Source organism: Barbatula barbatula (assembly GCF_947034865.1).
Source record: "Barbatula barbatula genome assembly, chromosome: 5".
Classification (NCBI taxonomy): domain Eukaryota; kingdom Metazoa; phylum Chordata; class Actinopteri; order Cypriniformes; family Nemacheilidae; genus Barbatula; species Barbatula barbatula.
The window spans coordinates 7,231,352-7,375,530 of NC_136769.1; the positions used below are offsets into that span (position 1 = coordinate 7,231,352).

The window sequence follows — 144,179 nt, forward strand, 5'->3', positions numbered from 1 at the left end:
TCTGCAATCTGAAATATGTTACTAGTCAAAATTAAATCATTACTAATTACTGTCACTGATGTAATAAATACTATAGTATCTAATGAATAAGTACTAGTATCTAATGAATAAGTACTAGTATCTAATGAATAAGTACTTGTATCTAATAAATAGGCACCAGTATCAAATTTTTACGTACTTCTATATAATGAGTACTAGTGTCATGATCGTAAGTGGTGAGACACGAAGAGAGGACCCAGATGCAGACAGTGGGTAAGGGGTTAACAGAAGACTTTAATATAAAAGACAAAACAAAACCTACGAGGGGGTAACAGAACAAAACATGGGAATATAATGACAAGACAGAACAGGACTAAGACTAAAACAAACTTTAAACATACACTACATTACACTAGACTACACTACACTAGACTACACTAGACTACACACCACTAAACACAGGAACTCACCACACAAACCACAATGAACCAGCACAAGACAGAAGGGCCTTAAATAAGGGAATAATCAAGATGGGGACAGGTGTGGGGCATGAACTAATAAACAAGCAATAACAAGGTAACGAGAGGATGGGAACAGAGACGAGACCGGAGAGAGCGTAAGGAAGTCCAAAAGGGCCAAAAATACCTCTCTCCACACAAAACATGAGTTTCTGACATGATACTGCCACTAAACCAAAAGAAACATGACATGATGCGGCAGAATCATGACAACTAGTATCTAATAGAATAGTTACTAGTAACTCAACAATAAGCCTAAAAATAGATACTAGTAAACGTCAAGGGTTAAATGACAAAATTACTTGACATAGTGCTGGGAGTGTCTACTGATACTGCATAGAGACAGAAAGATCGGATGTTAAGGAGCTAAAGGTGTTCATGTACTGTTTTCATTATCTTAAAGGGATAGTTCTCCCAAAATAAAAAAGTTCTGTCATGATTTACTTACCCGCAAACCTGTGTGAATTTCAAGTTCTGATGAACGCAAAGATGTGTGGAAGAATAATCAGCAATTATTTTCAAATAACTTTTTAAGTGAGTGTACAGAATTATGGCATTAGTGTACAAAGGGAGAACATCAAGCCCAGGACAAGGCAGATGTGGAGATGTCCCGGACTGCCGTGAGTATTGGGCTGCAGTGCACCACACCACTTCCCCAACGCTTGAGGCTGAACTCGGGGCGCACAGTGTGAAGCGTCATCCCGCTCCAATGCCCTTTTTCACATGGGTGCATGAGGTGCTTACTAAGATGTGGCAGGCCCCCTTTTCGGTGCATGCATGTCAGATGAGCTTGGGCGCCCTCACTTCCATCTATTCTGGAGCTGCTAAAGGATACGTCAATGTACCCCAGGCAGAGAGTGCAGTTGCGGGGAACCTGTGCCCGCAGACAGCCACCACCTGGCAGGACCGACCAAGGCTTGTACGTTTTGGTCAGTGCAGTGTCGGGGCAGAGGACGGGCCCATTGCCCGCTCTGGTACTTCCTGACCGAGGGCCCCCTTGGCATGGCTGCCTTAGCGCACAGCAGGCGGCGGGACTAGTGAAAGTACACCTTCCCCCCCAGCAAGCCTCTTCGCACTGGTGCTGAGCAAGGTTAGGGAAGAGGAGCATCAAGTGCTGCTAGTTCACCTTATTGGCCTGACCAGACTGGGTTCGCGGAGCTGACGCTTCTGACGACAACTCCGCCCTGGCTGATTCCCCTGACGAAGGACCTGCTTTCTCAGGGGAAGGGCACGGTCTGGCACCTGAGACCAAATCTCTAGAGACTCCATGTCTGGCTCCTGGACTGGGTGCGGTGTGCAACGGGCATGCAGTGTCGGGGCAGTGGACGGGTCCCTGCCTACAGTGGCATATCAACTGCCTAGAGTTGCTGGCTGCTTGGCTCACATGCTACCCCTCGTTCAGGCCAAGCATGTGCTGCTCCGCATGGACAACACAACTGCTGTGGCCTACATTAACCACCAGGGTGGCATATGGTCACGGCAGATGTCGCAACTCGCCCAATGCCTCCTTCTCTGGAGTCATTCCCCGGACAAAGGACCTGCTTTCTCAGTGGAAAGGCACGGTCTGGCACCTGAAACCAGATCTCTGGAGACTCCAAGTCTGGCTCCTGGACGGGACGAGGAGATCCTGATGGGCCTGCCCTCAGGGGTCAAGGAGACCATCAATCAGGCCAGGGTTTATGGAGGAATTATTTGTTCAGATTGTAAACTAAAAGTCTAAAACTAAAAGTCTAAATTTAATACTAAAAGTCCAAGTCGAAAATGAATTTGGTTTATAGGATTGGAAATTTGGTATTTAGGATAGGGCATTTTGTATGTAGGATTAGGCATTTAATCATTTAGCCATTTAGGTTTGAAGATTTGGGGATTTAGAATTTGGATTTTAAGGATTGAGGATTGGGCATTTGAGGGTTGAGGAGTGTATGCAAATTAGAAGGCGTGGCCCAAGTAATGGAAGATGGGTTTGAATTGGCTGGTGCTCAGAGGCTTATGGACAGCAGAGGGAGCTCCCAGTACAAAGGAGCACACTGTAATGAAAGCAAAAGGAGCGAGTGAGGGGCTGGAGCGAGGATATGAGGCGCCGTATAGGGTTTAAATCAAACTGTGCTTATGAATACATGTATATGTGTGTATGCAAGCTTTTATATATGGCTCACATATACATGTATAGTATTGGATGTTCAAGCAAACACGTATGAAAACAATGTGCGCACTAATGTGAAATCCATAACAATACATATTAAGTTAGTAATGCATGCATGCATGTACACTTTTTCACGCATACATATAAACTCGATGCGTGCAAACAAACCTAAACAACGCTTGCACATACATACAAACTATAGCACACACACACACATCTATAAAACACTCGCACATATATTCACTCTCGATAATATAAGCAATATATAAAAGCGTGCATACACACATATACATGTATTCATAAGCGCAGTTTGATTTAAACCCTATACGGCGCATCATATCTTCGCTCCAGCCACTCACTCGCTCGGTTTCATTACAGTGTGCTCCTTAGCACTGGGAGCTCCCTCTGCTGTCCATAAGCCATTTCAAACCCATCCTCCAGTATTTGGACCACGCATTCTGATTTGCATACACTCCTCAATCATCAACTGCCCAATCCTCAATCTGTAAATTCCCAATCCTAAATCCTCAAACCTAAATGGCTAAATGATTAAATGTCCAATCCTACATACAAAATGCCCTTTCCTAAATACCAAATATCAATCCTATATACCAAATTCATTTTCGACTTGGACTTTCAGTATTAAATTTAGACTTAGTTTTGGTTTAAGACTTTTAGTTTTAGACTTTTAGTTCACAATCTGACCAAATAATCCCTCCATAAGGGCTCCTGCCACTAGGCGCCTCTATGCCTACAAGTAGCTCCTCTTCTCGTCCTGCTGTGCTTCCCGCCGCGGAGACCAAGGAGTTGTGTGATCAGTGTAGTTCTTAAAATGTATGTTGCCACCATTGCTGAACATCACGATAGAGTTTGGACCAGGTGACTCCTACGTTCTGTTGAGACCCTGGCCAGGCTATGTGCCCAAAGTTCCCACCTGGTGGGAAGACTGGTGCGTCATACCATTTGCCAATTTCATTGGCCTTTTAAAAAGTACAATCAGAGTTGATAGGTTGTCAAGATCAAACCCCATCTGTCGGTTCGACACAACGTCTCATTCCCTCCATCAGGGAACTGAGGTTACATCCATAACCAAGACGTCATGTTGGCTTGAGAAAGCCTATTTATTTATTTAAATTAATGATCGAGTAATTGACGTCTTCAAGACTTTTTGTGCTCTACCAAACTCGGCTCAGTCCTTCAAACTAGCCTGACATGCGTTGTTCTGGTCGACTTTTTATGCTCTGTTAAATTTACATTGATTTACATTATTTTGAGCAATAAATGCAGTAATTCTTAATGCTGTCCACTAGAGGGGGCGACAGGATGATCTTATTCATCTTTTCAGTATAGTTTTTCTTGTTCGATTATGTCAGTTTAAATGACAAGTAAATGCAAACATTTTATTATTACAGCCAGGAATAGGCCATATATGTGTATGAAAACACTTTAAGCCGTACAAAAGTTCCCATTGGGGCTTTCTCACTGTGTGTTCACATAGAGCGCGAATGAGGCGTCAAAAACGCGCTATTCGCGAGTAGTTGGACGCTTGAACATTTTGTGTTTACTCGCTTCATTCGCGCGTGAAATTCACTTTTAACAGGTCCATGACTAGACATGCACCATCCAATCCTTTGAAGTAAATGAAGGAAAAGATCAGGAACTGTGATCTATGTTTGGATGTAGTGAACCTATAGTAGTGTAGCTAGTACAAGCTGAGGCAGGTTAGCCATTTATTAGTTCTTGATTCCTCATCATCAGTTCATGTGGAAGGAGTAATTCATTCATATATTAGTACTTGATCATTCATGGACACTTATTGTATTGTTAACCATTTTTTATTTAATATTGCATTCCTCTATAATGGGTGCCTGTTTTTTATCAATTTAATAACATTACAATGTCAGCCACGTCTTGAATATTCCACTCCTTATTTTTGAGTTTTTTAAATGTTTACAATAAAATTTGTGGTTTGTAGTATAAAATTGTATAAGTAATTCATTAGTAGTCTTATACATTATTTACTGATTTTGTTGTTATGAAATAAAATTAGTTGTTGAATTAGTATTCAAATTAGTATTTCATTAGTAGTCTTATACATTATTAACCAACTATAGAATAATACATTCAAGTACGTAAATGCCTAAACCTAACCCATACCTTCATGGACACTTATTGTATTGTTAACCATTTTTTATTTAATATTGCATTCCTCTATAATGGGTGCCTGTTTTTTATCAATTTAATAACATTACAATGTCAGCCACGTCTTGAATATTCCACTCCTTATTTTTGAGTTTTTTAAATGTTTACAATAAAATTAGTGGTTTGTAGTATAAAATTGTATAAGTAATTCATTAGTAGTCTTATACATTATTTACTGATTTTGTTGTTATGAAATAAAATTAGTTGTTGAATTAGTATTCAAATTAGTATTTCATTAGTAGTCTTATACATTATTAACCAACTATAGAATAATACATTCAAGTAACCAACTATAGAATAATACATTCAAGTAACCAACTATAGAATAATACATTCAAGTAACCAACTATAGAATAATACATTCAAGTAACCAACTATAGAATAATACATTCAAGTACGTAAATGCCTAAACCTAACCCATACCCTTAAGCACCTAAAGCTTACCCTTATGCTAACCTCAACCGTCTAAATCTTACTCTTAAGCTACTGTACCCTTAACCCCCAAGTACCAACACTTTAGTGAAAATGGTCCTAAACTCTAAATTATTTGTAAAACGTGTATATATAATACTAATCAAGTATATATGTACTCTATGAATATATATATATTATATTTGTCTGATTATATTAACTAGACACTGGCACTATTAAGACTATGCGTCAGGCATTTGGAGAGGATAGCCGTGCCTTCGCGGTTGGGATAATAACCATCCCCCCCAAACAGGTCATGTCTATTGAAAAAATATTTCCAATTGTCAATAAATCCAAAATTATTTTGTGGACACCACTTGCACATCCAATCATGCAGTAACGATAATCTACTATACATTTCGTCGCCCCAAAAACAGGGGAGGGGACCAGAGCATATTACAGTGTCTGACATAGTTTTAGCCAGGTCACACACCTCTTTAATATTAATTTTGCTGATCTCGGACACACGGAGTTGAACCTCGTTAATGCCTAGTTGAATAATAATTCTGTCAAATCTACGGTTAGCATTAGCCAAGACGGTTAGTTTGTTTTTAATGTCAGACGCTCTGGCCCCCTTTATACAATTAACCACGGTCCCTGGTGACTCTATTTGTACAAATTTCAAAGTAGAGTCACCTATTACCAGGGTGCTTACCACAGGCAATCCAACCGGATTATCTTCGCCGGAAGTGGATCTGTCTGAAATTATTACAGGAGCAGGATTTGAGCTCCATTCCTCCTTATGAGCATGTTCCTGTTCAGGAACAGCCTGGACTTCAGATGAAGATCTATAAATACATAAAATATTGTTAAGACCTGTTGAACATTCGAACAACAAGCAATTTATGTCTGATAAAGGACAACAGGTAAACATTGCAAACATTTAAGCTAAAACTAAGAGGATTTGCTAAACTTACTGAGACTTATCGAAGGGAGAAACTTCTGGATCACTGAAGACCACTGAATTTGGTGGTTTTGGGGCGAGTGGAGAAGTTGCTGAGAACAAAGCACAAACAGTAAATGAAGCACATTATATGTTGTTGCAGCCTTTAAGTACTTGAGTAAAAACACTCCTTAAATGTTTAATAAATGTCTTTGTTCTGATGAACACAGAAAGAAATTTGGAAGAATACCAGACAGATAGTAGGAAAAACTACTTTATACTTTTTTTGTTTTGTTGAACACAAAAGAAGAAATTTAGAAGAATGTAGGACAGCAAAAAGTTCTGGGGCACTTTTGACTACCACTTAAAATGTTCCTACTATAAAGTCAACAATATGCAAGTCGCAAAATATGTCTGGTTATAAGAATTCTTCCAAAACTCTTTCTTTTTTCGTGAGTAAATGATGACAGAATTTTCATTCAAGTAAGTAAAGCGCCAGGGTAACTTTAACTGACTAAAAAGTGCAGATTTCTCACATCGCCTAACTAGAAGCATCTCATACACATTTTCAGTCAATGTTTAAACTGCTTAATATAAAAAAAGTTCAGCCTTCATCCACCAATATTGTGATATTAAGACAGATGTAGCAAACAATCTCTGAACGCTAACCCGATTACACATTTGCTAAAGAGTTGACAGTGAGTTGATATCAAACACTTATCAGCTAGACAGTAAAGCTTCATTTGAAGAACAACTGTGAAAGACAAACTTACAGATTTTCTTCTCGTCAGAAGGCGGTGGAAAACAATCGTTCCACTTAGGCACATCTATCTTAAAATTTTTCTGTGATGTTGAAGCGATGTCAAGCTTCATCTCAGTCCGCCTCGAACAACGTGAAGACTGGACACGTAGCGGCTTCCTTTGTAGCAACATCTCAAACTTCTCTATACGCCTTTGCTGTAAATACAACAGACAGAGAATGAATACATGTGCCACATTCATGGAAAAATTCAAGTTTCATGTAGTCATTGTGGTGAGGTATCAGTTATAACTCTAACCTTTGAATTATCACAAATGTGACGTCTGTGAGGACGATAATCTACTATACATTTCGTCGCCCCAAAAACAGGGGAGGGGACCAGAGCATATTACAGTGTCTGACATAGTTTTAGCCAGGTCACACACCTCTTTAATATTAATTTTGCTGATCTCGGACAGACGGAGTTGAACCTCGTTAATGCCTAGTTGAATAATAATTCTGTCAAATCTACGCTTAGCATTAGCCAAGACAGTTAGTTTGTTTTTAATGTCAGACGCTCTGGCCCCCTTTATACAATTAACCACGGTCCCTGGTGACTCTATTTGTACAAGTTTCAAAGTAGAGTCACCTATTACCAGGGTGCTTACCACAGGCAATCCAACCGGAGTATCTTCGCCGGAAGTGGATCTGTCTGAAATTATTACAGGAGCAGGATTTGAGCTCCATTCCTCCTTATGAGCATGTTCCGGTTCAGGAACAGCCTGGACTTCAGATGAAGATCTATAAATACATAAAATATTGTTAAGACCTGTTGAACATTCGAACAACAAGCAATTTATGTCTGATAAAGGACAAAAGGTAAACATTGCAAACATTTAAGCTAAAACTAAGAGGATTTGCTAAACTTACTGAGACTTATCGAAGGGAGAAACTTCTGGATCACTGAAGACCACTGAATTTGGTGGTTTTGGGGCGAGTGGAGAAGTTGCTGAGAACAAAGCACAAACAGTAAATGAAGCACATTATATGTTGTTGCAGCCTTTAAGTACTTGAGTAAAAACACTCCTTAAATGTTTAATAAATGTCTTTGTTCTGATGAACACAGAAAGAAATTTGGAAGAATACCAGACAGATAGTAGGAAAAACTACTTTATACTTTTTTTGTTTTGTTGAACACAAAAGAAGAAATTTAGAAGAATGTAGGACAGCAAAAAGTTCTGGGGCACTTTTGACTACCACTTAAAATGTTCCTACTATAAAGTCAACAATATGCAAGTCGCAAAATATGTCTGGTTATAAGAATTCTTCCAAAACTCTTTCTTTTTTCGTGAGTAAATGATGACAGAATTTTCATTCAAGTAAGTAAAGTGCAAGGGTAACTTTAACTGACTAAAAAGTGCAGATTTCTCACATCGCCTAACTAGAAGCATCTCACACACATTTTCAGTCAATGTTTAAACTTCTTAATATAAAAAAAGTTCAGCCTTCATCCACCAATATTGTGATATTAAGACAGATGTAGCAAACAATCTCTGAACGCTAACCCGATTACACATTTGCTAAAGAGTTGACAGTGAGTTGATATCAAACACTTATCAGCTAGACAGTAAAGCTTCATTTGAAGAACAACTGTGAAAGACAAACTTACAGATTTTCTTCTCGTCAGAAGGCGGTGGAAAACAATCGTTCCACTTAGGCACATCTATCTTATAATTTTTCTGTGATGTTGAAGCGATGTCAAGCTTCATCTCAGTCCGCCTCAAACAACGTGAAGACTGGACACGTAGAGGCTTCCTTTGTAGCAACATCTCAAACTTCTCTATACGCCTTTGCTGTAAATACAACAGACAGAGAATGAATACATGTGCCACATTCATGGAAAAATTCAAGTTTCATGTAGTCATTGTGGTGAGGTATCAGTTATAACTCTAACCTTTGAATTATCACAAATGTGACGTCTGTGAGGACGATAATCTACTATACATTTCGTCGCCCCAAAAACAGGGGAGGGGACCAGAGCATATTACAGTGTCTGACATAGTTTTAGCCAGGTCACACACCTCTTTAATATTAATTTTGCTGATCTCGGACAGACGGAGTTGAACCTCGTTAATGCCTAGTTGAATAATAATTCTGTCAAATCTACGCTTAGCATTAGCCAAGACAGTTAGTTTGTTTTTAATGTCAGACGCTCTGGCCCCCTTTATACAATTAACCACGGTCCCTGGTGACTCTATTTGTACAAGTTTCAAAGTAGAGTCACCTATTACCAGGGTGCTTACCACAGGCAATCCAACCGGATTATCTTCGCCGGAAGTGGATCTGTCTGAAATTATTACAGGAGCAGGATTTGAGCTCCATTCCTCCTTATGAGCATGTTCCGGTTCAGGAACAGCCTGGACTTCAGATGAAGATCTATAAATACATAAAATATTGTTAAGACCTGTTGAACATTCGAACAACAAGCAATTTATGTCTGATAAAGGACAACAGGTAAACATTGCAAACATTTAAGCTAAAACTAAGAGGATTTGCTAAACTTACTGAGACTTATCGAAGGGAGAAACTTCTGGATCACTGAAGACCACTGAATTTGGTGGTTTTGGGGCGAGTGGAGAAGTTGCTGAGAACAAAGCACAAACAGTAAATGAAGCACATTATATGTTGTTGCAGCCTTTAAGTACTTGAGTAAAAACACTCCTTAAATGTTTAATAAATGTCTTTGTTCTGATGAACACAGAAAGAAATTTGGAAGAATACCAGACAGATAGTAGGAAAAACTACTTTATACTTTTTTTGTTTTGTTGAACACAAAAGAAGAAATTTAGAAGAATGTAGGACAGCAAAAAGTTCTGGGGCACTTTTGACTACCACTTAAAATGTTCCTACTATAAAGTCAACAATATGCAAGTCGCAAAATATGTCTGGTTATAAGAATTCTTCCAAAACTCTTTCTTTTTTCGTGAGTAAATGACGACAGAATTTTCATTCAAGTAAGTAAAGCGCAAGGGTAACTTTAACTGACTAAAAAGTGCAGATTTCTCACATCGCCTAACTAGAAGCATCTCATACACATTTTCAGTCAATGTTTAAACTTCTTAATATAAAAAAAGTTCAGCCTTCATCCACCAATATTGTGATATTAAGACAGATGTAGCAAACAATCTCTGAACGCTAACCCGATTACACATTTGCTAAAGAGTTGACAGTGAGTTTATATCAAACACTTATCAGCTAGACAGTAAAGCTTCATTTGAAGAACAACTGTGAAAGACAAACTTACAGATTTTCTTCTCGTCAGAAGGCGGTGGAAAACAATCGTTCCACTTAGGCACATCTATCTTTAAATTTTTCTGTGATGTTGAAGCGATGTCAAGCTTCATCTCAGTCCGCCTAGAACAACGTGAAGACTGGACACGTAGAGGCTTCCTTTGTAGCAACATCTCAAACTTCTCTATACGCCTTTGCTGTAAATACAACAGACAGAGAATGAATACATGTGCCACATTCATGGAAAAATTCAAGTTTCATGTAGTCATTGTGGTGAGGTATCAGTTATAACTCTAACCTTTGAATTATCACAAATGTGACGTCTGTGAGGACGATAATCTACTATACATTTCGTCGCCCCAAAAACAGGGGAGGGGACCAGAGCATATTACAGTGTCTGACATAGTTTTAGCCAGGTCACACACCTCTTTAATATTAATTTTGCTGATCTCGGACAGACGGAGTTGAACCTCGTTAATGCCTAGTTGAATAATAATTCTGTCAAATCTACGCTTAGCATTAGCCAAGACAGTTAGTTTGTTTTTAATGTCAGACGCTCTGGCCCCCTTTATACAATTAACCACGGTCCCTGGTGACTCTATTTGTACAAGTTTCAAAGTAGAGTCACCTATTACCAGGGTGCTTACCACAGGCAATCCAACCGGATTATCTTCGCCGGAAGTGGATCTGTCTGAAATTATTACAGGAGCAGGATTTGAGCTCCATTCCTCCTTATGAACATGTTCCGGTTCAGGAACAGCCTGGACTTCAGATGAAGATCTATAAATACATAAAATATTGTTAAGACCTGTTGAACATTCGAACAACAAGCAATTTATGTCTGATAAAGGACAAAAGGTAAACATTGCAAACATTTAAGATAAAACTAAGAGGATTTGCTAAACTTACTGAGACTTATCGTAGGGAGAAACTTCTGGATCACTGAAGACCACTGAATTTGGTGGTTTTGGGGCGAGTGGAGAAGTTGCTGAGAACAAAGCACAAACAGTAAATGAAGCACATTATATGTTGTTGCAGCCTTTAAGTACTTGAGTAAAAACACTCCTTAAATGTTTGATAAATGTCTTTGTTCTGATGAACACAGAAAGAAATTTGGAAGAATACCAGACAGATAGTAGGAAAAACTACTTTATACTTTTTTTGTTTTGTTGAACACAAAAGAAGAAATTTAGAAGAATGTAGGACAGCAAAAAGTTCTGGGGCACTTTTGACTACCACTTAAAATGTTCCTACTATAAAGTCAACAATATGCAAGTCGCAAAATATGTCTGGTTATAAGAATTCTTCCAAAACTCTTTCTTTTTTCGTGAGTAAATGATGACAGAATTTTCATTCAAGTAAGTAAAGCGCCAGGGTAACTTTAACTGACTAAAAAGTGCAGATTTCTCACATCGCCTAACTAGAAGCATCTCATACACATTTTCAGTCAATGTTTAAACTTCTTAATATAAAAAAAGTTCAGCCTTCATCCACCAATATTGTGATATTAAGACAGATGTAGCAAACAATCTCTGAACGCTAACCCGATAACACATTTGCTAAAGAGTTGACAGTGAGTTGATATCAAACACTTATCAGCTAGACAGTAAAGCTTCATTTGAAGAACAACTGTGAAAGACAAACTTACAGATTTTCTTCTCGTCAGAAGGCGGTGGAAAACAATCGTTCCACTTAGGCACATCTATCTTTAAATTTTTCTGTGATGTTGAAGCGATGTCAAGCTTCATCTCAGTCCGCCTCGAACAACGTGAAGACTGGACACGTAGCGGCTTCCTTTGTAGCAACATCTCAAACTTCTCTATACGCCTTTGCTGTAAATACAACAGACAGAGAATGAATACATGTGCCACATTCATGGAAAAATTCAAGTTTCATGTAGTCATTGTGGTGAGGTATCAGTTATAACTCTAACCTTTGAATTATCACAAATGTGACGTCTGTGAGGACGATAATCTACTATACATTTCGTCGCCCCAAAAACAGGGGAGGGGACCAGAGCATATTACAGTGTCTGACATAGTTTTAGCCAGGTCACACACCTCTTTAATATTAATTTTGCTGATCTCGGACAGACGGAGTTGAACCTCGTTAATGCCTAGTTGAATAATAATTCTGTCAAATCTATGCTTAGCATTAGCCAAGACGGTTAGTTTGTTTTTAATGTCAGACGCTCTGGCCCCCTTTATACAATTAACCACGGTCCCTGGTGACTCTATTTGTACAAGTTTCAAAGTAGAGTCACCTATTACCAGGGTGCTTACCACAGGCAATCCAACCGGATTATCTTCGCCGGAAGTGGATCTGTCTGAAATTATTACAGGAGCAGGATTTAAGCTCCATTCCTCCTTATGAGCATGTTCCTGTTCAGGAACAGCCTGGACTTCAGATGAAGATCTATAAATACAAAATATTGTTAAAAATGTTTCTGTAAACATTCAAGGACAAAGCATAATAGTTATTTTAATTAACACGGATAAACCTAAACAAATCTGTCTCTTAGAAGTTATTTTAAAACTTAGTAACTGTTCATTAGACTTTCAACTGGTTCTTAATGTTATCTGCGCAGGATCTTTCGTTACCCTGCAGCGAAGGAACTGTTAGTCCCAGCCATCGGTTCATAAGATGTGCAGTCCACTCTTCTGGTCTTAACAACTGGATCTGTATATATAAAAAAAGATCATAAACATAACAGTACAACAAGACTGAAGGAGCACAGCAGCATATTGTCAGATGGGTGAGAAAGACAAGTGATGTCAATAACATTAAATAAATAAATAAATGGGTACGTGACCTTATTAGGTTAACTCTACTATACAAGATAAGCAAACATCATATTTATTCTAGATTTGAGCAGATACCATTACCTGAGCTTCTCAAGTTATTTTTAAAGGGTGCAGCCAAAAAGTAACAATAAAACTAAAACGTATATGTAGGGCATCGTGTGATTGGGCCGTAAAATAACTTCAGTGACAGACACTGTCCGATGAGCAACACAATCAAATAAATAAATATACTTTATGGATGTAAATTGTTAATAACTTACAGATTTTCTCTACGATTTTCTGCAGTGACTCGAGCGCAGGATCTTCTCTGTTTTTGACCAGGCGCATATAAGGATGGCCTGTCATCCTCTGGCGCTTCAAACGGAGCTTAATTGAGCTCAACGCTTTCCGCTGAACAGAGAAAAGCTCAGTTGTTTCCTGTACATACAACCGACAGAGAATTAATACATGTGACAATTGCAATGTAAAAATACATTTTGTGTAGTGATTGTGAGGAAGTTTCAGTTATAACTCTAACCTTTGAATCATCACTATTGTGACGACTGCTTGGAGTAACAAGCAGAGGACGTGCACTCCAGGTGGATACAGGACCCTGAGATGAAGGTCTATAAATACATACAAAATATTGTTAAAAATGTTTCTGTAAACATTCAAGGACAAAGCATAATAGTTATTTTAATTAACACGGATAAACCTAAACAAATCTGTCTCTTAGAAGTTATTTTAAAACTTAGTAACTGTTCATTAGACTTTCAACTGGTTCTTTATGTTAACTGCGCAGGATCTTTCGTTACCCTGCAGCGAAGGAACTGTTAGTCCCAGCCATCGGTTCATAAGATGTGCAGTCCACTCTTCTGGTCTTAACAACTGGATCTGTATATATAAAAAAAGATCATAAACATAACAGTACAACAAGACTGAAGGAGCACAGCAGCATATTGTCAAATGGGTGAGAAAGACAAGTGATGTCAATAACATTAAATAAATAAATAAATGGGAACGTGACCTTATTAGGTTAACTCTACTATACAAGATAAGCAAACATCATATTTATTCTAGATTTGAGCAGATACCATTACCTGAGCTTCTCAAGTTATTTTTAAAGGGTGCAGCCAAAAAGTAACAATAAAACTAAAACGTATATGTAGGGCATCGTGTGATTGGGCCGTAAAATAACTTCAGTGACAGACACTGTCCGATGAGCAACACAATCAAATAAATAGATATACTTTATGGATGTAAATTGTTAATAACTTACAGATTTTCTCTACGATTTTCTGCAGTGACTCGAGCGCAGGATCTTCTCTGTTTTTGACCAGGCGCATATAAGGATGGCCTGTCGTCCTCTGGCGCCTCAAACGGAGCTTAATTGAGCTCAACGCTTTCCGCTGAACAGAGAAAAGCTCAGTTGTTTCCTGTACATACAACCGACAGAGAATTAATACATGTGACAATTGCAATGTAAAAATACATTTTGTGTAGTGATTGTGAGGAAGTTTCAGTTATAACTCTAACCTTTGAATCATCACTATTGTGACGACTGCTTGGAGTAACAAGCAGAGGACTTGCACTCCAGGTGGATACAGGACCCTGAGATGAAGGTCTATAAATACATACAAAATATTGTTAAAAATGTTTCTGTAAACATTCAAGGACAAAGCATCACTTTGACTTTCATTCTAAACTTAAAAGAATCCGTCTCTTAGAAGTTGTTCATAACCTAGTTGCCGTTCATAGACGTTCAACTGATTCTTTATGTTAACTGTGCATGTGCATGTCTTTTTTTACCCTGTAGTGATGGAGCTGCTAGTCCCAGCCATTGGTTCAGAAGACTCGAGGTCCGCTCTGCTGGTCATCACAACTGCCTTAAAATGAAAAGCACATCATAAGCAAAACAATACAACAAGACTGAAGGAGCACAGCAGCATTTGTCATACGTGTCGACGACATTAGAAAAATAGTGACCTTAAAAGGTTTAGCATACTCTACTATACAAGATAAGCAAACATCATCTGTACACTAAATCTGAGTAGATATGCTTAACGTGAGCTTCTCAAAATATTTTTACGGAGCAAGTTACAATAAAACAAACACTTTTAGGGCATCGTGAAATTGGGACGTTAATGCTTCGGTGACAGACACCGTCCGATTAGCAAAACAGTCAAATAAACATATATACTTTATGGACGTAAAGGATAAATGACCTACAGATTTTCCTCGATATCTCGAGCGCGGGATCCTCTCTGTCGATTGTTTGTTTTCCGTCGAGAGTGTCGCTGAAACCGTAAAGTCGTTGCAAGCACGGAACGCTGAACGCTGAACGCTTTACTGAACGCTTGGAAACGCCAAAATACAACAACTAGATAACGCACCGTGAGCTCTCACAAGCATCAAACGACCGAACCGAGTGAGTAAAGCTGGCAAAGCGCTTGAGTTTAAATAACTTTTGCTCCACTATGACGTAATGACGAACGTACGCGTTTAACTGCAGAAAGGCCAAAACAATATTCTAAGGCTATTTAAAGGTACAGCGCGTATTTTTTTGGGCCGATGTATTAATAGAAATGCAATATACATAGCTGTGTCCTCAGAGGTGTATAAAGAGCTTACACGATGAAGCCTTGTGTTTTTATTAACATGTAATTCGTGTTCTGTCAGCCGTCGTAGTGTTTCGAAAGGGAGGGGTGGAGTGAGCGTTTGCTTGCAATTCTCAACCTTGTCGCTGGATATCACTGACTGGACCTTTAAGCTTCGCATGAAATACCTCAATAAATCCTTTTCAATATATTTAAATGTTACACGTTCTGTCAGTATTTATATATGCTAACAAATGAAAAGTTTTAGTTCACTTTATGTTACACGTTAGATTTGTACACTGATCGGCCTGATAGAAATAAAACTGTTGAGGCAACTTGACAGGTACGTGCACAGGTGGGTTGCTCTGGTTGCCCGGGCAACTGCCCATATGCCCTTCTCGACTCACGTTGCCCTTCCGAGGTGGAAAATAAATAAATCATACAATGGATGCAGAATTTCACATACGTCTAGATCAGCAGCGCCTCGCCCATAGAGGGCGCCGACCTCCCTGACAGTTTTTTATTTGTATTTTTTAGAAATAGTTTTTTTTTTAATAATCTCTCATTTTGAAAAGTAATCTGTGGTAATTACATGATATTAATGGTTTTTCTTTAGAATGTGTTCAGAACTCTCCAGAATGATATTTGCATGTCGGTGTAGTAGTAGTAGCCAATAGGCTGTCTTCCCTGGGCTCCAGTTCGCTCAGCCCTACAGTGCTGGAATTTAAGCCAATGGTTCCCCGGTTGCTACGCAAAAAAGTTTATATTTCGCCAATCATCGTTGTCTAATTTTAAGGTTTAGGGGCTCTGAAAACAGCGCCCGTAGTACCAAGATTAGAGCAGTGCACCACGGGACATTTACCTCAGAGCGGAGTGCGAGTGCGAGTGCAGTATGGCGGCGCCGGCGACGTTGAATAGCATTAATGTAGTCGTGGGAGTTAATCTTGCCCCATATTCAGTTAAATCTCTACACCTGTATCCATTCGAAAGAAGAACATTCGCGGAAAAACTAATTGTAAAAGAACTCGGACCAGACAAGCCAGAAGTGAATATATAACCCAACAGGTGCGAGAAAAGGAGAAAACCTACAAGAGAACCTTTTCCCGAGGTTGGTTCGATCGAAAGTTTTGGCTTACTAGCTGTGGTTACGCCAATGCAATCTTTTACTTCCCTTGCTTACTGTTTAAAACAAGTGCTTGTGATAACTCGTGGACACAGACAGGGGTTACAGACCTGAAACATATGTCAGAACGCATTAAGAAACATGAACGGGCAAGAGTGCATATGGACAACTCTGTGAAGCTAGCCCGAATTAGCGTAGCCACACAGCTAGATGAGGGACACCGCATTGCCATAAGAAGGCACAACGAGGAGGTGGACAGGAATCGGCATATTTTGTCAAAGATCATTGATGCCGTGAAATTTTGTGGTGTCTTTGAACTTGCTTTGCGTGGTCACGATGAGAGTTGGAGGTGCACCTGGAGAACGCCACTGTTTTTAAAGGCACTTTACCTGTGAGACTTGATTTCTACATGGCAGTTCAATTAATATTGTCTTTTTAGACCATTGGTATTGACTGGTTTGAGTTCTTTTATTGGTATAGACAAGGGACATGGACTAAAATGCACCAGAATGCAGGAAATCACATCTATGAAATTAAAAAAATTCTGCCCACACACACACACAAACTGCCCCACCTAAAATATTTTTCACCAGCCGCCACTGGTCTAGATAAAAAAACGCGAACAGCCTCATTCACTTCCGTATTCGGGCAACAAAAGTAAAAGTCAGAAGGGGAAGGGCAAACTCTGTTTATGTTTACGCAGCTGAGCCTGCATGAGCGGCCCTCGAAGGAGATTGTTGCGGTTATCGGGTGATAAGACTCAACGTTGTCTAGGGCGGCCATACTTCTGGATTTCGTCCTGACAGTCAGGATTTTAAGCCCCCTGTCCGGCGTCCGGGGCAGCCTCAAACCAGACACTCATTTGTACTCGTTTTTGGAGTTGTCCTGAATCGGCCTAAACAAAACCCGCTTTAGAACATTTATTGGGACGCAGCAGCATAGCGTCTGACGCCGTAAGATCTCCGGTCAAACAAATGATTGGCTGAGGTATCAAATAAATATCTGATATATCATTGGTTAATAACGTAAACAAGCCTCCACGACGTGGAAGTGGAGTCCACATGCTGGCTTCGTCACATCATAACGGTAACTTGCTGAAACGTCAGACATCATTTAGTCCGGAATGGACAAAAGAGCACAACTTTATATAAAAAAAAAGTACAGACACTTTTCATGGATGTCGCCGTGAAGTGGACGTTTGTAGTAAAGGGACCTGCGACATGCCAGCACAGAAAAACAAAAAGTAACCGACAAGCTGCAGGAACATCTTCCCTTAAGCTTAGGTCAAATATTCATTGCCAGACAATTAAAAAAACTAGTAGACGGTTTCAGAATCACTGTATCATGAGACCATCGATATGATGCACAAAATTGTATTGTAGTTGCGAGTACACCAGAGTCCTATGCTATTATTCACGCCTCACTAAATGCTGCAAAGTGTCCTCCTTTTTGGTGTTATGGAAATAGACACCCTAACGTTGTCAGAAAAGGTGAGTTTGTGATGTATAACAAACGAACGATCATCATCAAGTTTTATTAAATGAATTAATCTTCAAAAATCCAGGCTGAGTTTGCAACGTTTAGCCTAAATAATAAGACAGATAGCTTGAAGACAAGCAGCCTAGGCTACTATTTTTTTTTTTGGTAGGTAGGCATTAGGCAAACTAAGCTACTGTCATGGTTCTCGTGGTGCGACACGGACAGAGGACCCAGGTGCAGACAGCGGGTAACAAGGGGTTAACATATTTAATAAATAAAACAAACATCCACGAGGGGGTAACATAACAAAACATGGATACAATAACATGACTAAGACTAACTACACTTAAACAAGACTAAAATAAACTTTAAACATTAACTACAAAACTACACATGCCTAAACTAGACTGACAAGAACTCACCACACAACCTCAATGAACCAGCACAAGACAGAAGACACAAGGGCATTAAATAAGGGAGCAAATCAAGAGGGTAACAGGTGAAGGGCATTAATCAATAACGAGGGTAACGAGAGGATGGGAACAATGACGAGACCGGAGAGAGAGTATGGAAGGCCATAAGAACAATAATTGCCTCTCTCCACATTAAACATGAGGTTCTGTCATGATCCTGCCACTATACTAAGAGAAACATGACAGCTATGTGTCTGCTGATAGTTAGTTTCTCACATTTCGTTTAAGCAAGAAGAATGAATGATGGAAGCAATGCATCACATTAATTATTTTATTCTAAATGGTTAAATGCCTAAATCCTTTCACTATTTTGGGTATTGTTTGAAGCCAAGATGCCCAGAAAAGAGGCGGATTCAGGAGAGGGAGAGATATTTCAGGGAGTTATGTTTTTCTGTGTTATTATTAGTACTAGTTACGGTGATTGAGTGCTGTATTTCAGTGTTTTACTTCTTTATATATATATATATATATATGAATAAAGATCCTGTTATTCTCAGTCCTTCAGCCTGTGAGGTTTTTTTGGGGGGGGTTGCCCTTTTTCAGGTCAGAGCAACTGCCCCTCAAAATTCCTGTGCACGTCCCTGGTTAAGATAGTTTTAACTCCATTTGAAAATCGTTTTCATTAATTATTTGCAATTTGGGTTGCTTAAAAGGGTCTATAAAATCTGTATAGATTAGGCTAGGACAGAGTACAGAATATTAAGTTTCACAGATGTTAAATAGACATTAAGGTTAGATTTTACTTTCGGTCGACAGTTTGATACATCGGGCATAGCGTCTTTAAAAGATTTACATGAAATCAAAAGTAGGCAACATCCATTTGGGTCAAGGTCGTTCACAGTTTCCCGGATGAAATGTTGCGTCTGCTGCCCCCTGCTGGACATGATACTTCAACGCAAGTTAAATTGCACTTTGTAATTAATAAGAGTGGCCCAAACTGAACAGCTGACGGTAGAACTAAATAAAGAAATAACGCTTGAAAATCTCAGGAAGAAATGACTGAAAACTGTGTATAAACGAATTTATTTATTACTAGGCATATTTACATACAACAAATGCTATTTTGTACAAAATTTCGTTTAAACTGCCATCTAAGCAAACAATTAAATTAGGCAATGTACAAATATCTTAACATTTATTCAACATAAAAGCACAATCGTTAAAATAGAAAGCCCCGTCCTCTTTGTTAATTAAATCGTATACACCTTTATAATAAATATTAGCTTTGCACCATAAATGACATTTATACCTATAGCACATAGCAATTCATATATTATTTCATTTTGTTATTGCAACAGGAATGTTCATTCAAAAACTAATTTTGGTCTTGTACAGGTGGTTTAGAATCCAATGTTACATAACGTTTTTTTACCCCCTCATTCAGTAAACACATCAAAGAGTGTGTTTTAGTACTCCTACCAATTTGACATAATAATAATGATAGCAATAAATAATCAAACAGTGTATCTGTTATAGATTAACAATATACATTTAAATAAAATACCATAAAAGTCTTTTATTACTCTTGTTGCTGATAATGTCCATTAATAAATTCTTCAATCTGTAGAATCGAATGTGGTAGCTGTAATTCTAGTTTGCAACACCACATAAAATACAGGGAAATGTGCTAGAATGAGCAGACAAAATATTCTATCATTAATGGTATCTTGTGCTTTCAATGGAAAACTCCAGTGCTAAAAATAAAATCAATTGCAGTCTTGCTGTGTGTATCTGTGTAGAAACCTGATCTTTGACTCTGTACTTCTCTTTGTTCCCAAACATCAGTGTCAGTCACTAATTCAGCAAACCTTTTCTCTCTTTAGGCAACGTAGCCTTGGGTGATTGTAAACGGCAGAGAACATCAATACAAAAGTGCTGCATAGGCCGAGGCCCTGTTGACTGTGTTACACGCATGTTAGTGTGTTTACACAGTGCCTTATTTTCCAGTTTTATTACCCTCGGTCATTTCTGTCTCGGGGAACAGGTCGGGGTTTTCTGCCAGCGTAGATCGGATTCTCTTCTTCTCTTTAAAACGACCCGAATGTGACACTTTTACGTGGCGGCCCTTCGTTGCCGTTTTGTCCACAATGCGCTCTAAGCGGGCGTTAAACTGGCTGTCAGCAGTCGGATCGGGTGTGCCGGGTGTCTCTCCGCTGTTGCTGCTGTGTTCCGCAGGGATTTCATACAACACCTTTTGCTCTGATTTCTTTTTACGCATAAAGGTCAGTTTCCACCAGGATGGCGCAGGCTCCGCAGTAGCCATGGAGATGACAACAGACTCGAATGACTCTGCAAAGAGAACAGAATGAGATACTTTAAAGTGTGATACATTTAGGCTACTGAAATTAATATATCTGAAGAATTCATAGGCATGTTATGACCTCAGGGTGTTTCTGGAGTTGTGCCGAAGTGACCATGAATTATTGAAAATTATGAAAAAAGTTTTGGGTAAGTGGATCTAACTTGGATGCTAGCCACAACGTAAAAGAACACCCTAAATAAGACGCATAGATGTAAACAACTTGTTCTTGTTCTCCAGCTATATCTTCTCAACATAAGCAATAAGACGATGAGTAATGAGTAAGATGAGCACTGCACTAAAGCCGATATAAGATGTGTGTCTTTCATTAGGAGGGGTAGCCACTACTGAATTTTTTAGTGTAATTGAGAAAGCACCATATGGTAGAAGTATGCTTAGTTTGAACATCTACAGCTCTGGTTACAAGCGTCAAATGTCACACATACCAAACTGAAGCTATATGTAAGATGAAATGCAACAGACAGAAAAATCATTCAAGCTATTTCGTCATCATGAAAATGCTCCAAAAAGAATCTCATGTGCTTCAACAGAGCCAAAGAGCTCCAGCCTTGCCCACGGTCAATCTCACAAATTTGCTTAAATTTAAATATTTATGCTTAGAACAATTCTTTGTTTTTAATACAAAACAACATAATATTAATTATGAATAAATAAATAGTGAATAATTAATAAATAAAATGTGAACCACAATGACAATGTTAAATGATTTTTTTTGACAACCATCTACAATTTCTCTATGAAATTGACACACAGCATTTTATTCATTACTGATTCAATGATTCTTGTCACAACTAAATATTATAAAATGCATTTAAATATAGCTAAAGGGTGTCAGTGCTCCTATTTGTTGCAGAAATCAAATTTTAGATTAACCGATATATTCCATAAACATGTAAGAGCCCAATCTTGGAGAAATCTGTCAAGTTTGTGTGTGCAATTCTGTTCAGACCTGTGACTGTTCTGGACAAGATGAACAAACACACATTTTGACCACTGACCCATTGTTTGTCATTTTAGCCATAATATGGAGATCGTGGGTCATGTTGTATTTCTCGAATTTAACATCATGGAGACACCGCGGTGCTCTTAACAATCCCAGTGCTGCTTTTGTCAAAAAGTTTACAATCCGGTAAGAGTTCAATGTCCATAATGTCAACACAACCCAGAATGGCCTCTTTGAAGTAAACCATTACACCAGAACAATTAAAGCAAGCACACCTTTATCATACGCCCATAGTGGAAATAAAATACACCCACATACATAGATACACAGATGAAAGGAAAATATGCTTTGGGATTGATTCACACACGTACAATTAAAATCTACTGCCTATACATGACTCTATTCGGTGCTTTCTGAGATTTAAAAAAACCTTTTAATAGGGAAACTCCATTCACACAAAACAACAGTGTCGTGTGGCCATGTCCACTCACCATTCACAGGAAAGGAGTTGACCATTTACTGCCGGTTGCTTGGCAACAGAGCAGTAATTTTCATACAGTATGCTAATATTGTTCAGTCTCTGAGAGCTTTGACTCTCACTCCTGCTTTTATGTCTACGAGCAAACAGAGATCAGGTGGTGCTGGCCAGCTCTATTTCAAACCACAGCCATGTTGTTTTATAACTTTAGTGCTTTAACCTTTAAAAAAATAATGCTGGTTTTAACAAGTGTTTGTATTGCATTACACATGCTTTTTGAAAGATGCAAAATCTCGTTTTGTTTATTATTCTGGTCATTATTTACCGGTTGTTAAACACGTGATCGCAGAATATTGCGCATGAGCAGCATTTTATTGACCTATTATTGTTTCATTTATTGATTTTAGTCAGTATACATATGAAACTTGAGAGAAATGATTTAAAAAAATATATTTGTCTTATTCTTATTATAACGATTATTTTCCAATGCAATGCTGATTTTATGTCACCTTTGCCTGGGCATTGTAATGGTTTTGTCAAGGTATCGATAAAGTTTCTCTTTGCACGCAACATGGCACATCCTGTGTAAGGCCTCTATCAGGGCAACAGAGCACTTGCTGTCCAGAGGTGATCTAAATCTAGTTTTGTGGCTTTCCATATAGAGATAAAGATTGCGATGGGGTCAATGAGGCTGACCTGTCAATGGTCAATTGAGAACTTTTTGTGTGCAAAATACTCATAAGCTCATGATAAGACTGACAGATCTAAATAGAGACAAGACACTGATTTGTCCATTCATGCACTTTTCATTTCTCTGAAAGAGTTTCGGTTCATTTCATCATTGAGATCAGGCTGCATCTGTTTTTGTTTTGTCCTTGACTTTCAATTTAGTTACAGTTGCTCTCTGAGGAAACACAATTCAATTATATTAATGTACTTATTACAGTCGCTAGTTGGAAAAAACATCAGGTGTTAATTGGACGTCCGTAGAGAGCTACTCTCCGTAACAACTCGGATCTGATGGTGGTGTGGTTCGGCAACAGAAATGTGACTGCAAATGCAGGTAAAACGAGGACAGAAGTATTGCATAAGAGTTTTCATCATTTAAATCTTTACGTCAGAGCATCATCGCAGGGTGAAACGTTTCTGTTTGACTACAGGCCTTTCATAAACCTAAGATTTTTGACACAAGATTATAATTAAATTATAAATGCTTACTTCTGTTGTGCATGTATACAACTGTTTTGCAAAAACATAATGCAATGTAAGTCGCTTTGGATAAATGCGTTACGGAGAGTAGCTCTCTACGGACGTCCAATTAACACCTGATGTTTTTTCCAACTAGCGACGGTAATAAGTACATTAATTACCAAATGTGAATGTAATTTTTGTAAACCCCCTCCATCACACACACGCAAAACACAAACACATTCAAGGCTCACTATTGTGCAGGATACGATTAGTCAGCGATAAAGGTTAACTGTTTGATATGAATGTATCAAATGTGTGTCTGTCCAAAGGTCATGAAACTTTACAGCTATGAGGACACATCATCTTCCAAAACACTTTGGATTTTATTTGCATTTTATATTTAGTAAACAAGAAACACTGTAATTTCACCAAGAGACTATTTATTATAGTACCCTTAGAAATAAAATGTAACATTAAACGGATGTCAAGAATAATGTTTTAATTTTTGAATTGCCAAAAAACCTTCCTTACCTGTGCAGGTGAATGTACGTCTGTTGAGTTTGCTGTTATCCGGCTTGTAAAGGTCACTGTCCCCCGGTTCAGTTTTAAGTTCTACAAACAGTCGAGTCCGGCAGGTAAGGTCATAGGCCCTTTGGGCCCCTGAAGTTATAGATGTATTTTTACCTTAAATATTTAATTTGCTTTTCTCCCTTTGTTTCTCTTCTGCCTCCTCACTGGCTTTGATGTCCCTCTATCTGTTTCTGGAAACCAGGTGTACATTCACAGGTGCATGACTCCTCCCTTTTGCTGGCACACAAACAGACATTGGGCCCCTCCTCCCTCTTGTGCTTGAGTAAACAGAGATATCGTGACATCAGACCGATAAAACAACAGCAAATGTACTTGGAAAGGGTGTAGAAGATTAACGGCTAGATAGTATTTGTTCTCAATACCCCTCAGGTAACATTAAACCATCAAACTAAGGTGTCAAAACAAAATATGGATTTGTTTGAATATACAAAAATGCATAAATAACAACAATATTGTACATAGGAGCGGACACTGTGTCCAGTAAAGGGAATGAGTCCGATGCCAAGAGGCAGGTGTGAGGGACACCAATGGCCGATGGCTTGCTGGGACCTGTCTGAGGGCCGGTCGGTTCACGTTCTGTGCTGGTGGCAAGAAACAGTATGTTCAGTTCATACACACTGTGATTAAATAAGAACAAGTCACGTTTCATCAAACACTTGAAGGCAATGTGACTGGGGGCAGGCCAGTACCAGCTGGGCTCTGGCTTTGATAGGACGCCCATGAAAGCCAAGATCTGACTCTTCACAGCCTGCAGAACACACGGACCATTTATCACCATCTTACAGATTCGGATAGGAAACTTACTTTTAAGGAGACACATTTTTGGCACTTTAGGCGTTCGGCCTATTTACTGAGTTTTAAACAGAAGCACTTACAAATACAGGTTTTTCATTAAATGACCTTGGGATCATTAAAGTAACTGCATTTGCTATTAATCTTACATTTAATGTCATTGTTCTGGATCACCAGAAGCTGTTGTGTGCTTTTTATTGTTTTTAATCACCTTGAGTCGATGTCATGAAGCCTTTTGTTGTTCTACTGCGCCCCCTGGTGGCTAAACACTTGAACAAGACGTTCCCGTCAGCTTTCGAGTTGACGTAGTGCGGCCATTGTGCAGCTTCTATTCCTCCACTAGGTGGCAGTAGCATCCATCAGTCATCCTGACAGCCTCAAGGACCCCAGCAAATCGAAATAAAGTTACACCGTGTCAGTCTTTTGAGAGAATTTGCTTTATTTCATATCATATCCACAGTCAATAGAGGCAGAGAAACTGACAGATGGACCACACAATCTCTTTTATGTGTGATCTCTTTGCTTTTTATTTCATCTCCTCTTTCACTTTACACAGTAAAAATGGTTGTTTTTTATATTAATGGTCAAGGAAAGAATTGAGAATATAAAAAAACGGTGCTTGAGTGTTATATGTTCACCTAACCTATAGATTCTTGTTCATGAACAAATGCACGCAGGAAGATTTCTGGGACAGAAGAGAAACAGAACAGACAAATGACACATCATGAAATGACCAATGATAGCGACACCTAAAACAATCTAAATATCTGAGAAACAACTGATCTCGCTCGCCCTATCTCTCTCTCTCGCTCTCAAAATCTCGATCAAAGCATGTTCTTTAAATTTGTGGATTTCTAACCCGTTTGGTTCGCTTGTTTTAAAGTGCTTGTTTTGATATTTTTTGTTCATTTCCCAGATAGCACAATCCATTTTACGTCCGCATAGACATCTGCAATAGACAGTTTGCTCATCTGCGATACGTCTCTGAGACGTCTGCTAAAGATCCGGAAACGTCTGCTGCGTAAAACATCTGCTAAACATCTTAGAAAGAGCTGTTGTTCATCCATTCTAAATCGCAAACACCTTACAGACATCTTCTAGAGGTCTATATGACGTCTGACAGCAGACACCTCGTATTGCAGATGAGCAAACTATGTATTGCAGATGTAAATGCAGACGTCAAATAGACGTAAGCCAGATGTGTGTGCGCTAACAGGGGTTTGAGGCCCCCTAGTGGACCCGTGGTGGAGTAACACATCTTAGACCTCAGTTCTACACCTTGTTGTCTTCACTTGCAAGCATACATTAACCCTCACCACAGTCACTCGTTCTTGACGATGTGAAATAATGGAGTCCATCAATCAAGACATGTCTACTTCTTCACTCACCGACTTACAGCTAAACACGTCATTCTCTTCACTAAATGAATAAGACGAACATTCTCAGTAACGTTCAGACACCACATTAAAAACACGCATTCACATTTTATTTTTGCTGACAAAGAAAACCAGCCACAGTGGCAAACCACGGCTCTGTCATGCTGCAAAGAGGGCTCGCACAAAACACGCGCCTTTATCCCAAAGCTTCTCGCATTTTTAATAAAGCATGAGAAGAACAAAGTTTCCAGCTCTAAACTCCTGAATCCGCGGGGAGCCATCGTGACTTGAGGCCCGAGTCTCAAACTTAGCGTATTTATTTATATAAACAGACAGTTCATCTTCCGCACGCCTCCAGCCAAACCGAAGCATCCGCACCGGGCTGCTTTTTGGCGGGCAAAGGGGTTAAAACCGATGGGCAGGCATCAGTTTAATCATAATCAAGCGAGCTAAAGAGGAGTAATGGAACCTGCGAGCCGGGCGCGCCTGTGTTCCGCCACAGATTAGCCACTAATTTGCATAGCGCTTTCGTTCATCCACGTCGGCCCGACGACAGGCCGTCCTCCCCGGACACAGCCATGCGTAGCCTCCGGGGCCGCTTTGACAAATGGCTGGCCGCGCGGCGCTGTCTTTGCGCCCAAGACGGGGCAGCGAGAGCGACGTTGATTGATAGTCTGACGGGGTAAATAGTGCAGAACTTCTTCTTCTTTGGCTCCCCTTTTCTCTAATGGCGGTGCAAGAGGTGTTTAAAAACCCGCGTAATGGAGAAATATGAAGCCGAGCGGAGCTCGAGGAAGAAGATGGTGAGAGAAAGAAATATTGGGTGGCTTGTGATTGAGAGCTGTTGGTGTATAGGCCCCTCTTATCTATTATACTTAAGTATTTTTTATAGTAAAATTCATAGATACGATTGGTTTTTGAACATCATAATAAATATTAAAGGAAAATACAATAGTTATTTACCACATAAAACCACTATAGACGGTTTCATCGGACGCACGCGATTGGTCCGAAGTCAACCTCCGGTCTGTGTTTGCTATTCCGGGTGGCTAATGATATTTTGTTTATATTAATATTTTACTTTGTAATATTAGTATTAAATAAACAATTCGTTCAGTTTTATTGTATACATTTTTTAATAAACAAAATTCTGACGCATTTAAGTTTTGCCTTGAAACGTTTCTTCTACTGATAACCCAAAATAATACTACTGGCTAGACATACTTTTAACCTACTAGCTAGTTTAATTTACTTGTAATTTATTTTCCTTGTTATCGGAAATAACAGGGACTTTTGCAGATGTGTACCGGAAGTTGCAACAAAAGCATGCATGCACAATAACGTTTGTTTATTTTTTGTGCTTTGAAACCATCTATAGTTAAAACTACATACATTAACGAATACAAACAATTTACTACAGTTTATTATAGTAAAAACTACTATGTTGCATTAAGTATGCCTTTTAAAAATCACCCCCTTAACAGACTGTGCACTGAACAGTGTGCTTGTGTGACATTCATAACACAGCCAATGATCCATCTACCTCCAGCACTTGCATGAAGAAATCGTGCTTCCTTCTCATCCTCATCATCGCTAATTATAATATATAATATGTCAAATGTAATAAATAGCAATACCCTGTTTCCTTTGTGTGCGAAAAAAATGGATTCATAGATTTTAAGTCAGACAATTCAGCTGCTCACATCTTCCAGAGTGAAACTGACATCAGGTGTGTATTCAAACATTTTAGCAACCGTGCCATTGTTCTTTCCTTATAATCAGTACAATAACTAAAGAAACAGGGTTGGGCTGAAAATAGAATTTGCATAACACACACACTTACACACTACACATGCATTATTTATTCTCTTGGAGATTTATCTAACTCCTAACCCCACAGTATGAGCTCAAGATATTTACATAGCACACAAACATTATCCGCCGCAGATTCACCCTTTAAACAACACAACGCTTGCATTGAGGTGATGAGAAAGAACGGAATAAATTGACTGAAAATGATTGTGTTAGAATGTGATTACATACAAGCATTTAAATGCTTTACCGTGAAATATTCAACAGTTTAAATGACATAAGCACATGCACGATCATTATTATTGTATTAGGAATTATAAAGCCATATAATGTTTTCGCACTGAATGTACTCTCCTAATGTTCTGGCGCGTTCACACACCCACACACACGTACAGTATGTCCCTGGGTGGTTGTCTGTGTGCAGATGAGGTTGTAATAAGGCTGTATAATGAATTCATTACATGCTATCTCACACCATTACCATAAGAATGCCAAACACATACATCAGCATGGCCCGAGTTACACACCTCACCTCGCTCAGCTGGTCTCTCTCTCTCTCTCTCTCTCTCTCTTTTTCTCTCACACACACACACACACACAGTCCAGATCAGCACAGCTGGACTTGTAGATGATGCTGGACGTCCATCAATTCAAATAAAAGATTCACAGGAGACAAAGAATCTGAAAGACATCATGTTTTGATATTCTGTGCCAATTTGTTCATTATAGCGTGTAGTATTTTATCCCATGTACAGTGAGCGAGAGCAATCACAGATTTTTAATAAACAAAACAAGGCCCACACATATTTACTGTACTCACACACACACGGTGGAATCCTTTTCCAGGCGCTCTACTACACAGAGATAGATCACAGACGTTAGGAAAAATAATGGTGTGGATTTTGCAGCCTCCCGTCTTTGGTCAGAGTGCCTTAATAAAGTGTGTAATAAAACGACGCTCTGAATTATCTAGCGTAAGTGCGGCGGATCTGTCTTGGTTATGAAAACACAGCATCACTCATTCACAATAAAACCCGGCACGATCATCTCCGGAAGGCACTGAAGCAACAGAGCTCCAGCACACATTCCGACATTTGTTTTTATTTTTTCAAATTAAAATTGTAAATAGTGAAAACCTGTCAAAATCTAGATTGCAAGTTTAACGTATTATGCAGGTGCAATATTAAAATGCTACAACATAATTTTCTGTTCATCTATATCGGAGGTTATTGGGCAATTAGTTTATAATTCAGGACAGATGGTAGTTAAAGATGCTTTATTGCATTAGAGCTCATGGGAGCACAACTCCAGAGAGAGGTTTAGGTATTAATGGAAGTCATCTGGCTACAAACAATAATACGATTTCAAGAAAATTCTCTTATGACTCAGGAACTAATTTGAATCAATTGCACCTGGAAAGTAAGATCAAATTCGAGAAGTACAATTCAATGTTGCGTGAATCCTGGATGAGGCATGTGAAATGATTTGATGGTAAAGGGAGGCGGACCGAGACTCCAACAGCTGTATTAATTAATATGACTAATTAAAATGTGCCTTCCCTTATGGCTGTCCAATGAGATGTGATTGAAGATGGCAGTAATCAAGATGTGGAAAACTTCATATATTTTTTTAAAAGCGGTTGACAGACCTCGATTCAGTGTGCTTGGGAGAGAAACGGCCACTAACTATGTTATGTAGAACTTCCAGACACACACATGCTCATTCAGGCCTGTGTTACATCAGGGCTGTATGTTCACACACTCTTCATAAAGCTCAATTTAACTTCTTGCGTGTAATAAATAGAGTTGCCAGATCATTTGGGCCATATGTGATGTATCACACTTAAACACACATTCATTTGCTCTCTGTCGTAGGTGCGTTGACTGGCAGTGTTCTGGAGACGGAACATGGAAATGTGATATACCGCAGCACCTGGGAGTCTTACAAGAGACAGGATGTGTGTTTGGGTTCTGCAGGACTCCTGCTTGTTTCTGTTCTGTATATTATCCTGCACTATTGCCCTTTGGTCCTCTGGGCCCAAGCTCCTGTCAATGTGACATTCAGTGACTAAAGACTGCCAGTTTTAAAGGAACAGTTCACTCAAAAAAGGAACATTCTGTCATCATTTATCCACCCTCATGTCATTCCAAACATGTTTGGCTTTTTTCTTCCGTTGAACACAAATGGAGATATTTTACATTGACTTTTAGTCATTTAGCAGACGCTTTTATCCAAAGCGACTTACAAATGAGGTAAACAATGGAAAGCAATTGGCACCATATAAGGACAACAAAAAGCATAAGCGTCTCATATAGCCTACCGCAGCATACAAAGCTAAGTTTTTTTTAAGGATAGAACGAGTAGAAAAGAGATAGAAGTCAGAACTGATCGGTCAGGTGTTGACGGAAGAGATGTGTTTGCAGCCGATTCTTAAAGATGGCTACAGAATCTGCTGATCTTGTAGCAGCGGGCAGATCGTTCCACAGATGTGGAACATATCCGGTACGTCAGAGCGATTTTTTCCTTTTTTGGGATGGCACTACAAGACGTCATTCGTTTGCAGAGCGTAGGAATCTGGCGGGTCCACAAGTCTGAATTAGCGAGTGAATATATATGGGTGTGCCCAACCAGTGGTGGACTTGTAGGTCAATTTTGAGAAATGTTTGGGTTTTGTGTCCATATAGTGGACGTCAACGGGGGCCACTGTTGTTTGGTTACCAACACTCTTCAAAATATCTTAGTTCTACAAAAGAAAGTAATTCAGACAGGTTTGGAATAACATGAAGGTGATTGAAAGAATGATCAAAGAATTTTCATTTGTGGGTGAACTTTCCTTGTAATGGCAAATTTTGTCGTAAGCCAGTGCAATCTTTCATGTTTTATTAAAGCATTTAGAAATTATATTTTGTTAAAATAAAAGGGGATATGTCTCAATTTGCACACTTGCACTATGCACTAAAATATGTACTTTACGGATGATGGGAAAGCCTGTACTTCGTACGTTGTAAGATACCATTTGTGAATATATGTTTATTCAAATATTCAAATAAAAAAATACATTTATGCAGTTCAGCCCAAACATAACTTTCAAAATCCTGCATGAAGGCTGAACCTATTATCCACTAATTCTAAATCATCCATAGTGTCTAAAATAAATAGTATGCAAATTGGTTTGCAGACAGAGATAGAGAGATACATTCATTATAAATGTGGGCAACATAGACAAAGAAAGACGCAAAGGCAGATAGAGAGAGAGCGAAAGAATACAAAACGAATCTTATGTGAAATCGGCACGCATGATATATATGAAATTAATATGGCAAAGAAAATGCGAGGGAGCAAAAAATTGAAAAAATTAAAAATGTTCACATTGGTTGCTTATTCAGATTAAACACAGACAAGTTATTATTTATACAAGTAATTTTATCCCAGCATCTGAAAAATAAGGTTTAAAACACATGCCCGTCAAACAAGCATGAATGTGTTTTGTTTTTTAGTGAAGACCACTCTATTATGTCCAGTAATTCGCTAGACACACACATTACCAGATGTCTTTCCCTTTTGCATGTCACTAAGAAGTTTCTCTGTACAAACAGCAGGGGTCACATAGTGACCCTCTGAGAGGTCAAGGGTCAGGTTCCCAGCTTGGTGTAGCCATGGCTATGGCATCTGGAGAGATACAGCAAAGCGGAATCTCCTCGGCTTGTCAAACCATCCACGCGCGCACGCACACACACACACACACACACACACACTATGTGGGATTAATTTAGTAAAGTCCTCTCTGAGTTGTGTACATATTAAGTGTATTATTCATAATCACAATGGTGATTTATATGTACTTTCTTATATTATACACCAAAAACCAGAATTCAAACCGCCCACATTACCCCATAAACCCGCCCTCCCTGTTACCTGGGCAACAGCTGTCCATTCTAGTCAACAGTGGAGTCCAGAACAGGCCCGGGGGTTCGGACGCTGTCCACGTCTATAAGCTTTTATCCCGATGGCTCCACGGCCTGGACAGCTGAAAACCAGAACAGAAAGAGCTGTGTGCATCTGTGTCTGTGAAGTCAGCACGCCCGGAGGCTGGCATTACGACAGGGTCAAAGGTCATCTCTTTCTGGGTGGCTTCTCTCATTACATTCTGCTGAAAGTCACGATGGAAAAACAGTTTGAGAGATTTCCCCCTCACTTCATTTATAGTATTCATTCATGAGGATTCCAAAACTTTATATGCAGCCAATATCAACCTGCACCATTTTATTTTAAGAAACGCTATAGCTGGGGAATCTATTGTACACAGTAAAATGTTTAGTAAGGTCGGCTAAAAATCTCTTCCATGCCATAACATCTAATAATGACAGATGAGGAGTAAAAAAGGGAGAAAACACAAAGTTGTTTTTTGGCAGCAAAAAATTAGAACAGTTAAGAAATAGGGGGTTTATTGTAATGCAAAAATTAATTGTACATTGTCTAAAATGGAATCAGTAATTAATATTTTGTTAATTCCGACCTGCTTTTAATGTTTTTGTCATTCTTTTATTTTCGGTCTTGATTCAAGAAGCTTTGCTCATGTGTTGTGTGAATATTTTTGCCAAGCCTCCTTAAAGTCTTTTCAAAACTGAACTGCTTTAACGTGCATGCACAATTTTTACACATATTTAAAAATGTATTTGAATAACGAGTAGAGATGTCTATTGTCCAAAGCTGGACATCACTTTTGGTCACTTTCTGAAAGAGAGATGTTGCATTTTCTGACTATGGGAAATGCTTGCCCATATATATGTATGTGTGCGCATGTGTGTGTGATATCAGGTGACGGGTAAGGTGAGGGTGCAAGACAGCTGTCTGAGGGGGCGTTTGATGTCCACGTTGTAAATTCGGAAGGGGGGGATGTCAGTGATGTATATCTGACAGACTCGTGTGGGCGCGAGATGTGCCCGGGTCTTCGTGAGAGTCAGCGACCTGTAATTGCTGTAACCATTATACAAACAGCACCGCTGCCCTGGACTGATCAGATAACATACACATATTCATGCAAACTGTCACACTACCCTTCTCTGATCTACCTATGAGGGCTCTGAATGACCTCTTATAATAGCTGGTTCTCTCTTTCTCTCCCTCTCGCACACACACGTTCCCATCCCGTAAGACTGCCTGCCCTGTCCAGATCAGACAATGGTCAGACGCTTTGGCATTCCAGTAAACCAGATGATCTGACGTACCCGGCCTGTTTCTGAGCTTTCCATCTCTGGCTGTCAATCACGCGGGTGAATTACGGAGACCGCGAAACGCCGTAGGCCTGGCAGATGAGAAGGCCTTCTTTCCATGTCACAGATCCAGTGAAATATCTCTCTGTGAGTGATCTGTCTTTGTGAATTATGTGTGCGAGGGTGTATGCGAGGGGTTCCCTTTCTCCGCGCTATTCAGAGAGGTTGACCCCGCGGCCATAAACCACTCACTACACACACACTCAGTGTTGAGCATGTCTCCATCACGCCAACATCTTTCTGTTTTCAATCTAACAATGACAGAGAACCTGAAACACAGGATTGTGGTCAGAGGACATGGTGCGGTGGTTAGCGTCTTCTGATACATTAAGCTTTAGTTTTAGGAAAATGTAATTCCCCATGATGTTCCGACAGATAGAAAAGAACCTTACATAACAAGAGCATCTTCTATAATATTTCAAACATGCCCCAAACATTTATTTTAGCAGTCAAATATGGACCCATTTAGCACAAATGTTCATTATTTGGACAACAAAAATGCACTCAAAATATATTAATGTCTTTGCGTGATTTAGGTAAATATTAAATGAAGTGCATATTTTCCAGATAAAACACGCTAAATCAAAACACAAGAAGAAGTTTTAAACAGAATAAGACATTTAAAGTCATCACCTTAGTCTGATTTGAGATCAGCTTAGACTGTAGATCTCCTAACCATTTAATGCATGTTAGGATGTGTCTTGGTGATTTTTTTAATTCCATGATGGGGCTGGTCAGTTACATAACACACAATGTGAGCCGGTTACCATTGATAACATTACCATGCCACCCAGTCTACAAAACCCTTAAGATAAAGAAAAGGAAACAGACCAATGAAATGATAGATCAGACAAACAGAAGAGAGTCAAAATCCCAAGTCTGTATGTATAGACATATGATTGTGTGTATCACACGGATGTGTCTACATGCGGGTACCTTTTGCCGTGATTTGAATAGAGAAAGCAAAGGTGGTCCCTTTAGTCCAAAGATGCAGGCAGGAAAGCAGATATCATTATGGAACTGTTTGATATGCATACTGACATGCTCTCACACACACACGGCACACACAGAAGCACCTGACACTCCATCATGATGTCGTCCCTGTACCTCCCAGGGGGCTGCAGGCACTAGCTGGCGTCAGAAACACATTACAGTCAAAAGATTGAAGAGCCAGAGGCTATTATCTCCCGTCTACAGAACACAGAACTGCATTTTCCTGCAGAGAGAGAGAGAGGTTGATGTGTGGGAAAGAAGAGAGATGTTTTGTCTGTTTATCCGAATTTTGTGTTTATCCAACAGATATATTAAAGTGGCTGTGGGAAACACGTGTCGAAATGAAAGTTATATTTTATCGTGAAAATTGCATGTTTGATATTAGGTTGTGGTGGAGAGTTGTTAGTCATTTTTACAATCATTCTTCTCACGAGATCAAAAAATGTAGGAATTATAGAGGAACTCACTCATTTCGTCTCTGTTCTGCATCGTCCCGTAGAAGTAAAAAATGTAAATTTCTACATGACACATTATAGTATTAAACAACTGATGTTTTAAATGACTGGATACAACGGTAAGATCAGTGACCTGTAATGCGTCTCTGTTTTTACGACATTGATGTTTTGATCAAGATATTGATGTCCTTATTTTGGCTAATTGATGTTTTTGTCATGATAATGTTTTTTAAATCACATTAGGATTTCCACCATTGAGGTTTTTAGTGATGGGCGCTTTTCAGTCGCAACAGAGTTTGTCATTATGCATGTGGTTTAATAAGATCAATATTTATTAAAGTTATTGACGTTCAGTTTCATCAGGTCGATGTATCATCAGGCCTTCAGAATTAAAACGTTTGTAGGTTCTGTTATTACTTCTAAAGTAAAAAAGTGACGAAAAATAACCCGAGATTTAAAGACCAGTGTTTACATCTTGCCAAGTGGTCTATATATATAAAACACACACATGCATGGAAACAGTTTTTGTGAATATATATTTTAATAAAAGAAAATGTTAAATTGTGATATAACAGCAATATATAACTGCACATTTTGGCATAAATATATTTGAATAACAAATAATGTATCTTTAAAGGACATTGTTGGAATAAACAATATCTATCATAACTAAATAAAAAATCTGTCAGAAACTAATTCAGAAAATTCACAGTTATGCTGTGTCACTTTGACATAAGTGATCTTGTTTAAGTTTGTTTTTTAAAAGTACATTTATGTTGTTGTGTGTGTGCATGTGTCGACAGTCAAACCAGACAGAGGTCAGAAATGAAGAGCACCAGGCAAGGCAGATGTTCCTGTGAGACCAATGGCATCCACAGCGGTCACTTCATTTTGTCTAAAGACAAACTGTGCAAAACTGTCTGTTATGGACAGAAACGTCAGTGAGACAGAGGAGTGAACAGATGAAAAGCCTCTTTATGCCTTATTACAAGCACCTCTTTCAATTCCTTGATGACACGCAATGAAAAATTAGGTTGAAGCTTTAGAGTGTAGTCTCCAGCAGTGTGGAATCACCAAAAAAACCTTGAAAGTGTCCGCGGGAAGACACAACATTAATCCAACGGCAATTAACTGTCTCTGATTGGCTAATCAGGGTTTGTTTGGAAATGCAAAACGTTGGCGGGCAAAACGTTGTGTGGTGACGCCAGCGTCATGGGGTCAGCTGCTTTAAAACAATCCTGAAACGTTCAATGAATCTCTCTTTCCTTAAACAGAGCTTGCGTAAACAGTCGTGGGGTTAAATAAAATAAGATGTCAGGCCGACTATTTTTCTTACACTTTGTTAATTCGGTGATAGATTCGAGCTAACATCTGTTAAACGCCATTTAAACACAACAACAATGCAGAAAATTACCCAGGTCTACTTCTCAAATGAACATGAATTATTCGGCCCAATACCTCCGAGTGACATCGAGTTGGGCACGGAGCAAAGGAGTAAATCCGTTAGTCGTTACCAGTAAGTAATTGTGACACTTGGAAACCTTTAACTGACAATTTATCTCACCACCTAAACTCTATCTGTTCAGTATGTCAGTCTTATTTTGAAACACAGACTTTTATTACCTCCATGTAATAAAATCACAAACACAACACGATAACTGTCACAACAACTCATAACATTTTACGGAGATCGTCACGGCTGACTTCAGCCTGCCCTCAAACAAGCTCCGAGAGTTTTGATTGGCCGTTTGATAAAAGTCATTCATCACGATTGGACGTAAACCGACGGCCGAGCTTGTGACAACTGACATGTTCCCACTGTAACAAAATCTCAGGATGACAGAGATTGTTGATGGAAGTGTTAATGACAAACGTTTAATCAACCAAAATATAACATCAACAGCCACGGGGGCCACGTTTAATGAGAAGTAATGGGAGAAGCCTTGTGGGGTTTCTCTTGTTTTGTGGTATAGAAATATTACAGCGGTTGTTCCTCACACCATTTGGATTGAATGGTGTTCCGTGGAATGTTAAAATAACCAGAACGTGAGATTTATGAATAGGCAAAGGCTTTCTGAAAATAGGCTTTGTTTGGAAAGTTTAGTTACCTTCCCAACATACTTCATTCGGTTACAAGGTTTTGTGCGTATCTGATATCTGTTGGGCTATGATTCAGCAACCTGCAAAACACGGAGAAACATTTCATTGCATCTTTCGGCTAGTCTGTTGCATCAGAAAAAAATGAATCGGGGCTTGAATTTGGACGTTTTGGCATCGACGCAACCTCGTTTTTTCTTTTCATGTCCAGGAGTCTCCAGTTCTTTGAAACAAAGAGTAAAAAAAACGATAGAAAGTGAATGCATCACGCATATCACAACCTGACAATCACGCAATACCAACAAGAGGTTGAAAGCACAAGAAAAAGACGAAAAAAGCAAATCGAGAAGGATGGAGACCCAGCAGAAAAAGGACCAATACAAGGATTATAAAGGATGTAAATGGAGAGATAAAGAGAGAGAGACTATGAAAGGGAGAGACAGGCACGAATGGAGGGGCACAGCTGGGTCGCCCTGTGCACATGGAGAGTTCTGGCAAGCGAGAGTGTTCGGGGGTGTACGAGCAGTATCTACCCTCGGGGGGGACATGGTGGGGCAGGAGGGGGGAGGTGGGGGTCTCGACCCTCATCAATCTCACTCAGAAGCTGCTTCAAGACACCAGAGGGGCTCAACCCCGCGGGCCAGAAACCCCCATCCTGTTCACCATACGCACATGGGCGAGGAAAAGACCCCACTATTGTACGCAGCAGGAGGATGGTACACACGCACAGAAAAGACTTCAACTGCCAGCCAAGTTCTCTGAAAAGAAAAATAGTTGATCTAAGTGCGCGCACCAGAGTGAGAAATGGATACAGACAGGTATGAAAGAGAAGCTGTCAAAACAAGATCATTTTATAATGTTACGTCCTGCTCGCGCACTTCAAACTCGCGAAACTCCCATAATCTATCTTCTGTATGACGCGACACGCGCCAGGACCATTTACTACATTCAAATAAGATGATTAAAACATCATCATGACGGGTAATAAAAAAAGTGAAGCTGTAAAATCACAAATGAGAGATCGTGGAAATGTTTTCTCCTACAGAGCAATGTGATTCAAGGGAGAGCAAATGGAAAGTTTTGTTTAAGTGCATAGCTTCTCAGATTTGTCTCCTGAAACAAAGATCATGACTGTATCAAAGTTTACAATTAACACTTTGAATTATCATGAGCTTAAACATGTCCCATAAAATTCAATTAAAATCTACACTGTAAAAAATATTGTAGTCAACTAAATTGAATTTGCTGTGTTAAAAATGTATATCTATTTGATTTGACAATATTGTAAGTTTTTCTAAATTATAAAAGTTCTCTCAACTTCTGGGACTTGGGTTGATTTACAGTGCATGCATACAAAATGCAAACCAAATGTAGCTACATATTCTTTTATATTCTTAACAATTGTCTCATTTGTGTCTATTTTTGTTTTCGAAAGCAACATCTGAGATGAAATCTATGTTTGAAACAAAAATGGAAAAGGCCTATGCATGAAGCACATTTTAAAGTGACGTGTAGCATGTGTGTGTGTGTTAGAGAAAGATGGAGAGAATGCATGAATGTGTACTCGGATGATAAGGAGGCTAATTAATTTTCTTTAATTAATTGCTACAATGCTGCTATCATCAGAGGAAGTGAAGAGCAAAATTTCTGCTTTTCAAAAGTGACACACACACACACACACACACAGAGAACCTTCATAAAGGTTGAGGACACATTCATTCACTCTAAAGATGTGAAGACAAGTCATATAAACACAGATTCGTACATCTGTGAACAATTTGCACATAACTTCAAGAACAACAAAGGATGTTTCCAGGTTAAATAAACTCTATCACTCGATCTTCTCATGTATCTCAGAACATCCGAGGAGATAATCACACCAACCACTACACTCATACAAACCATTATCTCCATATTACACGTATCCGGTCGAATGATGACTATAAACATCAGATAGAAGGAGAAACGGAAAGCAGGACGCAGAAAGACGAGGAGATCACGGAAGGACAGTAGAGGAAGAGGGCCGAAATGTAAAAATCAATTTGGCAACTAAAACAGATGACCCTAAACTCAGTGTGGGACTGGTAATGGTGAGGGGGGGCTCCCTCTGTAAATTCAATTTACGCAGCTCCACCAACTCAATTTGAGCTTCCATTTGGGGGCAGGAGAGAGGAGTGGCGCCACGGGATCAAGCGTCCCCCCAGGCCCCTGCAGCTCCAATACATATGTTCCTCTTCCCAAACCTAATAATATTCAATGCAACCAGAGCAAGGTACCTCACCTTCTGTTTTACACACATACATACATCTTCGAGTTCTGTTCTTTTACGTTTCTCAGACACGTTTTTAAACATGAATGTCGTCTCCTTCTCTTTGTTTGTTATAGCTACTGTATGAACAAAATAGATTGCATACGTCATTCTACATTCTATGAGGTATACACCAAACATGGACAACTATTTGTTAAACAGTAAACAAGGTCATCCATACAGGCAATTTTCATACTATGCACATTTAACATATTGTGCGTATTATATAGCATATAATGCTATTCTATACTGTACGTATCATACTTAGTGTTATAAAATGATAAACATCCCAAAGTCATGTTGAGCTTGTATGAATAAAACTGTCCTCAAAATGACTCTTAAAGCGTTGAACAAAACACGAGTTGTGCGAAATGATTTCAAGGCAATATTTGCCGACATATCAATGCCTCAGTCGCTGGGAAATGATGACAGACAGCTCCTAAATTCGTGGCTGTCCCGAAAGAATATCCGCCTCCTGTTTCTGTCTGTTTCAGTGTGCCTCAAAATGTCACTTCAAGCATGCTTTGCTGTGCCTATGCTGTGTGATTTTTAGTTTTTAACATTTAGTGTTCGGATGACACAAAACACAGCGATACACGTATAGCGTGATGACCTCATATGAAAGTGTTTTCAGACTATCGATCGGCCCTCTGACTTGCTGACTCTTTGTTAGACTGGGCAGGCCAAAAGTGAATATTACAAACCACGAAGACACTTCAATTTGATCCACTGCCTTGATTCTCAACGCATCCTAAAGCCAAAAGGTTGTTAGCGAAAGAAAATGGGGTTTGAGATGCCAAATGAAAGATAGCGAGAGAAAGATTGAACAGGTTTGGATGGAGTGCTTACACATACAGACTGTTATATACACATATATAATCGAGTGAGATTAGACAGACAGCATCTAAATCTCCACCTCTTTTATTCATTCTGTCTGTCTTTATTTTCTCTCTCTCTCTCTCTCTCTCTCTCTCTCTCTCTCTCGCTTGCAGCACAGGCAGCTTGGTTCCTTGCTCTATTTTCTTCGCTCCTCCGATTGGCTGCAGAGGTGCTTTTCTGGATTCCGATTGGCCGAGATCGCTCTCTCTCCCTCTCGCTTGCCCACTTTCTCTCTTTTTTCCCATAATGCTCATGTTCGTTGAGCAGGAGCTAAGGGTCTGTCCAATCATTGTCTGAGCCATCAATCAAAGCTGACGGGCCCAGGCGACATGAAAAGAAACCTCAGTGGCAGCCATTAACCGAACACCCCCCATCACCCCTTTCTCTCCCCTCCCTCTCTTCCTCGCTCACTCGCTCGCTCTCTCTCGCTCAGCCCCCCGTGCTTTGTTTTCCTTTCAACAGACAAAAACGGACTGACAAGATGGAGGGCTGGACATTAATCAAACCACCCCATGGAACCACCTCTTCCTCCCGATAATAAATAAATTCCACTCTTCTCATTGGACAGATGCTCGCGTTTTCACCGACTTTTCCTCCTAGTTCTCCCTCTCGCTCTCGTTTTTAAGGGTCCTCATCTGCTCGCAGTCAGAATAATTCCCCACAGATCCGAGCAGGGCAGGTGTTTGCTTCACCCCGTCCCTCTCCAGGGGCCGTGTTGCCCTGACAACTGACCATCCTGATCCTCTCTCACGTTCACAGTTCTCGTATGCGTGTTATGTTTGGACTGGACCGATGGTTGGTCTTTAGACTTCAATTAAATGTGCGTTTCTCAGTCTTTGAAGGTACAGAAAGTGGTACAAGCACAAAAATATACACAAAACCCTTATGGACATTAATCCTTGGTTTACTATAATAAAAGTGTAGTAGAAATTATTGTTTGATGGCTGGGTGACAGTTTGTATTAGGCCTACTATAAATTTATGACAAACTAGAGGTGTACAATGTACCAGTCTTGACAATAAACGTGATACACATATCATAATATCGCAAACTACACGGCAGCCATTCAAGATGCTTACAAACTCTCTCTGCCTTTCTACATTTGTATTTAGAGTGATTCATCGACCAAATAAAGACAAAACAATACAAATTAAATGTGAATTTGACAAGCATAATATTTTACCTTTAAAGAAAACATTAATATTAATACTGTGGATTGTTTTGCATATGAAAAAATATAGATATAATACCGTAACAACACTTATACCATAAGCAAAAAGCTAGTAAAACATAGTTAATTTGTGTTGTGGGGGGGGGGTTATTTTTAGTAGAATTGTAAATAACATTTCATAAGGGTAACTTGCTTCCTTACATATTCATTTTAAGACTCTTATTCATACAACTCAAGAGAAAACTCAAAGTCTTTGTTGAGTTGGAAACCTGACAGCAGGCGTTTCTCTGTCACGCTGCCATAAGAGACAGAATAACAAGATTCCAAAGATGAAAGCAAGGCGTCTAATTAAAACAGTGGTGAGGTTTACTAAAGAACTGGTCCATATGCAAAACAAAGTTAAACGTCTGTTTATTTCAAATAAAATAAAAGTTTCATGTTTATGAAATTAGACAATTAAAATGTTCTGATCATCAAGTCTCATCTGTTTGATTTTCAAGTGGAATTGCAACGTCAACGTCTGTTTTCCTACAAACATTTTACCCTCCTTTTGACAGGTAGAAGAAGACAAATGAAAAGTTAAGATGGCACGTGGAGGCGTGTTAGTGAGCCGCAACGGGTACTGTGGCACCCTGCCTTGCAGGGCATTGTGGGATATGTCCTCCATTGGAGCGACTGCCCAGATGACATATTACAGCTCTGCGGGAAACGCATGGGCCTACAGGAGGAGGCGTTTCTGCGCCGTTCTGCAAACGTTTAATTTCAGTTGTCCTCCCCGCTGCTTTTACCCAGGTTCAGCGAGAGCCCCGCGGAGGGCCGAGGCGTGTTTGTGTTGGCCCCTTCGGAGAAGGATGGGGGCCCCGAGAACCGCTTAATGCTCCAACCTTCAACTTTGAAGTTTTGTTTGGCCGTGCAGTGAAAACAGTGCTTGAAAAAAGCGAAAGCACTTCTCGTATTTGTAAATCAACTTGAGCCTTCGGAGATCAAATAACGCTGTTTGAAATATTCTCTCTCTTGCAGTGTTTCCATCCTGACATTAGATAAAAGAAAACATTTGAGAGGAAATTGGAAAGGGAGGCCGCTGTCCTCGCCGCACATTCAAAGCGATTCACTCAACACGCAACAACACAATAAGAACGTCTGAAGCTGCAGAAACAATAGAGAAGCATCGATTTGCTGTTAACATATCTAATGAGTGGAAATAGAGGCAAGGTCTATAAGACGGCTGGATCGGTGAAGATATCGTCCCCGGTGTGACGCCGCTGTTTTTCTGAACGCCAATCTGTTGTATCATTGACACATAAATGGATTAGGGTCATGTATCACTGATAATGGTGTAGTCTGATGCTGTGTGTCTGCTGTTCGGGTTGTGCCTGTGCGATAAGGCCTATTGATTATGTACCATATGCAGTTCCCACGCCATCCTTTGCGCCATGTGTTGTGTGATGTTTTTTCCAGAGAAGGGTGGGTGGGGTGCTACAGCTGGTGAGTGCGAGGTTAATTTGCTTAAATAGCCGTCGGCCTTCGAGAGCCTCGGCCCTGTGCGCTTCTGTCTGAAATGGTAAAAACACATATGTCTTCGGAATCGACGCCAAAGCTGCTGATTCGAGGCTCTCTTGCAAACACAATCTCTTTCGATTTGGAAGCACATAAAAGACACATTTTAAACAGACAAAGATGTTTTAATGGATGTAATCACAGTGGTTTGGAAATGAGAGCTGCTGTGTTCACCGACTGTTAAGGCCACAGTAAGGAATATCCCAATAAAAGAGGCACATGTGTTTTTTTTAAAGACACACTCACATCACACACGAAAACTATATTCACATTAAACGCAGGGAGCACACTTTCAACATGTGATCGACTAAAATTCCACAAGTCTGAACTACATCAATCACGACGTACCCCCCCGCCAAGTGACGTTTATGTAATTTTACAGGAGAGCGACGCTTAACAGTCTGCCACTGCGCTCACAGCTTCGGTCTGTACTTCATTTGAAGTTTTCATGCACAACAAACAGTGTGCGATACAATCGCGAAAGAAACGTCTGGCAGTGATGCTACTCTTTCATCCACATGTTTTTTTTCTATTGCAAATTGTAATGAAACTCCAGGGTTCGTTCTGCAACGCGGAATCAATAACGTCGCAGTTTTGTGTAATCAACGTGACAAAACGATTTGCTAGTTCGTCGTGGATTCTACAGCTCAGAGGAAAACCTTTCAAACATGATCTTAATGTTGACAACAGCGTGAGGAAATACTTGTTTTAAATACTTCAACAACAAAGCAATTCGGAAGGGACGGCCTGCCACTGGTCGGACAGTGTGTCAGTCAACGCTCAGTGCTCAAACATAGTCCCCACCTCCTCAATAGAGCCAACCAATGGATCCTCAGATGGGTGGGGCCTTTTCCGAAGTCTTTTGGCCTCGTTCTGAAGCTTCTGTCGAATGTAGCCCTTTATTTCCGAATCTGTTTTTATGGGGAAGAACCGCTGCACTGTCCCTGCGAAGAATGTTAGACTGGTGAGCAAACATTCGAAGTTCTGACCACAATTGATTAAAAACCTGATTGCAGGTAATGAAACAGAACCGAATGTAGTTTTCACACGTACAATCAGGCATCCACTTTACTGAATTACCCATAAATGGCACAGAATTGCAGGCCCCTTTATTATGGTTTGCAGAATTACACATTCTTGTGTAACTCAAGCTGTTTAATTTTAAAACGGGGTATACAGTTTTAACTTCTCCAAGGATCTCGTGGGGTGAACACTCTTGTAGACGCGGATAAAAATGATTAAGATAAAAAATGTATAACAAACAGGTTATACCTTGTCCAAACTCAGTAGGTTTATGTCAGCAAACAATTTGAATTTTCCTAGATTTGGAAAACGTTTTAGTTATTTATATGGTGGATTGCGGTTAGCATTGCATATAATAATTATCTAGTAAATTATAATAATTCTATTACTTTTATAACAAACAAATCCTGTAACTTTAAACTTACAAAGTTACTCCTTCATAATACGGGTTTATGTGAAATTAATGTTAATAGTATTTTTATGCTTTGTATAAATGTAAAATAAAATAAAATGGCACAAACGTCTAATGAACCCCTATTCAGTACATACTCAGAATGGCCTGGATCTCGTGAGATGGAAGAGCTGGCTTTGGTATCCCTCGCTTGCTGTTAATGACGCCTGAGATGGAGTGAGAAGCCAGACAGTCTCTGTCGTACAGGCAGCGCAGCAGGTCATTGGTGAGTTTCTGAGCGGTGGTTCCTGTGTTGCAACGCTCCAGAAGATCAGCAGTAATAAGCTGAAGTCAAAAACGTGTAATAAGAGATCACAACAAATCATTTGGAAATCTTTCTTCCAAATGCAGTCAAAAACAACACTGAGGTGAAACAGGTGAATCTAAAAAAGCTGCTTACTTTTTGTTCGCAAATCTTTCCATTCCTTTGTGGCATTGTTTGTGTGACCTCATACTGACCACACCCCTGTCGATTTGAACTTGCACAGTCACTTGTTTTCCCACTAATCGCTGTTGGAGGAGAAATCTGACAGGGTGGGTCGCTTCTTTCAAGCACCACCGGGATGCTGGGAGACGGGGTTTCGCTGGTACTGCTCAGCCATCGATCACTCCTCTCAATCAAGCCTTCGAGCGTTTGTGCCAACTTCCCGCAAGCTGCAAAGAAGTATCCCAGCATGTAGCATTCCAGCGTTTTAATGAAATTGTCTCAAAACAAATCACAACATGGCACCACAGTAATATAAAACTTTCTAAATGAATCAAACTAGTAGAACTGTACCGTAACAACCCAACCATTTACACTACTTTAATCAATGCAAAAATAACTGTATGGTGATTAAATAAGATCCTTCCCTTTCCATGTAAGCATCGAATAATATTGTAACACCCAGAGAGACAACTTTGCCTTCTCATTTCAGACACGCTACTATACCTGTTAGGCTCCTGATTTGCTCTCTGAGGCCGCACATCTCCCTCTGCATACTCAGCACCATGGTAATAAGCTCAGCCCTCGAACGTGTTTGGAGGCTTCCGAGCACCTGCACATTAACCAAATCACAGTACAAACAGCAAACAACACGGATTTATAAAACTATCACCAATTAACCCAAAATACCTGTGATTTAAGATGCCCAGACCAACTGTTTAGAGCCAAAGGGACACAGTTGCAATTTATTTTTCATTGCACTTACATACTCCGTTGGCACTAAACCTTCAAAGGGCATTTCAGTGGGTGTTCATTTGATTTATGCTGTGGATTTATTGGTACATTATTAAAAGCTTAAATATCCTAATAGTGTAGCAACTTATTACTACCTCCATGGTGAAATCGGCATCCCTCGCAGTATCACTTATGGGCTGAAGAACCTCAAAAGCCTGTGAAAGTGAATAAAAATAATCTGCTTAAAACACTATTACACCAGAGAATAATTATGCATTGAAGCTTTTTATCGGACATAAATGTTATTCCGGTAGACCTCTGTAAAGAAACTTTAACTGTTGAGATGTTTTAATCGAGCTGTATACAATTAATAAAATATGAATATGAATTAATGTAAAATAAATTGTTATATTACTATATAACTAAACACAGACCAGAAGTTAACTTGTATGCCGTATGCGCTCCATGAGAATATGGTATATGCACACGGGACGATGACGTTCTTCCGCTAAAATCTCCGCCAGCTAGGTCACTTCCGCTCTGATAGCACTAAGGGGATTTTTACCAAGTGATGGCAATGAGTTTAGTAAGAATTTTAGCGAACCGACAGCACTACGGATGAGCATTATTAAGTGCCTCTGTGATCATGCCTCTAGGAAGGGCAAAGATTTCTAAATCCTTGAAACGGATAGCCTGAAGTGCTTCTCGTTTTTGGTTGTCGACGTATGGCGAAGTGTTTGAATAATAGACTCACTTTGTTGATCGTAATCTTATGTGCATCCTGAAGCCAAACGCCATTGTTCCCTACGGCACCGGATGTAACAGAGCTGGCAGAGATTTTATTACGTCATCACTCCGTGTGCATATTGAACCTACAACCTGATGCTAACCCCAACTCTTGAAAATGAAAAGTCATAGATAGACAAACAAACAAACTAATACACAAATATAAAGATTTTTGATCACAACGTACTAACCGTATATTTTGCATTTCCTTTTTGCATTTACAAATAATTGCATACATTATTATTCACATTTAAGGTACAGGTTATTCAATCAAATTGATTATCCTAGTAATATCAGCAATATTTGTGTAACAATAAGAAGCAACAAACCCTTGTTTTGAACTTCACATAGTCAACATTATAAGACGAGATCTCCTCTGCATTCATTGCTCTCCATCTTCGCCTCTTCGTGTCGTGCTGAAAGACAATCGCATAATTAAATCAAATCATCAAAGACACGCCAGGGACAAAAGCTCGATGTTTACATACACAGAAGATGTTTCTCGCTTCCTCAGCTTGCTCTCCGCATCCCTCGTGTCCAGTGTACAGGATGCGCTTCGCTATTGTTTTTCGCCTCATCTTTCGTCCATTAGCCGCTTTCCTCGCGCCCGGTTCTTTATCATGCCGCTCATGGCCACGCGCGGATCCGTGACAGCCTGATGACTTTCACGCTCGTGGCTTTTCCATTATAGTTAAAGACACTAGCGTGTCAAGATCACGAGCTCTTCACGAGCTCTCGAGAAGACTTGAAAACGGGATAAAATGCGTTATAGGTTACGCTATGAAAAGTTTTAACTGTGGACAAACCACAGAAACAAAATGATTGTACTTTTGCTATTTTAAAACCATGACACATTTTCCTTGGTGGCGTTATAAGTATAAATAAGTATAACTATATTGGAAACATGTCATGATTATGTTATTATAAAGGATATAGCTTCTAATTTGTATCTTAAAAAATAAGAAAACATAATAGCAAGATTTGTCAATTCTAACAGTCTATGTGGTTATTGTACAGTGTATTTTTATCACAAACAAACACTGTAAATACAGAAATATTTTTACTCGGCTGAAACCAAAAATGAAACATGCATAAATACCTAGTATAGTAGAATAAAGCATATAATATTTATTAATTATATTATAGTAAAGTATATTCATATCGTACTCATTGTGCTCAGGTATAGTACTTATTTTGTTCCAAAATATTTTCTAAGTAAAATTCCCTTGTTCTTTCTTTTTAGCTTCATGAGAACAGATACAAGTGAAAGGTCGAGTAAGGTTTGACCCCAGGCAGTCCCAGGTGATCTACAGTGAGCACTAAGTGTATCCATGAAAAACCTGAGGTTGTGGAAGAGAGGTCTGGTCTGATATTCCACAGGGACGGGGGGAGGGAAGCAGCTGGGGGCTGGAACAAAGTGGATCCTGTAACTCATTAAAGAAGCTTGTGATCACAAGGCACAGAGGAAAGGCCAATCAAATTGTGTCATGGCCACCAGCGCTGTCATGAGTCTGTCTGTGAGCACTGTAAACATGGGGTTTTGGAGCTCATCTTAATTCCAGAGCTGTTCCCGTATCAGCTGGCTGACGAAAACAGATCAACACAGAGGCATTCCCATAGGAAAACAACTGTTTTTAATCTAGACACAAATTAAATTAGATCGAGGAAAAAAATGTGGAAAATATTTAAAAGTGCAGTGTTATATAAACCCTGTACAGATTATGTTTATTTTAGTGCAGGCATTTGACTCGGCGCGAGAATGGTTTTAATATTGATTATCATCTTAATTTTTACTTTCTCTATCTGTGAATGCACAGCTATAGGAAAGAACGGAAAATTGTGGGAGGTAACTGGCCCCGTGGCCCTTTGATATCATAATCCGTCCCTGCTTTTAGCCATACTGTACATACACATGCTATATGTCAACGATAGTCTAAATGATGTATATTTTATTAATCCAAACAGATATCAGGAGAAACAGATGAGATCTCCATCTAACCTCTGAACAAAAAAAATGTTCTCATATGTTTAATTCTATCTAAATCTTCTTGATTCTAACATCCTGCTTCTGGATCCTCCGTGCCACTCCGGATGGCAGTCTGTGACCGAAGATCATCTCACATATTTAAATTGATCATATACACATTGACCATCTTGTAAATTTCCCCTTGAGTGGTTCTGCCCCCATAAAGATAAGTATTGATGTATTGATACACATTCTTTTATTTACTTTATCTATAACGCCTTTCACCTCTCTCCTAACAAATCAATCACAAAGGTTCTTTTATAGGTCACAGGCTGCCGTTTCTCATTAAGTCTGAGGGTTGCTTTGAAGTTTATCTTGTGACAAGTCTGTCGGAGTTAGGAGACTGCGATCAGTGTGGGTATAAACAGTAGTGGAAAGTACTGGAACCAAAGAATTTGTTTGTGACATTTGCTTTACATTTACACATTTGGCAGCCGCTTTTATCGAAAGCAACAACCGTGCATTCGAGGTTTATGTTTCTTGCATGCCTCCTAGGAACTGAACCCATAATTCCCATAATCACTTGAGCTACATGAACAACTTTGTTCTCCCGAAAGTCTCTGAAGGTTTTTTTTGCATGGCTGCTCAGCAGCAACACAATTTAATCTCCATTGGGTTACACAAAAACCTGTCTTGGAATTAGCAGTTGCTTTAATCCAAAGTGATTTACAAAAAATAACACGAGAAACATGGCAATACAAATTTTAACAGTAAAATTTGTTTTTGTGGGCATGTTTTGAGTAATTCAAAGCATCATTCATCATGACTTTCTTTCTTGTACACAAATGAAGATATTTTATGCTTACATTTATGCATTTGGAGTACGCTTTTATCCAAAGCAACTTACATCGCATTGTACTATACATTCGTTTTAAGTATGTGCTATATATAAAAATATATATTATATATTGACCATTGGTAACCAGACAACATTGGACCCCATTGACTTAGATTGTATGGACACAAAACACTTAAAATAACTTCCCAGTGAAGAATGTCAGACAGGTTTTGATCAATTTGAGGGTAAATATGTATTTTTGGGTGAAGTATCCCTTCAAGTTGGGGACAATGTCTCCCAAACATATTCATTTAACACAGTGTCTACACCGGATGCGACACAACCCAACAGACGGCTTGTTCTAATGAGGTGCGATGTGCCGCATCCAGTGTGGACAAAAGTTGAAATTATAATGGGTTCTAAAGCGTTCTATTGTTTTATCGCATTGCGCCACGTCCGGTGTATAAACAGTAACAAGCATAAACAGACATGATGGAATGTTTTTTCCTAGTTCTTTAAAACCCTAACCTCTTCACACTCACCAGCGCTGCCCTGGACACCGAATGGCCTGCATTGTTTTGCACTCATGTGTCAGTCTGCGACAGGCCTTAACGCAGCGTTGCTCTTCTTATAAATAAAGCTGCTCCATATTCATGAGAACGCTGGCAACAGAGGAAAGAAGTGTCATGGTGGGGAGTCTAATGAAGTGACAGAACGCTCAAAATTCATAAACAATAGGTGTGCGAAATGGTCTCGGGTGAACAGCACAAATGCATAAACATGTTCCTTAAGAACAGAAAAACTGCTTATGTGTGTGTGTGTTCATTTGTACCGTCTGTGAGTTGAATGATTTGCTTCACCTTTAATTCTGGGTGGACTGCTCACCTTTCTGTGCATTAAATTGTCTGAGGGCCCTCCCAGGGGTCGCTGGGAGTAGGATCAGAGGTCAACTCTGACGCCCCCAGATGGTCAATTAAATCCCACTCGGTGTCCAGCCAGGGCCTCCTGCTTTATAGCACTATTTACTCTGGAAATTGTATTATGTAAAGAGAGAGAGAGCAAAAGAGAGAAAGATCTAGCAAAAAAGTTTTTGTTATTTTGTAAGAAACAAAAGTTTACCCTCTTCCAAAAGTGAAAATCTCACCCTCCTGAATCAAACAAGCAGCCCGATCATGAGGGATGAGAACATAAGAACGTAATTGATTTTGATTTCCATTCCAGATAACAATAATTTAAAAACAAAAAATGAGCAATTACACACTTACAAACACATACGATCTAACGGTACCGTTTATTTACCAAAAGCAGATGCCAGCAGGCAGTTGGCAAGAATTTTAAACCAACAAAGATTTCAATGTACACAAAACCTTACAAATATAATATGTTTTATGAATTGCTATCACACCAGTTGCATATAAAATATGCACCGTGCTCTTAAATATTTATAACTTTATAAAAGTTATTTCTTTGTCAGTCACACTCTTAAAAAAATTTACAGCAATGCCACAAAACATCCAATTTTAGTTTTTCAAAGAACCTTTTAAATCCAGGGTTTTTAAAACTTTTCTTTCTTACCCATTATAGTCGTTTTCCACAAATAAAAAAGGTTTTGCAGATATTAAAGGTTCCTAAGAAAACCATGCAAGCTAAAAACTGCCTCATGTAGCACCCTTTAAAATGCTGCATGGTTCCAAGAACCTTTTACATCCACAAAACAAATGGTTCCACTATGGCAGTTGTTCCCGAACTTTGGGCCCCAAGATGGTTCCAGGGGGCAACAGTTTTTGTGTCATTTTAAGAAATATGGAAATGTATCTGAATTTTTGTGCAATCAGAAGAATAAGCCTACCAACAAAATAATTGATGTTCCAGCATTGTATGTGTGTCTGGTTTAATTAAAACTGAAAGCTTAAGATAATACGTCTTTATTTGGGGGGGCCCACAAAGTGGTGCACCCTACAAAAAGGGGGCCTTACAACAAAACATTTCAGAGCCACTGGTCTATGGGAACACTGTGGGGAACCCTTTAACACCTTTATTTTTAAGCCTCTACGAGATGAGCCCGTTTTCTACCCTGTACAGACATTTATAACATCAGAAAATGTTATATTACATCCAGAATAATGACAGAGTTAGCACATTCCTTGTTTGGTGTTGGTGAAGAGGTACCTTGAGGGTTATATGAGACAAAAAAAGTTGAGAAACACTGTGCTTCATAAATAAACATGAAATTTCCTACATGTGCAGTGCTGCAACTCACTTCCCATTAATGTCAAAATACCAGACAATTTCACTATACTGTCGTTCACTAATCCACAATGGTTGACCCAATCCTGGCCTACGCTCCTCTTGTAACATGCATCTGTGAGAGTTTAAAAAAACTGAAGTCATGGAAGCTGCAAACTTTCACCCAGAACGCCGTTCTGCTCAGCATAAGCCATTTCAGCCTTTGAGGAATTGGTGATGTCATCAGTGAGGTCGCAGGCCTTTTCGCTGTCATCCTGGCTCAGGTCACCGTTAAGTCCGAGCAGCAGCGCTTTTGCATGAGCTATAATTCAAACTGTGACTTTGATGATAATAGCACTAATAATGGCTTGACAGTGACGGATGGGTGCAAGCAATTTGGAGGCCTGTGAAGTGACCCCCAGCCCAATCAGAGCACTTCCAGGTTAAATGTGACCCCAGGCAGCCTGCGAAAGGGCTCTTTCCAGAAGTGCTGAATGGATGATAGGGAAAAAGAAAGGAAAAGGGTGGGGCGCCAAAGTGAGCAATATTCCTCGGGATAAGAAGCAATTGCTGCAATACACCATTTCTTCCTCATTTGGATGCTTATGCAAGATTCAGAGTTAAGCCCAGTCCGCTAACCACAGAGGCCAACGCACTCAAATCCCTGGAGCGCCACTTGAAATGTTGCCGTGCTGCCAAAATCTTTTGGTTTCACAACCCGAGACTTTGGCCGCAAACACAGTTCTCTTAATCAACGCAAACACCTCCCCGGGCAGCATTGGGAATGGTTGGCCAGGCCATGTGTTAGACATTAAACGCAATCAGCGACCGCATTTTTTTAGTGCAGGAGAGATTGAGAGGAAGAAAGATCCAGGTTGATAAATAGCAGAGCCATTCAAATGCCCGTCTGTTCACGGGGAGTCTGGGTAATCAAACCGAGCCCTGTTTGCTTTATTTATGCCACACGTCAAAACGAGAGATTAATCGTTATTGCGAGGCGGTTCTTGATTATCGGAGAATGTGGAAAGCTAACCTGGTAAACCTCCGGCGGCATTCAGCGTCTTCTCGTCGGGATGAGCAGATTCGGGGCCGTCAAGGAGCCTGTTGGAAAAGACGGAGCAATGACGAGTTTAAGTGTTTTGAAAGCAATTGCGGTCTGGAATTCTCTCGTGGTGACTTTATGAAACGCTCTCCAACTCGAAAACAGCATCTGATTGCCATTCGTGCGTTAGCGGTGTCATCTGCAAATGTGTTCTGACACCAAAGACAACGTGAGCTATGGAAATGATTAAGCAAAACCTCCACGGCAATGAGCGGGGTTGTGCAGTACCATCATTTCAATTTCCTTTGCGATCAGCCTGAAACAAACCCTCTGACGTATTTATGGTTTCTTGAGACACATAAGCTTTAATCTTTCCTGGCCAAAAACAAACACAATGTTAAGAATTAGCACAATGCTCTTCCCACTAGGTCAACACAGAGACTGAATTGTTCCTCGTGTTTTTCCATTAATCCTTTTCCATCTCCTTTAATCATACCACAGGCCTAGAGACCAGAGAGGCGCCAAGTAACACGCAACCTGTCAGATTCAGCGAGGGAAAAATGAATTAAGTCCAGGGGGTGAGGTGGGGATGCAGAGAGGTGCGAGCGGGCTGAATATTGAACCCGGGGGCATCCCGAAAGTCATAACTCAGAGCTTAGGTACCGCGGCCTGCCTGAGGAGTTACCGTCTGCCGATTGATTTAGTGTCATCTCAGGTCTTGGCCGCCTCTTACGATTATGTGCTTTATTAAGTGATTCTCTAAGCATGACATCTTTAGGATATTAGGTGGTGGACTTTTTATAAGCATGTGAACCCTGATGGTGTGAAACCTTTCCTGTATCCAAAATATGGACCCAATAATGTGGTTGGGATAAAACGTACATTTCCATAAAGCATGAGGATTGAAAGTCTCTCTTCTTTTGAAGCTCCATTTTGAGGTCACACCCCACCGGCCGTCCATGTTTCTAAAAAGCATTGGGACAAATTAAACTGTAACACAAATATTTTAGCGCCACAACATGCTGTAACACCAAGTGAGCATGTTTCTTTAAGAAAGACGTTTCTTCTGGAAGTCTTTTATTTTCTTTCACCTTTGTTTGAAGGAAAGGTTAAGCAAACATGTATAAAAGAAGGAAAACAATTTTTGATGTGTGTATATGAGTGTGTGAATGTTTATGTGTGAGCAAAGAAGCCAAAATTGTGATTTAAATATTGTCAAAGACATTTATTAGCCAAGTGCAACATGTACACGGGACATCTGAAAAAAGCTTCAACTGCAGGATTATTTTATCAGAAATCACAAAGTTCCCAGAACTCACCAGGAGAAAGTCCTTCATCCTCCATGTTGGTTAAATTCTTGGAGGTACAAGAGATGCTGTTTATCGGGACTTCAGGGCTTCGTGCATTACTGGAAATAGACAAAGAATTACCAGAGGAGATCAAATTAATCTTACACGCACAACACTGTTGATGGAAATTACTCCAGTACAAGCTTCAAGGTTTCACAAGTTCAAGTCATCCTTGCAGTCATTTTATCCACTTTGTTTTTTGACCTTTTTACAAAATGAAGCATGATTTAAAATGATCAAGAGATTTCACAGTGGACGCAAAATCCTCTTATTTACAAAGCATATGACTTTTAAAGATCTTATTATTATTAATTTAATGTTTGATTATGTCATGATATTTACGATAGTCAATTATTTAAAAAAGTCTGTTCCACAAATTCAATACACACACGTTCAATACACATTATAAGTCAAAGCATATGCTTAAATTTTTTAAATTGTATTATTAGAAAAACTGTGCCAACATATAGATTTTTTCATTAAAAACTTCTAAATTTTTTAAATCTTGGACCAAATAATGAAGATAAAGCAGCTTTCTTTAAAGGAATAGTTCAGCCAAAAATGAAAATTCTGTTTTCATTTAATCACCTTCAAATTGTTTTACATCTGTATGAATTGCTTTCTTCTGTTGAACACAAAATAAGATATATTTAAGAATGCAACTTTTTTTACTACAATTGTAATGTTTCCTACAATGGTAGTCAATGGTGGTCAAGAACAGTTTGGTAACATGCATTCTTCCACATATCTTTCTATGTGTTCATTAACAAATACATTTATGCAGATTTGGAAAAACTTGAGGGTGAGTACATTTTTGGGCGTCTGTCACTTTAATATTATCTGTAAGGCATCCAAAGTTTAGATCTTAAAATGCTGGTTGATAAAATTCAGCATTTTGCTAATTCTAGGCAAATGTTGGATATGTTTAAATATAATATCTTGATCTATTTTGGATTGTTAAGCCACTCTAATTCTAACTATTTAAAAATTCCATAAAGTTGGAAACAAGTAATAAAAAGGACTGACTAAATGACCGTAAACTTTTGAATAGTAGTGTATGCTGTGCTGAGAAAATTTAAGTGACATGTTTCCAGGGTCAGGACTCTGAACCCTTAGTCAAAGGGTATTTACGGCTGATTCTGTGTGCCAAGGGAGCTTGACAACATGTGCAATTTATGTCAGGGCTGTTTTTATGTGTGTGTGAAAAAAAGTTTGACAGAGATTGCATTCATATGCATGACCTTCATCTTTAAAGGCACAGTCAAAGATCACAGTGAGTGTTGACAAAGATATTTCTCTCATGCATTGCAGTGGTGAGGGCTGCTGTCTAAATGCTTACTCACCAGGCGCCGACTGCACAGGCCGCCAGCAGAGCCAGCCGGTGGCCCTGAATGCCCTTTTGCTGACTAGACTTTAGCAGCCAATAAATGGAGCTGTCACTACTGTCAATCTTACTTTCTCTGACACAATCGCCCAATCACGCCCACACATGCCGTCCTGCCCGCCTCGATTATGTCTCTGAAAGGATGGCTTTCGGTGACAGCCCTCCCTCTCCTGTGACGGAACGAAGGGATAGCCAATCACTTTATTCCCCGCCCAGGGTTTGAGCGAGAGAGAGAGAGAGAGAGAGAGAGAGAGAGAGAGAGAGAGAGAGAGAGAGAGAGAGAGAGAGACTATTATTTTTACATTTTATTTCATATGAAGCTTTACAATTTAATCTCAATCTTTAATTCATGCCACAGATTGTGAAGTGTGTTTAAATAAATGTTATAATAAATCATTCCCTATATGATATGACCATGTGATTTCTAAAGATACGTAGAAAAATTGTCACTTAACTTTCATAATATCCATTGTAGCCTATCAGATGACAACGCATGATTCAAACAAACATGATTAAGAAAGTGATTTGTGAAGATGTACAAAGCTCTGTAGGCTACTTACAGACATGCTGTAGATTTCTACAGATTCGTTGACAAACTGCCATGGCAATGTGCAGAAAACATATCGTCCATATGTTGTGATTTAATCAGAATCTTGATGTAGGCTTCAGAACCCTCTTTGTGGATTCTCGCTGGTCAAGCTCCATTTTGATGCTTCATCGCCCTCTGGTGGTTCTACGGTACATGCACAGCTCCTGGAAAAACAGACAGAATGTTGCTGTCCCATAATGCATGCCCTCTTTGTTGTATTGAATTCCTATAATAAAATCGTATACGTCTCACTATACATACATTAGTGTCCACATCCTGCTGATAAAACAATTCATTTGATGGTTATTTGTTTGAATTTTAGAAGCATTTTTAGAAGTTTGAGAACAATACATCTCATACTCAGGTCTCATTTGTTTTTATCTTTGTTGCATAAACTTCCCAGAAAGATCTCATTTTTTATCTTTGTGGCATTTTGGTGTTGCCAACGTTAACAAAAAAATATTAAAGTAATTTTCACATGTATTTATTAAGACAACCTGATAACCTAAATGTTTCACCTGCTAAATTAACTTTTCTCAAAAATTGAATCAACTTTGAGCTAAGCAACAAAAGCAAATTAACCAACAAAAGCCAAAGTTGGTTAGTTAAACTTTACGTACAAATGTATGTTTACAATATAAAAACAAGCCACAGTCTCTTCCTTATACGAAAATCAACCATGGTTTACTATTATCTATGGTCATAAGGATTACATCCAACAAAAAAATGAACTTTTACTGTAATAACACTATGTTTAATTTTTAGAGGGATGGTGGCAATTTGCATTGGCCTAGCAAATGGGACCTTTAGCTGAATTCGCAGATAGGCCTATAACTACAGCCCGGTGTCTGTGGTTCCCCAACCTTACGCACCATCCCGTGTCAGAATCATTTATTTCCTCCAACGACCTCTACTTTACTTTCCCTCCTGATTACTTTTCTGTTGACTATATACTCTGTGAAACCTCTCCACTCCACCCATATATTCAGAGGCCTGTCGCCGTGTTTACCCTTCGCGAGGATAAATCGTGTTTTCCCTGCCCGTGCTTCCATCTCCAACGGGCTCTCGGCGAGCCGGAGAGCCCTGAATGGCGCACGGGTTTATTTGTTTAGGAGAACGGCATTTATTTTCCGTGCGCTCTGTTTGGGCAGATGGCGGGTCCCGCCGCGCCAAGCGGACCCGGGTGTTTATTTGAAATGGGGCGTGCGGCACGCGAGGGTATTGAAAAGCCTCCGCGGACCATGTGTTCCTCTGTACGCCCTGATTGGGAGACGCGTATTGGCAGGACCTGAGCTTTCTGACGAGAAACAGGAGAGAGAGAGAAATGGTGGGCCCAGTGAGCTCAGGCCTTCCATACGGCGTTTTGGGGTCTGGCCGAAAGCGCCTGGCTTCACAGATGGAATAAGTTCATGAGATCCAGCACAACGCATATTTAAATACGTTTTAAAATCCAGATGACAGCATATATGTGTCATTTATTATTTTGAAATAACACAGGCCTGTTACAATATGTCACCATGATATTATTCTAAGAAACGCTCGATTAAACGAGATAATTTCGTGGTAGCTATAGGTGCGTATTTTCTTTCACCAGTTTCAATAGTGTTTAATGTATTGTGCACGAGTGCCATGAACATTTCATTTGGAAATAAATTATTGGTGCGTAGTATTATTGCCATGTTGTTCCGAGTACCCCCAAGGTAAACAAAAACCAGAAAATCTATATAACCTAGATACATCAAAAAGGCAACAATTTAGTTAATTTCATGGTAGCTATGGTGCGTATTTTCTTTCAGCGGTTTAAATAATGTTACATTTTTTGTTCACGAATGCCATGTACATTTCATTTGGAAATAATTCATTTTGTTAGTAGTTTCACTACATTTATTCCCATGTTGTTCCGAGTACCCCCGAGGTAAACAAAAACCTGAAGATCTATATAACATCAATAAGGCAACAATTTGTGTACATTTGGGGAGGAGTTGAATACTTGCCTTCTATAAATTTGTGTTGATTCGAATGCATGTTGTAAATCATAATTATAATATAAGTCTAAAGGTTTACATGTGTTTTAGACAGAGTGTTGGCGGTAAAAACTGATATACCACTTCTTTTGTTAGGACAGAGCAGTGAGAGCACATGCTTGACAGCGCACATTAAATGAGCCACTCCCCGTAACGTAAGCCCTGCCCTGCGTGCGCGCACGTCATTTTTCGGCGAAACCAATCAGCAAAGAACCCATCCATCAATGTCTGCAGTTCCACCAATCAGGACGAGTATGTTAATCAGCTACCAACCAATCAGAAGGCGCCTATTCACCCATCTTCTATAAATGAAGCAAGCCCGTACAGCGTCAGATGATGTAAGTTGCGTAACGGTGCAAATAGCGCAGGCGAGAGAGATACGTTTTAGTAGTGCTGAGCTATTGTTGTTTATTATGGATTGTGTTCTTGCAGATGTAAGAATGATTTCACATGATTGGCTTGTTAAAAATGTACAAAATGTTGTCACAATCACATACAAGATCTAAATGCAAGCACACTTTGAGAGACTGGTGTATAACTTTTTGTATTAACGCTCACACCACTCAAAATGTTTACCTCAATATGCTAATTTACTGATCCAACAAACAAAAACAAACTTGTTCATTCTAAATCCAACAGCCAACTTAGAATGTTATTGTTGGCATCAAATCTATGTGAACTTGGCTAATCCTACACTCCTGAACTATTGTAAAAACAGGACAGCAGTAACATTTTCCACTGTCAAGCATGAAGCTGTGACAAAAAGTGAAATATGAGGAACAGTTCAAAGGTCCTACTATATGCCAACTGGCTCTATGATGTATAAAGAAAACAACATGACACCTGCATTGTGGCTGGTACTCCCCAGATGTCATTTATGCCCATTATAAGGGACCATGTGTCCCATCACTGCTTCAGATTGACTACAAAAAGCTTCGAATTAAAAATAAAATGAGTACTTTTTTAAGGTAATTGTTCATTTTTGCTATATATTTGCTCATCTGTTTCTTAAAGTATAAATTTAGCATCATTCTAGTAGAAGAGGATCATTGCAACATTTCAATTACGCATTTGGCACATGCTTTTATCGAAAGTGATATGCAATGCACTCAATGTAGTTTGTGTGATCCCAGGGAAGGAAACCCACAACCTTTTGCTTACAAACAAGACTGTTAACAAATCTACACAAGATGAGCATTGCACTGTAAACAATAACAGCATCACATGATACCATGTGTGGGTGGGGTCAGAATAGCTACTCAACTGAACACTACACTTGTAAGAGCATGGATTGCATGGGAGACACGGAGGAAAATCTTGAATGTGTTGCTTTCACAGTGTCGGCCAAGTTTATGCACTATTGGCACTCACAAGGAGGGAAGCACCACTGTCAGCATACAATATTCATATCGATTAGTAGAAAAAAATGACACTCGTTTTAAGCAAAGTGGTGGCCCTAATAACTAATAAACCACGTTTTTCGGAGCTGCTGTCTATGGTGCTGAAACAATTTCCCTTGACCGACAGCTGTCACTAACATCGGTCGCTGTCCATGGTTCTGATACCTTTCTGCCTTTGTGTTCATGAGGTTGTAAAACCTGAGAAAAAAAGAAAAGAATAAAAACGGGCTTGCTCGCGTGATAAATAACCGGAAGTGTACATTAAAAGGTAGGCTATTGTTTAGCTTTATGCTTTAGGTCGTTTGTAAAAGATGATCTTTCATCATGTCAATAAACAACTCAGGACTCAGGAAACAAGGTCAGCTTTTCCCATAGCAAAAGCAACAAATATGTGGATAAATATCTTTGGGTTTAAGTCCTTGAGGAATCAGCGTGCAGTTGTGACCTCGTCACACGAGCTGTCCCATTTCGGGACGCGTTGCGTGTCTCTTTCCTATGAAAAGATGCGTGACTGATGAAGGGACATTCCTTCATCCGGCGCTTCTTCACTTTGAAGCGCTTTGTGAGAGCAGCTGCAAACGATCTGAAATCTATTAACACCCGCGACTCTCTTAAAAACACATTTCCTCGGGATGTGAAAAGCGTTCGCTGTGTGACCCCGCTGTACTAATTATATGCAGGAAACAGACGTCATAAATGATGGATTTGTACACAGATCAAAATAGATTCCTCAAATGTTTGAAACGGTCAATTCTGCAAAATTGACGTACATATTAATCTGTCTAATCATATGCCGAGCTAGCCTTTTCGTGCTTTAGTGGCGAGAATTTGTTTTTTCACAATGAAAAATATTTGTATCTATATTCACATTTGTCCACCAGATGACGCTAAAGACAAACACACCGCAATCAGTCGTGTTTTAAATCATGACATGTTCTTATAAAAAAGCAACGTCGGATTGAAATGAAATTAGGATTTTCCTGCACGTTTTATCATTTCTTTGGGATACATTTCATATGTTTTAATTGTTAAAGGGGCATTTTTTACCTGTTTTAACAGCATTTCAGGAAAAAAATAAGATTCTGGAGGGTGAAAAAACACATATTAGTACTTAGAATATTAGTTAGTAAGTAAAATATATGTGAAACTGCCGGTGAAAACCAGGCCAGAATCTCAAAATCTAATTAGATAACGAGCATTAAAGTTTGATTTCAATCATTAAATTCGCTCTGATTTTACTCAGTCAATATTAAAGATATGTCAGTTAGGTTATATCAGGTACAACGTTCTTCACATCATATATAATGATTTTATGTAGAAAACATAAATAACAAGAAAAAGACTAGCTAGGTTTTCAAGGGCAGGGTCGTGTACATATGGCCTACACGACATACTATGTGTATATTAGACTGTTCCAGTGGACTGTCAACCATATGCCTGATCGCGTTGTGCACTCCCTATAATTCTTGCAATTCAGCTATAAGATAAAAGGAATATAAACAGATATTTAAAAATGTTAAACTATTTGAAACGTTTTAATAGTTGTATAGTATATTAGTATCAAGACTGTTTCAGTGCACTGTCAACCACAAGCCTGATCGTTTTGTGCACTCCCCATAATTCTTGCAATTCAGCTATATAAGCTAAAAGGAATATAAACACATTTTGAAAATGGACAATTATTTAAATGTTTAAACAGTATAAATACCGTATAATATTTAAGTATACCGGTATCATTATTATGGGCCTTCGTTTTTATATCATATTAAACTGTATAGATTTCGGCTTTTACAAAAACAAGATAAAGGCTATTTTATATAAATATTTCGTATAGAAAACGTTTATGGACATTTTGGACAAACTGCCCATCTTTTGAAGATAATCGGGCATGATTATGTGAGGTTTAATTGTAACCTATTTAAAAACAGCAAATATTGTATTGTTAAAGTAGCAAAGCTCAACAAGACGGTTTAATAGTGAACGTACCAATAACATACATTTATCGAAAAAATTACTATAATATTTTTCAGATTATAATAAGCAAGTGTTTGATATAGAAATGTGACAAGTACCCATTAAAGGAAAGACAAGTACCCATTAAAATACTCTTGTTAAATGATGTCAAAATATCTGAAAATAGTCAATTCAATATAAATATTCTGTAGCTTTATATCACGATATTGTAATGATTTGCAATCTTGAATTTCGTAGACACTTTGGTTAACAATGAATTACTAACACGTCAAAAATAACGAAATAACCAGAATGTACGAGATAACTTATTGTTAACATCTTTAATTCAACATCATTACATAAAGCACAGTCAAAATTGCGCAATAACATTGTATTGGCCAGTGAATGTTAAACCGACATGGTATACGCCCACATTTTTGCGTAACTGCGACCAGTCATGTTTCGACAATTCGACACCAGACATCGTACTGGTTGCAGCACGGAGGCGGAGACTCAGCATTACGATTTCTATTGGCTCACGGCATCCAATGGTCGACCAAGCCACACCTTCTTCTTTTATAAATGGTTTATTTATGCGCGCTTATCCAGAATATTCATGGTTAGCCAAATCTGATTGGTGTACATAACATCTTCTCTCACCAATGCGAAGCAACATCAACTCTCGGCAGACTCAACCACAGAAAACGACCACACAACTTCTATCAAAATCATATTTATTAAATTATGGTGACAAAACCGTGGTTACAAAAGTTAAAATTTTATTTTAAGGCCCTACTAGTGCGCAAAACATATTTTTGAAAGGCTTCTCAGTTATCCCGCATCAAATAAGACGTTTTTAAATTGTTTGCTACATTTGAACATTTAGTACATTTCTATAGCATTTGTACAATGTGTCATTGTTTTAACAGAGAAATATTATTAACATAATAGTGCTAAATGAATCATATTAATATAATAATAGTTTGTATTTATAATTTAACGCAATAAACACCACGTTTGTAAAACAGTAAAATATATCTGTTCAGATATAGGTTTTGTCAGATAAGTTAAAAATATGCTTAGTGTGGTATCATCTTAATTAATTGGTTAAATTCACACATTATTGAATATTATGAAAGCTCCAGAATAAGACGTGTTACACCCGAAATTGTAAATTTGACCGCAGTTTTACATAGTGTATCAAATGTAGTGTAACAGAACTTTTTGACAAACATCTTACAAATGTTATGAATAATAAAAACAGAAATGCCACACAAGACAAAACCAAGTCATATGGGTTGACCAGAATTGAAAATAAAAAACTAAAGCTTTAAAATAGCATTGGTCTTAGTACATTGTGCATTGGCTGATGTCCTTTTCAGAAACTGATTAGCAAATACATATTTGCATTCTATTACACTTAAAAAAAGAAAGACATAAATTCTTGAACAAAATATATAAATATGCTTTTCAAATTAAACGTGAGAGGCTGTACTCATAAACTGACTACATGACACACTTCTAAGATGAATTAAATTACAACCTGCTCCCAATTTCCTTTTAATAATTTAATTATAATTTCCATACAAAAACATATTTGACCTATTTCAGAATTGACCATTTGATCTGCTCCTTCGCTGACTGTAACACCTAAAAAATAAAAAAATAAGATTAAAAATTGATAATTTGACAGACCATGATACTACATTTGAAATGTAAGGTGTCCTGCAGAGTGAAATTAGATGCGATAACTGTTGCTCAGCGAATTAAAGCACCATATGATTTATTTATTTTCTCAGCTTGTACATTTATTTGTATAATGAACATCTTAATAAATAAAATGACAACCCTTCTCGAAACACTCGGATAAGTTTCGTATTATGGCCACAAGGTGGCGCATGAAGACCGCAACTTGGACTCGTAACCCTTAAATATGCGCTTCAATTCAAGTTAAGTTTTTATATTCCGGATGGTTTTAGGAAAGACGTAGCTCTAATTAGAACAAATTACAACCATTGTAAGCATTTCTACTTATTTGCAAAACTGAATAGGCCTACAGCATCTTTCACATGCACAGACAGCACAGTTAACTTATGCACATGCACAGCTCAGCACAGCACAGACAGCACAGTTAACTTATGCGTTCATGCACTTACATTAGAAGTGATGGCCAGTTTGCCAGTGATGTGCTGTAAGGGTTAAAGGTTAGTGACAAGTTTAAGAATGAGCATGCAATTAGCACGGATGTTAATGAAGGTTAGATTTAGATATTTCAAAAGTTATCCAAGACAGTCTGACTACCAAAGAACATTTACAGAATGAATGTGTTTGGATGCTTTGTGTCTTCTGTGTGTAAAGGTGTATTTGTGTGTTCTGTACCTGTGCCACACTCTGTTCTGATAATGGGCTGTCATCTCCCTGTAAAACAATCAGAAAGCAGAGAAATGACATATTAAACCAATGTACAGTACACTGCAACCAACTGAGACAGACATCCTGCAAGGCGCTTCAAACTTTCATTGTGTACTCGTGTGAGGGTGAAACGCAACAACCAATTAGCAATAGTTATAAATTCATTATCTAAAATAATTGTACGTACAGATACACACGTGTATATTATAGCATTAGATTTTATGATCCATCAGTCAGCAGTCTGAGGTCTGTTAAACTGCGATCATTCCATTGAGTGTCTGTGCACATAACTCATGTGAATCACGGTCCTCCACTCCACAGCAAAAGGTTTATGGTCGTTTGCTTAGTATTTATTGGCTGCTTCGGTTACAGCTGTTCCTCTTTTGAGCCTCGTACACACTCGCGCACGCCATGCAGTTACCTGCCCGCTCTCTCACCCTCTTATCTTTGTCGATAAATGGGTGGGGGAGGGGCTACAAGCACTGGCGTTTGTCTCCTTGGCCCTCCATGTTCTCAGTGATGTAATCAAAAAGGACAAAGCCAAACGCTTGCTCTTACACACACTTATTGGGCGAGAGACGGGATGTTTACTGAAACTGTCTATTAACGTGACTAATTTGTTTTGGAAACAAACCACTATATGAATGCAAAACTCGAATTAAATTCTAAAGAAAGTAATTGCATTTAATTTAATCGAATGGTAAAGACTACACTAGTGCTGCTAGTTATTCACATTTAATCCATAATAAAGGAATCAAAAACGACACATTTGAAAGAAAAAGGGCAGCTTCCTGTCACAATACAATTATGCGCTGAGGATATCGTTCAAACAGGAAACAGAAGATCTGGCTGTAAAAGCTAGTTTAAGATTTTGCTGACTTGCTGTTGTATCCGAGACCCGTCTCTTGTGTATCATAAGGCTCAAAAACATGCTCTCAGCAAAACTTTTGAAAGCAAGAAAGTATACAATGCAAGAGCTTTCAGCTTATTATTTAATGAAACATTGTTCCTCTAGTCTCTTACCCTGTAGTTGACCTTCTCAATAACCTGTTGGGGGTCACTCTCCAAAATCACTCTGCGAACAAATCGAAGAACATCATACATTAATCATACAGTAAATGTTAAATATGATAATCGGATTTTGCGTTTAATGCTACGAATACGTCATCCGTGCATGCAACCCAAAGAAATAAACATTACTCAAGAATAGGTATTTACCCTCCATCAATGATTTCATCCACTACCAGGAACACCCCGTCCATATTATCCAGCAGAGTCCTTTTCTCCACATTCTTTCTGTTAGAGGACAACCATATATTTCGCATTAAAATAGTATTTATAAGAACCCTAGCAGAACAAGCAGGGGCACCCATGGATTAAACACTATCAAACATACACAGGGCTGGTTTAGCATACAGGACAGCAAGAATGATTAATTTCTGCCATGCCTCCGCCAGTTTCTATGGTTACCAGCAAACCTTGCATGATAAGAATTCAGGAAATTATGACCATAGACACGGCACACGTTAGTATATTGAACGGACCAATATTGTCCAACATATAAGTAAACAAAAGCACAATCACTTTTATAATAGTTTCTGTGGAGTACCAGAACGTATGACTATAAATAATTCGCCAAGACTAACTGTCGGAATCCAAAGTACTTGAGATGTCTTAGTACTCCATGTAGAGCATTGACCATCAAAATCAGTTCAAAGTTATTGTTATTGTGAATTTAGAAATACCCTGTTTATTCAGCTCCCACGTTCATTAGTATGTTTTTAAAGTCAATGTGGTATCTATGTTAGTCTATGATTAAAATGATGTCATTAAACTGCTCTTAAAATAATACTTCACCCATAAAAGGACAATTCTGTCATCATTTACTATCAATTAACTATTTTGAAGAATGTTGGTAACCGAACAACGGCGCTACATTGACTCGCATTGATTTTGTGTCTACACAATAGATGCTGTAAAGCAGGTGATGGGCGGTGCTTGTGAACCTACTCGGGTACCAAAGTTACAAGTGTGTTTTCAGCCGATAGAGGGCCGCTTAGGTAGCAGCGGCAGTAAAATTTGTACAGTTAAGAGTTGTCCTTACACTAAAATAATGTTTTAGAGAGATTATTTTAAGGTCGAAAAACAGATTCTACATGAAATATGAAAAGTAAGACTGATTTGCCTTAACTTTTTGCTATTCAGAGAGACTAGTTGCTAAGACCCTGTCTTAACTAAGCGGCTAAGTTTATGCAACTGGGCCTGGGTAAATCATACAGTTTTGGAATGTCATTAAGATCATCACAGTAAAAGATGATGATTGATTTTTTGGTTAAACCAACCTTTGAAATATATTTCTTAGTATACACTCACCTTAACATCTGACTAAGAGAGTCAAACAAGCAATTTAACACAGCCATCAGCATGAGCTGAAATCAAAACAGAGAAAAAGAAAGAAACCAAAAATGATTTTAATCTGCATGACAGAATACAAACAAATATAATCAGTTTTTTCTTGATCGCTTCCACATTTGTGGAATGATCTACCCGCTGCTACAAGATCAGCAGATTCTCTGGCCATATTTAAGAATCGACTGAAATCACACCTTTTCCGTCAGCAGCTGACCAATCACTTCTGACTTCTATCTCTTTTCTATTCTTTCTATCCGTTGCTTTGTATACTGTGGTAGGCTATATGAGACCAGTTCTATTGCACTTTTTGTTGTACTTACTGTATTTGGACAGAACCACATTTTTTGTTATTTAAGCAGTGTATAAATTCCTACGAAAAAACAACACACTGCTGAGCTCAGCAACAAAAAATTCCTGCGGGTCCATATGAGATAAAAGTGGTGGATGATGACATTATAAACACCTTCACAACGTCCAGACAAGTGAAGAATGAATCCGGATGCTGCTGCTACATCACCAAAAAACACCAGTGAGCCAGTGCCTGAGGAAGTCATGCATGGAAATGGAATCACCGCCTGAACACATTTTACTGAATATGCTGTCTGCTCATATCATGAGATATTCCAAGCCTTCTCCATACTTTTTATTCTTTTTAGTCTTATACATGTTGAAATGAATTCGATCTCTCCAAAAAAATGCTATTTTCATCTATTTTAGATGTCTAATCGACCCTTCTCGAGCCGTTTGAAATATTTACCTCTTGGTGAGTGTTTTTCTTTATCATGGAGAGGATTATGTCATCATCCAACACTTTTATCTCATATGGACGAGCAGGATTCTTTTGTTGCTGAGCTCAGCGGTGTTTTGTTTTGTACAAAATTTGGCCGCTCAATGTCCTGCATCTTTCTGATGGATTTGTTGTTTTTTGAAATCTAACTATTTTCACTTGCATGGAGATCTCCCTGAACCCCATGATGTGGGTTCACACCAACAGCTTCTAAATGCAAATACCACATGTATAACCATCTCCAGTCCTTCCATTATGAAACTATAACTCGAATACATTTGATACACTGCTAAAATAACAATAAATGGGCTTCTGTCCAGATATTTATGGACCTAACTGTATGTTGTTCCAATTGCTTCCATTGTTCACCTCATTTGTGAGTCGCTTTGGATTAAAGCATCTGCTAAATGTAAAGGTAAATGTTAATGCAAATATCTAATTGCTGACCAGTATCGCAACTCTCCATAATAAACAGTATGACTTGGTGTCACATGCAAATTAAATAACACGACCTATGGCTGCAGTAAGGGGAACATATCAACCCATCACAAGCCAGATCATCTGTAAAGAGGATTTACCTCATTCTCCTGGGCGCTGCCAACCACATAGAAGAACAAGTCTATACTGCTCTTGTAGACGATTGTCATACCCTCTAGGAAGGCAATCTCATCTGTATACGGAAAAAGGAATTCAAAAACCTGAATTTGTAAATAAATTATAAAAACATTGCCTTTAATTGTATTTATAATAGCAAAGCATTCTTAAAGGTGCTGTGTGTAATGTTTTGGAGGATCTGTTGACGGAAATGCAATATAATCTACATAACATATACATGTCTTCAGTGTTGTATAAAGATCTAACATAATGAAGCGCTATGTTTTTAATACCTTAGAATTAGCTATTTCTATACACGCCTTACGTGGAATTCGCCATGTTGTTTCTACAGAAGCCCTGACGGGACAAACTGCTCTACAGAGCACATTTCATAAATAGGTTTTCTCCTTCGGCAAAAAAAGCGACAACATCTTCGTTCTGTGAGAGCAATCGTGGTGCTTCGAAAGCGTGGGCTGGAGTGAGCCGTTGGTTGCGATTCGCAACCTCACCACTAGATGCCACTAAATGTGGACCTTTAAACGCCCTCGAACAAAGACAATTTAAAGACATTGTGCTAGATGAGAGCATTTATTAAATGATGTGCATATAGAGTTCTTCTCATAGTCAAGATAATATGTATTAAGAAGAAACAGAGTGTGGCTGTTATTTATTTAATGCATACTGCACTATATGACAGTTAATACAGTACAATGGGCCTATGAGTATAAAGCCCATATAGGATCAGTTGCAGGTTTTGTATTCAGGTCAGTGACTTTTTTTCCTCAAAAGGCCCAGGTGTCTGATTACTGAACTTTTCATATTAAGCATGTCTCTACATCAGGACGGATGCTACCATTAAATCTTTAGACTCTTTAACTCGCAAACAGCAATACGTTCATTCTTAACAGAGAAATGAAAGGGTAAAATTAAGATATCTGAACAGGCCAGACAGTTTCACCATTCACCGGTTTCACCTTTTAGAGACAAATAGAGTCATGTATTCTAATCATAACATAGCAAACACTTCAACAACTGAACTGATCAGGGTGTCTTTGTCGCCCTGGTGTTATACACTTTCACCCCACAGGCCGAGTGACATACGTTTGTTAATTCTGAACAGCTTCCCCGCCCTGTTCTCAGTAATTTGACCTATAGGCCTTGGAGGAACCTTGAAAATGTAACCAAGACCCAGTGTAACATAGATTTGAAGTCTGTTTTATTTTAGGATGCGGCGTTGGATATTTAGAATCAGCACAATTCAATCTTTGCATGCTCGGCTCCATCAGTAAGAAAGAGTATTGGTTAGTTAAGTGGGTGCATCCTAATAATGTAAAACTTACTGTCAGCTTTATGGGTTTTGTTGAAGACGTTCTTTTCGAAATTCTTTTGCTCTTTCATGGAGGGGTAGAGTACAAGATCATAGTACTGAAATTGCAAAGGAATCACATTTTATAGCACATTCACAGTGATTTATAATGCATTACCCATTTTCCACATTTTCATGTCTATTTTCTTGTTTTAGAATGACTCAGTGGCACAGATCCTCATTCTTACGTAGTTTTACTTTATCCTGTTTTTTTTTTCAGACTCAGAATGAGCTTTATTCCAACATTTTTTGTGCTTTCAAGAGCTCCGAGTACCTACAGTTCTAACACACCTTCCTGAAATTGTCAAATGAACATAAAGACCTGGATTATCTGGCTAAAGTGATCATTGCTGCCATCTGTCTAAACATATTATCTAACCTTTATTAACAAAAATAAAATATGTTACATACATACTTCAACAATTGTATACAGAATTTATCTTTTTCACCAAAGAAAAGAAAGAATAAGGAGGATGCAGTTCTCGCTTTATGCACCTTTGAAAGCAGTCTGTTTCCATCGTTGTCTAAGATGAAGATGGCCTTTACTGTGTATAGTGATGGTTCCTGATTAAAAACACACATTCATACCAAAGTGAGCATTCGGCATTCATCATTAGTACCTTTTTACATATTTGACAAAAACACAGTACAATCTCTACAATGGAACCGTTGTGTGCATTTAGAGGCCATTGAAATACCATCACGATTTAGACAATGTAGACAAAGACTATGAAAAGAGACGATCCAGACAGACAGTGTTGCTTGTTGGCTTTCTGGCTCCCCTCCACCGTCTGGGTCCAACCGGGCCAAAGTTCTGTCATGCACTGACTACCACTGATTCAGAGCCTGAGTGTATCACAGAACTTGGGCCAGGTGAACATAAAAAATATGGAAAAGGATCCTTTCTGTCATTGTATGTTTTGTAACATGGTTTGCCTTTCTCCATACACACCTTCGGGATAAGGTGACTCCACCCTAGATAAACTGTGATATCTGTGTGAACTCCTGTTTACTGGACATACATAATGGACTAAAAATCCACAAAGTAAAAGTGTATAAATGTTGTTTAAATCTAGTAAAATAGTGTAAATAACTCATCCTTCTTTTAAGACAATTACGCATGATGGATGTTATATAGTAACCATATTTTACTGCAGTAATATTCGTGTTGATTCTCTAGGAGTCCGCATAGAAAGCAATGCTACAATAACTTTACAACTGCTACAGAGTTAACCATTTGTAGTTGGAGTAGATTTTGTGTATATAGGTCAAGGCATAAGACAATTAAAACGGTCTGATCCAAGTGTCCACCTGTGGAATCAATCACGCGCACCATCCAGACGGCGCGCGCTCCGCTCGAGACGCGCACCGCGGACGTGGCATCCACGTCCCACTCTGAAAAGCCACATCTTCCACTAGTAAACGGAAAAAAACTTTCAGAGCAAACTGCGAGCGGAGAATAGACACGAGCCATTCAGAGCAACAAGTGAAATATTCCAAACTCCCATCCGTACGCTTCAATGAATCATCCGTTTATAATCGCGGTTGGCATAAATGTTAGTTTTGGCTTCGATACGTTTGCGTTTGTTGGGCGAAGAAATCCGACCGAGTTCTGGCAACAACCATTTAGCTTTTGCTAGACCAAATGCACGCACGAGCCTGACAAGATATAATTCATCAAATGTACCGTAGTTTAAAACTGCAGTATGTCTTATAACAGTGTTCCAAGTTAGCACGCTAAGACGTACATTATTATAAAGCGCATATATGGGCTGTTGAAAGCGCATTTCGAGATTCAAATACGTAAACTGCTAGCAAAGCGACGCGATCTAGTCTTTCAAAGTGACGGTGAGTAAAAAAACATTAAAAATAGAGATTGAATAATACATATATCCTACCAGTGCCGCGCAGTCCATGGTGGTGGCTCAGTGTTGACGTGGACAGCTTTGAGCTGTCATTACAGTAGCGCTCCTGAAAGCCTCTGACTCACAGGGGGCGGATCTGCAACTGCGGCCACACGGCCGCCATGATGGCTCAATGGAAGAAGCCACAATGGCGGACCAAAAACATGAATTATGGAAAATATTTTTAATGGTGATAAACAGTTAAGAACATCGATATGATATATAATATCATATATAGATATAGAAAGAAACAGCATTGTGTTAAATATAAATCTTTTGTTGGACACTTTTCGTGTTTTGTTGTGATCCGTTTAAGAGAGGAACGTTCGTTACTGATGTATGTAATGTGCCAACATGAAATGTAATAATGGTGCACCTTAAATAAGGCTGCTGTATTTTTTTCTATTTGATAAGGCAGCTGTATACATTTCACAAATTTGCCCGCCTGCAAAAATTATAGAGTGGAGGAGTGACCCGTGAGAATCGTGACTTGTGATAGGCTGTCATCTGCGGCGACTTATTTGATTGACAGGACTGCGCTGCGTTGGAAAGGCTCAAGGCGACAAGGCGTACGTCCTGAGCTCAGCTGACCGTAAATACACTTAACAGTACAGGACAAATAACACATAAACAATAGCGTGAACCTGTTTAAACTGAAGAACAAAATAGCGAGGCTTTTCCAAAATGGACACACAGAGTGAGCTGTCTTGTCGAAAGAAAACCGAAAGTCAAAACACGTCATTTAGGGCGGACCACTCACTTGTGCCCTATAAATACACACGCACTCTATTACAGTGCACGCATGAGTGTGATACATTTCATCCGCAAGATTAAAATGCTCTCGCCAGTTTCTAGTGACTGCAAGAACTTTCTCTCATAGACAAGGTAAACGAAACTTTTATAACCACATTTATTATTATTATTAAAAAAAAGATAATTATGAGTTATGCGAGCTGTTTTCTATTCTGTTGAGTCTATTATACAATATGTATACGCCGTTCCTATATGGAAAAAGCAATCACGTATGCTTAAATAATTTATATTTTACCACCTATACTAATGGACAAAGATAGGCTAACGAAGGTATTGATTTTGTTTCTCGTGGTCGCAACAATAGCGCAGCCGACTGTGAAGTAGGTTGCATCACTCATCCTTGTGATCTTGATCGTAATGTAACGTTTTTGGCCATTTAGGATTTGTGGCCGAAATGCCTGACCCTAGCAGGACATGAAACCCTATTTGTTTCATAGAAAGTGTTTTGATTGCATCATGAAGTGACTCATTGTCCATTGCCCAAGAAATGCATAAGCTTGTCAGCTGTAAAAATCGGTTTATGTTCCCTTGTAAACCAAGATAACGTTCTCACAGACTCATTGTCACAGTTTCCCTTCACATTTTGACTTCTCTACCCACATCTCAATGAGATAAAGACTGTTCAGACCGGTTTGTGTCGTTTTTTTTTGTTATGGTCTTGTCAATGTGCCATATTTAATTCAAAGCTGTATCTTTTGTGTCTGTTTCAGGATTTTCGCACGGTATTGTACAAGACAGATTTATTTTCCCCCCAAAGTAACTAAAAAAGACGTTTAAAGAAAGAACAACTCTGTAATTATAAAAATCTCATATTGCGTTAAGATTAGACTTTGCACCTTGCACTGGTTTGGGCCATGCTGGACCTGAAGAAGTACTTCACAGATGGCCTGATCCAGGTGGCTATTCTTCTCAGTCTGGCCGGGATGCGTGTGGATGTGGATCCTTATCTGCCACCTCTTGGCAGAATCTTAGAGGGCCCTAGTTCAGCCGTAACACAGACTCAATTCCATAACCTTTGGAACATTCTGGATGAATATCATCCACACCCAAAAAGCGTGGATCTAGACGGGTTCTTCACAGCGCGCAGGCTATTGAGTTGGGTACGCTCCCTGGATCATCTGCAGGTGCCAGTAGTGGAGTTGGAAGCCTGGTTGGTCCATAGAGAGCCTGATAATGGAGTGTCCATTCCATCTCAAATGGGTCTTCTTGAGGATAGTGGTCTAGAAGATGTGCAGGACCCCTCAGAGCTAAGCGTGAGGTTGGGCGTAGCAGAATTGGGATACGATGTAGGAGAGGATGACACCTTTGGAGCTGTGGGACATATGTCAAGAAGTCTTACTCATCCAGACCAAGATGAAGTCATTAAAGAGGTAAGCTGTAGTTTTACAAGATTTAGCAAACAGCGGGAAAATATTTTCTCTTGCCTGTTAATGTCAAACCTGTATTGCGGATTCTTACATAATAGTTCAAGTAAATATTTAGGGATGGGAAGTTGTTGCTACCAACAGCAAGTGTGTTTCAGTGTCATGTATTTATTTAACAGCCTTTAAAAGATGTTTAATGTCTCCATTACTGTTAATACGTGCAACACAAATTAACAGTAGTTTAACTTAAATAAGTTCCAATTTTTATCTTTCATTCAAGCACATTTTTGCAGGTATAACAGTTCTCAAGGAAATTTAACAATGACTTTATTGACAATCTGACAATGGTGGTTGTATGGTTTATGATGTAGGAAGTGTTTTACCTTTGTATCTTCAGATTAGAAGTTGAGTTGATAAAACTAACAGTAAGGTTCCTAGAAGTAAGTTAACACAAAAGGGAATAAATTACACCTTCAATGACAACACGCATATGATATGCGGTAAACAAACCATATTAAAATGGACACTTAATGAGATCTTTTTAGCTCAAGATCGAATTAAAGTCTCCTGCGTCCCCAGAGAAAAACTAATAAACAAATTGTACATGCTTGTTCCAGTTCTATAAACACACACCCAAACAGCACTGGCATGTTACCAGTCATATCTTGTGTGTGCCCCTATTTTTGCCCAGACGAACTGTACAGCTGAGTGTTAAGCAACCGCAAACATTTGATATGACCCTAGGATGGAAAGCTTGACTGGGTTTCCCCTTCGTTTGTTATTTAACTGTTGCATAGTGCTGTCGTTCACTGACCATAAGGGGCTCACGAGACCCAGAAAATTCTGGGCAATATGTGATCTGTGTGTCCTAGCATGGAAGATACGTTTTTACATTGTATATACTGTAATGAACAATTTTGAGCTCCTGAAATGAGCTTGTACATAACAGCAAATATATAGAATGTATATATTAAACAGATTTTTATAAAACTGATATTTATCTTTTTATAAAATATTTTCTCCTTCTGTGTTCATGCATGAGCGATATAGCTAGGGGAATTTTAAAATGTTATGTTATACTTTCGGTTTCTGAAGTAGTGCTATTACTGTACTAGTGGGGACATTGCAAAGACTGCCATTGATTTTAGACTTATGATATATTCTATCCCCTAACCCAACACCTAAAGCTAACAATCACAAAAACATGTGCAAGGAATTAGATTTAAAGAAAAACACAATTTGACTGAATTATGAGCGTTTTAATGTATTAAGGACAAGTAAATTGTCCTCACAAGTCGGTTGTAATAATAAATCACTGTATTACTAAGGACATTTGGCCCTCACAAATATAGCTATGCTGAACACACACACATCGTCTGGAACCTACTGACCGAATTTCCCCTTTGAGTAAGGACCCTGTACTTAGAAACAGTTGCCACGTGCTGTTGTCAAGTTCCCACATGTACAGATGAGATTTGACAGATTTCCATGCACTTGATCCACATGGCTATTTCTGAACCAAGGGCCGACTTGTTTCTTAATGTAGTACGTACAAAATGCTGCATTTCTGCCCCCATGGCACATTTTACCTCTGGGTGACCTCAGACAATCCGTGGTGTATTTGGATCTGACTGTTTACATTTGTCAACATTTTCTACATTTTGTTTTGTTTTGTGTGAGATATGAAGACACTGATGGTTGAATTCTATTTCCATGATTATTAGATTTGCTTAATAGGACTAGGTATTATATTAGATATCAAAACCCCTCCTTATATCACTGTAATTCTACCCATGTCTGACCGGGCAGGCTTGTGACCCCAACCAGTGGTTTGAACACAGATATGCCCAAGCCTGTGCTCGCTTGGCGTCCACAGCACTAGCTTGTTTTGTAATCTGAGAAGTCAAGCACATTTGCTTTCGCAACGCTGTTTACCGGATAGTGGGCGAGAGTCTGGGACTCAACAGTGTGTGTAGACATTGTTTACCGCTTCACAGTTAAATGTCCCTAACTGCAACCCAGGTTGGCTTGGGTTGTTATTCCCCTAATACTAAAACACACACAAATCAACTGACTCGCTTGCCACATGAATCACAGCGGTCTCAGTAAGCTAGGGGGACTTCCAATCACAAATACACAGAGGAACAAGAGACGAACCGCTTTCAATAATCCCACTCTAAAACAGGGAAAGGTAAATGTGTATTTATAGTCAAAATCGTTCTGTAGACAATGAGTCTGTCTGTCTATGTCTGAATTTATATGTTAATAATAACAAAGTAACGGTACAATTCTCCCCATGTGTCCATCTGCCTGTTCATTGTTATTTTTAATACGAGGAGCTTGAAGCATCAGCCATGCATAGCAGCTATCACAATAAATCACAGACTGAATTTAAAGAAAATAGTCATTTCATTGCAAATCTGAAAAAAAAGAAATTACATATTGTGTTTTTTGTACTTGCAGGAGGGAGATGGTATGTCTGTAATATGGGAACAGGAACATCATCAGGACCAGCTGGAAAATGCAAGAACCCAACCTCTCCACCTGTTTAATGAGGAAGAGGAGGATTTCATGATGGATGGCTGGAGAAATACAAATCCGTTTCAGGACCAGATGTTTGAAGAGAATGTACAGGTATGATGGCCTATATCCACAATGAGACATCAGATATGTTTATAAATTAGATATGAAATGTACATTAAGACTTCTTAAAGGGGTCATATGTCGCGAATACTGTACGTGTTTTGCTGTGTCTTTGGTGTGTTATAAGTTGCCCATGCATGTATTAGACATTGCAAAAAATAAAGTGTCGGAACAAAAGATCTTAAAGCGAATGCCCACCCAGACCTGCCTGAAACGTCTCGAGTAACCACTCCCCCGTAAAATTTACGTCAGTTCGTGGTATGATTTGACAAAGACCTCCCAATTGTATACGCAAGAAAGGTGTGCGTCAGTACAATTGCTTTGGAACATGATGTTCTTGATGGTACTTAATGGTCATATTTGTATAGAACAGTGTATTGGGGAGTCTGTTTGCTTAGAAATGTGCACATTGAGTACTGAATTTGTGCTGGTATCGAACTCCAAATACACCCAAACGTTTAGAGCAATTATTTTAATTCACAACTGAAGGCGTGTTAATATTTAGACTCTAAACGCTTTCCAGGAGACTAATAAAGGTAGCTTATTGTCCTAAATCCAAAAGTTTTGTGCTAATTACATCAAAGAGGACTTTCCACATTCCAAAACAGTGCAACACAATGTGACCTTGATAGATTACAGAGCGATATGTGATTTATTAAAGCATTTCCATTTTTTTTCAGTTGTCAGGTGTAAGAGAGGACACTTCTCTTTCCATTGAAGAATGCTTGCGTCTCATCGATGTCAACTTGCTTTCGAGAGAGGATTCAGAGGTATGGACATTGTAGAATTGCAAAAGGCAGTAATGTCTTTATAGCGTTATTTATCAGGAAACTCTACACACAAGTCAATTAATAATAAGGTTGCATTTATTAACATTGGTAAATGCATAAGCTAACAATGACTAATGTAGTTTTTCAGCATTTAATAATCTTTGTTAATGTAAGTTAATACCAGTGAAGTTTTTGTTAGTTTATTGCGCATTGTAATGTTAAAAGCTGCAACTTTTGATTTAAAAAATGTATTAGTGAATGCTGAAATTAACAGGAATTTACACGCTATCTAAACCGGATCCCATGCGGCACGACAAAAGACAAAAGAACGCATTAGAACCTATCACAATTTAAACTTTTGTCCACAATGGATGCCTTGTTCTTGTCGTGCGGCTCACGTCTGATGCAGGGTGTAAGGGTAATAAATGCTGCAATGTTAACAAATATATCCTCATTGTTAAGTTTTAAAACAACAAATATTTGCATACGTTTTCTGAACCACTGCTGTGATAATATTTTGTTAATGCCCAAAAAGGACGTTAGTTTTTCCAAACACTTTTAAAAGAAGTCCAACATTTATATTTCAGTTGCCAGGACCTGATCCACAGAATGTAGAAGAACATGAACTTCAGTTTCAGAGGCCCATCATCTCTCCTTTGTTGCCTGAACAGAATTCCACATTCAGCTTAGAGCAACAATGGCAAGATGTTTTGGCCATAATGGAGTCACAGGTAACCAATGGCAACCATCTTCCTTTTAGGTCCCAAATTGCTTTCAGGCCACGTTTCATTGTCCTGGTAGTCAGTAGGTTTTAACTTTTTTTTTCCTCACAGGATATGGATATAGCTGAAACAACAGACGATTCTCACCACAATATCCGGGAATCAACCAGGAATATTGCATCCTTGGAAAACTTTATACATCAGGATGTCAGCCTGCACCAAGCAACTCTACCAAGATCCACTGAAGGTCTTAACACAAACAGAATCGCCATGGAAGAAACCCGCTGTATTAACAATCCCTCTGTGGAAAACACCAGCTTTGAAATGTCTTCTAATGAAAACTGCCTTTTTGAAGATTCGGATATTGTAGATCTCCTCCTAACCCCTGGAATTAATAGTTCAGGAAGCAGTAACTGCCTACCATGTTCATTGTTTGACCAACAAAACCTGTCATTTAGTAATTTAGATCCTCTGCTGGAAGAAGCCATGCTTGATGAAACTGGTCTAATGGATTTGGCTCCTGGTGAATGTAACCAAGCTGAATCAGACTCTGGTTTATCTCTGAACTACAGCCAAAATCCCAGTTCTCCCAGTGGGTCTGAATCTTCTAGCTCCTCATCTTCATGCTCTTCATCACCCTCCAGCCCACTTCCCAATTCGACACCTGAAGAAGGGGCCGTGGGGTTCACCCACATCAAGGAAGAAGAGGAGGAAGGGGCAATTGGTGGCTTCATGCCAGAAGAAACCAAAATGTCTCATAGTTTTTTGGAAGCCAAGCAGTTCCATAATGTGCCCTGGCTTGAGCACATCGGACATGACCACACCTACAACCAGCCTCGCACCTCTGTCCAGAAGAAATTTTCAAAGCACCGTTTTGATGACCCCCTAATGAAGCTTGAACAGCTCTCCAGCAGGGATGAGAAACGCGCAAGTGCGCTGAACATCCCGTTCCCCAACGAATTTATCATAAACCTACCTGTTGACGAGTTCAGTCAGCTACTATCAAAATATCATCTTACAGACGCCCAACTCGCGCTTATCAGAGACATACGGCGCAGGGGTAAAAACAAAATGGCCGCTCAGAACTGCAGACGCAGGAAGCTGGATGTTGTGCTGGGATTGGAGCGAAGAGTGGATGGCCTGCGACGCCATCGCGCCAGGCTGCTCAGAGAAAATGCTGAGGTCTGTGGCTCGGTTAGAGAAATGAAGCAACGTCTGAACAGCTTGTATCAAGAGGTGTGTGAGAGACTGAGGGAGGAACAAGGATCACTCTGCTCTGACTTTGGCTTGGAGGAAGACGACAACAGCCCAGTTGGACTTGTTTCGCGTAGATCCGATTCACACTCCGGACCCAAGCGTAGTAAGAGAAGAAAGGAAAAGAAGTGAGGTGATGTTTGCTAGTCCTGCGTGATGGACAACATGAAAACAGACTCAGGAGAAATGCTCTCTGCTGTCAGGTCTACCTGCTGGTTGTTCAAAGGGTTGGAGAATTCTCAGGAACCCAAGTATTCAAACATGCCAGCCATAAATCTTCAAAGTTCATGTTGCTTGGGACAAAACTTTGGCTTCATGCCTTAACATGGCTCACACCCGGTGAATACAGTTCATTCCCTAATAACAATTTGCAACATTTATTTTTCTTTGAAATAAATTGTGTGACACAGTCAATTATTCTCTTGATTTGCTTTGTGTAAAAAAATTCTGAATTTGAATAATTTTTCAAGCAAAAATTCAATTTCAGAAGATTCAGCTGTCCGGTTTATTGGGTTACTGTAAAGCAAAGAGAGTTGTACATATGTGAAAAGACCAGTTCTGATTCCAATGATATTGTAAACTACTTGTTAATTATATTACATTTTTATATTAAATTGTTTGTAATATTTTGCCGTGAATTGTTCTTGGTGACAAGCTGGGATTGTTTTCTTTTGTTTGAATTAAAAGCTATTTATTTTCCCGTGTTTTCTAATCTGTTGATTCATAAATCTACACTAGAATCCAAAACACAACCTTGTGCGAAAGCACTATTTTTTTCTTACATGGCCACAGGTAGAACTGATTTTAAAAAAGGTTTTATTTTAATGAAATAAACATTTAAGTAAAAGGGAAAAGAAAATATTTCACAATCAGAGGATTATGATGCAGTCACATTACAGATTAGCAATACAAGTACTTTTGGTAGACAGAAGAGAATGCCAATACAAATACCATATTCTGTGAAAATGTGAACAAAACTGTGTTTTAGTCAAACCTGATTTTGTCAATAGCTTTATATTTATGCTGGTGCAAAGGTGGTTTGAGATGAATACCTTGTTTATATCATAATGAAATCTGATCTGTGAAATACACATTTTACATGTTAGTTAAAATGAAAATGGCTGTACTGCTTTACTCAATCGTGCTGAAGAACAAGGCTAAAACAGCGTACTGGGAAATGTTCTTACACATAATATAAACCAGGTAGAACAATTGGCATATAAAAACTTGAAAGGACCAGTCAGTCAAGCTGGAGTCTAAAGAACACGTCTGCTCTTCACACAGCAATGCAAATAGTAAAACACAACGACAGAAAGATGCAAGTGTGTATATAGGATTATGGGAAATGTTGTTTAATATGCTACATTGCCTCAATGTCCTTTAATTGTAGAAAGTATACAATGTATATCTAAATTGGTAGAATCTTGAAAATATAGTACAGTATACATACTATATCTAAAAATGTTGAAACACTGCTAGGACAACGATCTGCCCACTACTAAGATACGAAGGACTTTATAGACATGAAAAAATCTAATCGAATAATCTTATTAGTAAAATCCAGTAGTATGAGGATCTTGACATAAGAGTCACTGCAGCAAGTACATACCTAATGCAAGTTCACCACCTTATTTTACATTTTAACTAGTGCAGCACATAAACTCCATTTCCCATAATTCAACAACAGAAAGAAAACCAAAGAAATACAGCATTTTGTAAAGATATTCAGCATCTCTTTGCCCACTAATGTTGACTCAAATCTGCGCATCAAATATTATGAGTCCAGGTTTAATAGCATGAGATTGGAAAAAGCCGTTGGACTTTAGTTGCCGCATCCTAACACACGTCAGTTAGTTCTTATCGTCCTTCTTCTCTTCTTCCTCAGATGGGTAGGAGTGCCATGTCAGTCGCTCTTCATAGAAGGAGATGACCACCTGCGGGCATTTAACGTTGGCTTCCTTAGCTGGAACGAGATCTGCTTCGTCAGAATTTTTCCTGCAGAGCAAAAGTAGAAACAATTAGCAATAACACAAGTCCCACCCAACTTTTGGGGAGTGCCAAATTTGGGCTGAAACAAGGATTGGCTCTATCAAATATAAAGTTTCAGAATCCAGACTGACAGCCTACACAGGTTGCCTTTTTGGTTAGACTTGACATCTCATCTGGTCTCAGCTTGTTTTTCAACCCAAGTTATCAGCAAAATTCGCTATTAGCCACTCCATTTTGTTAAGTCTTACATCTGTACGTACCATTTCATTAGGAACATAAGCTCGCCGCTGGAATCTGTAGCTCCAATGATGCGTTCTGGATCTAACCCCCGTGCGAAGCCTCTTGGCTTTTCTTGCTGTAATCATAAAAATTGACTTTGATTATTTTCATATACAGCAATCTTCAAATGTATAAGGATATTTACTTTGAGGAGCTCTGTTAAGTCACACATTGAGCAATACACATATAGGGATGGGAAGATTCATAGATTTGCATTGGTGCATCGGCATAAAAGGTAACCATGTGATATATTGATTTAAAAAGTTGTGCATCGGGGAAGTTCCCATTTGCATCGTGATGGATCGGTTATTCTAACATATTTGCATCTGTAAAAAAAAAATTATGTAGTAGGGATTGGCGATATGGCCTAAAATATTTATCCCGATAATTTCAGGTATTTATTGCGATAACGATACCAATGACGATAATATATATACATTTATATATATATTATTATTATACATTATTTTCTTCTGTAAAATTGCAGATTATGTTATGTTTAAGTTGTGTTCAGTGACTGTGCTGAAAAACATCACACACAAACAATTACACAATAATACTTCAAATAAATTACAAGTCAAAATGTAAATAAAGTTTCTGTATTTCTTTATACTCACATTGTGCAACAGTGGCAAACATAGTGCAAATAGCAAAAGTAACCATCACCAGACATGTCTTGTGTTTCAAATTTACAAGTACAGCTGCAAATTAATCCGGTAAAGTTACAAACATGTTAAAGTGACCTGATAAAGTAAATAAGTTCCGTGAGAACGTCACACTCTTTAAATGTAAATTTTATATGTATGTGGAACATGCTACCACCAATTAGGTAGTTATAATTGTAACACTCTAGTCCCATGGAACAAATTATCAAAAACTAACGATTCACTGCTCACTGAATGAACTGCACCGTGATATGACGTATCACATCACTACGGAGACCGAGGCGTGTCCTGACTCACACACTGTCAGGCTGCGTCCGACAGCGAAGTGCTGTTACTACGCAATAACCGATGCAATTGCCTTTTTTATTTGTAAACATATTTAGCATTACAGAGAAGGAGGGCTTCCAATACCTCCCCTACGTCAAGACCTGTTTGTGAAAGTGCCCTGCATTAAAAGTCAGAAGGCACGTCAGCACATGCCTATACAACTTTCTTGTTTTACTCCTTCCACGGGTAGCCACAACCACACATGAATAATAAAAACGGTGCATCTTGCTCAATGTTGTATAAGCCATTACTAAAACAAATAAACAAAAATAACAAACAAGTAGGCAAAGTAATTGCACTTTCTTGACATAGACACTGTAGTTTTTATTAAAACCAATACAATTACTATTATAAACATTAATTCCATAAAATATTCTATTGTGTTTTGCGCTACGTTCTATAATTTTTTTCAGCAGGGGGACCATATTAAATTGCATGGTATCGTATTTTTGATCACATTGTGTTGTATCGAATCAAATCAGATCACAATGGCAGCATTAACACTTCAGTTCTTGATGCTTAATTCTGTTTTTGTGACTATATCTCATTTTTTTGACGACCCGCTTACATCTTTTAAAAGTGACACATATCCGATATCTGCAATTACACTGCATATGGCGAAACAATCCAGGTTACATGTACTGACCGAAAAATAAGTAAAAACGTCATTCGCCACCACCACTTCTTTAAAAGCCTTTTCTTACAGAGATCTCGGAAAATGCATTGTGTCCCAGGATTTGTGTCCCAGTGTCAAAGACACATGATGAGTTATGTACTGTAATGCAATGTCATGTGCATATTTTTAACCGAAAATGTAGAGCTGTCAAGGTGACGGAATTTCCCTAGCTGTGTTTTTAGGTGGCTCAATAGCGGTTTACTTTTATTACCACTCCCAGGAGTGTGCGAGATATATCATGTGTGATAATATCGTAAATCTAACTTTAACGATGTGCAAAATCATATTATGGAATATGTCACACGTTTGTAAGCTCCACTAAAAACAGCACTCAGTTTTCACAAATACTTTAGTCAAGCACTGCCCGTGCACATTCACAGCGCGGTTAGCATCTTAGCCGATTGCGCAGTCTCTGTCAGCTCTGTGTCTACTCTTAAATGGTGTGGGACGAAGAGGTGCCCGGACAGTGTCATGTGAGGTGATGCTATTCTGGAAGTTAATTTTTGTTTCTCTGATGAATAATGTTCTGAAGAAAAAAATAGGTATATATAATTTGTTTGCAAATATCGCACACCCCTACCCCTTTCAAATAGGGCTAAATAAGCTATATAGTTGGGTAATTATTACGTAGCATATGTTGTTTTTTATTTACTTTAAAATCAAAACAGGAAGTGATGAAAACAATTTACAAGTCACTGTTTGCTGTGACGTATTTTTGCAACTACAATATAAAAAGGCAAATTTTCATTTATATGACATACAAAAAAATGGCTGCTTAAAAAAGACTTAATTGTTAATATCGTTAATTGTTTAAAGGGGTGGTGAAACAGTGTGTCATGCATTCTGATTTCTTTACAATATTAAATGTGCCTTTTTCTCATACGTAAAATGGTCAACTTGTCAAAAAACGAGTAGGACGTATGACGTAGTATTTCTGTGCTGGATACACACCCCCAGTGTTCGTACAGGGTCGGAAAGTTTTTTCGAACATGAAAAATCGTTACGTAACAACTTCTCTTAGTCCCTTATTGGACAATTCTCACAGAAAAGCATGTGGCACAGCCACGCATCAACCAAGGAGATCGGGAGAAGGAGCATACACACAAGTCACAGGAGAGAGCACTATGTTTCGCAAAGTTCAGCTGTGTTGTTCGCTGCATTTGGGTGATGAATGTTATATAAACACTGGATATAACGCTGGATTTGAGACCGTTTGATACCAATAGATTGAGCGGTGTTTCCTTTGATCGGACATGAACCACACACGGTTAGTGAAACTGATGTCTGTGTTTTCTTGGCAATGTGTGCATTGAAGCAGAAAACGCTATTCTCTCGTCTTGAGTTTCAGTTTGATGATTAGAACGTACATGCATTCATGCGTGATTTAGCTAAATACCAATCTTTTTCGAAGTTTTCGAATAATTGACAAACTCGCTTAACTCTAGTTTCCTGGCAATTTACTAGCAATTTTCCAGGATCATTGCGCTGTTTGAAAGGAGTTAATGATGTACAAATCACATATGACAGGTGAATATCCGATCTGTCTGCTTACATGGCAGATGCAATTGCACGTATCCAATTCATATCAGATTTATTTGTGCTTTTTTCCTGCTTGCACGGTTATGGGTCATATCCGATCTGTGCCACATTGGAGAAAATAATCATAATTGAGTCACTTGATGTATATGGTTTAAATGCTCTCTTCTCTCAACAGGTAGTGGTCTAGCTTTTGTTGAAATAGTAACTCTGTATAAGCTCCTATTGTACTATTGCTCTTGTATGACTTATCGCTTATTGCTCTCTGAACTCTTTGTAAGTCACTTTGGATAAAAGCGTCTGCTAAATGACTAAAAGTAAATGCGGCCACTGCATCGTATTGGTAGCTGCTTCAAATGTATATTTAATGCAGTGGTTCTCAAACTTTTTTGGTCATTCCCCACTTTAGACAAGGGGGAATTTTCAAGCCCCACCTGCCCCCATCACAATGCTAAGGAAATACGCAACAAGCTTAACATGTTCCAATTTATTGAACTAAAAAGTAGTATAAGAGTAACAAGTTGTATCTAAAATACAAACTATATACATCAAATAACAGAAAGTTCTAAAATAAAGAAAATAAAAGTGCAGCTGTGTCATAATAACTTTCATGAAATAAAAAAATAGACTTCAAAAATAGAAAAGATATTAAAGTGCCATTTTGAAATCTGTAAAAAAACATTTAAATATGGCCGCGAAAGTTTGTTCCGTTTCAATTAATATGCCGATGTCATGTTATTTTGGCACTTCGGTTCCAGGTTATATTTTTCTCGGGGTCTCATATCTAATGTTCTTTTAATATAGACTCATATTTGTCACGTGACACACCGCAGCCACACCTTATGACAGATCGCCTTAATTTCCTTTTTTATTTCAAAATATTCACAAACTTGCTTACCACGTCACCAACTATCTGATATTCCGATTCTCAGAAATGTGTAATTGAGTGTGTTTGGTCATTTATAAATAATCTTGATCTATACGTGAGACGGGTGCCACCATGTTTCTTTGCGACGCAGTTCAGAGAGTTTTGTCTGGCATCAGTTTCTCCCGAAATACATGCAAGAAAGTGGCCGGTGAACTCCGAGAACTGTAACTCTTGTAAACCTTATAGTTACTTCCACTATGTTTGTCTGATGTGAATAACACACGTCGTCAAATTATATTTGAATAGATTGTTATTGCTGCTTCCACAGACATGAGTGCAAATGTATTGTTCTCCTAGTGCTTATGTGTATTTAAATGGCTGAAACCTAAAATAAACATTATTAGGTTGAAAACACTGCATAGTTGTGATATATGACAGCGCTGAGCTCGTCCACTTATGCTTCACAATCTCCTCCGTGATACCAGACTGGTGCGCGTACAGCTGACGCTCGTTATCATTCACGCACCGGCCTCGAATCCCAGCTCTCGCCCCGCCTACCTCACACCAATTTCATTTGTAACCATGAATACAAAATTCCGGAAGATTTGATCTCACGTTTCCATATAAGGCATAAAAAGGAACATTTCCTCCAATTTGGCGCGCCCCACCTGTCACGTCTCTATTCCCCACCAGTGGGGCGCACCCCACAGTTTGAGAAACGCTGATTTAATGTATCGTTTCGTTGGCTATGCATTGAAATGCGTAACGCATCGGACTCTATGGAGATGCAAATCACTAATACATAAATGACACTAAACACTATAGAAAGAGATTATATCCAACCTCATCTTTTCTCTTCTTGGGCCGACTGTCTTCTCCGCCATCTGTGTCTGATTCACCTTTTCTCTTTCCATCTTTCTTCTCATCACTTTTATGCATCTGCAGATATTGGGCGATGAGATCGGGGCAGTCCAGGTTGTCCTCTGGTTCCCATGTGTTGTCTTCACTAAGCAAAGGCACGTGGATTCATAAATCACATGTCTAGACTGAATTAAGCGAGGAACTTTACCTTTCTTTAACAAAAGGATGCAAATCGCTACAAATCAACCTTCATCTACTTGTAACCAAAAGCATTGGAGTTCCTGCTGATAATTATTACTTACTTCGAGAACCCTTTCCATTTGAGCAGGAACTCGACTTTCCCCTTCATAATCCTTCTATCCAAAACCTTCTCCACCACATATTCCTCCTCTTCCTCCTCTAGAACATCCTCCTTCTTCTTGTTCTGCTTCTTACCTGTAGTACCCGCCAGCTTGACCTCTGTGGAGGGGGACAGGGAAGAAAAGGGTCAGTTTCATCACAAAAACACTTCGTAGTATTTAAAAAAGTAAATAATGAAGCAATTTGAAACACCACCAATTGTGATCCCGGGGCCATGTGTGCAGAAAAACATGACAATTTTCTTAGTTTTATGAAGTGTAAGGATGTGCCAAAATCAATATGTCTGTCTGTCAGCAGAATGTAACATTGAACATTCAAAAGTGTGGTAGGGCTATTTTACACATATCGACAGCTGTGTAAAACCAAACTTAGTGCCAAACCCAGTGATTAGTGCTTAAGTCTTAAAGGAAATGTTAGATAAACAATTGTGAGGGTTTCAGGTTTTTAACCAGCAACCTGTTTAGACCAACCATGACATTTAGCACAACTGTTAATTCAAACCACACAAACACTCCTTAAAGGGATACTTTTCAAAAAAGGAAATGGTTTACCCACCCTCATGTAATTTCAAAACGACATGACTTATTTACTTCTGGACAATGAAAAAGAGGAAATTTTTCTAACATTGACCTACTTTGACTTCAATTGTACGAATACACAAAAACATTGACATACAGGTTGACTAATATGAGGGTGAATAAATGATCAATAAATATATGATTTTATATCATATATACCTTTTAAGAGGTTCAAACAATCAGTGTGTTAGTATCTTTAGCATGTTTTCATCATATTCCAACCCGGGCAGTTGCAGTTGGGACTAAAACCATTCACCACCACAACACTGAATTTCTCAGTAGTAATATAAGACTAATTTAAAATGATTCTATTACTTGGGTAGGTCTCTATTTCCTCCGTTTTATGAAACACAACTACTAAAATGAAATTATAAATAACGCAAATATGCAACAAATAATCTGTTATATAATGCACTAATATTGATATTATATCAGTGGTCACCCAATCCAACAACAATCAGTTGACCATTCTGTCAGGAGCCCAAATGACAGCTACTATTAACCACATTACTTTAGGAAAAAAAACAGAAGCCTACTTCAAAATCACAACCACCACTGCTCTGATTCACCAACACATGATGACAGACAATGAAAGACAGACTCAAAGCAAACAAAACTGCGATCATCAAAACAAACACTGCGATTCAAAGACCTCAAAACCCTGAACATTGCAGCAAGACCTTGATCTAAACATTTCTACATCAGTGAGAAACCTTCCCCACACATATGTAAAGACAGACAGCACAGTAGAAGAAATCAAGAGCTTAGGAGTAAGTTGTAAGACACCTGCGGTGACGCTGGGAGCATCACTAGCTGTGTCTGTAGGTTGGCTCATGCTTGTCTGAGGAGGATCAGCGGAACCTTCCGGTTCCTTGTCAACGTCAACAGTGCTGAACAGAGTAAAAGTGTGTATTAAGTGGGGAGGTGAGGGGAAGGGTTGGGTTCATGAATCAAGTATTGGGGAAGGACAAACAAGGAAGGAAAAAAATGACAGGTAATATTACACAGCAATGCGGATTACACAGTACAGCATTTCATGGTGCCAGGCTCCTTTTCAATTTCTTTCTATCAGAAATTTGGCTTTTTATGACATCGAATTGGATACCAGTCAACAAAAGGGGCATTTTGTTGCAAGAAACTTATATTATATCATATGTGCAACGATGGTATTTGAAGTAAAACCACAATAACCATACATTTCCCATGGTCACACTAAAGCATTCATGATATTTATAGCACAAGTATGGTCATGCAAATCATAATCTATATGCAAATAACCAAATATTTGTTTATTGTGTACTTTTCGTAGTATAATAAATTCAGGGTGGTTTTCATCTGTCACTGCAAAAACTTTACATTTACACATGAACCAGTCTGCCAAATGCAATGTAAAATGTATAAACGGAGGACCATCTCAGTTCTCTCCAATGGACCAGTTTCTCAGCCATGTCAGTTATGCAAATATTGTGTAAATATTACATGTATAGTATTATGTTAATCAGGGCATTTTGAACTTTTAACTGATGCGACTTTCCCTGCGTGTAATAATCGCATACTTCTATACTATATAAGTTCGCGAAAATCAGCAGGCAAACTGAGTAGCATCATAATGTGCAAAAAAAGCGACATTTTATTAGTATCGTCGAAATAAGCCGACCAATTGAGAACGTTTATTTTTTTGCCTAAAATAATAACAAAGGAAATTGCTCTGAATTTACACATCATGCGTAACTTCCTGCAACGTGCGCGCGCAGATCTTTTCCCACAATGTTCCGCGCTATTATTGTTGTCGTCACACCGTGCAGTTAAAATGCATCCCGATGCATTATGCAAGCGTCTTACTAACATTGACACAGCAGACATGTGTCTTATACACATTAAAAACGCTCCCCATACCTAAAACACGTGCGCGCATCTGTGCACGAGGAAGGCGTTGCATTCTCGTCAAGAGTCGCTGAGCTAACCGTTATACTGATTCCTTTGCGACATTTGCTTACATTGGTTCGAAATATCAGCACACTAAACAAATACGTGTTCTGCTGTCTAAACACAACGCGCGCATATTAAGCTGTCGTTTATTAAGCAAAAATGACCGTCATACAGCCATGTTACGCCCCTACTAGCCTTTATGCTAATGTTGCAGAAGCATGGTCGCTCGCTTGTCTATGTTGACCTATATCCGAGTTTAAATACTGCCACAAATTGCACGAATATCAAACAAATGTCAAGAGCGACTGGTTGTTCGATGCACGTAAATATTTGTATCTTTGTTCCAAAAAAAGCACATGCGTTGAAATGCAAGCCCACACAATCTTGTAGTTGTTTTCAGTCTGTAAGGAACGTCACTTACCTTTGGAAAGACGTATTAAGACGATAAAACACCAATTTTGGCACTTCAGGGGTGCTGGTTATGCCTTACTTGTCGACAGCAGAAAGAGTTCGTTATTATTTTTACGTTTTTTTCTGTGATTTTACCGAGATTCTTTAAATGGTGAGACAAAAGGAAAGGCTACACGACAACCGACAGCAACCCGCCAATTCTTAACGTGTTTGTACGTACAAAGCAGAGCATCATGGGAGTTGTAGTTTTCATTTTGGGAGCGAGTGATGGAGTGAGACAATTCTTCTTCTTTTTTTGTTTTGTGGCGGGTGGCATCCAACTTTACGTCTGTGTATATACAATTTTATATATATATATATATGAGAGAGAGAGAGAGAGAGAGAGAGAGAGAAATTTAACGTTTTATAATATATGTAGATAATATATTTCCCAACAATAACCCAAGTCTGCCTTTAAAGGTGGTCTGTACGGCTTCCATTCTGCCAATTCCCAAGAAAAACACTGCTTATAGTATAAATTGTTTATAATAGCAAATACTTACAGAAAACTAGCATCTTGTCCAATTACCAGGCTTGTAATATTCACAGTTACAGTATATACAATGCAGCATTGTAAAAAGCACTGTATAAATAAAATCATCTACATTTTGAACTCAAATGCACCATGTAAAAATAGAGAGGAGGAGTATGACCCTGGTGTGGACCAATCAGATCAAATGTGAGGCCTGACAGCCTTTATTATGGTGTGTCAGTATCTCTGTGTTGGAGAAAAGGAGTCACACATTGTTCCACAATAGTAAACTTTGCCCCAACAAGAGCAAGAGCATGTCGACCTTGCAAGCAGAGAGAAGACAAAGCAGCCTATTTGAACTTTTCTCACACTGTTTCAGTCCATGCAACCTAGTATTTCATGAAGGATGTGGCAGAGGATGCTGTCTGTGTGCGCGCACACATGTCGGGTTAATGTAGAGGAAAAAGACCTGCTCGGAAACGAGTGGAGAACAAAGGAGGAGCATTAACAAAATTCATCATCTGTCTGAGTGTCATGATTGAGTTAATTACCCCATTACTCAAACAAACCAGCCAAACGTTCACAAACAGAGGGTGATATTTATATTGTCATCTGCAGTGGCTGCCAGGGTGGGGATATAAAATGGCTCTGCGCTTCTGTCCATTATCTCCAGAAACTTTTAGAAACAGATGCAGAACAGAAGTTGATGAAACTCCAGATCTGAAACATACTCCAGTACATTGGGTACATGTTTCTGGTCTTGCTTTTTCAATGGTGCAACATTTTCCTTATTACAATAAAAAATAAACATTGTATACGTTAATATGAGAGATGGTAGAACTTTTCCCAGCACTAACATCATGCTATGCAATTACTTTAAACCAACTTGTCCTAGGGTTGTTTTTAGCTGATGTATGAATTTAGTTCCTCTCCATTCACACCTGTCCTCCAGCCGAGTAACCCCAGGTGTAGTTCAACCTAAATAAAATAAACCTAAATAAAATGTACCATTAAAAAATTATAACATTATCACAACATTATTGTTTGAAAATAAAGTGCACAAATTTAAAAGAATATTTTTAATTATTTGCCAGTAAACAGTGCTTTTTAGTGACATGCTCAAAAAGAGAGCTCATAATAGAGCTCTGCATCACTGCAGTAGTTCGCTCGTAACCATGGACACACAAGCAACTTCCTGCAATTGAATTAAATCCCCTACACCTATTGATCCATATGGACTCTGCACATAGAGTGAGAGGTAAGAAATGATAGATCGAGCGAGATAGAGAGGGAAAGAGAGAGAGAGCGAAATGTTAGCCCCTTTAAACGTTGGCAAAACTACAGCTTGCATGACACAATTATCATTTTTATCATTATTATTACATTTTAAAATTGTTTGTATTGTCTTACAGACATTAATCTAATAAATCATTACCAGAATAAACATGTAACATTTAAAGCTGTCCAGTACTACCTCTCACTCCTCACTGAGAGGTGTCAGTTTTCTTTTCTCTATAGCTGTATTCAGTTTGAGTGTTTAAAAACGACGAGTAAAGTCACAAAAATATACATTTGCGCACACTCCTACAATAAAAAAGGGTCCTTTGCAGTAATACCTTATAAAACTCTTCTGTCAAAGGTTCTTTAAAATGATCATGTCCACTCTTTGTAAGTCGCTTTGGATAAAAGTGTCTGCTAAATGACTAAATGTAAATGTAAGTTACATATAGTTAATATATACAGACATCCAGTGTGGGGGGGCTTTTATCTCTTCTCCCTAGTCCCGAACTGAATACTCTGTTCAGTATATCTGGTTTTAATAATGGTAAAGACATGTTGAGGTGAGTTCATCAAGTTTATTTGATTTCATGCGCATATTATTCAGGTCGGCTAACAACTAGCTACGTGAAAACACCTTAGACATATTTAAAATGGCAATGGAATGTAAATAAAAGCAGTTTACATGAGAGAGAGAGAGAGAGAGAGAGAGAGAGAGGGGGGGGGGTTATCTGTCATTGTGCAGTAGTGCCATACAACGAAATTTGTTTGTGCATCCTCTAAAACAATATTCACTTTAATATACACACTCACACAATAAATAAAGTATAAAAAATACAAAACAATAACAGGGCATCCAACATTACTCTGAAGTCCCATTGCATAAAGTCCCTATCTATAAAGTGCAACTGTGCTGACTGGGTGGTAGGGGTGTATGATTGTTCAGTTCTATGATGGCTCTTGGGATAAAAGTATAAATAGAATAAGCAGCTTATATAAATAGTAAAATTAATCTACATATAGAATGAAAGCTTGCAAGAAAAGTAAAAGGCATATGATGTAGGAAATAGGCCTACTACATTTGCAGTGTGTGTAAATAGTTATTTTATTCATTCACTTGTTGTTATATTCAACTGTATTTCGGTACACAAGTAAAGTGCTGTTCAGTGGTGAATTGTCATATCCTTGTCCTCCTTTTTATTGGCAGGGGGGGACTTCGGTATACCTCCCTGAAATGACTTTTTGCAGGTTGGGATGTCTGTATATATATATATATATATATAAACATGGAAAAAAGAAACAATAATAGGCCTTAACATACATTTTTTGAACAATTTAGGTAATGCGAGTGGGAGAGTTCTTTAGAGATGTGTTTAAGTATTGTATATATTATATAAATAGAATAAGCAGCTTATATAAATAGTAAAATTAATCTACATATAGAATGAAAGCTTGCAAGAAAAGTAAAAGGCATATGATGTAGGAAATAGGCCTACTACATTTGCAGTGTGTGTAAATAGTTATTTTATTCATTCATTTGTTGTTATATTCAACTGTATTTCGGTACACAAGTAAAGTGCTGTTCTGTGGTGAATTGTCATATCCTTGTCCTCCTTTTTATTGGCACGGGGGGACTTCGGTATACCTCCCTGAAATGACTTTTTGCAGGTTGGGATGTCTGTATATATATATAAACATGGAAAAAAGAAACAATAATAGGCCTTTGCATACATTTTTTGAACAATTTAGGTAATGCGAGTGGGAGAGTTCTTTAGAGATGTGTTTAAGTATTGTATATATTATATGTATGCTGTACATTTTACAATTGTAAAAATGGAAATATTCCTTCAAAACGTCTGCATTATGTTGTTGTGTATGTATGCAACATAATGACTTATCCTACAACCTTACTAAGAACATCATTTTCAGACTGATAGGGACTGTGTGAAAACTCAACACTAGACACGCATATGCTGCCCTCTTTTGTCTGGATCAATGTAACCGATGCATGACGTCGAAGGTCGAAATGTTGTGTGAGTCTGCCATCTATCGGCATGAAACGAACTAACCATTTCCCTGAGCGTTGAGAGCACACGTGACGTGATCTGCTTCCAATAATCACAAGGTAACATAACACGTCTTATAATAACTCAAAGTTCAAGTAATTCCCGATGAAGCATCGATTATGACGACTATTCAAGCATGTAACGCGAATGTTAAACGCTTTAAAGAAAGTGCTTAATTCGTGGCGCGCTGCTTGGATTTTTAATGACAGATTCGATACAAATGCGATCAGGGCTGCTGATGAAAATGTTTCAGTGATACACGTTTTTAATTCAATGGGTGAAACTGTGTTGAAATGCATTGTTTTGGGATGCAGATGAAGGTTCTGTAGGTAGGCTGGGCCTCTGAGTTACAACATCGCGTGTTGGGAAATAAAAATCGATACACCATCATCGTGGCTGAGGAATGTAATCCTGCCTGGAGCATCTGCTCGTCAGATGTGCCGACAGAGCCCTTTATACCGTGAAATAGAAAATCCCTCCTGTCATTCCGGCCTGTTTTATTTACAGCTGTGTTGGACAGTGATCGAGTCGAGGCGCTTGCCTGCAGTACCGCTGTTCACTGCCAGATGGCGCTTGGGAGTCAAATAAGATAAACGTATTAAACTCGCTTTGCGTTTTATAGATTAGTGAATGTTTAGAATGTATGAAGGTGGGATATGTGTAGAGTATAAATATTAGTCTGTTGTAGTGCAGTTGTTCTGTTGAAATAGGAAGCAAGTTCAGTGGGCCTACTGTAAAGTTGTGTGACATAGCTTACTGTAATTCGTAAGGTTTTTAACTAAAGGAATTTTCACTTGATATATAATTATTATACATTAATTCATTCATTATTATTAAAGATATTTTGGTCCTTTGGTGTGACAGCAAAAGATGAGAAAATAAACTGTTAATATATGAGTAATATTTAGACAATATATATTTAATGTAAAATAGCATAAGAGAGATTTATCTTCATTGTTGTTTTCTGGAAATTATTGCTGTCGCACCATAGGACAGATGTCTATTTGTATTTGTTCCACATTGCAGGACCTGTTTAAATTAAACTAGTCAAGGTAAATAATACAATTTGAAAGAATAGTTACAGGACCCAAGATATAGGCTAAGCTTTTCTTACGGATTCATAATTTTACCATAAAATCCAAAAATTGGATAAAAGTCCATATAAACATTATTGTGTAAACGTGCGGATTGTTGTATCTAAAGCAATGCAGTTACATTTGGTAAATAAAAAATGTGGTGCATTTGTAATTTACAAATACGTTTACCTTTTAAACCGTGCTTACTGTAAATGGTTAGTCTTTCTGGGTATTACAAAACTGTTAGAAAATATAAAAACAATACCATGAACTTTCTTTTTCTTTTCATTGTTTTTAAAAAAAAGATTTAAATATTTTTTATGTGTCATACATTTCCAGCGTGAATAAGAACAGGTGTCATTGTTTATACGCACAGCAGAGGGCGACATACTAGAATTCCTACACGTCTAGTCGTATGAAGACAGCAGGAGTTGAATACACTCAGTCCTGACACTGTAACAGATAGATGACCCCAAAGACCTGCGTTTGATAAGTGCAGCACAGAGGGAAGCTCGGCTCTTCTGTTCCTAAAGCCTTTCATCTCAATTTAAACCAGCCTTTTCATAACGTTCCACTCTCTTCTCCTTTCCATCTCATCCTCTTGACAATATCGTCTTCTCTTTTGCTTTATTTCTGCCCCCTCACCTCCTCTGTTCATCTCGCTCTCTCCCGCCGTGCTGTGAGGTGTTATGTGTCCATGGTCCATGTGTGTAGAGCTCTTTAACATTCTTTCTGCTGCAAAACAGAGAAGCTGGCACTTAACTGGATAAATACATCAGACATGCTTTCTGTCTCTTCCTCCCTCTTGTCATTTTCCTGCGGTTCAGAAATGCACTTTCTGGCCTCATAATCCACAGTACATACTTTCATCTCTTTCTTTTCCGCTTCATCTTAAGTCAAGCTTTTTGTCTCTCTGCAGTGAAGGGAAAACGCTGTAATGGCATCCATCCGGATGCTTGAAAAAATTGATACACATTCTATAAAAAAACGCATAGAAATACAGATCTCCTATGTAGGGCTGCATGGTATTCATCAAAAACTGTGATGTCTTGCTAAATAATGTGTTATGATCATGCTTAACATTTGTAAAATAATTTCAATTCTATTTTGAATCTAAAAATGATAAAACCAACATATATGTTGCATTCAATGCCTTCTTTTTTGCTTGCCTCGGATAAAGCATCTGATAAATAATAAAAATGTAAATGACTAGACAGGTGAATCCAGGAGTGATTGTCAGGCTGAATGAGAGACTGTTGCTATGGTTTATCGTGTACCACTTATTTGTTTAGGTCTCCTGGGATTATATAATGATTGGTAATTACAAGCCTTACAAATTTCTCCACTGGCGACGCGTTCACGGTCAGGTCAACACAGACCTCGCCCGAAACACACGTCAGAGGTCATTCAAAACGAGTGTGCAGAAAAGAGAAAAGAGGCGGCTAAGATGATGAAACGGGGAAAGGAAGAGCTTCCGTGGTGACCTCCGACCCCACGTCTTCCTTTTCTCTTTCACTCTTTTATTCCCACCCTATGTTTCTTTTCTCATCCCTCTCTGTGAGCCTTTGTGTCCAGCAATGATCTGACCGCAGGCTGCGGCCTCTGTGACCTCTGCCGGGGTCAGCTGGCGGCCACGGCGGCAGAGGGGTCAGTCTGCGGCCTCGGTTCACATCTCGGTCAACATCAGGTCACTTTTTGGTCAACATCAGTGGTTTGTTCAAGACCCTGAAGCCACTGAGGTGACTTAGTTGCATCAAAGAACAGGTCTTGTGTTTCAACTTGTAACTAGTCCTCTCGTATTTCTGTCTAAATTAAGATCTATACATTGTTTTGTTTATGTGATATGCCCACGCTTTGGTCTTCTTTTTGAAGTGATCTAATCTCTTTGGCGTTGACAGTATAGTGTAAGATTTCATATATATGGGAAAGGAACATTTTCAGAAGATAATGATTTTCATACAGAATAATACAATATTAACACAAGCATATTCCGCCAGGCAGTTCTAAACTAAGTATGACCCCAAGGTTCAGATCGACGTGCAGGTCACCTAACGGACAATTACAGAGAATTTTCCCAATGAGGTGGCAGTCTATGATGTTGCCTAGTTTCCACCATTCTAATACATATCTGCCCCCACCATGACCTGAAACCCGGGGTCATTCAGAAGTCATTGCTGTGAATTCAAAGAGCCCGAGGTGACTCAAACACTGAGAGTTGGGTCTTCACCCAACCATCAGTCGTCACAGATCAGTCAGTAGTCAGCATCATTCTGCAAAACCCAAATGTTCGATAACATTCGTGAGGCTAATGGCTTGACCCAAATTATTAGCGTTGACCTCTGTGTCTTTTATAGATGTTTGACCTCCATAACAACAGTGCACTTATGTAAAGTCTCGAAAGGATTTGCATGCAAAATGGTTACTGGAGTCTAGTCGACCCCATTTTGGGCTAATTCTTCTTTTGAGAAGGTTTTATGGCCTAACGCCTGTAATGAAAGTTGTGTTTGTTTAGTGTTCGATTTAAGTTCGCTGGATGGCCTTGGTGATTCCATCTCTGTAGCAGAAAATCGTTCTCACCCCGTAGCTCCCATCAGATCAGTAAAAAAGTCTGCGTTTTCACACACTTCAATTAATATTCATCTGACCTCCGATTCACCCGAATCGGGAAGCAGGTCGTCTGGCGGTCAGCGGCGTAGGGGCGCTCCGCTTCCTAAAGCCGTACAGAGAACGCAAAATCACCAATCGGTCTGATCGTTCAGATAAATAGTCTGCGTGTTCTTGACCTGCGTCTGACCTGGGTGTAATCCGGTTCATCCGCCGGTCAGACGCAGGGGTCATCTCACGGTCGGAGTTCCGTGTCCCCTCCAAGCCACCGTAGAAGACGACGGTGCATCCGTGGTCCTGATTGGCTCGCCGGCAGGCCCGAGGGCTCATCTATCCAGCCTCTAATCATTACAGATGGAAGGGAGCGTCCTAAACAGACATCATTAGGGCCACTCCACACATCCACTCACGTCCACTTTAAACCGCCATTACAGCTCCTCAGAAGCATCAGTAACGTGCTCCTTGGGGAGAGGGAGTGAGGTAGAAGGATGGAGTGGTTTTCAGATGGTCTTCTGTCAGTTGAGCGTGCAGGGCTGACAGAATCCAGCTCATTTCTTCATCCACATGCTGCCGTGATGGTCGAAGTATTGACTTGAGGGACGTGATACCTGATCTGTTAACCGTGCGGTGACAGTGGGTCCATACACATGTCCCCTACAGAAACAGCGAAAGACAAACCTGCCCCAGACAGAAATAATAAACAGCCGGATTGATCTTTCTGTGTTTCTGTGTCTCATTAGCAAGGGCAGAAATGCAATGTATGTTTTCTACGTGTATTATATAAAGAGTTTGGTTCCAAAATGAGATAACATGTTCACATAATAAAAAACATGATTTTAGAGTTATTTTATTTTCGAACCAAACTCTTCAATTTATTCTTGGTTGTTTTTTTTGACACATGGTTAAATATCAGTGGTCATTGTCTCAGAGACTACAGTAGAGTGGGCATGTACTGGCCTAATAGTGCTTATCAATGATGTGATTGGTGGCTGGGATCTAGAGGTCAAAATCTTGTGTTTGATAGCTTTAGTAGCATGGTGCTGCCCAAACTGACAATGTTTCACCGAGCTTGTGTATGTGTGTGTTTTCGGTAGGAGGAACGAAACGGGTTCAACGGCAGGGCAATGGCAGACCCCCTGTTCTCAGTCATACTCGGTCCCCTAGGGCACACGATGCAGCACGCTGCTTCTGAGCACACGTACGTGTCTGTGCGAGGGCGTGTATTGCGCCAGCCTTGCTAAAAAGTGAACAAAAAATTATGAAAGGAAGAAAGAATGGAGTTAGAGCATGAAGAAGGGGAATATAGGGAAGGAGTTCTTAATTTAGCAGAATACAAGCTGCAACGTTTTCAGTGTGTGGCCATCCTTTCTCTCCCTGCCTCATTATCGTCTGTACAATTTGACACATTAATGAGTGAGAGAGTGTGTATGTGTGTGTGTGTGTGGTGGCTCTAAACATCTGACATCATAGACGCACCATGTGGCATTGCCATAGAGATATTTTTTACCAGCAGGAAGCCGGTCTTTCCTGAAAGCCCTATTCCTCATACCTCTCGCTCTCTCTTTCTCTCTCTCTTTCCACCTGCTCTTCACCCCATCAGCGCCAGGGTCGTCGCGAGGTCAGGAGGAAAAATGAAGCGCCTCCGCTACGCTGTGTAATGCCCCTTCGTGCCTACTGATGGAATGCTTCGCTTCTTTCTTCCTCTAATGCCTTCCTTTAATTTTTTCTCTTTCATGCTTGTTCGTCCCCATCCGCCCCGTAACTTGTTTCCTGGCCTATCTCATCTCAACATGCATCTGAGCTGCTATCTTCCATCAGTCCTTCAAACAAGGAGGCCTGGAGGTGGAGACCACGATGCTGATTCAGAATGTGCCGTGGTGCCGATTCAGAATAAATCATGATGTTTTTATCATTAGTTTCATATTTGAAGGCGGTGATCTGTGATTTTCCAGGGTCAGGTTTTAAAGTCATAGTTTTATGGTTCTGTGCACTGCGTGGCTGGACCGCCCCATTTATTCCGTCTGTATAGTTTAAACCTTTATCGGGTATTAAAATATAAACTGCCCTCTACTTTGCGGTGCTCTGAGTAAATGCAGGACGGAAGCTCGTAATCTGGCCCCATTTTTTACACGTAAACACATCCTTACCTGCTTCTTCATGTGGTCCAAACAATAAGATAAATGGTGCACAGCCTGTGCTGTGGTCTGTAGGGGGGAGCAGGCCTCAGGGTCCTTCCCGAATGCGTGGCGGCACACAGGTTAAATATTTTCATCCGCAAACCCCATGAACTCATATTCCTACCATTCATTAACGGAACTCTGTGATCTGGCTTACCCCTAAGACATGTTTGTGTCGGGGGCGTGCCTGGACTTCAAAGGTAGGGAGCTTGAATGAAACATGAAGATATCCAGAGGCCATAATGCCTGGTCCGTAATTTCTAAACCATTGGTCTCGTGCAATGTTGGTTATTTTTGAACAGCATTGCTCTGTGTAACGGAACGCAGCGTTCTCAGTGGAGGAGCCTCGATGCTAATCCGTTCTGACTTTGCATTTGTTGGATGCGCGGGCAGAGTTAAAAAAAAACAATCTAATTAAATTGGTTCTTGGAATCAAATTTAAATTAAATCAAATGAATCTCAGTAAAAAGCCGAAGCAATATAGGCTTATCACAATGTTTCATTTAAACGGCCCAATGACTGTAAAAACCCATGAGATCTTCGGCCCCCAGTGACTCTTAATCAGAAGTGGAGGGCAGTAGTGTGTTCATAGCAGCATTTGGACTCTAGATGTCAGCAGTGTCTGGTGCACGCTTGATAGAATGAGTGCAAGCACCCATCTGCTTTGAATTCAGCTTCTGTTCTGTGTGCTGAAATGGCTGAACTTTTCTGCGTTAACGTGTAAGATTGTGATTTGAAAATGAACGCATATTATGCTAGCTCATGGCTTGTGTTGTTTGGTTAAGGATCATTGGCTGATCTGTTCGTCTTCTATACAAGGAAGTGCAAAATAAAACCTTATGTGGCCTAATGGTTAGCCTCGTGGTCATGCTTTAGATGATGAGCTGGTAGAGATGGTAGGTTTTAGTTTGATGAGCGCTGTGCCACAACCCTCTTCTTTCTTTTCCATGTAAATGACCTGATTCTATGCTAAAATGGTGGAAAAGCAAAAAAAAATACAAATTGGAAATGTGATTAGACATAATTATGGAATCCGAGGATAGTGTTAATGTTATAAAAATATTGCCTTGGTTGTTCAATTCTCAAGTTCTCAACCCTGTGAACTTCAGAAATTAAACCCAGGATGAGAAATTGCTTTAAATCACTTTTTAAACTTGACTATTTCTTTTCTTTTATCTGTTGACCAGTGCCCACCATTTGGATTTACGTAGATTGCAGGAAAATCAGCCATATTGTATGTTATGTACAAGTGTAATTTTCACCACGTAACAAAATGGTGATTCGAGATGTTGTGAAATTTATGTTTAAGGAATGGTAAAATAAAACTGCAGACTTTATTTCACTAAGGCTAAATGTATTGTTTGTATTTTTAAATGCAGACAATTTAATTCCATTATTGTATAATTTGACAAAATTACATTTGTTTGAAAATTAAGTTCTATTTTTTTGTCAAACGTATTATTTGCGTAAATTGTTGGTTATGGTGGAAATATACGCTGTCAAAAAAGGACAGATTTCAAAGAAAACAAACTATAATATATATAATTTTAACACAATATTCTTTTAATATTTAAAATATTATTTTTATGAATACTCTATTTTTTTATTTAATTAGATAATAATTATTAATATATTTTAAGACCGAAACCTTGGACCTGGGATATAGGTATTCCATTGCATTTATAATCTTTAAAGGAACAAAAATGTAACAATTTCCATCTCAGTTTCTATTTAACCTTAAAAACAATGATGAAAATCTTTACAAACGATTAGATTTTTAAATGAACTCCTGGGGCATAAAAGCTTAGCTCACCATCAAAGCAAACATACTGTACATATATAAAATATAAATGTGAGATTCAAGGTGGCATTTTCCCATGTGCAATATTATGTTTAATGTTATGTACGTATTATACGTGTTTAAAGGTTTTGATTCATTTCCTTCCTTTTGCAAATTTCCTACATCTCTCTTTCTCAATGTACATGCATAAAAAATACAAGATTGTCTCTTTATCCAGTTTAACAAACCGTTATTTCTGTTTTATGCGTCTACATAATTTATAGGATTCTATAAACATGGATTTGCAGCTTGTTAAATGTGAAGTCTTAACTGGACTGTTATAATGAAATACTTTTTGCTCTAACGTTTTTCTCACCTCTTGTCTTTGTCAGGGAGCTGATGTGGGCCGTAAGCCAAGGTTGCCAGGGCAACCGCTGGCATGGTTTTCGGGCAGGGCTGTTTTAAACTGTGGCTGGCACAGAGACTATATTGGGCAGGACAGCTGGGTGTTGTGCAAACCCCCGTCAGACGTGCATTTCATTTGAACGATTGAACACAACGTGTTCAGACGGCAGCATGTGTCCTGGGTGGCAATTATGATTTTGATGAAGAAATTCTCGGATGAGTTCATTTCTCATGTGTAAGACCTTTGTCTTGTTGTGTTAGCAACAGTTTGGCACAAATTACTTACCTGGTGGTGAACAACACAGATTTAGTAAACCCAGATAGGATTTCTTCATGTATGTTTACTTTTAGGTCTGCGTTTATGTTCGTAATAGACAACAAGTTCTAATGTCTTGTCCAACTCTTGTTTTTTTTCCGCCGTCACGCTTTGAGGTTCGGCTCACCATGAATTTCTTTAGGATCCAACCCCACAGGCTATATATCAAACCTATTCAGCTCCTGTCCTGGAGGGCCACTGTCCTGCAGAGCTTAGCTCCAACCCAGATCAGATGCAAACAAGCTCTTTACGGCTACTTTAATTTCTAAAAAAAAAAGTCAAACAAATGTAGGACGGGGGCCCTCCAGAACACTATAGATATTCATTAAACATATACGCTTGGCGCTGGAACCTTTACTTCACTTCTGGTTCTGACACAGTGTTGTAGGCCTGTGTAGTTCCATATATGAAACACAACATTTTACTCTGACCAATCAGGTCGACGAGCCGTTGCAACATCAACCAATCAGCCCGAAGAATTGTGAGCAAAATAATGCGTCTATTTCATCTGATTCGATCCGTCCGTTGTTATAAAGAGCGTGTTTGCGATCAGAGGCATCAACGGCGGTGAAATGAGTGGCTGAAAAACGTCCTCATCCTCTCCGCCCTTTGCTTTCCGCCTGCAAGAACACAGCAAGTTCTTCATTAGGAGAGGAAATCATTTCCCCATCTCTCACACACTCCCAATCTGCAAATGTCACCGAGGTGTGGGCGTGCATGTGTGTGTATGTGGGTGTGCGTGTGCTAAGATGCCAGATGGATGGTGGCATGAGACACTATTTCATGTTTCACTGTGCCTTGTGTCGCGGGGAGGAGGAGCGTGTGTGTGCGGTAGGAACGGCTGTGCACAGCGAGAGATTAATTCTGCTAAATTAATTGGGCTGAGATTGAAAATGAGAGAGCAAGCAGGTTGCAGATGAGCGCACACACACACACACACACATAAACACAGCTAACCTTCTGCCTGCAGCACACACACTCATATTTGCCATACTCCCCTGTTTGTTTGCCCGTGTGTGTGTGATTATGGGTGTGCGTGCGCGCATATGCACAGCGGGGTGGAATGTATACACGCACAAGCTGCAACGCTAAGATATGCCGTCAAACACACCCACACACACCCTGGTGTGCACCGAGACTCAAAGCGGTGATTTTGAGACGAGGAGCCCCTATAAATCTCCTTCCATATCCAGGAGCTGAGTCTGCACAGGGACGAGGAGGAGAACATTACCATCTGGAGGAAGAGAGTGAGGAGGTATAGCTTATATCAACCATCCACCAAAATCTCTGAGGCCACGTTTACACACCAGCCGAATGCGGTTGTCACTCCTCTTTTGAGTTCTTAATTCTGTTCTGGGTTTGGTTATTTAGTGGATTGATAACTGCATTTTTTGAATGAGTTCATTCCCCAAAAATGTTGGTGTTGACTACCAAGTTTTTATAGAATATAATTATACTTCCCATAGTATACACATCCCAACCTTTCTGACCACTCGCAATATCAACCAAATAAAGTATTCCACAGCTTGGCATAACTAGCAAAAAAATCTGTATTTGTTATAAAGAAAGATGGACAGTAGTGAATTATTACTCTCAAATACCTTGTAAAATATCTATTCTTTATCCGAGTGTTTTGTACTTGGGGAGAAATCTGTTTCACTTCAAAGTAGAAAACACTCAAGTATCTGTACCATACCAGAGTAAATATATTTCCCTATTGTCCACCTCTGATTGTAAAAACAACCGAACACTAAGAAATGTCTTGAATTGTAATGGTTTAGCTTAATTTGAATACTTGTTTTGCCTTGTTTTAAATAGTTTTATGTTGTCTAGAGGTCCCCTAGTGACTCTTGGCCCTTGGTTTGAGAAATTCTGGTCTAGAAACACCATTTTTGTTCAAAAGTAGTGTCTGGCTGCTCCTGTTGGTTGGTTAAAAAACAATGAATGGTTTAAACCATTGGCATGCATGTTTTCATTTACAGTCGCAAGATGCCAAACCCTTTCTCTGGCGATCACCACGTCAACCATTGTGAGGTTGGTGGGGTGAGAAACCCTCTTTTCATCCATACACACCCAGAGAACGATAATTTAAGGTGTTCACTCCCACACATAAATGTGGTCGTCACGCCCCAAACTTTGCAGTGTGTATGAGCCGTGAAATTCACATACTATTCTTCTGTGTGTGTGTGTGTGTGTGTGTGTGTGTGAGAGTGAGTGAGTTGAAAGTAAAATAGAGAATGCTGATGTGAGAGAAAGAAATGGAAAGAATGAGCGAAAGAGGGAGGCGGTTTAGTCTGCCAACTCTACGAATCTTTACAGAATTCGGCTTCGCCTGATCGAGCAACTCAATTATCCCCTTAATACAGTCTCAGCCTCAAACACCGTTTCCATTATCGCAGAACACACCGCCTGCGGCCACACACACGCGGTATATGCACACCGACAGCTGCGACACAAACCGGGACCTCACAGGCTCAAAGCCACGCTGCTGCTTCTGAAACAGCGTGTTTTAATAAGAAACGAAAATGATGCGTGTGTTTCTAGAAATGTATGTTTATTTCTCTTTCTTTTATCTGTTGGGTAACATAGTGGTCATTTGGCCTTTCTGAGTCGCTGAGAACCTGTCGAACTGTCAAAGTTGCTGGTGCATGAAAGGTCTGAGCTCACACTGTCATTCTTTGGATGTCTCTCTCTCTCTGTCTCTCTCTCTGTCTCTCTCTCTCTCTCTCTCTCTCTCTCTCTCTCTCTCTCTCTCTCTCTCTGTCTCTGTCTCTCTGTCTCTCTCTCTCTCTCTCTCTCTCTCTCTCTCTCTCTCTCTCTCTCTCTCTCTCTGTCTCTGTCTCTGTCTCTCTCTCTCTCTCTCTCTCTCTCTCTCTCTCTGTCTCTCTCTCTCTCTCTCTCTCTCTCTCTGTCTCTCTCTCTCTCTGTCTCTCTCTGTCTCTCTCTCTCTCTCTCTCTCTCTCTCTGTCTCTGAGACAACAGATTTGGTGTGGAACTCTGGCCCAATAAAAACAAATCAAATGTTAAGTCTGTCAGTAGAGACAGATTGATGTGTCTCTCATCCCCAACCTGAACATAGCTCATCATTACTGTCAACTGAGAGAGAGAGAGAGACAGAGTGAGAGAGAGAAATAATGATGCAGGAGTGAGGGGGAGAATAAAAGACAAGACAATCATAAGGTGCCTCCCAATTTGCCCTATTTTAGACCATTTTGTTGTATAAATAGTGCGTGTCGTGCACTCCCTGTATCTGGGCATTGTGAAATTTTTCTAAATGACCTTTTGCGTGTACAAATGTAAAAAGTTTAGTGGTTAAAGCTCGGTGTTTTTCACCAAATGTTTCTAGAGTAGGTTTGGTCCACGGACTGAAGGCAAATAGAACTGTCCTGTAAGTATAACGTCGTCTAGCGACCCCAAAACTATTTAAGATGGCATGACTGTCATTATATTAGACAACAAAATACCGAATCAAGTAGCATCTGTTGACATTTGAGAACAAACAATTTTGAGACTTACATTTGAGATTTTTCAGTACCTGAAATGTAACCAACAAGTGCCAAAGGCATTTTAATGTATTTACCTGTATGGGGTCTGCTGTAAATACTAAAGCTGCTACAGCTGCTTTGGATAAACGTGTTTGCCGAATACATAAATGTGTTTGGATAGGACAATATTTGGCTGAGAAGTCCATCAGAGGCGCTGTAGCAGGCCGTTGCTAAGCAGAAACTGATTTGTTTTAATGCTCTCTATTGTCTTACTGCTGAATGCTGTGGAGAGTAGATGAACCCGAAAGCTGGAATTCTAAGCTTTACATACTGTATATACCAAAACTTGAGGGGGTAATTCCTGGGCAGCAGCGAGTGAAGTTTATAAGTGTGTTTCCGGACATTTTTGTTTGCGATTTTGCTGCATTCACTCACAAAAATAAAGTTTTTATATATTTACCGTAGGAAATATCTTCATGAAACACGATCTTTACTTGATATCCTAATGTTTTTTGCCATAAAAGAAAGATCTATAATATTGTTGGCTATTGCTACACCCGTGCTACTTATGACTGGTTTTGTGGTCCAGGGTCACTAATATAAATGAAAGTAAGTTTGATATTTTACTTGCTCTTAATATGGTCAAATACTTTTGTATACTGTACGTTGCTTCGGATGCTAAAGAGTTATAGATGATCTCCAGCAGCCCTTCAGGACAAGATAAATCGATTCACTTTTAGACAAAAAGATTGTTTGCAGTCAAACCAGTCGCTGACCATCTTGCGGTACAATGGAGAAAAACTATAATTTCTTTTACCATCAGCACTTTCCTCTCTTCCTCACTTTCTCCCTCTCCTATTCCAGTGCATTTCTGGCAGCCGTTTGCATAGCCCTTCCTGTCTGCGTATCCATTTGTGACAGACTCGTGTGGGCCAGACAGTGAAGAGAGAAAGAATGAGGGATCAAATGAATGACAGACCGCCAGTCCGACGGAGAGCCGGTTTTTCCTCTGAGAGCATCCAAACATCCAGCGCCAAAGCTAATGAGTGGTAAACAGTAGTAAACAGGAAACTGTGGGGAGAGTGTCTTAAATCTACTCGTGTTCTCGAGGTAGAGTGTCTTAAATGAGTGTGTCTGTGTGTGTGACTGGAGAATGTGGTTGTGTTTGAGTGCATATGTTTGTTTATTATTGAATAAAGGGAATGAGAACTCTGGGCAGGAGGGAGCCTCTCCTAAGTGTACTTGGAGCCAGTCAAAGGTAATTAAGACTGAAATTAGGGCTGTTTGCTGAAGAGCTTTACATATTGCTTGCGTAGTCTCATAGAGCGTGTGCTGCTACTTTATTACAGTCAGCGAGTTTACAACAATATGGCTGCGAGTTTCTTGTTGAAATGATGGCCCGCCCAGGACATACAGAGTGACACAAAGAACTCATGCTGTAGAGATAGTCTGAGGTTTGTAGTCCTCCAGTGTGGTAGAAAGTGAAGGGGAACAAGAAAAAAATGGGTAAAAGAATTGCATTATTGCTGCTGAAACCCTTGGATCAGTTTGGCCTCTTTGGCCTCCAAACAGGCGCACCCGCAGAGGATGCATGGGGTCCGGTTTCTGAACTGCCAGTTCACACGCAGTGGTGGAGGGCTGGGACCAAGAACAACATCCCTGCAAGTTTTACGATCTGGGAATGGCAGTGGAACCCCAGGTGAGCAGAGGAAAAGTGGCGGGGTTCCAGACCCGTACGAAGGCGAGCCCGGATCCACACGCCTGGGACGCACACATCAAGACGGAATTCGACGGGAAACGACCCGATGACGTGACGAACGACCCTGAGCGCTGACCTCTTTGACGGCCCGTTTTGTAGACACGGGAGGCGATGGGAAGAAAGTCCAAAGAAGCCACCGGGCTCCAGAGGCCAGTATGTCTCTGTCAGGGAATTCCTGCGGCCCAATCCCGGAACGTCTGCTGTAGTCACCAGAGCGATCCGTCTGCAGGTCGCACCACGGGGGTGGAACGCCTTGCAGGAAACCGCTCAAGCCTGAGGGAGGGGTGGAAAATCTTGAGCTCTCACTCTGCCATCTTGAGAAAATAAATGAGTGCAGCTTCGACTAAATTATGAAGTTGAACGACCTTTGAGATTTGGTTGCGTGTGTGTACTATGGTGTAAGTCAGCTGATGTCCTGCTGCACAAACTTCCTGTCTATAGTTGTTCTGTTTCCTTTAGGTCAGGAAAGCTGGCACAAACACACATTTTCTCACACTCCTGCAGAGTTTCCATTTTGAACACATACACTTTTGCTTGGCTATGTAAATAAAGACTTACTTTTAACGCAATTCTTGGTATACATTTTTGCAGAGTTTCTTTTAGCATTTTATAGAACTAGAATAACACTTTTATTTTTACGTTTTTAAGTGTCCCCAATTGGAGATTTTGTACAATGGTCAAGTGTTTCTGTAGCGCAATTCGTAAACGTAGACAATGCATAAGGAACATGAAGGTTTTCTAAAAAACTCATAAGTTGATGAAAACTGTACACCTTTAGGTCGTTTTGTAAAAAATTATCAACCAAAAGTGTAAATGTTTTCCTGCATGGCCCTGTTTGCCCCTGGTGGTAGATGGAACTCCGCCATTTTGAGGACCTCCAAAATCATCTTTCCCCATTAATAGCTATCAACATGGTCACAAATAAAAATTGCATTCTCATGAATTGCTAACTTCTGGGTGCAAGCTAAGCATATAAATGTGTGTAAATGTGTTTTACGCAAACACATTTACGCAAACAATTTCTTTTTCGATTTAAGGCAAGTCAGCTTTATTTATATAGCGCCTCAGACAATTTTCATTGTTACAAAGCAGCTGTAAAAGACAACATTGACTATAAGCAAAACATATAAGGTAATGCAAGTCAAAACACAGGTAAAATATCAGACAGATTATAGACCGTTTTCATTCGCACATTTAGAGTAAAATGCTTTCAATACAGCAAGACAGTAATCTTGTGTTCTCATCAATTCATCAAGCATTAAGTCAAGCGAAAACACGTTAACGTTAGTTAAACAAACAAATGGACAATAGACAGAACGAAAAACTGAAGTTATTATGTCTATAATTGGCAATAAACACACAAAACTACTGATAAAGGGATCACTTACAGCTATGTTACTTGTTTGAACACGATGTTCTTGCTTATTATAGTGGACAGTTTGCTAAGCTCTTACTGAGTCATTAAGCGAAGACATTAGCACATTAGTTTCCTGCGTCTGTTCAATCTGTAGCCTCTGGGTTACTGCCTCCCTGCTGGCTAACTGAGAATGCGTGTTGTCAATAAAACATGATGAGACGCTCGTCGACAACGACAGCTCCACCACTCCATCATTCTCATTACGTCTCATAAACTTCCATCTCTCTTTAAATGGGTATTACATATTATCCTGGTCTTCAAAACAGCACTGTCTATACATCATTGTGTTATTTAGAGCTAACTGATGTTAGCATGGTGGTGTCAAATGTGTGGGCCTTCAGAGATATTAAGAAAAATCTGAGTTTTATGCATGTGTTTTGATAGTATGGTTAAATATTTATATGGATAACCCTGTTTCAGTTGATCTTACAGTGAGCGCTAAATTTATCTTCTTGATATTCTAAAAGCAGAATCTTACAAAATTTGTCTTTTTAGAGTTTTTCTTCACGTTCTCTCCAGATGATCTAACTATTTTACGAGTTGACATTTTCCTTGTAATTTGTACTTAATACTAAAGTAATAATGAAGCCCAATCCATAAATTTAACATAATTGTAAAATAATTGAATGGTGTATATAGCCACCTCATGAAATGGATATGAATTGAGATTTTGCTGTGAATTTATTATTAACTGGCTTTGCTAGGGAGCTAAAGCCCCCCTAACGTTCTCGCTAAGCCCCCCTAAAATATTGCGAGTAATTATGCAATCTGTACAAGGTGTGTGTATAACATGACATCTGCATCTTTGCCATTCTTTGTTATGAACGCAGCTTACAAAATACGATGCAGGAGCGATACAAGACCCTTTCCCAACCACAGTAAAACGTTTTCACCCCTCGTCACACTGTTGTTTTCGTTACCTCATGCAAAATGAAAGCAATTCAGATCAATGATGGCATAGTTTAGAAAACTATCATGATGATATTGTAGCACACTGAAATGTGTCACCTTAAATTTGTAGGCAAAATACAATGATCTATGCCAGTCATGTGAACTTAAATGACATTAAACTGCATCAAAATCTTATAAAATGAAGTTAAGGGTTAGTTGACAGGTTAGGGGTAGTAGGACACATCTGACACATTTATACGAAATAAAATTTAGATTTTTTTTAAGTCAGTTTAATATAATTTAAGTTCAAATTACTGGTAAACCCAGTTTGATTTAACAAAAAAAAGCTCAAAAAAGGTTCAAAAGCTGCCCTAAATAGGTCACATTTCATACATTTTAGATATAGTAAATGTGTCCAAACTTGACCCAGGTCAACTCATTCTATCAATATGCACATTCTTTAAGCATTATTGTCCACGGCCGCCATCAAACTCTACGCATTGATCTCATCTTCATCTTTTTCGTGTTGCCCTTCATGGCTGACTGACCGTCTTTCATAGCCGTGCCGCGTTCCTCCCTGGGCAGCAATGCAAAGCTGAAAATACTTTCAATAGTTCTAGATCCTGCGTTAACGTTGACCTTTTTCTAATGTTGCATATCTAAAAAGGTAATATGTTATTACTGGTGCCACATTCCTGGGCATTGCACGCCAGGGACCAATCCCCTTTTCTTTTTACCTCTCAAATTTAAAAAGACAAAAGAAAAATAAGAGACAGTACAGCTTTGTCACCTGCCTATACCTTGTGTGTAACTCTTCTCGTGTGTAATCTAGTAGCTTTTTAAAGACAGCTAATTGCTTGACATCTTCATAGTCGACACTAGGACGGTGCCAATTTAAATCTTAACCCTTGACATCTCCAGCAGTGGCCAGAAATTGTGACCTTTCTTTCAATCGCTCATCAACTCGCTGGTTTTGTGAGGCAGCTAACAGTGTAACTGACAGACTTAGGTTCACTTGATTATAAGCGCCGTCTTGTACAGCAGTTTATGTTCATTGCTTTTGTTGGTTTACGAGCTCAGAGAGGTATGCCAATTTAGGTTATGGATTTGTCACTAATTAGTCCTGGATTTACAGGTTTAGTGGTCTTACTTCATCATGTGAATATACATGCACAGCTCCTTTCATTGTTTTGTATTGATTTCACCGAGACAGATATACGTAGACATGCGAATTCATTTGAATTAGCATAAACTTGTATTATATGGTGTTCTGCCAAATGCCGCCCCAATAATTTCATATCGAATGGATATCCCGACATGCATTGCAGAGGGTTGTAGTCAAGTCCACTTTTGTCGAGTCCAAGACCAGGACTAGTCGAGACTGAGTCAGGTTCGAGTCAAGTCCAAGTCCAAAGAGGTTTGAGTCCAAGTCAAGTCCAAGTCCAAAGAGGTTTGAGTCCACGTCAAGTCCAAGTCCAAAGAGGTTCGAGTCCAAATCAAGACCGAGTCCAAATGAGATGGTCAAGACAGAAAAAGGGATCCTATTAAAAAATCAAGACCACATACTTTATTTGTAGAGTACAGTAGAAAGCAGATAAAATTAGGTCATTTTATTTACTTTTGGTATGGCAATTTCACCAAAGTCACATAAAGCCGAAGTGTAACTTCGGATTTTCAGTCTTTTTATTGTAAGTGTAACAATCACATACTGGGCTGCCAATGGAAAATGTTCCCATTCTCAGCTTGTTGACTTGTCAGTGTTAACTGCATTGAATCAACATCACTTTTGCCCCCGCTATTAATGTCAAAAGAATGTAGAAGTTTCAACAAACCATCATTATTGTGATCAGTATTTGCTTTAGTTGGGTTCTTGATTCTTGTGTTTTAACGTTAGGTTTTAATTTTCTGTGATAACAGGGTGCTAAAATAGAGGGGTTATTTGGCACGCTTATTTAGTCTCATTTCATTTAGTATTAGTATTATTTATCATCCTTTTTTATCAGCCTGACACCCATCACAAAAAGTAACACTCCAAGAGGTAAGAGTATTAACTTACTGAAAGTCACGCGTCCAACTAAAGCAAACATATATGCTTCATCAACGGTTTTATTTGGAAAGAGAAAATATCATCAGACTCGATCGAGACCAACTAGAACATTTGCCGAGTCCAATGACCGAGTCCGAGACAAGTCAGAGTGCAGAAACCAACGAGTCCAAGACAAGTCAGAGATTACAGAAAAAACGTCTTGAGTCCGGACTCAAAAACTAATTTTGATGTCCGAAATTTTAATAATTAAGTCATATAGAATCATACGGAGTACTTGAATGGTGATAATAATTGATAATTTGGTAAACGGCTGTGGCTATAGTTTAACATTTCGTTTCTTAATAAATGTTCTGATGGTTGTATTTTGTTCAAACGTTTGTTTCGTGTTAAAAAACTTAAATGGGTAGTTGGATCATCGTTGTTTGCATCTTCCGAACTGGTCTATAGTGCAAAAAATGGTTTTACAGTGATGACCTGAGGTTAGCTTTTAAAAGCGCCTGAATTGATTTAGCCTATTCGAAAATACACGTAAGGCTGGCTTTGATTTAGAGCCGTCAATGGAAATGATGATAAATGAGAATATCTTGTCAATAAATACCATCCGCAATGATTGTGTTAATGACTATGACATAATGTGTTACAGGAAACTGAAATACTACGTCAGAGAGCAGCAATATTTCACCAGACTAGACATTTGAGGAAGCCGTGATAAAAGGCTTTATATAATTGTCTCCTTCATTTTTTCAAACGGAGGTTTGTGCTCTTAATAAATGTATTCACATGGTTAATGTTTAATTCCACAGCATATTTCTTTGCTTAAAGGGTTATGAGCTCGGAGGCTATATGTTAACTCCCTTCTGCCGTTATATTGGATATATATGACCACATGAATGGATTATTTCAATGAGGTGTGGTGGAGAGTATGATGCTAATAAAGTAGAAATTTTCATTATTTGAGGTGATCTCATTTAGTAAAATCCATTCATGTGAAACAGCGAGGACCTCTTCATCGAAGAGTTCGTATCAGCGATGAGCTGATTTCAGATGTCTGCTCCGTTCAATGAGTGACCGTCAGAGGGAAGGTCTCTGGCAGTCTTAGTGGTGTACAACAGATGGACAGTTTACAGTTAAAGGGCACCAAAGACCTGCTTTAACGTCCCGTCGAGATGACAGACAGAATCGTCTCCGCATGCACGGAGATGACCGCAGTTATAGCTGCTCGACTGTCAGAAATCTGTTGGTTTTAATTTAATCTAATGACTGTGTCTTGTTTGGTTGAAGGCAGGTGACAGGCCGAGCAAGTTTCTCTTGAGCTCTCAAATGATCCATATAAGTAACGCCTGGCAAAAGTGTGAGCGGTTTAAATGGGGATTTATTTATTTATTTGTGTGCATGTGTGTGTTGAGTGGAATATGAGGAGCGCAGGCTGATTGTTTCAATGAAACAATTTGATTCAATTTTCCACTCAATAAAATTAGCCATCAGGGCTCTGGCTCTCCGACCGTCCACGGTCCCTCATTTCCAGATTCTGCTCCTAATTGAACGAGTTTATGTACTTGTCTGCGAGAAATTGGAAAAATTCATCACCTGGAAAATGTGATATTTTTCTCCCTCCCGGCTGTGCACAGCTTGTTTTGTCCCCCCTCCCCTCTCTCTTTTTACTTCATCTAAATGATGAGGCACTATGAAATTAATATGGTGACATTTGGACACAAATGTGTGTGTGTTGGGATTTGTTGGCTGAACACTTGCATTCGTAACTGGTTACAGAATCTGCATGTTAATTTCATCTGACTGCCATCTGACCAGCCAGGACTGATGAATTTTAAGATCTAGTGACATTCAGTGGATCTTTATAACCCTCAAAGATGGTGTGAGGATTCAGAATGTTATATGCATGTATTTGCATAAGCCTTCGTTATGAACGACAAAGGAAAAATAATGATATTCTGCAGGTGGAGAAGTAGGTAAAGAGCATTATTTGGAGACAAAAGACTAACTGTGTATTGGGCGTACTGAAGCGAGTATCTCATCTAATATTGACCTTGACCCGTTTTTCCTGACATTGTAGGTCCAAATTTACATCATCATATGTGGAGACCTCATAAATATGCGCCTATTTATCATTTTTTGCTCTTTAAAAAAATATATTTTATTACAAATGACAATAGCTGCTTTTCTTAAAGATGCACCTGAATTTCAGCCCCTCTTGGTATTTGTGCAAGAAAAGACCTGAAGAGTTCATTTGCAAATACAGATTTTCCTAAATCATGTTTTTTATTATGTTATCATGTTGTATTGTTACTTAGTCAAAACGATCCAATAGCAAGTTAGATATTACTTGGAATGCACACAAAATACATGATTTAACAATTATTAGTTGTTTAGTTAGTTATCATTAGTGATTTTGTTCTCATTTATTTAGATACCCGAAAATGATTTTGAATGCTTCATTTAAATTTTTTGTTTAACACTAAAGTCCCAAACTTTTATTTTGTGATTCAAATGACCTGTATTGTGTGTGCATGTGTGTAGACTGTTACGAGTATGTTTGTGAGTGAAAGACGATCGTGAGATAGATGGATGAGAAAATGCTGTGTGATCTGCCATCTGTGTGCAGGGTTTCTCTCCTGTGCCCCATATGGCCAGGAGAGATGAAACGCACGCACAATTGTATGCACAGATGCACATGCTCACACACACAATATTCATGGCTCGTCTTAAAACTTAATTATCCAATCGCTCCTCTCCAAGTCAGGGCAGCCATGTTCCTTTTGTAGCAAAAATTCATTTCAAACGCTTTTAATAAAATTGGAATGGTCGATAAATCTTCCACCTGCTTGTATCTCCATGCACATGTTTGTTGATCTTTATTGAAGCAGAAGTATTCATGGCAATTATAGATCCAGTGGTTAAGATATTTACTACTCTATGCACTACCCTAAACCTAACCCTCATCCAAACCTGTTGAGATGATGAGATTTACAGTGAAACATTTGGCCGGTAATGAGGACATATTCATATGTTCCTGACAATTTGGTTTTTGATATTCCACTATGTTTTGTTATGACATTTTAGAAAATTTGGCCCTCACAAAGAAGCTCCGCACACACACAGAGTTCGGAATAAGTGTTATATATTATTCTTTGTAGTGATGGACATGCTCCTTACAAGCTACCAAAATAAAATTAGCACAATAAGCGGGGCAGACAGAGCCAGGCCACATTAGGCTGGCCAATCGAGCAGAAACTCAAATGAGCAACACACTCATGCACACATAGGCAAAAAAGACAAAAGCGCACAAAAACCTTACAATAATGTGCATTTAAATCGGTGTAAACTTTATATGACATGAACTTGAGGTCTAATTTCTAACCTTCTTCCAATGTTTTTTACTCAAGTAATGCTGCATTCTGTATTAAGAGAGTCAACATTGCGGATGGTTTCTATCCCACAATCTGAGATTGCCTTGTAATTTTATTTCAGATGATGAGTTGATCCAGTGTTCTGGTGACCGAGGTGAAGTTCCAAGCCGGCAGGCCAGCACAGACAGACTTGGGCATGGAGTCGAGAAAAGGCGACAAACCCCTGCCGTGCCTTCCCAGCCTGCCCACAACAGATCGATAGCGGTGGAGTTGAAGTTGCAGGTCAGGTCTGATGCACTTCCAGTAAATGCAGACTGATAAAAGAACTGGGTGGAGTTAAGTGATGGTTAGGTGGTGAGGGTTTGGGGGTGGAGTAGACAGACATGATGGGTTTCCTTTTACAGCTTTCCCTGTGCTCCATATCCGTCTCAAAAGCAAGCACATCCTAGGAACGTCACAAGCTATGTAACTATTTTGGAGAAGAATTGAAATATTTCAAAAAACAGTTTGGATGATAGCATTTTCCTAAAACTTGGAAATTGTATGGGCTGTTTTTTATTAAATGTAATTAATTACTTGTGATTTAGAGGCTTTGGACGAAACGCTTTGACAAATCTCGTATTGGCTAGCGACCATTGGCAGATGTCTTGCGCCTGAAAGCACCATCGTTTTCTGCGATGTGGTAGTAGTCAATCTTTTTTATTTTGGCTACTGTCATAGACAAATTATTGTATATATTACATGACTTGTCTCTTACATGTCTTTTCTTCGTATTTTAATACGGCGAGTTAAAAGTTGAGGTAAGCATATAGACCACTTTGGAAGAAACAAGCAAAGCTGGTCGACAAGTTCTTGTTTCAGTTTTTCAACACTAAACAAACACATGTTTATACAGAATACATCTAGCAGAACATTTTTAACCAAATACAATTTAAAAAATATATATTTGAGATTATATGTGTAAGATTTAAAACAGAAATAAAACTGCAACTGGAAGTGCCTCTGGACCAATGTTTACATCTTGTAAAGTGGTCTATACGTTTTTTAAATATATACCACATTTGGGTTTGCAACAATCATTGTGTATGCAAAATATGTTGACTAAAACCAAGTCAAATGTGTATGCCATATTTATATATTTTGTGCATAAACATGTATAAATGTATTGTGATAAATACGTTGCGCAGTCACATATTGCGTCTAATTTTCTCATCTGGCAGTTTCTTAACTAAACCATCAACGGTAATGATCAAAATACATTCCAACTTTCTCCTAATTTCTTGTTTGTTGGCTTTATCAAAGCATTCTCTTAAAACACAAACTTTGAGACAACATTGCCTGCGTTAGCAAGCTTACTGATGTGCCTAATTTGTAATCGTTCTGATTGGCTAATAAATTCATGAGTGGTGACCTTCATCCGTGCCATCGACCTTTAATGTGACACTGACTGTTGTGTGCGTATGCATTTTTCCTTCTGCAAAGTCAGATATGTTTGCAGAGGCCAATGGAGAGGTGAACTTTATCGTAAAATCAGCGCAGATATGTGTGTTGTTTTATTCTAGACATCAGGTCTCCTGAGACGGTTGAGATAAATTATTCTCCTTATGTCTCTCGTACGTTCAGAATGAAAAGCTGTTTTTTTTCTTTTAATCGGAGTGACCTGGAGTTCATAAAAGAAAGGAACGGGTCTTGCTCATCAGATTTGTATTGACATTATTTATTGATATTCATTACCTAATGTACAGTCGGCTGGATATAGAGCGTTTGCTTTTGGACAAAATCCATGGCGGTGGTTCCACTTCACTTCGTCTGGATTTGGCTCCGAGTCTCTCCAGACAATGGTTTGGTTTTAACTGCCATTTTCTTTAATAGCGCTGAAGTTATGCGGCTCACGGCCGCCCATATCTCACGCTCTCGCTCATATCTCCTGTTCTCCTCATCCGAGCAGTCTGGTACAGAGGCGGATAGAAATGCTTAATTATTAATTGGCTTGTTGTGTTTGTGCCGGGAGGCAATAAATAACGTTCTCATCTAATGAATAATGGGGTTGGTTCGGGGGCCCCAGCTCAACCGCGGATCCCCACAGTGTGCCATTAGTGTTTTACAGTGTCTCCAACGCTCGGAGGAAGCCGGTTTCCTGCCAGCCCATTACCCGAGCACCAGGGAGGCGGGCGACTGGACCTACTCCGGGGCAACGTGGCCGACCCTGTCGGCCCGGGAGGACAAGTGTGTCCGCGGGGTTGGCCATGGGCCGGTGGAGAGGAACAGAAGGGTGACTAGTCAAAAAGTTTTATGGCGGAGTTTGCGATTAACAGTGAGGCCGGGCCGCACAGAGCCTGAGGGGTCGAAGGTCTGTTAGTTTTGGGTTGATCAGCGCTAGAAATGGATTATTAATACAGAGATGTTTGCGAAGTTGTCGGTCACTTGGGTTTAAAAGTGTCTCGAGGGACTGTTATGTAACGACCCAAATTAGAACAAATTTATGAAAACAACAAACATGATCAGTTTTTTTATACTGCATTAGTTGTATTTGGAAATGCCAAGAATATAGACCTTAAGCATTCAAAACAATGTTGTATAACTAGAAAAGTAAGTAAATAAATAAATCGAAAATAATAGTTAACAATTACAATGTAAACCTTCCTTTAAATTGTTTTTATAAAACGGGTCGTTGTTTTGTAGTGTTTGGCTCGACCACGTAATCGTCATTAGAGCCGTCAGAGTTTCTCTTTAAAACATTTACAATCTTGCTTAGTTTCTGAAATTACAACAACGAACAGACAAAACCATGTCTACGATAAATATTGACAAAAAATTAATTCATATAAAAAACAAGCAAAATATAAACCTTCTGCAAATCCTGTATTTTTGTGTGACTTTTACATGCAATACATTCTTGATCCAACATTCGCGTAAATCTTACATTCACACACACAAACACAACTTGTCTTCATGTCAGTGGATCTGTTCTGAAAGGCCATTTTTCAGTGGGTTAGGCAGACAGGTCTGTGCAGAGATCAGATTGATTTGTCCCCAAACTTCATGGCATTGCAGCGGGAAACCTCACAAATCACCACTGTCATACCTCCTGCTGAAACGCATGTTCACTGTATACTTGTAAATTTAAGTGTAAGTGTGTGCTAGAAAGAAAGAACATTCAAGAAATAAAGAATCACAATAATAAGGTCTGTGTTGCTATATTTACAGTATGGATTCATGAGTTTCATGATCTAAAGTGCATGCGTATTTGAGCAGAATTGGAATTAGAAGCAGAATGTGTTTTAAGTGTTAGTTTGTGTAAATATAACCCAATTGTCTCATAATTGTTTGTGTAGTACATAAACATAATTTCACAAGTGCACTGTATTAAAATTGTTATAATGGTCAAACTTAATCTATAAACAGCAGACATTTGAAAAGAGGCTAAAAAGGCTAAAAAGTTGCCATGGTGGTTTAAAGCAACAAAGCTCGTCTGTGTGTGCGAGTTTGTTTCTGTTAATATGCATGAGTGATTTAATAAATTCAGATGATCTCGGCTTCTCTCTTCTGCATGTTTATTTCATGCGTGCGGCAAAGGTGTAGAGGAGACGGTGGGGCCACTGCGCAGGGGAGGCTAGGAACCGCGTGCCTTCATCAGTATGCATACTGCGACCCAATAGGCCCGCAGGGGGAAGAGTTAGTGTGCGACACGCATGGCGTCCCTGCTTTAATTTCCCTCCATTTGAGGACATTAGCCCTGGCAAAGGCAGAGAGGTACAGAGGGACGACTGAACAAACACACAGAGAGAGAGAGAAAGAGAGAGAGAGAGAGACAGAGAGAGAGAGGCCGTGCGTTTGACAGAGAGACTAGCAGAATGGATGAGAAGCGTGTGGAGAAACTAGGAAAATGGAAAGAATACATTCGATACTAGATTTTCCCTGAACAGATATGCAAAGTACAGCAAGTTAAACCAACAACACATGTCTGAATGTAACTCGCTGAGTTGTTCTCTTACAATGGCAGTGTTATGGTGATCCCATGATACAGTGGTGATGTGAGATTATATTACCATAGAAATTTAATTATGTTCTGTATAATTATCATATTCATAAACCATTGTATTTAGATAGGTGTGAAAAACCTCTTGAAAATAATAGTATGTGACACATCGCATATCCATGTTCAATCCATGCTCCAAACTTGTATCCGCTGTGCATTTAAGTATACATTTGCTCAGATCAAGATAAAATCTTTGTGTTGTTTCTCCGACTGTGTAGGAACAACTTCTTTAGGACAAAAAACAATGAAGGCCTTTATGAGGGATCAGATAAGCTTGTTACCTGAGGGTCTCGTGAGCATCACTGTGTATGGGATAGTGTTATTGAGAGGAAAGAAATACAAAAGAATGATGGGAAAAGCCACCACTACTTCCTCTGTGAATGGTCAGTGTTGAAAAAGTGTCGCTCAAGCAAACTGTTGACAATACATGGACATACTAGCAAAAGTCTCAATGCCAAGGTCATGGGTTTCATTCTTAAGAAGCTGATGAATGACGGTGTTTTATCTTAACTGGATTCTGTGGTGCTTTATATAAAGCATTTGCCAAGTATAAAATATAGTATCAGTCATTTAAAATTAACATACTGTAAAAAAAAATTGGTTCAACTTAAATAAGTTACTTGGCTGCCTTAAAACTTTGAGTTAATTCCACTCAACAAGTTTGCATCAAATTCATTGAGTTAACTAATATTTTTAAGATTTTAAGGCAACCAGGTCACGAAAAAAGCTTAAGCTATGTTTAACTGTGCTAGGCTATATGAGATCAGATTTATTCCACGTCTGTTTTTTGTTGTCCTTATGTTGTTCCAATTGCTTCCATTGTTAACCTCATTTGTAAGTCGCTTTCGATAAAAGCGTCTAGTCATGTATTATATATACTATATAACTATTTTTTAAGTAGTACCAACAAAAAGAGACAAATATAGATATATATGACAAATATATAATCTGTTCTATTTTATGGCTTTGCTGTACCAACCTGATGGGTATTTGCAACAATTTTACGAGGGGAATTTGTTAAAATTCGAGTGAAATTGTATGCTGTGAATCTTACAAAATCGTAGAAAAAAGCAATACTAAAGCACCTCCCCTAAAACTAACTGTCACTGACACAAATCGTACTAAAACATACAAATAGGCTTCATACAAATTTGCCGCCTCGTAAAATAGTCACGAAGATTATCATAGAGGGTAAATTTGATCGCCTGCCCGCAGCAAAATCACACTTTAACTTTTGCAAGCAGCTCGCGTAGCCTCAGTAGTTTGGAGTCACCTAGATCTGGTCAAGGTGAAATCGCCCGACCTCGAAGCTGCTTCTGACCACAGGGCAGTTTTGAAGAGGTAGAGTTTCGACCCCACAAACAATATCAGATTTTTCTTCTTAGATTCTCTCTACACCTGCAGCTTTGACTCCGTTTACTGAAGGCTGATAGCTGTGAAGTTTATATTAGAAAATCTCACCGTTCTTCTCCCCTCAGGACAATCTCGGGAGAGGGTTACAGACTCTCTTAACCGGCCTTCAGGTTTCCTTCTTCAAAGCTGCTGGTGGATGAGGTCAAAGAGCAAGTTTAAAACAACCCCGCTGAAATGACTGATATACAAGGTCACCAGGTTTAGCCTAAGAGGATTTCAGTATAGATTAGGGCTACACAATATATTAAAATGATACAATATATTTGATATATTACAACAGGCATCTCACTATGGTTTGCAATTACCAAATAATTTACAAACTTTACAAGTTATGTTTTGTCAGAGGTGTAGGTCGATACAGATGAAGAAAGAAGCAAACGCCAGTGATGTGTTAAAGATGATCAATGATCCAGAACAATGTTATGTTGGTTATATAATTTGCAGTTTACACATTTATTTTAACATAATTCAAACTCATCTCACAAACTTATAGCGTTATTGCGTTCATTATTGCATGACTTAAGAGTTGACTTACATTTACATTTTGGCATTTGGCAGACGCTTTTATCCAAAGCGACTTACATTGCATTATCTAATACATTTATACATAGGTATCTGGGATCCAACCCACAACCTTGAGACTTTTCTCAAAATATCTTGTATACAGGTTTTAAACTTTGCAAGGGTTTTTATTTTTTTTATTTTTGGGGGAAACTATGCCTTTTAATCGATACACTTTTTGTGCATAAATCCACGACCTTGGCATTGCAAACACACAATGCTCTATCCGTTTTGCTTGAGGAATAGTGTGTGAAACATGTGAATTATTGGCTGTTCTTTTGTCATCAAAGGAAACTGAACTTTTAACCTGATCACTGTGACTCCCCTCTAAAAATTTCCACTGTGAATATAATTATGTTAAAACTTGTGTAGTGTGGATTGCACGTCGTCTTTTTAAAATTACTATTGAGGTTTTAGTTTAAGAAAGGTGACACAGTGAAACACTTTAGTCTGCATTTTCCTCCCAATGTTTGAATCTCTGAATACAAAGTGGAGCGAATGGAGCGGAGACCCTCACTCGTCAATTCTGTCAGATCTCATTAGCATCCCATGTTCCCCCTGTGTTTGTCTGTCATCAGAACTCCTTTCTGTCTAGAAATGTGAGGTTAGGCCTAAGGTGGGTCCAGTCCCGCATAGAGACAAAGTCCATCCGTTAGCACCTCGTTCTCCGCCTCCCACCTACAAATCACAGAGCAAACCGCCAATCATTCATCACCACTGTAAAGGGGGTCGTTATTGTCCCGATGACACCAGACATCCCCCGTATGAACTGCGCCTCTGCCTCCTTTCTATTTCAGAGGCATCCATCCAACAGCGTGAATGGAAGGTGTGGAGATAACACAGAAGAGATGGACACAGGGCTGAGATGGCAGGATAAGTGGCGAGATACAGGTGCTGCCTGACTCTTTTGTCACTGTGTTTGACAGGCGCTGTGGGATGGATTGTCGGTCCTGGGCGTAAATGATACACGTACATGATAGGTCCATCTTAGATTCATGAAATGGCCAGTTGAAAAAAAGAATAGAAGTCTTTACGCTATTTCCAACACCTGTTTAATCTGTTTTATCACACTATTTATACAGTAAGAAAAAATCGGGTTTTCAAGCTGTGTGTGCGATAACTTGAGCTATAGAGATAAACATTGATTTCTCAGAGCGAAGACATTGATGGGAATCAGAGGAGAGATAAGAATAGATTTGTTCCACAAATACAGTTACACAAACCGAAGAAACTGCTCCTCAGGTCCATCTAAAGGAAAGCAAAGAGGAGGGGCTTAAGTGATGATCTGGCTCTTGATTGGATAAAAGTTGAACAAGGGAGAACTAATGAGGCATATGAAGTTAAGGGGGCAGAGCAAGACCGGCCTCGTAGAGTAAACGCAAGCGTGTTGGTGTATATTACATTTTTTCAAGTTAAAGGAAAAGTTCATCTCAAAATCAGCGTTGTGTTATTTTTTACTCACCCACATGATGTTCAACATGTTTTAAGACCTCCCGGTGTCTTAGGTACACAAATAAAGATATTTTAGGTGACACCCGAGAGATTTGCAGGCCCTCTCATAGACATCATGGTTATAGTTGTTGTCAAGGTCCAGAAAAGTACTAAAGACATCGTTGAAATGGTCCATCCGCTCATAGCGGCTGAAGCAACGACAGTAATTTTTTGCAAAAAACATGTTGGAGGTCATGTGGGTGAGTAAAAAAGAACACAATTTAGATTTTGAGATGAACTTTTCCTCCAATACAATGTTTTTTAGGTTATAGGTGTAAAGAGTAGATTAACAAATGAATGAAGGTCAGATCTTCCTTCCAGGAAAATTCTGTCTTTTTTTATTCAGCAGCAAATTGTTCCAAATCTGTATGTGTTTGTTTTGATGAACTGGGGTCTATGGCCATATGAAATTAAAAATAGTTTTTTTGGCAGCAATAACACAAGATAGGTTTGGTGTCAATGTCCGCAGTAAAATATATCGCCAGATCTTTATTGTTGTGAACCTACTTTTATATACCAGAGGTTGTGAACATCTTGTTCAGATACATGACATCGTGTTTTATATCAAATACCATCAAATAAAAAATCCAAACCTGACTTGCTCTGCTAGAAATATTATAATGGGCCGTGGTTTCGATCTTCCATCAGCACACTGGTTCAAAATAAACTTCAAAATCAACAAAATATTTGTCACTGAATGCAAAATCTAAATCCTGCCATAGCCATCCCAGTTTCCTGATCTGAATCTCATAGAAAATGAGTGGGATGACTTGAAGGATCTTAAGAGATCCTGTATAAAGGAAAGGGATGACGTGCCATATATTCTCAAACCTTGCCAGACATAAAAGAAAAGACTCAGAGCTGTCTTTCATGCAAATGGAGGTTAAAATAATTGTTTGAATTCAAGGGTGCCAATAATTGTGACCAGGGTGTGTTAAAGAAAAATATTGTTTTCATAATGTGATATTCCCCCCAAAATTGTTTTACTTTAGTTGGAGTTTTGTAGATTTGTTTGTATAAAAGATCAAAGGGAGAAACAGCCTCCTTTGCTCATATTTACCAAGGGTACCAATATTAGTGGAGGGCACTGTACATATCTTTCAGTAGATTTGGAACAACTCAGGGGTGAGTAAATGATGACAGTTTTTTTAAGGAGAACTGTCCCTTTAAGATGAATGAAACGTCAAACAATCAAACGAGTTCAGCATTTCAAGCGGTTAAAAGTTCCTCTATTTGAAGAATCGCTTATATGTGTGTGATAGACAGAGAAGTAAACAGCGTGAGTTATGGAGAAACACAGGAGGGGAGAAGAAAAGTGTGATTGTGGCTGAGCTCAGTATTGTAGAGACTGATGAATGAATGAAGGGGGAAGTGAAGGGAGTCGGATCAAGGACATGCTCTGGTTTACCTGAACTCTGCTCAGGGTCAGATGGAGGGCGCAGCCGAATGAGTGATGAAGACCATTACTTATGATCTGAGGAAAGGATGTGAGGTAAGAAAAAAGAGAGGCAAAGTAAAAACAGAAGACAGATTCTACAGGATGTCTGAGTGGAGTGGGTGGGATGTTGTGGGGGGGCATATTTAAAAGTGTAGTTAATTATACATAGACGTCTTGAATCCAGCACAGGTCATAGATGAAAGTTTAGACCACTTTAACTATCATGAAAAATTCAGTATTTCAGAACATTTTAACAACAGGAGAATGATAAATAATGTCTTCCAAGTAATTGAACATTGTACGGTATGCCGTGAAAAAATAAGTCATTAACCCTGACCCTAAATTTTGAAGGCAATTTCCAAAATTCGCCCTGTTAAAGTTTTGTAAATTTAACGTAATAGTTCACCCAAAAAGGAAAGATTCTGTCTTCATTTACTCGCCCTCTTTTCGTTCCAAACCTGCATGACATTGTTCTTCTCTTACCAACATTCTTCAAAATATCTTCTTTTGTCATACAGGTTTAAAAATGACAAGAGGATGAGTAAATGATGACAGAATTACAATTTTTGGGTGAACTATCCCTTTCAGGAACAGTCTATTCACACAAGTGATTATTTGCAATTGTGTCAAGTTGAGGCCTGATTATTTTTACAGTGTACATTATAATATCTTATCCATTTTATTATAGCTTATTTAGTTCATTATAGCATGAACTTAAAGTTATAGTTTTTTTACATGTTGATAGTTTCACTAGAAAACATTACAATAGTACAGCTTTATTGTTATTCATTACCTTGTGCGATGCTGTCTGTGGATTTTTAGTTTAATAGACATTGTTATAGAACTGAACTATTGCGCAGGTGGCAAAATTCCACCTATGAATGATTTTGAATGCAGCTCATCTAGTCATTACACAAAATGACGTTAGTTTACAAAATTAAGTTTGCCCGAAGGAAGGTTTACCTAAATGCTGTTGTTATTGAGGATTTCAGTGCAAACAAAAGTTTACATCTTTTAGTTTCTCGCTCTTTCCTTGTGCGGCAAGCCGAAACAAACAAATTGACACCATGTGAACTGCTGCTGTGCTCTTTGTTAGTGAAGTATATGGGCTTCGCTCACTGTGAGCAATATTGTCCTTACTGTGAACCCCTGTGGATAGACTCATCACAGGCCTGTCTCTCAAACAAACAGACAACAAACTGTATACACACATCATAGCAATCTCCACAGCAAACAACGCATGCTACAAAGACACGTGAGAAAACTTTGCATCGGAATATGAAGAGAATCAAGCTGATCTCGGTATATGAAGACGGATGAACGTAATAACAAAAGCTTTAAAAATGTGTGTACTCTGTCACGGTGGAGTCGAGGTGGGGGGTGCATGTTTTTGTGGTGCGTTGTGGGTAAATATGTGCCATAACTCACGCAGCGTCACCGCGGTGGCGTTTAAGCGTTCATGTGTATAATTATTTTGGAGTGTGTCTCCATTTTCTTTCTTTTGCTTCAAATCAATTTTTATGGCAGCTGATTTTATGGCAGTCATCAGAGCAGCGGAGAGACTCAGACTGCGTCTGCTGCGGGCGTAAAACAGCGCAGAGAGGAGCGATATAAATATTATCGCTTCCACTCCGCCTCAGGCGACCACACGAATGAGGAAACGGTTGTGTGTGAGGTTGTTTGCGTGCATATAAGGAGGCCCATTGCTGACGTCTGACCCGTGCCGTGATCCGTCCTGACGGTGGCTCTTTCATCGTAGCGATAACGGGGTTCATCGCTTGATGTTGTGAAATGTTTCCGTTGACAAGACGTCACACGATGTCTTGAGATAAATGAGCTGTGTTGGTCTTGTCGTCTTTGGTTGTGAGATCCATTTCTCAAACTCAGATTATGTTTAGCATTGTACTAAAATAGATTTCTGACAATAAAAGCATTCTTTATAGATAAAGTTAAAGCATTAGAATTAAAGTGTACATGCCAGAAGGAATAATACCCAACAAATAAAGAAGGAACAATTTGTATGTGACCATTTATGACCGAATGGGCCTATCGACTGTTACAATGTAACAATTCTGGAAGCACTAGACTATAGAAAATCATGCTTTGAAAAAGGCTTGAAAACTATAAGAGAGACCTCACATTAGTATTTATGCCATCGACTATTGACAACAGTATGGTCAGTATTAGAATCGTAAAAACCTTTGGCAAAATTTTTTTTTTTGTAACCGTAAGGTTGTCCTCTGAATAGAATTGCCCTTAAATGAGCGCTCACAAACGTGATAGATCAAATGATGTGGCTTGTTGAGAACCTTTTGGTTTGTAGCAGATGAAATTAAAATTCCCTTTGGCTTGATTTGGAGTAAGACCTTGGCCAATAAGAAACCACACTAACTGTATAGCAACACCCTGGCAACCACCTATCTTATAATAATCGTCTATACATTTGCACAGGAAGACCAACAAATTTATTTAAAATTATATTTCAAAAGAAAAAATAGTACTGCAACTCATTTGCTGACCACTAATTCTTCTCTTCTTTATCATACGAGCCCCTCTTACCAAGACCCCCAGTGTCAGGCTAACCTATGGCAGGATTAGTGTTGTCCAAACACACAAGAGCTCTGGGCACAGGGCAAGGCCTGTGTATGCTCAAAGCCCGGGCAGCCGTTTGAAGCACTCCGAAGAAGCCTTGGAATTAATGAGGGTGAATATTAACACCTGCGCTCATGTAAATATTAGTTTCCCACTCTCTTTCGTGTCAAGTCTGTATGTGATCTTTGTTACCTCTGTAAGGGTATTAGGGCATAATCTCAGATGGACGTAACGGCTTTGCCGAGATGAAAGTGGCGGATGGGAACCAAGGGATTTCGCTCTTTTGCCGTTACGATAGAATAATCCCGGCTTCTCTGAGGGACTTTAAAACTGAGCTTTTCTTGAGCGGTATATCATTGTCCTCCCAATGCAACAAACCTGTCTTAAATGTCACTTTTATTCTTTGTTTCTAGTTGCTTCTTTTGGCAGAGATGTTCTGATGGCCTTTATTTCCACTGGGTGAAATAGATCTCTTGTGGATTTGCGAAGAGGAGGTTCTATCTAATTGTTTCTATCAGTCTTTTTTCTTTGGCGGGCTGCAGGTCTTGGCTGCATCCCAAAGGTCATTTAGAATCGGCTCACTTTAAAAGTGTTCGCTCAAAAGCTGAAAGTGGTTTGTAGTTTTCACCAGTGAACTTGCTGAAGTGTTACAAGATATCAAACATTTGTATTCTAATGACAGCGTAGTTGAGAGGACAGCATGTCATTTAAATACAACAAACATTGATGCTCTGGGCCCAATGCGTTACTGCGCCCCCTGGTGGTTTCTTTCAGAACTGCTAACTTGCCATCGTGCACATTGATGAAGTATGAGATACTATGAAAAATAGTATTAGACTCATTGTTTAGATGTGATTTGACTTTTGATATTGAATATATTAATTTATTCTGTAATTTCTATTTCACTTGAGTTAAAATAGTCTGCTAAATGACACCGTGTTTCATATTTGCAAATTTAACTGTTGTGTGTATATGTATGTCTGGACTGTATGCAGTATGTAAGTATGTCATATTTTTTATATAATTATTAGTTAATGTCATCTTTAAAGACACACTGACCTCTTGCTACAGTACCACCTGCTGAAGGCCTCTTTCAACAACCGACATTTGCCCTTCCGTACAGAAAGGAATCTTAACTTTGTGTATGTTCTCTTGGTAAGGTGACTCTTAAAGACATGGGATGATGCAAATCCCTGAGGGTTTAAAAGTCACCTGAAGTGCCAACTCTGCAATTAGACCTCCATTCAGGAAACTCATAAATAACAGACTGATAGAAGGGACTCGAGAAGCTAGAGACATACCAGTGATTAATAGAACCATTAATTCAGGCAGATTTTCATCCCAAAACCTTACTCATCTTTTTCATAATAATAGATAATTGCAATGTATGGATATTGTCAAAGATGGAGGGCAGATTGAAATGAAAAGTTTCAGAGTGAAATTACATCAGTCTCACGGTAGTTCATAGGTGGATGTGGACCGGTCTTGTAAGAAATATTGAGATCATTTCATAGAAGTATTTTAATTAAGCTGGTGATACAATTTCACATTCTTAAGATTTATATTATTTTTATCATAGTGTAAATTTCTTTAAGGAAATTAATTCATCATTTGTGGTGGTCTGATTGAAATGGTCATGTTTATTTGTAAAATACAGAGTTTTACTTAGCACAGCAATTTTTTTAATCTTTTATTCACCTTTAAACATGTAAATATGTTTATAGGATACTTTTTTTTCTATGCAGCAAATACAAACTATCATAAAACCTTCTGCAAATTTGTTGCCATTCCGGAGTTTAGTTTCTTTGTCCCAAATTTTCAAAGCACATAAAAAATATTTTGTAGTAATGATTGACAAACAGATTGTTGACCATGAAACAGTTTGTCTTGCACATGGTAATATGAAATGAACTCCTAGAAGACTACGAGAATCCACAGCTGCATTCTAGCTCACCACCACAGGATAGCACTGTCGGCTCAATTTTGTCCTTCAAGATGTCTCCCAGCCCCCACCCCTTCATTCAGTGTATCTCCACCTCCTTATGAATACATTATTCATTTTCTGTTTAAAGCACTTCCTCTTGGTTTTAATATTCATGAGCTTTTGAGAAAAACATCTACTTCCTCAAGTCTGTCACCGGATTACCTGTCCTTCTGTGTGCATTACACTAGGTGGCTGAGGAGTCACAGACAGCCATTGAGGCTGTGTGTTGGTGGGTGTGTATTATTATGTTTTAGTGTTTTGAAGGTCATATTTATGTCAGTTTTAAAAGGACTTAATTAAACCGAAAGTAGGCTAACAGGTCTTTTGCATTCCGATTTCATCAAAACGTTTCTCCCACAACAGAGTTGTTCTATGAAACTGGGGCCTTTCTAGTTTGATATGGTGGTTTATATTTGGTTTAATAGTATTTAAATGTCAGTAAATAGCAGTGTGCCATGACCACTGAAATAAAACATAATATGCATAAACATTTATCATATATAAAAATATGTGAAAACAATAATACAGATTATTTAATACAATTTATGATATATTGCATTTTTCTATTCTTTAAATGATTATATAAGTATATGGTGCATGTGCACATTAACACATATACATTTATAAAAATACAGCACGTCATTGTTACATGGCACCTATTTTGTAGAATGACCCAGCTACTGCCCACAGAAAAGCTAGACATAGATAATACAGCAGCTGAGTTTCTTCAATATGTGAGATTTGTCCCCGTGTTTAATAGATGAGTGTGTTCAGATGTTTAAAAACGCTTATCAGCTCAGTACTCAAAGGCCTCTCACAAGACACAAGCAATGGGAAAGCCCTTTAGATAAGAGTAAGAGAGTAAGATATAGGGATTACTTTCCCCTGTTGGAAACCGAAAATATGAGGAGCGGCGAATGGATTGCGATGCTCTGAGGTCAACGGCAGCGTACCTTTATTTTCTGTAAGCTACTGAATTCTGCACACAGTAGCTGCTTAATTCCAAATGCTGTTTGTGCGGGTGAAATTGTAGATATGATCATTTCAGTCTAAGAGTATAAAAATAGCTTGCGTCAGTCGCCAACATTTACATCATGTGTAATGCAGTAAGCTGTATCAACAGCATTTGTTGCATAATGTTGATTATAATAAATTAAAATTTAGACTCGTCCCTGTTTTTAATCAAACATTATGCATAGAGTAAGGCCCTCTGTGTACAGTACATCACGGCAAGAAACATTACAATACATTATAAGTAGCATGATGTTGAGTAATATACTGTATATACTGTACAAATGTTTTAGGCAATAAAATAAAATATATGAATAATCATCTTAAAAAAAAAATTCTAACTAAATTTCATGACCATGTAATATCTGTAAAGCCGCTAAAATGAGCAGGAGAACGCAAGGTGACTGCAGAGTTCAAAAATGGTCAATAGAATGACCCATTTACTTCCATTGTGTGTTTTTTATTTTCATTTCAAGCCAATAGTATTTTTCATTGGCTGTATGGTTAAACAAAATTGATATATACGATCAAATGATGATTCAATTTATAAATCTCATTTTGTAAAAAGGTAATTCTGCAATCGGTACTTATTGTCTAATCTTCAACTATTTCAAATCCATCCTACAGAATCTTGCAAATGATGGAATGTTGTCTCACTTCTTTCCAGTCCAAATCATGACTTAATGTTGGTCAATGTTATTATTAGGGGTGGGAATCGTTTGGTCCCTCACGATTCGATTCAGAATCGATTCTTAGGGTCACGATTCGATTCTTGATGTGCCAATTAGCATATTTAAGATGTCATGTTTGCGCTCAGAGTCAGACAAGTAGGTACTTTGGCTTTTACTCTTAGACCTGTCACATATTGTATTTTAATACAACTGAGTGCCCAGTAAAGCCATTATCATTGATGTATTCTGCTGTTAGACATAAAAACAGGTACATCATCGTAATTTAACGCGACTCATTAGTGCTGTATGTTAAACAACAGTCACTTCCACGAATCGCCACGTCGTATGACAAAATCATCATACACACGTACATTAAAAGTGTGTCTATTTGACCAATATTAGTGTTTTAATCCTGTGCAGAGCACCCAGCGTGTCCGTCTGGCGAACAAACAGTGAATATTTATATGTAGTAAGTATGTTCATGTTCTTCAGTCTAAACAGTTTTGGGAACCGCTATTTTGCACTTACTGACAAGTCAGCTGCTGTATAATAAGTTAACTGTGTTGTTTCTCCCTGCCGCTCTCTCACTGCACAGATCAAATGCAGAGAAAGAATATATGTCTTTTGTTATATGTCCGATGCTTTGGCAATATTGTAAGAACACGCAACCATGCCAATAAAGTAACTTAACATTGATATTGAATTGAAAGACCATCCTATAAATGTATTTCGTTTATCTTGCAGTTTAGTCCTACAAGGCTGAATGTATTTGGTTTTCTCTCTTTCTCATCTTCTCCTGTAAGCTCCACTATGTTTGCGTGTGAGGTGTGCTCTCTGTAAAAGGTCCCGGTGCTGCACCGCTCTTACAGTTCCTAGCTATTTCTTCCAAAGACATTTTACGTTATTATATTACGTAATGTTTACATTTGTGAATCGATTTCCTATGTGATTCGATCTTTTTCTCCCACCCCTAGTTATTATGAAAAAAAGATCCGTTACTCCTTTACTTCTAATGTGCTTTTCTTAAAAGAAAACTGTCTTACCATCTGCTGGTTCTAGTTTGACAGCAGGAAGAACTGAGATCATAAAGCCCTGATTGGCAGATACGTAAGACATGAGTCAGTCGCAGCTGGAGGTGAAATGATCAGATTGTCCAGTCAGTTGTTTTAGGTCTGCCAGGTTACATACGCAGAGAAGAAATCACAGTTGTTTTTGGCATTAATTGCCCATCACACCCGCCGCCTACAGGCCAAAATACACTGTCATCGTAAATACTGCAGCAATGTTTTATAAGGCCCTGACTCAGGGCTCGCCTCTAGAACAAATCAATGTATGTTTACATTATACTGTATACGTCATTTACATAATGTAAAACTTGTATCAAGAAAGGTGGCTAAAGGCTGTTGTAAAATGGTCATAAAAACAAACCGCTGGATGAATGGCCATGCTAACATTTGTCATTCCCCAACACAGGCAGTGGCGCACACACCCCGCTGTGATTTACTCCGGCATCGGAAGCTGCACCATAGTGCCACATTGGTCTGCCATTAGCTTCTCAACAGCCTCCTAAACTTAATTTCCCTGATTTGTGTCAAAGAGTCGACAAGCCTTACCATCGATTAAAGTGTCACGGGAGACTTCTCGTTCGAGTGTGTGTGTCACTGGATTTGTATACATGAGTAAGAAAAGATTTAATCAAAAGTCATTGGATCTGTGGGATTGCAGTTATTGTATCACATGGTGCTCAAAGAGATGGATTGGAAGGTCAAATCTTCTTGCGCCTCTTTTTGGTCCTGTTCAGCTTATCATTGTTTATTGTTTATTTTCTTTGCGCTTTCTACTCTCTTCTAAATAACAAATGTGGCATGAAGATTATTCGTTAGAAATAAGGCAATTAATTTACATGAATTGTTATCAATTTACAGCTGGGGGCAAGTCTTGGATCACATCAAAGTGTACAAAACGCAGGTTAAACAATTTGTTTTTAAACTGTAATGCGTGTTGATTTTGAAGAAATATGAAAGGTGCAGATTTGTCTGTGTTTTTTTTGCTTTTACATCATCAAATGTTATATTGATCGTCTAATTTATGGTGAAAATTAAAACTAAATAGATACTTAACTTATAGAAGTCTTAATTTACTGTATATCATTTTCGTCAATATATGCTAAGGCTGTCAACAGAACAACATCAAAACTAACTAGTGGGTTACGAAAATAATAGTTCAAAACATAACTGACCTTAAGTTGTATACATGCATTGACTTGATTTTAAAAAGGTGACTCATGCTAGGAGATACAGACCAGCGTGACCTGTCAGACCCTTGACCTCCAAACTTTCACCTGTGACCCCAGCTGACCTCTCACCTCCTCTCATCTCCCACCGCCCACTAGAAGAACAGGGCGAGTGAGCGTGGTGAAGTTTGACAAAAATGGCCATTAACTGTATAACGTACATACGTACATATCTTCTCAGCACACATTCATAATTACATCCCTAATTTCATAATCTCATGCAAATGTTCTTTTCTTATCTTCACTGGTATGTAAAACACTTTAGTACAGTGTTATGAGCTATAATATTAACAATATGGTTCAATTGGATTTGGCACATCGAATAGAAATGAAAATATACTGTGAACTTATTAATAATGTTCAGAAAGAATGTACCTTGTCGCTTCTGGCAGTATTTGATACACTACTGCCTTACACGTTTATTTGATTTTTGATCTGAGTAGTTTATTCGCAAAGTGTAGTTTTGGTCAACATTTTGTGTACGTCTTTTCACAGTCTAGCAGGAAGCAGCTCACAGCAATAGAAAGGGAGGTTTGATAAACTCGTGTGAACATGGTGACTGTGTAAATCTGTGTAAGAGTATAGTGCTTCATTCAGAAACAAAATTAATGTGTAAATATGCTGGCTCATATCTCAGCGCTGTTACATCATGGTGCTTGTGGGACTGTGGGCTCTGTTTGTGTGCGTGTGTTTGTGTGTGGGTGAGATTTATTTGTCTTGTACTCCAGCGCTTCATTATTGCAGACCATCCAAGAGCGCCGGATCTCCAAACAATTTATGACAGACACCTTTATTGGCCCCTGTAAAATAAAAGAGAGGGAGAAAAAAAAGATTAATCATCTCTTTCTCCATCTATCATTCGGGCCCCAGAATGCCCCATTAAAAAGGGGCGCAGTTTTACAAGGATTTAAACGGGCATATGTCTGGTCACCGTTGGCACTCAGCTGTGAGGGCAGCTTTAGGACCCGGAGCTTCGCGGCCCCACCATCTAAATGAAAGGTTGGCGTCTGCATCTTTGCCCATCTGGATTTATTCCATTGCGCATTGTTTAATTGTGCCACTAAATAATGCCCATGTATTATTTAATAGGCTGTTATTGGGTTTTTAATTGGCAGGCCAGGAGGCACTTCGGTCTCCGAGAGTACATTAAAACACGGGGATCGGCCCGGTATCTGTGTGCGTTAACCGGTGAGGTGGGTCTGTGTGCGCTCTGCAGGGATTTTAATTTCCACTTTAATATGGCTATTTGTTTAGACTAGTTTAATACTATGGCCTCTTCTGTACTATTGTTTACAATGAAGAAAACGTCAGACAGTGACCGATGGGCATGTACACATGATGTTCGAGACGTTGTGTAAAAGAAACAAGCAAGGGATATTTAAAGTGTTCATTACTAAAGCATAAGCAAGGGATATTTAAAGTCTTCATTACTTAAGCATATGCCAGAACTACACAATTGAATAAACTACATAAAGTTTATGTCAAAATGATGGGCAAATTGAGCATTAAAGCATTTATGTTTTGTCTTATTTCATTATTGATACGGAAACAGTTTTTTTTGGCTGATCAGATTTCTGGATGTGTTTTAGTAGTTTCACTAGAAACAAGATATTTTGGTGAGATCAACCAAACAGTACGTCCCATATATTGTGTAAATGTTGTTTGCTAGGGGCGTTCAGAAGGACATATCAATTTAAAACCACTATTAAAAGCATTGCGACCTTGGTAGACGTATACTTTCATTTTAAAATAGTAAATGGCTTGTTGACATCGGTTTGCAAATGTCACCTTAAACCACCTGTTATCATGCGATCTCACGCTTCATATGGAGTCAATGTTGCCCGGTTTTGCTGTAATAACAGACGCCCTTCATAATTTGGTTCGAGGTCAGCGAAAAGGGATTTGTGTGTGATCAGTCCCATCAAGCCAAGAGTTTGTAAATGAGGTTTGGACGCATCGCAGGCGATAAGATCAGTTTTGTTAAGACTCCAGAAATGTAGCTGTTGTAGTTTTTGTGTGTGCGAGTGCATTTTTCATTCAAAGTGAGATGTTTGCTCTGCGCTGTTTTGTTTGAAACGGGGCAGCCATTTTGTAGATGTGTCCTGTGATAAGTGACTAGACATCAGGCAAACAAACCCACGTGATGAAAGAAACGGACGTGTTTGTGAGCACACACACAAATGCACCTTAAAGCGGGCTGTACGGACGGATTCGACAGAAGTGGGAGACAAAGATAATTAGGATGTTCTTGTTGAAACACTATCATTTGTGACACGCACACTTTTCAGTAAGGTCCACACGTGCATATATCCCGTCCCTGATTAATTAGACCACTCGTGTTGGCACACCACTTGATTTGCGCACCTACTCATCCCACACACACATAGTGAGCCGTCAGCATCCGAGGCGCTGATTTACATAAGCCCACACAGGGGACTAACGGCTTCATCTCTAATTGAGCTTCAAGTCAATCAGAAGCTGGTCGGGGGATGTGAAGTGATTTAACGTCACGCTTAGACCCGACAACAAGACTGCTTTAAAATAGCGTTGTTTATCGACTTGGGAGCTAGCAGTAATGAGTTCTTACAATGGTCAACATAGAATCTGTAAATTTCATTTTAGGATAAACAGGAATACGTGTATGAGTTGTAAGCAAAATAGGAAAATCACAAAACATTTAATTTGGGGATTTGCCAAGTTGCTCATCATAGGGATGATTATTTTTCTGTATTGCACACTTAATAAAGGAATTGTTCACCATTTTTTAAGATAAACTATAACTGTAAACTATAAGTAGTTATTATCAAGGGCCAACGAAATACTGTGGATTGCAGTGGTTGGCATTTTAGCGGAGACTCACACGGACACTGTACAGTTGGTTTTGTGACATAAGTGTACGTCATACGCTTTAAATGCCGTTGAAGTTAGAAACACGTATATTAATGTGTAGCCTATGTAACTTTGTAGACGCTCCCTATATTCGGACTATCAAACGTCCAACGTCAAACGAACTTTGTGCTTGTGAATTAATTCTGCATTTTTACTTGCATTGGTTTGGCAAAACGAAATAAAACTTAGAAAATAGTACAAAAACACACGTTGTAGGCGTTTTTTTCGCTACAGACGGACATTTTAAAGCCATGGCCATATGTGAAGACACATCATCACGCGCATGTCATCACCTGCCGCGCACTACATGATGTCCGAGACCGAGTTAAGTAATTAAATAAATATTAAAAAGGAAATTTCCAAAGGATTACTGTAAAGTTGAATTCGCAAGTTATACAAATAGCGTCTTGTTTACATTATAGTGTTTTTGATTTGGTACTCAAGGGGGCCCCTGGTGGTGCAAAGGCCCTACGCAACCTGCGTAGTCTGCATATAAGAAGGTTAAATTAAAATGTACTCATCCTCATGATATCCCAGATGTACAGTATATGACTTCCATTCTTCAGTTGAACAAACTATATTTTATAAATATCAGTCATTACTATTTTAGGTTATTTAGCAAAATTGAAACCAAAACAAGCGCAGAATTCAGATGTGGCAACACACCGGTAACCTCATATCAGACTTTTTCTAGCTTGTCTTGTGCCACCCAAAAAAAGATTAGAGTTTAAGTTGTCAATGTCGCCCTTATTGAATTTAGCACTTATGTTGGATTCAGTTCTGCTAAATGAGCTTTACATTTTTATATTTTTCTCACACACCCCTATTTGTTTGCTTCAGAAGACATTTTAAAAACAAAAACATTGTTTGGGTAACTTTTATGTTTAATATGTGTGATTTTAGGAGCTTCAACATCTTAAGACCTAAATACTTTATAAAATGTATTTAAACTGTATACTGTGTACTATATACTGTATATAATGTGTAAACTGTAAACTGTATAGACTGTTTAAGTTACCTTTCGGTCTTTATGGTTATAACATAACAATTTATTTATTTTATATTACTATTAATTTATATTAACATTTTAATGTATATTAATTTTATATAAATTTTAAAACGAACAGTTCTTGATTTTGGACTACGTACCGTATGTGTTGTTATCACTGAAATCACGTATACTGAATATAAACTTTATATAATGTAAAGCATATAATGTGAGAGAAAAAAACTGTTCATATGAAAAAAGAATGTTGTGTATATGGCATAAGTAGTAAATTATACATTTTCAGACTAATCCTTTAAGAAGATTTCAACTTAAATTCAGGGTTACATTTTATTTGTGTCAACTTTGTCTCAGAAGATTTTTTTATCTTGGAAAGCATAGATGAGATGATCTGTCTTGATGAAAAATTTATTTAAATTGGAATCTTTGTCTTTGGACTTCAGACTGACTGGTATCCTGGCAAATCTCAGCACATTTTAAACATTGTTGTGCCCTTTTACAAAACCTGTGTTCTAAATCCCACAAGCACCAGACTTGAAAGTCTCCAATTGCTGTCTTTTTAATCTCATTGCTGTCTTTAAGAAGCAACTGAGAGTTTGAAGGAATCTTTTGTGTTTTTCTTTCCTACGTATAAAGCCAAAACGTGTTTATATTCAGAGAAATGGAGGTACCCGTGTGACCTTTTGTAATTGTCACAAAGACAAACTCCGGCTACCACATTAGCAACAAACCCTAACAGTCTCCCACAGAAGTTGATCTCCTTTGAGATCCCACACAAAGCTACTGTGAAACAGTGTGCGAGTGTGTGTGAGACAGACCTGCACTTCATCTACTTCATGCAGTGTGTAGAATTCCCCTGTGTGTCTGCGCTGCCATTTGATACAATATTTAGACAGTGGGCAGCGTATGTCTTTTTGTAACACTAGACACTGAAAATGTGCCCTTTACAACTTTAGTTAAAATTAATGAGCTGGTTAAATGTCTTCAGGTATAAACTGTAAAAGTGTGTGTATGTGCGTGTAAGTGTGTGTGGAGTGAGATGAAGTGGGTGAGAGGGAAGTATGGAGACAATGGCGTCTAGGCGGCGTTACGCTCTCCTCTCTGACGTTTTTTAAACTCCCCTCTTTCTCTTGAAGCTCATCTATCCTCCACTGCCGCTTCCCGCTGAGGTCACCCGGAGGTCGCCGTCACGGGAGGGTTACGGCGAGGTCACAAGCCGGTAGAGAGAGAGAGAGAGGCACTCATGGACGAACCGTGGTACGAATAAACCATCCTGAATCCGTCAGCGGCCCTGGCAAATGGGCGCTCGAATGTCTGGATCATTTTAAAACTAGAAAATGCATTAAAAATAATGCGCTGCAAATTGTTTTCAGGAAGGCCAATTACCATATTTCACTCATAATTGTGCATCTCCTATGGTCAGATAATTGTGGGATCACGTACACGTGAATGAATGCAAAGCCCACCAAAGCAAAATGCTGAGTCCAAACTGTCTCCACCTTCTCCCACCAAAACACTTAGGCCAGGTAAACGCGTGCCGTTCGATACATACGCAATATCGCCGTGTAACTCGAACACGGCTGGCGTCTCTAAGCGTTATGGGCCACGATTAGGCCGTCTGGAGACTCTGTGCGCTGCTTGTCCGTCAAAATGCCGCAGGGTCCCACTCTGAGGAGCTCAATTGATTTAAGAGAGCCCTCCAGGTCCAGTGTGCATTTTCATCAAAACAGCAAAATCGATGCTAAGCAGATTTAGATCCTCGTCGCTGGCCATATTTCAGCTTGCGCCCTCACTAATGCTGACGTGTCCGAGGCGGCCATTATTACCGGCCATTAGCATTACTGTCGCCTGTGTTACAAATTCAGCCGTTCCACCCAATTTAAATTCAACGCAAGGGTGTGTGTGAAAGAGCGGAACAGTGGGGAGGTGGCTATGTCTGAACGGGGAAGTCAGAGGTATGTAAGGTGCACAAGAGGGAGTGTGAGAAATTAGCATAGCGTGGGAGCTAATTCAAGGACGTGTCTATTTCTTGATCGTTTTTCTCAAATTAAACTTGATGTAATGGCTTTGTGATAAATATGGTTCTGTGGATAAGATGTACTTAAGATGTACACAAAATATTTCTATGACTATTTGGGTTAGTATTCCAAAATAACACAAGTTGTTGCTAGTATACAAGAACCACTACCAAAGAAAGGAAATATGACAAATCACAGTTCGATTTTAAATCTTGTTATATTTATTTCTCTGTGATTTTATAGTAGTCACTTCTACTGTAAAATAGGTATATGATATTTTTTACAAACTTAAAGGCACCGTGATACATTTTTGCAAGACTTTTCATGAAGATTGCAGACGTAGAATGTTTTGTATGTATTCTATACATTCATCTTGTTATTTAACACAAGTGTTAAAGTATTTAACACAAGTGTTCATTAGTTGTATTAATTACATTAATTAGCATTAATAACAATAACAATTATTTTATTTTCAATATTTCTTATGCTGTTTCCTTCTTTCTCTCTGGTGTCTTGTCTTGTATCTCGTCTTTGGCTAGAAATAAATAATATCAAAAGGCCAGAATAAAAAAATATACCTGTTAAGAAATATAAAACTGCAATTAACCTATAAAATTTACTTGTTGTAGCATAAAAAACTACATACATAAAGATGTTATTCTTACTCATTTGTCATATGCAGGAGCCCTAAATATCTTTTAGAGAGGAGATACTGTATCAAGCATTAGGCTCGTGCCTACATTACATGCAAACATGTCTCAGCTATATTTCATTTGCACGAATACATTGCATACAGTTTTTATGATTTATATTTTAAAGAAATCAGTTTATTGGAGTATATTTTTTTGTAGCGAGTGAACATAAGGGTGGATTTTAAATAATGTCAACAGTCACATCAACTGAGCAGATGTTGCCAGTTTTGCAATGTCCCCGGGAGCTGCACTCATTTCTGAAATGAAAATCTAGCAGTTATTTGAGAATATTCCAGGTGTTTCCATCCTGTTAAACTTCTGTCATATCCCTTTAGTTAATGACATCATCCTCCAGGACATTTACATCCATTTTCAGTGGAAAAACAACAGCACAGAATTGGCAACAGATTTGACTATATTGGTCAGTGTTTTTGTGTCTTTGTCTTTCTCTGAAACACATATTGCTTGACAAAATGATGAAATTACAATATGAAAATGTCAGTGTCCATCTTTTTATTTCATCCCTGTTAGGCATCCTGTTATTGTTGCCATGCAGCAGAAATGTTGAAAGTGCAGTGCTTTTCAGTGTTCAAAGATGCTTTTGTGCTTGTGTCTGTGTGTGCAGGACATGATTTACAGCTCAGGGTTTAGGAGAGGATTTGGAAACCCCCCTCTTCAACAGTCTCTCTTGTTTTCTCATTTTTATAGCTCAGATCTTGATCACTCCCACCAAAGGTTTTCCTCCCCCTTCATCTGTGATCCGAGAGCCTGTCTCTTATCTCTTTATACCATTCCCTCGCTCTCTTTTTTCTGCCTTTCGCTCTCCCCACCTTCACGTTTTTAATTTTAAACACAGCCCCGGGGTTAAAGGCTTATCTCCGTCCTCTGTCCACTGTAGCCTTCTCTACAGTTAGCCAGCCCGACTCACTCCCAGCTCACAGGACGTGCAAGGCAGGGCTGTGACCTCTGGATGAACTCTGCTGGTGAGGTGAAGCAGAAGGCCGTGCGGGGGTGAGTCTTAGACAGAGAGTAAGTAGCATTGCCGGGTCGCAGTCGCCAGGTTGCTCATTAGGGACATGTGATCTGCCTGATGGGGCCTCCGCGGACCCTGGAGCTCCAGCCCGTACACATCTCTCCTCATTATCGAAGGTGGCTGCTGTCTCACATACATACGGGCACAGATATGTTAAACGTTGAGAGGAAACACTGTGGGGACAAAATGTGGGCAGCGATTGAGAAGATGCTATTTTTAAAAGGAATTTTGATTGGGATGTAAAGAAAGACGAGCAAAAAAGAAACGAAAATGCTAAAACACTCTAATGTAATCTTTTCTACTATGATATTACAGTAATATTTTATATTTCTGAGCTTTTTGTTTATGGAAAACTGACTGTCACGTGATAACAGAACCTGCGGTGAATTATAACTAACGTTAAAGTATCCAGTATGACGAAGAGACCATTTCCAAAAGTACGTAATTCTATTAACGGTACAAAACCTCATTTTTTACAGTCCGAAATAATCAGGTTAATATACTTTCTATGTAGCGAAGAGTTAAACCGGTGCATTTGAAAACGGCCATACTGTATGTAACAGATCTTAATGGGAAAATGTAATTCATTAGGAAGGGGTGTCCCTGAGATGCAGCCGTGAGGAATTGTGGGATGTCAAAAAAGAACATTAGTCTCTTCTAATGGAAACAGAAAACCAAATCATTCCACACTCTCAGTTTAAATGAAGTGTCCATGTAATCGGATTGAAGGGGAGGTCACTTGGTCTTCCCTCTCTAAACTTGATCGATAATTATACAGGTTGAACTCCTGATGGTTACAATGCATGCAGACGTGGGTTTTCGATTACCAAACTAGTTCACAAAAGCAAAGCGGACAAGCTCAGGCGTAAGATATTCTTCGTTTGCATCATGGGGATAAAATGCACAAGCGTTTTTAAGAAGCGTTTCACCCAAAAATATGAATTCTCTCTTCATTTATTCACCCTCGAGTTGTTCCAAATCTGTATCAAATTCTTTGTCCTGATGAACACAGAGAAATATATTTGGAAACATGCTTGTAACCAAACAGTTCTTGGCCACCATTGGCTAGCATAGTAGGAAAAACTGCTTTTTAAATTTCTTTGTTCTGTTGAACACAAAAGAAGATATTTTGAAGAATGTAGCAAAGCAAACAGTTCTGGGGCACTTTTGACCACCATTGTCATTTTTCCTACTATAGTAGTCAATGGTGGCCAAGAACATTAATCCAAATATCTTTCTCCGGTATAATGAGAACAAAGAAATGTACAGAAATATGCACACAAAAATAAATCCTTTAACCGTAATGATTCATCAAAGATTATGTTAAATCTGTGTGATCATCATTTATTGATACACATGATAAAACGTAACAGTTTGCTGTTTTAGGCCGAAGTTTAGAATGGAGTTGAACTGGAATTCCTTGCTTTCCCTGTCTGTTCGACACACGGACACAATGATTCAATTCATCATGAAGACAATGAACTAAAAACAAGAGTAACCAGGGGAAATAAAAAAAAATGCATAGCTAGACAAAACGCATTAAACAACTTTTAGGGTCAAACTGTTTCTTAAACTCTGTAATTCATGACATGCAAAGTTAGTGCTTTGCCAGTGCCTTGTACTTGTCTATTTTTGTTACAGTCCTGAATTTCCAGTTTGTTTGTGTGGTTCTATGGGACGGTTTGTGTGCATGTTGAACTCCAGTATCATAATGTTAGGGTTGATGCTTCATTAGATAAAATGTACATTGACCCATGCTTCTTACACATGCACAACGTATGAAACAAGGGACGGGAAACGGCAAAAAAGGGAGAAGTGAAATATGGCCAAGCTTGCTCCGTTTGATCGGAATTCTGAGGAGAATTTACAGCCTGGTGTGTTGGGTGTCGGTGCTTGTGTGCGCGTGTGTGTGTGTGTGTGAAAGAGAAAAAGCTCCCCTCTGACCATGCTCGGCGCTGGGCCGAGAGCTCCCTAAATCTCTGCCTACAGATTTATGGTCATCCTATTCACACGAGTTACCAGGAACACAATCACTATCAGAATCACCATCAGCCTACACACACACACAGCTGCCAGCTGATGCTGCGCTTGCCTCAGCTGAATGAACTATTCAGGAGGAATTAAAAAAGCACACACATGCACACTAAATCACTCAGACTCTCTCTCACACACACACCATGTGCGGTTGGAAGAAAGACGCAGGAAAGCTGGATAAGGACTGAAACAGAGCATTTCTATCCAAATTACTTCTTGTTATTTATTGCAGCAATTATTCTCGGACGTCTGTGCTCCTCTTCGTTCGAAACGATTGTAAAAATACATCAATAGGGCCTGAAAGACCAGAGGCAGTCTCACTGAGATCAGCTGCTCAACAGATCCCTCTCACCTGGCACGCTACTAAACCTCCGTAGGACAGTCTCTGCTCTGAATGACATGGTGGAGATGGAGGGTTTATTTGTTTTACTGCTTTTACCGTGTTAGACCGCGCAGAAGCATTTATGATTCATTAGCAAGAAAGTCTAAATCCATCGGATGCATGAATTATTTTAGCTACAGCACACTGTTTTAAAGGAATTGTTCACCCAAAAATGAAAATTCTGTCATTATTTGTTGTTTCTAACCCATATGTTATTTTTTTACACAGAACATAAAAACATAACTTTTTTTAAAATAATGCAGCTTTTTCTCAGATGTAAATTCTGAGATTTTTTGAATACTATTGACAAAATCCTGGTCAGAAAATGTTTGGCTTAACTTTTGTTCGATAAAAATTTTTGGGATTAAAATTATACAATGTGGTCCATTATAATGAATGTTGCTGGTGCAGCAAAAGCTGAATAACAATTGTACAAAAATTTAGCTCGCAGTATCATGTGAATGATATGGAATAAGAAAACTTGGGAAATGTATCTTAATTTTTTTAAGAACAGTGAGACATTTAAAGGGATAGTTCTTTCATCATTTATTGTGTGACTGTAAGACTTTATTTCTTCAGCAGAACACAAAAGATATTCTGAAGAATGCTGGTTATCAAACAACACTGACCCCATTGACTTCCATTGTATGGACACAAACCACTGAACTATTTTTCTCAAAATATGTTCTTTGTGTTGCACAGAATAAAGTCACATACTGTACACGTCTCGAATGATGTGAGGTTGAATAAATGATGACAGAGTATTTCTTTTTGCATAAACCTTTTCTAGGTTATGCTGGAAATGTTCATTGAAGGTGACGTTGTCTACAGGGAATGCTTTCGTACAAAATGACCCAGTCCGGGGTCAAAGGTCAGGCAGCTGTACTTCCTTTTGCCGGACAATGTGGCACGTCTTTCCAGATCCTTTAATTGGCTCCCCACTGAGGCCTCACACACACGCAACCTCACACCTCTCCTTAACTCTGGGACGCCAGCCACTTGCAGACGGCTTCAGAATGGCTAACAGCACAGCATCAAGATGCAAACCGTCCTTCCCCCGTCCCTCTGTCAATACCAGATCGTAAATTATTTTCCTTTTCTTTGGATTTTCTCTTTCCTCTGTCTTGTTGTCTCTCTGTTTCACACACACAAACGCTTGTATACAGTACATTTCCTTGTTTGGACTTCCTGATTCTAAAGAACTCTGGATTCTACCCTCTTAACCGTTGTATCTTTCCACATGGAAGATTAAGTTGTATTTTATTTAGTCTTTAGAGAAATATTGTATAGTATATATTCTTTAGACAGCCAGTGGTGTGTTTGATCATGAAGAATCCAGAAGTAAACCTGTAATAAAAAGGGAAGGGAATACATTTGAACCACACTGTGCAGAGAAGTTCACATTCACTCTTAACCATTTAGTCAAAAGAATCTCTTTCTTTTCATAAACTGAAGCACCTTCAGTGAACCTTTTGTGAAACAGAAAGGTTCTTCAGATGTTAAAGGTTCTTTATGGAACCATTCAGACAAACAAGGTTCTTCAAATGGCATCGAATAACCTTTTGGAGCACCTTTATTTTTAAGAGTGCACTGTACATAAAATCCGGATTCCTTAAATTATGAATGACACGTCTGAATAGTTGGATTATATTGTAGCATTATATAATATAAAAGACATTCTCTGTTGCTTCTCTGTGCAACGTACAATCAAAATAGTTTATCCTTTTTATTTTGCCACCGTGGAGCTGTTTTGTGTGTATGTGCAGTTAACCGATGGGCTGAAAACCCATGAAAATTAAAAATAGTTTTAGAAAAATTATCTATGTCTGTTGTTATGGTAATACCGAGAAAACAACAAAACAAAAGGCAAATTAATGCTTGGCACCATCAGCTCATAAATGCTCAGCAATACAATTACGGTGGTCTCGAACCCTTCCGCTGATGTTTATCTTTCTTACGCTGAATGTGATTATGATAGTCATGGCAGGTCTCATTCTAAAATGGCTGCCCTGTGGAATATTACAGCCGGTCGCGATAAATCTTTTCTTTGAATTTATTTAGAACAGGTTAGGCCCTCATTTGGTCCAGAGAGCACGACCGCGGCTGTGCTGTGGGGACGTATTTACACTCTGGGAACAGCAGGCCGCTCTGCGATTTGTAGCTGTGATGCACTGTAATTCATGTGAGAGCATTGGTATTATTTCTCTTTGGATTTTGAAAGGGTCTTTGTGGAAAGTATGGCGCTAGGAAATTGTCAGCGTGTGAAAACAGAGCTAGGTTTTCCGTAGTTTAAAAATAAATATTGAAATCAGCTAGGATGTAAATTACCAAGAGCATGGAAACTCATTTGACTCGGAGTGATCGAGCTCTGAAGGGACGACTGCGGAAAATTTATTTCTCAGAGAGGCGTAATTAGCAATCCAAGACACAAACGTCTCATCACGCTGTGTTTCTCGGTCTGACTCAATTTCCTATTTACACCAGCACATGCTTTCCGTCTGTTCTGAGAACACACCCTAGACCCAGAGGAGTGTTCATCTCGCTTTTTTTCTTGAGCTTACTCCCTAAATGGTCATAAAGGTGAAACGCCCTAAAATGTGAGCCTGGCTCTCCAAGCCTCGTAACAGTATGTGATTTTGGGACTCGCACTGTTTTGGCTAATCCAAAGATTTAGCCACTTTCTCTCTTTGCGTAGATGCATGGATGTAGGTCCAGAAAGCAGAAATACGTGACACAAACAACGCATCTCGTAATGATTATACACATGACAAGTTAAGGTCGTCTTAATTTCTTTGTTAGAACAAGAGCTGTCACAATATCAGATTTGC

At 39.0% G+C, this 144,179-nt stretch overlaps 4 protein-coding genes across 5 annotated transcripts; 1 reads left to right on the forward strand and 3 right to left on the reverse strand.

Annotated features, from left to right (window-relative positions):
• Positions 1–43,025: 43,025 nt before the first annotated feature.
• Positions 43,026–46,967, reverse strand: prr15la (proline rich 15 like a). Its single transcript, XM_079455799.1, has 7 exons — positions 46,825–46,967; positions 46,666–46,752; positions 45,706–45,765; positions 45,323–45,428; positions 44,792–45,045; positions 44,490–44,676; positions 43,026–43,861 (listed from the first exon to the last, which is right to left on the reverse strand). The coding sequence occupies exons 1-7, from the start codon at positions 46,912–46,914 to the stop codon at positions 43,698–43,700; spliced, it is 948 nt and encodes a 315-aa protein (XP_079311925.1). The 5' UTR covers positions 46,915–46,967; the 3' UTR covers positions 43,026–43,697.
• Positions 46,968–61,423: 14,456 nt separating this feature from the next.
• copz2 (COPI coat complex subunit zeta 2) lies at positions 61,424–70,706 on the reverse strand. Of its 2 annotated transcripts, XM_079456591.1 has the most exons (10): positions 70,577–70,658; positions 69,174–69,242; positions 68,653–68,737; positions 67,297–67,388; positions 65,893–65,948; positions 64,738–64,815; positions 64,543–64,594; positions 63,487–63,525; positions 63,264–63,296; positions 61,424–62,757 (listed from the first exon to the last, which is right to left on the reverse strand). In XM_079456591.1, exons 1-10 carry the CDS (start codon positions 70,592–70,594, stop codon positions 62,710–62,712), a joined length of 570 nt encoding a protein of 189 aa, XP_079312717.1. In that variant the 5' UTR covers positions 70,595–70,658; the 3' UTR covers positions 61,424–62,709. The 2 variants fall into 2 exon arrangements, with proteins under 2 accessions (XP_079312717.1, XP_079312718.1); XM_079456592.1 differs by lacking the exon at positions 63,264–63,296 and having other exon boundaries at positions 61,431–62,757; positions 70,577–70,706.
• On the forward strand, positions 70,577–79,256 carry nfe2l1a (nfe2 like bZIP transcription factor 1a). The gene is made up of 6 exons (XM_079456589.1): positions 70,577–71,467; positions 72,106–72,765; positions 75,223–75,393; positions 76,083–76,172; positions 76,760–76,903; positions 77,006–79,256. Exons 2-6 carry the CDS (start codon positions 72,250–72,252, stop codon positions 78,278–78,280), a joined length of 2,196 nt encoding a protein of 731 aa, XP_079312715.1. The 5' UTR covers positions 70,577–71,467; positions 72,106–72,249; the 3' UTR covers positions 78,281–79,256.
• On the reverse strand, positions 78,886–88,889 carry cbx1a (chromobox homolog 1a (HP1 beta homolog Drosophila)). Its single transcript, XM_079456590.1, has 6 exons — positions 88,638–88,889; positions 87,074–87,177; positions 85,652–85,808; positions 85,332–85,494; positions 80,398–80,492; positions 78,886–80,143 (listed from the first exon to the last, which is right to left on the reverse strand). Exons 2-6 carry the CDS (start codon positions 87,120–87,122, stop codon positions 79,999–80,001), a joined length of 609 nt encoding a protein of 202 aa, XP_079312716.1. The 5' UTR covers positions 87,123–87,177; positions 88,638–88,889; the 3' UTR covers positions 78,886–79,998.
• Between the last annotated feature and the right edge of the window lie 55,290 nt (positions 88,890–144,179).

Excerpts from the sequence above, each read along its gene's own strand:
- prr15la (XM_079455799.1), bottom strand. The coding sequence starts at position 46,914 with ATGAGGCGAAAAACAATAGCGAAGCGCATCCTGTACACTGGACACGAG. Across the intron at positions 45,766-46,665 it reads ATGTGAAGTTCAAAACAAGG|GCTTTTGAGGTTCTTCAGCC; the intron begins GTTTGTTGCTTC and ends TCACTTTCACAG. Across the intron at positions 45,046-45,322 it reads GCAAATCAGGAGCCTAACAG|CTTGCGGGAAGTTGGCACAA; the intron begins GTATAGTAGCGT and ends ACTTCTTTGCAG.
- cbx1a (XM_079456590.1), bottom strand. The coding sequence starts at position 87,122 with ATGAGCCAACCTACAGACACAGCTAGTGATGCTCCCAGCGTCACCGCA. Across the intron at positions 85,495-85,651 it reads AAATGGAAAGGGTTCTCGAA|TGAAGACAACACATGGGAAC; the intron begins GTAAGTAATAAT and ends GCCTTTGCTTAG. Across the intron at positions 80,144-80,397 it reads CTTATGTTCCTAATGAAATG|GAAAAATTCTGACGAAGCAG; the intron begins GTACGTACAGAT and ends TTTGCTCTGCAG.
- copz2 (XM_079456591.1), bottom strand. Across the intron at positions 64,816-65,892 it reads TCTCTTAGTCAGATGTTAAG|AAAGAATGTGGAGAAAAGGA; the intron begins GTGAGTGTATAC and ends GTCCTCTAACAG. Across the intron at positions 62,758-63,263 it reads AACTGGCCATCACTTCTAAT|GTGTTACAGTCAGCGAAGGA; the intron begins GTAAGTGCATGA and ends TTTATTTTTTAG.
- nfe2l1a (XM_079456589.1), top strand. The coding sequence starts at position 72,250 with ATGCTGGACCTGAAGAAGTACTTCACAGATGGCCTGATCCAGGTGGCT. Across the intron at positions 76,173-76,759 it reads TTTCGAGAGAGGATTCAGAG|TTGCCAGGACCTGATCCACA; the intron begins GTATGGACATTG and ends TTTATATTTCAG. Across the intron at positions 76,904-77,005 it reads TGGCCATAATGGAGTCACAG|GATATGGATATAGCTGAAAC; the intron begins GTAACCAATGGC and ends TTTTCCTCACAG.